Genomic DNA, 144,179 nt, shown 5'->3' with positions numbered 1-144,179 from the left:
ATATAATTTGTCATAAAGATTTTATACAGTGCTACAGGATTAATGTGAACAATGTGATGTTAAATAATTAATGTGAAAATAGAAATAAAACAATTGAATAGACTAGGGAATCTAGAACGGACCCATGCTCATATGAAAATATGCAAAACAACCAATTTACTCTGCAGAACACTGGGGAAAGCATGGCTATTCACTAATTGTTATTGAGAAAAATTGCGTTGGGAAGCAATGCTTTATGAATATTTTCACATTTTAGTGTAGTCTCATATTGAATGACAAGCACTCCTTGAAATTTAGAGATAATGAATTGCTCAGGAGAGATTTAAAGATTCATCTCCCCTTAATCCATTGGCATAATTTCTAAAGGTAATAGACCTAGAAATCTTTTCCCCTAAGAATGATTTGTCTATTGTATAGAGCAAAATTTTCTGTTCTTCCCTTCAGAGAGGCAAAGGTACAGATCTGACAGCTGCTTTATGTAAGATATGAACTTCATAATTTTAGGGTTCTCCTTCTGTGGTACAAGCCCCACTATACATATGGGTATGTCTGAGCCTCATCACATCACTCTGAGTGGGAATACATGCTGCTAAGATGCTTTGTGAGTAAATGGTGTTATACGTGTGTGTATGTGTGTATGTGCACGGTCATGTACATGGTACATGTTTACCTGTAGCAGGTGAAATTGTTACTTGCACACAGTTTCAGACTTAATAGTTATCTATTAACTGTAAAAAAAATGGATTCTAGCTCATTTTGTATACAAAATCATTTCAAGGTAGATTATGACTTAAATGTGAAAGGCAAATCTCTAGTGTTCTAGAACGTGTGGATTTTACACAAAGTAATTTCCTTAAGTTTTGTTGTCATGGAAGTCTGACAAAATAATCAGAAGTAATACTATCATTGAAGAAGGTGCATGGTGGTATGTTGCTGAATGCCATGTAGCTTCATTCTTTTAGAGCTTTTAGTGTGTTTATGAGACAAGAACAAGAGTTTAGACATATATGATGACATACATGGAGTTTGTAACTAAAAACAAATAGAAGAATTGTGAATATCGATGTGACAAACTGGGTATAGGATAAGGTCAGAGTACAGAGAGAATGGTATAGGATATATAAATCAGTTGCCTATTGAATTAATATAAGTAAAATACAATAATAGCATCAAAGTGTTTGCAGTAGTAATAAAGAGAAATAGAGACATAATTCTAAATGAAGTAGTAAGTGTAAAGGATCAACATCTTAACAACTATTCCAACCCATGAGACCTCATTTGCAAATAAATTTTTTTACTCTTGCATTTTCTTTTAGATAACCAAATGGAATTAATTACTCTGTAACTCAGATTATATCTAAAATAATGATATAAATTTTGAAATTATCAAAATGAAGACTATGGATATAAGTGGTATTATTTAGGAAGCACAATCCATAGTAGAGATGAAGAAACTGAGAAAAACTTGAGATGTTTTATTACTAGAAGGCCAGGAGTTTCAAGTTCATGAGGAAAAATACTTAATTTAGGTATATTATTAAAATAAAAATTTTAATTAAGGCAGAATAAGAAAAATATGCTATCAAAAACTGGAGGTTAAAAAGTCTGAGGATTGATATGAGATCAATTTTAATCTATTTACTCATTATTTATCAACTCAACAAAAGCTAAGTGACAAGTACTACTCTACCTCTGTGAATACAGCAGTAAAAGGAACATACATTTCTGCTTTCTTAGGACTTGAAAACAGTATGAGGAGATAGGTGATAACTTACAAAACAGGAGAGTTACATACAGTGAGGTGAAAATAGACCTAAAGTTCTATCATAGACATACCAATTTATAGGACATAAGCCTGTTTATTTAAACTCATGGATGAAACTAGTGAATAATTTACAAATTATTTAAAATAGTTCACAAGGAAGAGAGGGGGGAGTAGGGAGAATCGGAACAGGATATTATTAATTTATATTTTAAATACATCTGTACGCTCTGTTTTTTTTTTTTTTTTTTTACTATTTGAAAATATTTTAAGATTTTAAGAAAAATAGAAGAGCACTGTATGACTCAGCAGAAGCTGGCAAAAGAACATTGAGAAAAACTCACATGAGCATACTACCATGGAAACAAAGATGGAGGAATTCTTTCTGGAGTAGGATGTGGTTTTCTGCTTAATTCCTCAAGAATAATAGCCTTCTTTTCCTTTTTTAAATTTAATTTAATTTTTTTTTCAGTGTTACAAAATTCATTGTTTATGCACCACACCCAGTGCTCCATGCAATATAGGCCCTCCTTAATACCTTCTTAGGAAAACCTTCCTCTTCTGTGTTTAGGGATCCATGGCATTCCTGTGGAGTAATGCCAAAATGCTGTTAGATGATTTTAAAGCTTTCTTCACCTCAGAATATCTCTTACCTAAAGTTACTTTAATATCTCCTAAGTTACAATTAATCTTTCCCTAGGACTGGTTTCTTTTGGGGCTTCAATTCCTCTTCTTTCATAGATAAAATGACTAAATATTTTGTTAATTATTTTATTTCACAATGATGAGTGACATGGCAAGGTGTACATATACTTGTTAATTCAAACAGGTCTAATACTATCAAGAGTGAAAATCACATAAGGCCATGCTTTTTCTTTTTTTTTAAATTAAGGCTTTGTTTTTAGAAAGAAAATAAATACAATTTATCTAATGGTAAATGTAATCTTAAAATCCTTGAATGTTACAATATTGAGGCAATAGTCAATTTTTTTCCACAGTGCTTATGACATCCTTTATTCAATTCACTTAGAAAGCCATGCAGAATTAATGTAAAACAGTACAGGAAAAAGTTCAGTTCACAAAAGGGGGGGGGATTAAAATGCGTCCAACAGTCATATCTGGGTAAAAACATAAAAAGTGTCTCCAAGACATGGATATAAATCACAATCATTCTCATTTATTGAGAGCTTATCATGTGCTGATATACACCATTTACATATGTGGAACTCAATTCTACAATGCTATGAATCTGATAATATCCTTATGTAAATATCCAATTTATAGAGAAAGAAACTAAAGAGCAAAAGCGTTATTTATCTTGAGAAGTCATGAAACTATTAAATGAAGGAAACCAGCTTTTAAACCAAAGTCATCAGGCTTCAGAGGCTTCACTTAAAATGCCTTTCAGATGAAGATTTATCCTCTAGTCTAGTCTCTACCTACAGCTGGATACTCCAGAGCAGCATGTCACAGAATTAAATATCCATTAATGGACGTACTTAATATCCATATGAATTGCCTTTGCTGCTCATGAAAATTCTGGTTCTGGCTCCATGGCTGTGAGGTAGAGCTTGAGCTTCTGCATTTCTGGCACGTTTCCAGGTGCTGATATTCCCCTTGCTGGTCTAGCTTGAGCCTTTCCCAGTCAAGTTTCTTCAAGAGAATGAAGAATGAATTTAGCAGCCACGCTTTCAATTTTCTCCAGAATGGTATACAGCTAGTATCTTCTAGATGCATGTAAGAGAAGTTAATTCATTATATACAATGGAATCAGGGAACTATGATTCAGAAAAGACTTGATGAGTAATACTTGATGAGTAATAGAATGATAAAATAAGAGGGGAAAACAGATAAAGACACAGGCCTAAGATTTTGATAGCATTGTGTTATTTTGGGTGGAGGGGGAAGTATCATCATTTACCTATAAGTTGGTCATTGATAAGCTAAAATTCAGTTTTAGCTATTTCCCACCTAAAAGAACAGAAAACTATTTTATGCTTGGTTTTCAAAAATATATATATACATAGATAAACAAAATGATAGCTAACACATATATAGCATTTAATTATGTGCCAAAAATTGTTCAAAGAACTTTAAATATATTAACCTGTGGAATCTTCTTAACCATAAGTGAGAAACATCATTTGAAACCTGGAAATGGGCCCAAAATGACTAAATTATTTTTCAGTACAGTGGTAGATTAGACTTTCTATTTATTGGACTATTTTACATTCCCCCTAGTGCCAGATCTTATCATGACCATGTTGTGGTAAAAGGCCAAAAATTATGATTTCTATTCCAAGTCAAAATTAACAAGTTTTTTATGCAACCCAGGAATCTTATTCTTCTATTAAGTAACCTAATTTCTCATATGTTCTTTAAAGGAGTCACAGTAATTTACCCATTACTTTCTTAATGAATTCAAGGAAATCTCTGATACATTTTCTTTTTATATTGGTAAAAGAGTCATGTATTTTAAATTTCTGAAACTTAATGCTTTAATAGCTTTGGAGATTATCCATAAAGATGCCAAAGAAGACATACCTAAAAGATTCAAGGAAACTGCATGGTTAAGAGAATGCCCTTGTCAAGAAATTTCAAGGGTGTGATATTTTATCCTACAAGTTAAAAAGTTAGCCAGCCACAGTTGCACTGACACTGGTAGAAGTTATAAAATTCCTGAATCACAACAAAGAACTTTCTTGTAGCACAATAGGCAGCATCAACTTCATGTTTGCATGGGTTCCCCTTGCACTCCCCAAGTCTATGAGATGATGCAGAGATAGACCCAGGTGAATCCGCACACAGTGATTTAGTATCACAGCCTAGGAAACACAATTTCAGATAACTCTAATCTTTTGCATTAGCTCTTAGCAAACCTGTCCAAATTTTGACTGGAAGGGGGATATTATCTTCTTATCCTCCATGGCAAACAGATCTGTAAACTAACCTAGAGTGAAAGAGACACCCTATCTTCCAGGGCCTTTAGCTCTACAAACATCCTGGACTATTAGTGCTTGTGCTGAAGAACTTTGAGAACTCCTGGAGAACTGTTTCCCAACAAGCACTTCAAGGTCTTTTTGGGGCAGCAATGTTTTCCTTCCTTCCTCTCTTCCTTCCTTCCTTCCTTCAATCCTTCCTTCCTTCTATCTATTCTCTCTCTCTTTCCCCTTCTCTTCCTTCCTCCTCCCCTCCCCTTCTCTATTTTTCCTCCCAGAAAGTATATGGAGAGATAATAGAATTTTAATTTTGCCCTTCTCCCTCTCCAACTTTTGAGTTTCTTCATCTTTTTTCAAATTTTTATTTGCATTTATTCCATGCAGAATTTACTTTGGGGCCATACATTTTTGTTTCTTCAGTCTTTTCTGGTATATCTTTTTCTTCTGTGCAACCTCTTCTGGTTTAGAAACAATCTGCTCTTTTTCAGTAAGGATCATCTAGATGTAGCAGGGAGAGCTCATGAAGGACATTAATCTGACTGTGAGACCTATAAGTTCTGTGTTGCATCTTGGGGGTTTGTTCACCTGGGTGTGCTCCATGACAACAGAATCTATATCTAAACCCTTAAGTTCAGCATTACTCTCTGCAATTTTGAGCATGTGAAGTAAAAATTCAGCACTCTTCCTGGACCATGAGCCCTGTGTCTAGCCCTACTCTTTGTCCTGGGCACACCTACCAACCCCACCATTGTAGCAATGTAATGGCACACTGCTTCTGCAAAGTGCATCTTTCAGATTATTGGTGGCTTTTCAGATATGCATACCCTTGATGGCCAGGGTAGTTTCATGTGTGTTCTTACAGTGAACACTAAGATTTGAACCTCCTGATTCGCATGATTTGGTAGGGTTTTCTGAGTCAAGTGAATAATGAACCATTTTCAGAAGTCATCTCTGGACGCTTAGGGGAAGAGCTCTTCATCTTTTTAAGTTTATACTCTGTTAATAACTTATTCCTCATTGATGGTAGCAATGATTGGGGTTTGGTTTTTATGATAGAGAATCCAGTCGGTCTTTCTTTTTTTTCTTTGACTATTTATGAGCTTGATTCAATTAATAATTTCATGTCCACTAGGAAAGAAAATAGCCCTTGGCATCTGGAGTAAGCAGTTAGTGTGTTTCTGTGCTTGTTTTTGACCTATGGATGATATTACAGAAGAGAAATATAAACTCTCTATGTGTCTATCACCTGCAGATTGAAAGTGGGGATAGAGAATTATTTCTCATGCTAATGGATATCAATAGAAAGCTGGCATGGCCATATCTACATCAGACAAACTAGATTTAAAACTAAAGTCTATAACAAGAGATGAAAAAGGGTACTATATCATAAAAAATATGTCTATCCAACAAGAAGATCTAACAGTTATAAATATGCTCCCAACTTGGGAGCACCCAAATATATAAAACTATTAATAACAAACACAAAGGAACTCATTGATAATAATAGAATAATAGTAGGGGACTTTAACAGCCCACTTACATCAATGGACAGATCACCTAACCAGAAGGTTAACAAGAAAAAAATGGCTATGAATGATGCCTGGGACCAGATGGACTTAACAGATATATTCAAAGATAGCAGCTGAATATACATTCTTTTCCAGTGCACAGGGACATTCTACAGAGAAGATCACATGCTAGGTCACAAATTAGTCCTCAACTGGTACAAAAAGATTGAGATCATACCATGAATATTTTCAGACCACAATGCTGTGAAATTTGAAATCAAACACAGGAAAAATTTAGAAAGAAAACACATGCATGAAGGTTAAAGTACATCTTACTAAAGATTGAACAGTTCAACCAAGAAGTTAAAAAAGAAATTTAAAAAAATATGGAAAAAATGATAATGAAAACATGACACTCCAAAACCATTAAGATGCAGCAAAAGTGGTCATAAGAAGGAAGTATATAGCCATACGGGCACCTATCTCAAGAAGCAAAAAAATCTCAAACTTCAAAACCTAACCTTACATAGAAAGGAGCTAGAAAAATAACAACAAATGAAGCCTAAAGCCAGCAGTAGGGAAATCATAGATTAGAGCAAAAATAAATGATGAAGAAACAAAACAAAACAAAATAAAACACAGTAGAATAGATCAATCAAATCAGGAGCTGGACTTTGAAAGAGTTAATAAAATTGATAAATCACTAGCCAACCTTATCAAAAGAAAAGAGAACAGACACAAATATATAAAATCATGAATAAGAGAGGAGAGAACACACCCAACACCACAGAAATATGAACAATTATAAGAGAATATTATGAAAAATCATATGCCAACAAATTTTGCAATCAGGAGGAAATGGATAAATTCTTAGAAACATATAAACTACCAAAACTGAAACAGAAAGACATAGAAAACTTGTACAGAACAATAACCAGCAAAGAAATTCAATCAGTAATCAAAAACACAAGCAAAAGTTCAGGGCCAAATGGTTTCACAGGTAAATTCTACCTTTTATTTATTTATTTATTTATTTGTTTATTTAATTGTTTTTGTTTGACAGAGATCACAAGTAGGCAGAGAGACAGGCAGAGAGAGAGAGAGAGGGGAGGAAGCAGGGTCCCCGCTCAGCAGAGAGCCTGATGCAGGGCTCGATCCCAGGGCCCTGGGATAATGACCTAAGCTGAAGGCAGAAGCTTTAACCCACTGAGCCACCCAGGTACTCCTATTTATTTATTTTAAAGACACAGAGAGGAAAAAACAAAGGGTATGGGAGAGGCAGAGGGAGAGAGAGAATCCCAAGTAGACTCCCCACAAAGCATGGAGCCCAAAGTGTGGTTCATTATCACCACCCATGAGATCAAGACCTGAGCCAAAATCATGAGTTGGGCATTTAATGGACTAAGACACCCAGGAGCTCATCTAGCAAATATTTAAAGAAGAGTTAATACTCATTCTTCTCAAAGTGTTCCAAAAAAAAGAAGTGGAAGGAGAACTTCCAAACTCATTCTATGAGCCCAAGATTGCCTTGATTTCAAAGGAAGACAAAGACCCAAATAAAAGGAGAATTCTAGGCCAATATCCCTGATGAACATAACAAAAGAAAGGATAAGAACCATCTAATCTCTCAATAGATGCAGAAAAAACATTTGACAAAGTACAGAATTCATTCTTGATAAAACCCTCAACATTGTATGGATACCTTAACATCATAAAGGCCATGTACAAAAGACCCACAGCTAATATCATCCTCAATGGGGAAAAGCTGGGAGAACTTTTTCTCTAATATCAGGAATATGGTGGGGATGTCCACTTTCACCATTGTTAATTAACACGCTATTGGAAGTCCTAGCCATCAAATAACAGAAAGAAATAAAAGGCATCTAAATCAGCAAGGAAGAAGTCAAACACGTTCACTATTCACAGATGTTATCACATTATACTCTATGAAGAAAACCCAAACAATTCCACAAGAAAAAAAAAATTTGCTAGAACTGATACATGATTTCAGTTAAGTTTCAGGAAACAAAATCAATAGACCAAAGTCTGTAGGATTTCTGTACATCTACAATGAAGCAGCAGAAAGAGAAATCAAGAAATCAATTCCATTACAATTGCACCAAAAACCATACAGCACCTAGTAATAAACCTATCCAAAGAGGTAAAAGATCTGTACTCTGAAAACTGTAGAGCACTTATGAAATAAATTGAAGAGGATACAAAGAAACGGAATAGCAGTCCATGCTTATGAACTAGAAAACCACATATTACTAACATGTCTATACTACCCAAAGCAATCTATCCATTTAATGCAATCCCTATCAAACTACCACCAGCATAAAGCTAGAATATGAAAAGATGCTCAACATCACTCCTCATCATGAAATACAAATCAAAACTATAATGAGGTATCACCTCACACCTGTCAGAATGGCTAAAATTAACATGGGAAACAACAGGTGTTGGTGAGGATGAGGAGAAAGGGGAACCTTTTTATGCTGTGGTGAGAACACAAACTGCTACAGACACTCTGGAAAATAGTATCGAGTTCCTCTAAAAGTTACAAATAGAACTACCCTACAACCCAGCAACTGCACTACTAGGTATTTATCCAAAGTATGCAAAAATACAGATTCAAAGGGATACATGCAGCCTGATAGTTATAGGAGGATTTTCAACAATAGCCAAATTATAGCAAGCATCGAAATGTCCATGAACTAATGAATTGATAAAGAGGAGGTGGTATATATACACAATGGAACATTACTCAGCCATAAAAAAGAATGAAATCTTGCCACATGCAACAATGTGGATGGAGCAAGAGTGTATTATGCTAAGAAATAAGTCAGTCAGGGAAAGACAAATACCATATGATTTCATTCATATGTGGAATTTAAGAAAATACAAAAAACCAAATGAACATAGGGGGAATAAAAAGAGGCAAACCATAAAACAGATTCTTAACTATAGAGGAAAAAAAAACACAACAAAAAACTGCGGGTTGCTGGAGGGGAGACGGGCAACAGGATGGGTCAAATGAGTAACGGGTGCTAAGCAGGGCATTGGTTGTGATGAGCACTGGGTGTTATATGAAAGTGATGAATCACTAAACTTTACTCCTGAAAATAATATTACATTATATGTTAACTAACTGGCATTTAAATCAAATCTTGAAACAACCAAAACCAAAACCAAAACCAAACAAAAAATTCTGTATGTCTGTAAGTCCGCATGTTTGTACTTGAGAAAAGATTCTCCTTTTTGTGTAAGTCTGAAATGCTTTCCAACCTAAAACATCTCTTAAATGAAAGGAGCTCTGTTTTCATTGATTTGTCAGTATTAAATAAATGCTTAAGTAAATAAAACATCCTCAAATTCTCAGAGAATTAAAAACAATGAAATCTTAATACTTTAAATGTACAGGATTTTAAGGAAAACAGTCCTTAGATTAACTGCTGACTCAGAAACATTTTGAGAATCTGTGCTCATAGTTAAGATAAGTCTTATACTGACATAACAATTTTGTGTGCTTCAAAAACTTTAAAGAGCTATGTGTATTTCCCTGGAGGATAATACTTATATATATCTTATTTACTTATTTATCTTTAAAAAATTTGATTCGCTTTAAGTGAAGAGTCAGTTTAGTTGCGTCTGAACTTCCTAAACTTTTTATACTGGTTATCTGTTCAAGTAAGCTAACATAAATCATAATAACATGCTAATTATAATAAGTTTTTACATTTTTTTGTTGGTGATGGTTTTTGTGGGGTTTTGTGTGTGTGTGTGTGTGTGTGTGTGTGTGTGTGTGGTTGTTTGTTTGTTTGTTTTTGGTCAGCTTAAATTAATTCCAAGATCTTTAGGTAATTTAAAACCTTGAATTAGGGGCTCCTGAGTGGCTCAGCTCACGATCTGCTTTTGGCTCAAGTCAGATCCCAGGACCCTCAATCTAGCCCCCCACGGAGCCCCCCACTGAGCCCCCCACTGAGCCCCCCATTGGGCTCCCTGCTCAGTGGGAACTCTGGTTCTCCCCCTCCCACTCCCCCTGCTTCTGTTCTTTCTCTGTCTCTCTGTCAAATAAATAAATTCTCATAAAACCTTGAATTACTAAATAGAGTTCATTAATAAACTTGGATATCAATGCTTTCTTAGTAAAAGTGAATAATAAAACATTGATTTTGAAGCACAGATTTAAATTTATGTACTTTCTCTTATTTTTATATACTATAGTGTTTTTTTTTTCTTTCATGTTAGTGAACATGTTCATTTTTACCACTTCAAAAGAGGTGTAAAGAAGAGGTATAGGCCTATAGAAATTTGTATTAAGTGCATTTTTAAGCTTTGGTAACCTGTTATAATACTTGATTATGGCACAGTTCTGAGCTTTTTCTCTCCTTCTCTTTGAGATATAAGTTAGCTACTCTGATTAAAAGTTGTTTATGTGGGTGGGTGGTTTAGCATTCACAGAACAATAATGACAAAGAAATAAAACCATGCATGCAAGATAATAGAAAAAATTTTAATTTTTCAAGGGTAGAGTAAATAGTTTTCTCCTATGGTATAGATATAGATTGTCTCAGAATATATAAGAGTATAATGAAAGACAAAACTTGAGGAAGTACAGCAAGTTCTAAAAGTCATGAGAAGAGTGGATATTATTTGCCTTGATTTATAAAACTTTGTATTAGTTTTCTAATACTGCTGTAAGAAATTATCATAAACCTGTGACTTAAAACACCCCAAATTTATTATCTTACAATATTGGAAGTCAGACTTCCAAATTGAGTCTCACTTGGCTAAAATAAAGATGTCAACAGGGCAGTGTACCTACTGGGACTCTAGGGAAAATTTTGTTAACTTGTATTTCTCAGGTTCTAAAGAGACTATGTCCATTCCTTGGTCCATGTGCTTTTGCAGCCAGCAATCACATCTCTCTGACCTCTGACTCTGTAGTCAGATCTCCCCAGCCTGGAAACTCACAGTAAGCTACAGTATTCACAGGGCTCATTTTATTTGTTGTTCCTTCATCGGGGATCAGTCCTGAGCTGCCAGTTGTTCAAATTCTAAAAGCTGTTTTGGGAAAAATCCTGATCTTTTCATTCTTTCATGTGAGAAACTAAGTTGAATCATTGTTATTCCATCTCGGTTCAGTGAAAGGCCTGGAATACTGCTGGTAATATTTTGAATGTTCTATTTCATATGGGAATATAAAGAAGGTCTTTTTTTTCTTTAAAGCTATCTCTAACCCACAGTTTAGTAGATTGTATCTTTTTAAACTGAGATGTACCATTCTAAGTTCATTTCCGATGGTCACTATCCCTTCAAAAATCAAAAACCATTTTTTTGCTGAGTCTTTCTTACTAATAATGATAACCAATTACTTGCATACAACTCTGTCCTCTGTCTTACCAGAGCATAATTGGATAAATTACTAGTGCAGCCAAGATTATACTTGGAATGTTACTTATGGGAAAAATCTCATTTAATAAGGTTTGACAAGCCCATATTAAGAAATAGGGATCAACTTAATATTCAGAGCCAAAATCTATAATAGTCTGGCAAGAAATTTGACTTCTTACCTGGATTATAAAGTCTTAGTTTCACAGTTTTCGAATCTACAGGTAAATTGCATAGTAAGAAATTCAATATCTAGTAGCCCAGGGACCCTAAAATATCTTAGAGAATCTCAATTCAAGACAAACTTACCCAAATATATTAATGTAACAGTTGGAGTCTAATGGAGAGTGTGTATTGGGCTTGGCTCCTTAGCCTCAGGAATAAAGAGAAAGTCATATAATTTTGAGAGTTAATTTATGATTCCTCGTGAAACTTTATAGACAGAAGTTAATTATTTGGCATTATGAGTTGCCAAAATTATTGAATTCTGATCTGCAGAACAAATTCAAAAGTCTTACTGGGTTAAGTAACACTCCTACTCTACTTATGCAAATAATCAGGCCAAATCTAATAAGATCAGCTTTTTGTGTACAAGAATAATCTTTGGAGATTCTGACCACAACCAGGAAAAACCATCAGAACAAAATATCCACAACTTTAATATAGGTAAAAAAGAGATTACTGGACATTCTTTTAACACAGTGCTGGGTTTATTTATGGTGATTTTCAACCCTCTAGGAGCAGTGTTTAACTTATGGAACTTTGCCTGGTACAGATGTTTATAATTTCTGTCCAGTAGAAAAGATAACATTAAATATTGCAGCATATGGATTTGTTGGCCGTTAGCCAGCTATGCCTTTTACCCAGCAATCTACCAAATTTCATATTTATATTATCTATTTCTATTTGTACACTTAAATGCTCTTTAACCTGCTCATAACATGTTACCGCTCTCATTATTAAATAATAAGTTAAATATCAACTTTGACAAATGCTTATTTTATATTTCTTTGAGGGTCATGTTTTTTAACCTTTTGTAAATGACACACTAAAAAATTCTATTAAGAAGTTCCTGTTATTACTCTGGATTTAAAGATGAATATACTTATGTATTATTAGGTTTTGTAACTATTGTATGGTCATATGTTTATGTATAGATAGAGTAGGGTTTGAATACAGGCATCTGGTTCTATGGGATATATTCTTTTTTTTTTTAAGATTTTATTTATTTATCAGAGAGAGAGAGGGGGAGAGAGCGAGCACAGGCAGACAGAACGGCAGGCAGAGGCAGAGGGAGAAGCAGGCTCCCTGCTGAGCAAGGAGCCCGATATGGGACTCTCGATCATGACTAGAGCCAAAGGCAGCTGCTTAACCAACTGAGCCACCCAGGCGTGCCTATGGGATATATTCTTATTCAGCATTCTATATAAAGTCACTTAGAACACTAGATCCCATTTCATAATAGCCCCTAATGAAAACATTGAGATCAAAACAAGAACATTTGCAAAATTTCCCCACATCTGAATGATTAGAATATTCTATACCCTCAACCGAATGTTTTAAGATTAGCTTCTAACACGATTCTGAGAGCTATCTGCAAGAGAAATTATAAGAGCATAAATTTTGTTTGATGGTTAAGTCTGGTACTTGACCTCAAACAATACTCTTTATATTTATATATTTTTGACTATAAGGTCCTCTTAAAAGAACATGTATTACTTTTGATAAACAACTTAATAAAGATTATTGATTGGACTGAATACATGTCTTTCTGCTACAACCAATAGGTTTTGAGTGTTTTTATTATTTTAATTCAGCACACATCTTATGTAGATAATATTAATTATATCAAACCTAAAATTTCATATCTGGCAGACTGAATGGAGAATCATAATTTAATCATCAAATAAATAAAACATTTACCTACTTAAGATACATTATACCCTAAAATCATCACAGTGGTCTCATAAAAATATAATCATAATATATTTAAAATCAGACATTATAAATTTCTTCAAAGGAAAACCTCATTAATTAACACATTTCACTTAATGAAATTAATATTTATTAAGCCATTATATATTGTATTTTTCATTAAACATAGGATATAACAGTAATATTTAAAACTAAGTTCAGGAACAAAGCTACATAAAATTCAAATAAATATATCTATGCATACTCCTTTATTTACTGTCTTATAAGCATGAGACCACAATTAAGAGCCCTTGCTTTTACATTTATTTTTTAAAAAAGCAAATTGCCTTCTCTTCTAGATGAATTGGTGGAGTTTTGGAACTCTGACAGCCCCCACATCACCCACATTATTGCCAAAATAGTGAACACATATTACATTGATTTGCTGAATGTACTTTGAAGTAACGGTAACTTCTGAATGGCCTCTGCAGTATATTTCTTATTTGAAGTGAACGGGATACAGACTGTTCTTGTACTATATCACAAGAATTCGTTTCTTGGGATTAGCATAATGCAATTCTCTGAAGCCTCCTTTCCAGTTTACTGTTTCTGTGTGCCTGTTTGTTTATAAGAAAGCACTATCATTCACTCCAATTCATTAAAGAAATGCCTAAGCAGCATAGTTCTGTATAATTTTGAGCATCACTTTAAAAATTGTGCATGAGAAAACTGGATCGGTGCAATTTTTTATTCAGCTTTAACACTTTATGTTGAGACATATACCAGATTTATTTCAGCGCTGATTTTGCCAAAATATGATCAAACTGCCATAAAAGTGTATAAAAGCAGCTACACTTTTTATTAAATAGGTTCATTTTGATATGAATATTGTTTGTTATGAGCTAACAGGGAAGATATTTTGCTATTTCTATTATGGAAAAATTATATCCAACTTCTCTCTAGAATTTCATTGCAAAATATAGCTCAAAATGGAAACAGATAGTGCCAACTGGAGTGCATATTGTGCCTTACCTACATATTTTGATCAGTTTGGACGCTAAGGGCCTGAAGTGCAATGCATTGTTTAGAATATTCAGAACATCACTTTGCATTGATCAATTATCTGGAATATCTTTAACATTCGCTCTTTTATGTAGAGTTTGTCTTTGATCATGTATCTGTCATTCAATCTGTTTTATTACCTATCAAGCTTTCTACACATAACCTAATCTTTCATTAACCTATCTGACTCAGATTTTAAAACTGTCCAAATATCTGTACAGTCTGTGTTTAAAGCTGCACATAGTTTGGATGAAAGGCCCTTTAAATTCAGATGGTAGATTGTCAGTAGACTCAAGACAGCTACTTCAAAAAGTAGTGGAGAATTTGGGAAAAAAAATTTTGAATTAGGTTCAAATGAGGATAATGTTACAATGTTACTCACTAGCATTTTTTTCCTAGTATCTCTGTTGATTGCTAACCAAGAGTCCTAACTAAAAATCTAGCTTTAAACCAATCTGAGATGACTTAATTGTTGTCTCTCCTCATTTCTGATTTTAAAATATTCTGCCTGGATTTATTATTTCTTTCAGGATCTGCTGACCTTGAGTGACTAATTCCAAAATTAGCTCATCTTTGTCACAGGTTGATTCATGAGTATATACATTTGAGCATACACATACATTTGTGTTTGCTAGAGCTTTACCTCTAGAAACACTTACCACATGCATTATACAGAAAAAAAAATATTTAACCCTGGTCCTATGTTCAATAAACTTATCATCAAGAATGAAAAGTGTTTACATATATGTCATATGTGAAATCACTATACACACATAATTGCAAAGAGCACAGCTATGAATAAAGGTAATAACATGCCGATATAAACGAATCTGTTGAAAAATCGTTAGTATCAATTCTCTGGCAGGCATTGTTTTAAGTATAGGGGCTAGAAAGATAAACAATTACAAAAAAACAGAAGAGGATTTACTCTGGATTAAACAAATTTATAGAGATGTTACATGGTAAATTACATTTTAATCAATCCCAGAAGATAAAGTAGGATTTTTCTGGAAAATAACATAGTAGGGTGAAGGTTCTTTCAGGCAGATGGAAAAATAGAAGACAAAATGATAAAAAGGGATAAAACCTTGAATTTTCATAGATTACATGAATGATAAGTAAGAGTGGTAAACCAATGGTGTAATTGCAAAAGCAATGTTTTAAAAGAAGCACTAGGAGACCAGAAGATTTTGAACCCTTCTTTCTGACATTTTAATGCATGAATTACAGAATGGAGTCTGGGTGACTAGAGAAAAGAAGATTTAAATAGAGAGAAGAAAGAGAGGACTTATTTTAAAGGTTAAATATTTTCAAAGTATAGAACTAGATGGAGAAAAAATTGTGGAAAGCATACGTTTAAAAGAAATACAGAAGGATTTCCTACAGGAAAAGAGGTTAATCTATTCAGAGAAAAAAAAATGTTCAACATTATCAATTAAAGGTAGATTAAATAATTAAATATTACTTCACCATTACATTTTCAAAATTCTATTATATAAATATGGTGAAATATTTCAAACTATATTGCCAAGGTCTAATAATCAATGCAGTGTGGTATTTGCATAAAACCAGACACACAAGCAAAGGAGAATAGAGAGCCCAGGAATAAATCCATGCAAATATGCTCAATTAATTTATGACAGAAGAGCCAAGAATATACAATTGGGGAAAAGACAGTCTCTTTGATAAATGGTGTGGGGAAACTAGACAACCATATGCAATAGAGCAAAACTGGACCGCTTTCTTATAATCTTTAAAAAATTAGCTCAAAATGTGTTAAAGCTTCAAATGTAAGACCTGAAACCATTAAACTCCTAAAAGAAAATGCAGGCGTTACCCCTTGACATCAGTCTTGGCAATAGATTTTTTTTTTTTGATTTAACGTCAAAAGCAAAGGCAACAAAAGCAAAATTAATAAGTGGGACTAAACGAAACTAAGAAGATTCTCCACAGCAAAGAAAACCATTAACAAAATGATAAGGAAACCTGCTGAATGGGAGAATATATTTGTAAATCATATACATGATAAGGGGGTTATAACCAAAATATATAAAGAACTCATATAACCCACCAACAAAAAAGCAAACAATTAAATTAAAAAATAGGCAGAAGATCTGAATCAACATTTTCCAAAGAAGACATACAGATGGACAACAAGAATTTGAAAAGATGCTCAACATAAGTAATCATTAGGGAAATGCAAATCAAAAGCATAATGATGTATCATCTCACACCTATTAGAATGGCTTTCATCAAAAAGATAGGAAATAACAACTACTGGCAAGGATGTGGAAAAAAGGGAACCCTTGTACGCTGTTGGAATGTAAATTGGTGCAGCCACTATAGAAACAGTATGGAGGTGCCTCAAAAATTTAAAAATAGAACCACTATATGATCTTACAACTCTATTTCTGGGTATTTACCCACAAAAAACAAAAATGCTAATGATATAGGTACCCTCGGGTTCATGGCAACATTATTTATAATAGCTGAGATATGGGAAAAACCTAAGTGTCCACCAATGGTTGAATAGATAAAGAAATTGTGAGATAGAGAGATGATAGATAGATAAATAGATCGATAACAACTACAACAACAAGAGCAAGCTCATCAATACAGAATACAGAGAACAGATTGGTCATCACTAGAGGCAAGAGGTCAGGGGTAGGTGAACTTGGTGAGGAGATAGAAACTTCCAATTATAAAATAAATAAGTAATGAGGATGTAATATTCAGCATGGCGATAGTAGCTAATAATACTATATTATTATGTATTTGAAAGTTGCTAAGAGAGTAAATCTTAAAAATTTTCCTCACAAGAAAATAATTTCTGTAACTGTGGGGTGATGGATGTTAGCTAGACATTATGGTGATCATTTTGCAATGTACACAAATATTGAATCATTATGTTACATACCAAAAACTAATATGATATTGTATGTTAATTATACCTCAATGAAAAAGTGTAGTGAATACACTTAATGATTCTTTTTGGAAGGTAACTTTCATATAAATATTTTAACATGTTCATATTCTTTATGCCAGTAGTTTTAGTTGCATGAAAATAACTTTAAAGGTAATCAGACTCAGCCAAATATTTATGCACTGTGATTTTTATTCAGCTTTATTTACCTCACAAGAAAATTGAGAAATAAAAAATTAAATATCCTAAATGCATGATAATATTTAGTTAAATATGTTATAATCACGTATGGGACTACTATGTAAAATGGACCATTATACAAAAATTAAAACTATTTTTATAAGATTTTATCATACATATAATAAACTGTGAAATGCAAAAAAGTAGGAGCCAAAATTTTAAATATGGCATTACCTTCAGTACATGAAATACGTATTTGTTACACACATATGTTGATAAAAATTATTTATTAATAATAAGATTATAGATAATTTTCATTTTTAAACTTTTTATGTGCTTCCTTAATTTTCCACATGGGATGTATGTATCTTTTTTCTTTTTTTTTTTTGCAATCGGATTTTTTAAAATTTAATTTTATTTTTTTCAATGTTCAAAGTTTCGTTGTTGATGCACCACACCCAGTGCTCCATGTAATATGTGCCCTCCTTCATACCCACCACCAGGCCCACCCAGCCCCTCACCCTCCTCCCCTCCAAAACCCTCAGTTTGTTTCTCAGACTCCACAATCTCTCATGGTTCATTATTTCTAAAGAAACAAACTATCATTTTTTATTCTCCCGCCTGTACCCACTGGCTAGCCTCCTCTACAAAGTATCATTTTTAAAATGAACATAGAAGGAAAGGTCTGACAGTGTTGTGGCAGCTGAATTTTTGCTTTTTTGTACAAGTGAGGCAGGATATTGTAAAGCTATGATAGGGACAAGAGCGGACTCCTGCAATGGAGGAGAGGGCACAATGGTGGGAGAGATAGATATTCCTACACCTCTAATTATAACACAGGGGGAGCTAAGGGAATATGCCAGTAAATATAACAGGTTTTGAAGGCAGCAAACTGGAGAGCAAATTTACACATGGAAAACTAAATGTTTGGAAGAGTTCACAAGCTCTTACCGCTCAAGACTTACTCTCCTCATCTATACAGTGGTAATAACTAATAAGGCAATGAAGGGACATCTGATACAGGATGTCCCCAGAATATTAAAAAGTGATAGGTATGCTGCAGAAATACTAAGATAAAATACTTTATCTTATTTATTCTGTGTTCCACAGAAGAAGTAAATAATTTGGTCTGAGGAGGCTTAATGAAAAGGTTATATTAGCCTGGTCCTTTGAAGGTTCAGATGAAAATCAAATCAAAGTAACAGATAAACAAGGTTTTAAAAGCATTTGTCAGACTTGGGAAATATTTGGATCTTTAGGGGTGTGGGGGTATGGCAGGAAAAGATGAAGTCTATGACAAAGTGGGCTGGACCAGGATATGAAGAGTGTGCTAAGTTTGGGATTTATTGTGTATTAAATACAGAATTCACTGTATATTTTAAAGCAACTTGTATGTTTTTAAAAGTATGATTTTAGTAGCTTGAAGACAGAAAGTCTGAAGTGGTGGGAGACTTAAATCATACACCAGTTAGGGGTCTATTACAATAGCCCGTGCAGCAGGTAGCTAAACCTTAGACTAAGTCAGTATGAATAAAAATTAAGAAACCAATGGAACAGTCAGTAGTTGGAAATTAAATATGATTAAAAATATTGCCTAGGTATAGGAGGAAAAAGTTGAATGGTTTTAAGATGCTTTCGAAATATCCAGAGGATGTATCTTATTGGTAGTTTGTGATGAGTGCAGACCTGACCCTAACGGCTATGGAATTGTTAGGAGAGAAATGAGAATTGAAAAATAAACCACATCTTCTTTAATACACCATGACTTTCAAAATCATAAACGAAGTCAAACCAAAGCCATAATGTTCTTCACAAAATATCTAAACTCGATTAAAACAAACAAACAAACAAACAAAAAAAAAAGCAACAGTTTATTCAGAGCCATATAGTCCAGGTTGATCACAGATAAATTGATCTGAAATTTAATTTGCAGAAGTTCATGTGTTCTGAGAGACTGAATATAAAAATGGACAAAGGCCAGGCCCTAAATGACAATAGAGCTCTAAGCCACAACATCTGCAGTAACCAGACAAGGAAGTCAAACTACAGCACTTGCAGCAATCAGTCCAGAACAGTCAGTGACTGCCAGCTTCCTGAAGTTTTGTCCCTATTTCCAACTCCAGACCAACCAGAAAAAAACAAGTGTGCTTCTCAAACCAATCATATAGAATTCTCCAGTTGGAGTGGATCTAAAGCTTTCTCTTTTTTTCTCACCTAAAAAACAAGAACAAAACTTTCCCATTCTATTGCTACACCTGTCTATGAGTTTCTGAAACTCAAGTGATGGTGGCTGACTCCCTTGCTATATAGCAAGCTCTGAATAAATAAATAACCTCTGTTCCTATTGGGTTGTCTTTGCTTATTACTACAGTTTTAAAGGTAAGATCACTGACTTCTAGAGTTTACAAAATCTGAACCATCCTTTCCCAGAGTCTCCTATACATAACTCCTGCTTAAAACTAAAGTGCCATTTCTAACTTTCTTCTTATTAAAGAGGGCCCACAGTTATCAAATTAAGTGATCTGAATTGTTACAGCAAGTAGTAAGTCATCGTTGATGACAGTTGTGTTCCTGATGGTCTCTGCCTGATGGGCATCTATGGTTGATTATACATATGGAACAAAATACAGATATTGGGTGAAAAGAAAATAGAGCAAAAGAAGTCAAATGTAAAGATGAATTTAGAAAGAAAAAATTAATGAACATTTCTTGAGCATTTGATAGGTGTTAGATACTCTAAAATATTCTTCTTATGTATCATCTCACTTACTCACCCAGACTAACAAATGAGTGGGGTCTTACTAACCCCATTTATTTATTTTTTATTTTTTAAAGATTTTATTTATTTATTTGAGACAGAGAGTGTGAGAGAATGAGTTGGGGGAGGGGCAGAGGGAGAAGCAGACTCCCTGTGGGGCAGGGAACCTGATGTGGGACTCGACCCTGAAACCCTAGGATCATGACCTGAACTGAATACAGACACTTAACCAGCTAAGCCATTCAGGTGCCCTAACCCCATTTTACATGTGAGAAAAATGAGAATCCAAAAAGTTAAAGGACTAAAAACGTATGTACAAATAATAATACAAGCGGTTTTTGTAGAGACTAACTCCAGAGAATTTAGCGGTAAGACTAAAACACTTCAGGGAGTCAAAATAGAATGAAATCTGAAAAGATCACTTTCAGTTCAGCTCTAGATAATTAGTAAATTTGGTGAGAGCAGTTTCAGAATTGTGGTGGTGGCTGAGGCTAGACTGCTGTTGATGACCAAAGGGAGACAAAAAAGTAGGGACAATGGAAACTGACTAATTTCTCAAGAAATCTGGTTGACTAGTATCTTGAGGAGAGGCATGAATATGGGTAGTCATTTCCAGATGAGAGTTGATTAGAAACAGAAAAAAAAAAAAATGGAGCCAGTCAAAAATGGAGTAACTGAAGATACTCTTTAATAAAAAATGACCGTGTTTAATAGAGTTAGACTTCGGAAATCTTAATGTCTACTCTTGTTAAACAGGGACAAAACTTAGTCCTGTGAAACTAAATTTGATTTTGGGAAATGGTCAAAGTACCAGCAGTTAAGTCCAGTGAATGTACTGGAGGGTTGTGATACATATTATCATTTGAAGTTCAAATTAAGATTTGATAACACTGTGATGTGTATTATTTTATGACATTTTTGACTTTCAGAAATCAAAACTAATTTCAGTATTTTCAGCATCAGAGAAGCACAATGTATTGTTTCCTAACAAGCCAACAATTGATGTTGATATAGAAACTCTAATATATTCCCAGTTTATACCACAAATTTAAGGAAACACAATATGTGTGTTTCAGTAAAGTTGAGGTTTCAGAAATATTAATATGAGAGGATAAGTAATGAAATATATATATAAATACATATTATCCTATATATATATATATATATATACACACATGCATATATAAAAAGTGTGCATGTATGTAGTCAAGACAAAAATTCTGCATTTCATTCATCTTTGTGAAAAATTGTACACACTGCAAAAACCATACTCAAACCTTCAAATTTCAATATTTAATTTATTTTTATGAAAGAGCATGAGCAAACATAAATTCTAATATCATCAATGCCATTACTTCAACTTACAAATCTTTAGTGTATAAAGATTGATAGGCTCTGACAACCTGAGATCCATACCTTTTCTAGATGATCTAGGGAATCATTTTCTTTTTGATATAGATGTAAAAATTTCTGCTTCAAGTTTTCTTGGTCAGAAGGGAGTTTGTGTTTTAATCTTTTTGACATTCTTTACAACATCCCTTGTCTTCATCAAAAAGAAACATTTATTGAATTTCTAGGTTGTGTTAAATTTTAGTAGATAATAAGAATCTAAAAAGGAAAGTCACCTTTAAAACAACAACAACATCAGAAGAACAGGGAAACATTTTCATTTTTTATGGCTCAAACCTAGTCTGTTTATACATTCGTTGTGAGTATTTATTGTAGAACTAAAAAAAGCTTACTGGTGAGTCGGAGTTTCTTCTTTCATCTTATTGATTGTAAGAAAAACTTAAAATGACTACTAGGCTGCCAAAAAACTTTATTGTTAACAATAATTTGTTAGCATAATAAACTATGAATATTGCAAGCTGCAATTTCCAGAATAAGCATAAAAGACCATTAAATTAAAAAAGCAACTAAATAGAAAGATACACTGCACTGATAATTGGAGAAAACATTGTGCTTGAAATGTATTCACTTTAGAATGAGAATATACTTTTACAAAGTTACACTGTTTCATTTTCAAAAGGACTGATTTTAATGGAGCATTGTGTATCATAAAACAACCTTGGGGTGTACTCCTCTTGGCATTCTAAAGTGCCTTAAGCATGCTCTAGTCAAAATAACAACTATCCACAGATATTGCCATAGGTCATTTACTCTGTTAAAGAGTTTGATCTCCTTCAAGATTTTCACATTTCACTCTTATTAATACCTGTTTGTTTTCCTATCAATCTCTTTGTGCCTAATGTTAAGCTAGAGGTGTGATTTGGGAAAAAAGGCAATCATAAGTGGCAACAATAAAGCTTACTTTGAGTGAGTTAACAAAGCTGAAACAACAAAGGACATCAAACCACTGTCCAAAGTGTTTTTGGCCAAAATCAACAAGCATCGCATTTGTTATGAGATTTATTTTCATTTGTTATTACACAATATATTCTTCTTTATGTTGATTCTCTTTCTCAAGGGCTACTGTATGAATTTCAAGTAAATTTAATCTTTGTAGATGATCTTTTGATTTAAACTTTATAGATTTTCTGAGATTAATATCATACTTGGAGGCAGAATAAAAACTACACTAGGTATTATGGATAGTTCTCATATATGAGCTCGAAAAATACTTGGAGACATAACAAATTGTATTTAAATTTGAAAGTTGTTTGTTCTCTGTCATTATCCTTGCCACCTCTCACCTTTGGGTAGGGACATATTATCTCAATACTAAATAATGTATTCAGGGAAGATTATAATTGAAATGCAATCTTCTAGAAAGATAGGGAATATTTTTTTCTCTTTGATAGATATAATATCTCAAGAAAAGCATTTAGCTTCCTAGTTAAGAATATCCCCAAAATATTAAATCCACAAAGTAAAGGAATTTTTTATATTTCAACATAGTTGATTTTTATTGATTTTCATTTATGAAGAGAAGATTTAGAGAAGAAAACTTAAAAACATTTAGGAAAATAAATAAAAATGCCTTGTGCATTAATAATCGTAGAAGTAATCAACACAGTATTGTAAATTTATTTTATGATTCAGACCAGAAAACTTGAGCATTATTTTCAGAGTCACACAGCAAACTTACATGGGTGAAAGAGACAGGACAAATGACACAAATATTCTGTTTCTCTTTGTCCTTCCTTACCTTCATTTCTTACCTCCTATGCCAAATGACTCTGGTCTCCGGAATGAAAGTTTGAGTTAATAGTTTTGCATTTTTTTTAGGCACGTTTTAGGATTTTGTGTGCCCAATATCTTGAAACCAAACTACTATTTCATGAGAAAAATGTGTTTTGAGTTGTGGACAATCAAAATGCACACTTATTGGTTATAATTCATAGGTAAGACATGGTATATGCTCTGATTAAAAGATGGACCCAATATAAAATGTCAATATAGGAAATCCAATAACCCTGAAAATTACATCATTTGAGAGTGAGTGAGGTATGTTTCACAGGGAGTAGATTTTAAGCCTTTGAGCTATAAATTGTTTTATGGCAAGTTGTTAATACTGTAAGCACATCAGAGACAATATGATGCTATTACGAATAAAGTCTTGGCAGATCCTCAGCATTCAAATTTCCTGTTTATAAGTTAGTAAGGTATTTTCCTTCCATGTGTATTAAAGGAAAAAGAGACATAACCACTTATACAGAAAGAGAAAAAATGCTGAAATGGAGGAATACAGATGATGCTTGCTGAGATAGAGCAAGGTTAATCTAGTTTATTTTCAAACAATATCTTCTGAGTACAATTTGCAACTTTACCGAAAATAAATTAAATTTGTCCTTACAAATATTTAGTTGGGCAATAGAATTATGTCTCAAATCCCCCCAAGTCCAGCACAAATATAAGTTTAATGCAGGTATTTAATTTTGAAACACACATGTTGTCTGAGTATGTTACTGAAACTAAAATTTATAAAACCTAAATTTTGGGGTGCCTGGATGACTCAGTCAGTGGAGCATGTGACTCTTGATTTTGGGGTCATGAGTTTGAGCCCCATGTTGGGTGTACAGATCACTTAAAAACAAAACCTTAAAAAAATAAACTCTTTCATATTTAACAGTTTCAGACTTCATTACATAAATCTCTCTTAATGGTTCTGTATTTCTAGTAATTTTTAGAAATAAAATTAAAAATTTAAAAAATGTGATTATCAGTTGATAAAATATGAATTCCAATTTGCACTGTGTAAAGGTACTGATAATCAAAATAATAACTAAAAGTAGAAAATATTTAGTATTCTTTCTCTCACACACATGCATATGTAATACATCCCCATATAGCTACAATTCAAAATCTCAACATATTTACTTTGTAGTTCTAACCCTTAGAATTTGGAAGTCTCAGGACACCTAGGTGGCTCAAGGCATGAGCCCAGGCTCCGGGATCAAGCCCCACACTGGGCTCTCTGCTCAGCAGGGAGCCTGCTTCCTCTTCTCTCTCTGCCTACTTGTGATCTCTGTCTGTCAAATAAATAAATAAAATCTTTAAAAAAAAAGGATTAGGAATTCTCATAACAAATTTAATTGATTTCAAGACAGTATAGTAATCTTACATGTATTTAAGTCATCCATTAAAATGTTAACATACTGTCACAGATATCACTAATCAGTGATTTTTAGAATTATATATGGACAATACCAGTAGTGAGAAATCTAATTAAACAGAATTAGTAATTGCAATTATACCTAATATAATTTAAATCCATAGTTAAATAAATAATTATTTTTGAAGGTGATAAGGAAATCCCCCTTAATTCTATTAACTTGAATGCATGTAGTATCAATATAGTTATCTTCATCTATGTGGTACAAATATATAGGCCTTAGTAAGAAATATGGAGTTAATGGTCACAAAGAATGGCTGCAAAAATATTATGTTAATAAAATAAAAACATAGTAATTTACTTTGTTTTCCAGAGTTAATGAGATATAATTGACATTTCACGTTGTGTCAGTATAAGGTATACAATGTGACGATTTGAAATATGTATATATTGTGAAACAATTATCACAAAAATGTTGGTTAACACATCTATCTAACACATCTAACACCTCCCACACTATATTTAAATTTCATTTTTCAAAAATATACTTATGACTGTATTTACAAAACATTAATTCCTGATAAATATTAAAACACCTATAAATGTAGAGATACAGAAATTTAAAAAAAAATAAGTGAATGAATATTCCCAACATCAAACCCATTTCTTCCCATAAGCAAAGAATATAGTAATTGGATACATACCCTTTCGGACACTTTTTTATGTTTGGATTTTTGTGTGTGTTTTTGTGTTCTTAAGTTTAAAAAAACATAGATAGAATTATACATGCTCTTAGGTAACTGGTATTTTTCTAATCAAAATTTCTTATGATTGTCTTTCATGTCAGTCTATAGATATATATCTCTTTCATTTTAACCATGGCATAGCATTCTATACCATGAGTATAACATTTTCTTCTACTTTTTTTTTTTTTTTTGTATTAAAAGCAATGCTGCAATTAGCGCCCTTAAATATATATGCAAGTTTGTCTGTAGGATAGATCTCTAGATGAACAACCTCTTGAATCAAAGGGCACATGGGTTTAAACTTTGATAAGATATGGCCAGTATGCCTATACACCAATGGCTGTGCTACTTTACATGTCCACCAGCAACATTTGACAGTCAATTCCCTTACCCAATACCAAACTCAGGTAGAATGAATGACTCATCTTATAACTTCTGTCAATAGGATAAGAGCTAAATCACTGCCCTAACAACAATTATTATTGTTTTCAATTGTCTCTGACATTAATGTGGTTGTTTTCAATGTACTTTAGGGTTTATATATTATGCTTATTTGTTCTTGGATGATTTATTTACTGATTTTGTTCACATTTTCATTAAGTTGTTTCACTTACTTTATTTTAGGATCTTTCGAATACTATATCTTGCAGTCCTTATCTAAAATAGAGTTCTCATGTATGTGTGTGGGTATTGGAGTTTTGTTTGTGTGGCTTTTTTTTTTTTTTTGGTTCAGGTTTGTCTCTTCCTGTTTCTCAGGCAGTCCAATCCCCCTGCCTCCTCACTTCAAGGAAAATTCCCTAAAATTTCTGGCAAACTAGTGGTATAGTTTCATGATTTCCCATGTCAATTATATGTTCATTTTTAAATACACACAAACATATTTTCCATCTCATTAGGATCTCATGAAGGTAGGGAGTTACACATATGTATTCAAATACACATTTAGACCAAGTTTGACATTAGTGATTTGTTTAGAGTGACGTGTTTTCCTGTTGAAGGACATTTGCATGGGCTCTTGAATGAGTCAGACTTTGTCTTGAATGATACTCCTTTCATTTCATAGCATGTATCCTAACTAACCTAAGAATTATTTTTTGTATGTATAAAAGATATAATAATTGCTTCATAAGGTTGTAACGACTAAGTGAAATAGCAAATACTGATACTTATGAAGTTCTGAAATAGTTAAATTCTTTACTATTTAGTGTGTTTTTTGTATATGTTTGGTGGTATGTACATAAAGGGGATGTGTGTGTCCATGTTCTTTGCCTTATTCAGCACCAGATGCAAATATTGTATATGAATTCCCCCTAAAGTATGAAGACACTTAATCATATCCAATTTTTGATTACATATACTCTAGTTAATAACATAATAATCTTTTAAGAACAACTCATCTAGTCTTATTTACAGCTACACCATGTCTTCCCTTCTTATCAAAAATTTACATCTTAAACTATTTACTGCGCAGCAAGGATATGTACTGTAATGGGACATGCAGAGGATGGAGCCATAAGTTCCTGGGAACTTAAAAATTGAGGTCTAGATTTTGATTGCAAAAAGCCGATTGCATAGAAAGGAGAAAGACACTGCGCATCTATAATTATACCTCTGTTAAAGTGTTAACTATGTGCTACTCTTCATCTTGGGCTCATTTCCTATAGCTCATATTTTCTCTGTTAGCACATAAATACCTGAAAAATAGTTAATGATTAATGGTCAAAGAAATTAAGAAGTTTTACATAACTGCATGTAACTTCATACATTTCAAATATAAATAAAAGTAAGGACGTTTATTTTATAAACCTTATCTTACTTGACTGAATTCTACCTACCTGTAAATATTACCATTCAGAACTTTAATCTATGTTTCCTGACTACACACAAGCCATTATATATATTTTTTTGAGACTTTATTTATTTGTCAGAGAGAGAGAGAGAGAACACACACAGGCAGGGGGAGCAGCAGGCAGAGTGAGAAGCAGGTTCCCCACTGAGCAGGGAGAAGAATACAGGACTCAATCCCAGGACCCTGGGATTGTGACCTGAACAGAAGGCAGATGCTTAACCGACTGAGCCACCCAGACATCCCAAGTTATCTATATTTCTCATGTTATAGATTTGAAGGTAGCAAATGGAATCCTAAACCTTCTTTTGTCTAGAGTATGGGAAGTCCTCAGTTTGTACAATTTGTGATATGCATGAATTTTTGCTTATCAAAGTTTAGTCAAATAACATCAGTCTCCCAACAAGATTCAGATTTCACTTGATAGATTGACTCTGAACAATTGCAGTAAACACCAGATTTGCTGCTAGCTCTTCAGTCATCATGTAAATGACAGATGCACAGCATGATGTTTTGTCATCTGCATTACTTCTTTCAGTCTGTTGGTGGCTGATCACTGTGCATCTGGTATTTGGTACATGCACAGACAGCAATGCATGCAGTTGTATTGCCTCCTTATACCCCAGTGAGAAACCAAGGTGGCGTTTTAGAAAAAAGAATAATCAATAGAGGAAACTGTCCAAAACATGAAAGTAAAGCAATGAAACAGAAAGTCAGAATTCTGACAATGAAATTTGAGTCAAATACAAATGAAGTTGTTGAAGACATGGATGTCATACAAATGTTGGCATTGCCACTATTTGAGAGATTCTAGATTTTGAGCCAGAGAAATTTAGTGAGGGTGAACTTACCAACATGACTGAAAAAAGTGATTGTGATAAAAAGAAGGAAGATACACCAGAGTCACTGACACTGGCAAGAACTTGTTAGTGAAACTCCTGGAGATATTTTACAATGTTGAAAGTGCAAAGGATAAAATATCGGAAGCTGATGTAAACTTATATTTGATGAGAAGAAGGGAAACACTGTTCAAACTGCATTAATGACTCATTTTCTTTTGCCCAAAGAAGGCACTTTAATTCTGAATATTTCCCATTTTTAAGTTACAGTGTTCTACATACATATTGGCTTTTACACACTAGTTTTTAATTTCTCTAAACATTTATAACTTGCACTACTGGACATTTCAATAGTTGGACAAAAATTTTTAGAAGTCATTCTCATTGATTATAAAGACAGATGGTAACTAGAATTATTGTGGAGATCATTTTATCATGTATAAAAATATTGAATCATTATTATGTACACCTTAAGCTAAAAAAATACTGTATGTCAATTATACTTCAATTAAAAAAATATTGCTTTGTAAGCTTTCAGCTTGCAAGATAATTTTCAGTCCCACACTACAATACAAATCAGGGACTTGCTGTCACACTTAAAATGTCCTTAAGCTCTAAATATAGTACATCAGCAAATCTTGTTGACTCAATCTTTGAAATCTATGCAGAATATATCCACCATTTTTGACCACTTTTTTCCTCATATCAACAGCAATGATAATTAACTTTATGTCTTGATTTTTTATTACAGCAACCTTCTAACACATGTCTGTTTTCATCTTTTCAGACTATTTACACTAAGTCAGCCAGGATGGTTTTGTTGAAAATAGATGCTGACCACGTTATTTTTCTGCTCCTAACCCTCCTATGGCTCCCATTCCACTCAGAATAATAGCAAAGGTCCTGAAAATGGCCAGCAAGGGTTTACAATGATCTGTCCTTCCAGGCCTTTAACTCGCTGGTCTTGTCACTAGTTTCTGCAGAAATCACTGCTGCCACATCATCCTCATTGTATTTCCTCAACTTCAGTAGATAAATTACAGCCTTATGAAATTTTTACTTGTTGGTGCTCCTTACTTGGAAAGCAGTTCAATTACCCATTCCCAAGTTCCTCTTTCTCTCTCATTCCCATCAACCTTTTACCCAAATGCCACCATCTTCATAAGGCTTCCCTGACTACCTTTTAAATGGTCACTCCTTCTTCCCAAGATGTTATTTTCCCGTCTTTGTTTTCTTTTTCTTCAAAGCATTTATCATTTTCACAATGTGCAGATATTCTGTAATTTACGTACCCCAAACAGGTTATATTGTTATGTTAATTGTACTTTGTTACATTGTTTTCTTTTTTCTCCCTTGAGAATGAAAGGTCCATAGCACACAGCTTTTCTTCAACCTATATTTGATGAATCATGAATAAAAGAATGAAAAATATGGGTCCTCATGGGTGATTTCTCAAATGACATGAAGAGCTCTGATAATTCTGATTGCCTACTCTGAAGGTGCTCTAAGATGTGTCTTGTAAAATAGGGCAATTGACATGGGACTCTTCAGTTGTGGTCAGAGATATATGCAAAATATGCAGGCAAAACCCTCTACCTAATTCTTGTTATTATTCATTTATGTAGCCTAAGGTTGTACCTAGGCTTTTTTTTTTCTTGATATTATACATTTTTGGATCACACTGAGGTTCCTGTTGACTCCCAGGGTTATTTGTTTGTGCATATAGTGGTTTTTGTTTGTTTGGTTTGGGTTTTGGTTTTTTTGTTTTTGTTTTTGTTTTTTTAGTGTTTTTAAATTAAATATTTATTGGTGAGGGAGTGAAATCAAAGGCAAAGATAATTTATCCTGTCGGGGAAAGCTTAACTAACTAGGGAGGGTTAAAGCATAAGCATACCCAGGTGACTCTGAGTCAGGTTGTATGGTTGTACTAGAAAGTCTGTTAGAATTCTATCAATAATTCTCTCTAAAATCTCTAGAAACCAAAACACTCACTTCTGATTTCCTTTTATTTGTACAAACATACACAAACAATCACACGCACTCAGTGTGTGAATGCATATGTATACTTGTAAAAGAAGGTATCATAACCAGTAAAGACTTTTGGAATATGCAGATGATAGTTCACTCTTTTTCCAAAGGAAACTGTGCTGACACTTACTAAAACAAGTACATGGCAATTGTTAACATTACATTAGCAAAAACTAGCACAGAAGAGATGGGCAATACTTTATCTGAAGTAGTGTGTATAAGACCCCCAAGAAGAAACAGGCCAGGAATAGTGGAAGTTCCAAGGGGAAATCATGATAGACACTAATTTAATTTGATACCTTAGAGGTTTAGAAATCAAGGGAACTACTCCCTGATCATTAAAGTATGTGCTAAATTTATCCTCTCAATAAAGGACTCACCGAAAAGATGTGTGCTTTAAAGTTAAATTAGTCTTAGATTTAAAAGAAAGTGACAAGATTTAGGAACTTCTACTTTAATAAGAAAGGACAAAGATATCTTCAATAAAATAAAATAATTTAAAAATATTTTGCAAATGTAACTGTGAATTCAGGATACCTTTTTGTTGACACGGAAGAGAAAAAAAAAAGCAGAAGAAACATATACTACTGAGGCTAAATAACATATACTTTAAGAAAGGCAAATTCAGATATTTTGAGAAGTAATACTTCAAGTCAAATAAACAACACAGAATACAGAATCAGATCTGTGAAAAAAGAAATATTAATTTGACCATGTACAAGGGTCATGATCTTTTTGTTGTCTTATTGTCTCTGCTAAGAACAAGAAGGCAAGAACAGCTAGAAGGCCTGCTATCTTCCTGGGCAGATAAACTAAGTCATGATTAAGAGTCTAAAGATACAAAAATCCCAATCACTACTGTGTATTACTGATCCATGATGAAATGAAGAATTCACTTCAAAAAACTCTGTAATATAATCTCATTATTTTTAATTTCCTGGTTACATAACAGGACACTTGAGAAGTTTTGCAGTAATATATGTATCTTCTCCCCTAATTGAAGTTTTTATTTAAAAAGCAAGGTTACACTGAGGAAATTAAAAGATAACTGGATAGGTGTTATTTAAAAAGTGGTTTGATTTTCCAGACCTATAGCATAACCAGAATTAGATTCTAAGAGATATTTTGAGGGAAAAGGTTGCACATATGACTGGTAACTGCTCAAATATATCTTAGGATAAAAACAATGGTGTCATATTTAACAATAACTACAATTCTCTCTCTCTATTATGTAACCAGTAGATAACTTTTTCATGAAACTTTCAGCTAATTATTTCTGAGAGACTCTAGAGAATATGTCATAAATACATGCTATTTAGCTACACTGTGTTATCTATTGTTTTCTTTTTTTCTGATTCTGTCTCTTTTTTTGAAATCTAATTCAAAGCTTCAAATACATACAAAGTCAGATTTGTGCTGTGTTTATGCAATTGTCTATAGTGTTGTCACCCGCTGATGCTACCAAAGTCTAATGTATTGACCTCCCAGGAATATTACTACTCTGCAGGCAGGCTTCTGAACTCTGCCAACTAACAACTCATGCAGCTAATCAGCTGACAGACTCACGTAGGTCATACTATTTTCTTCCCACAAAAGGGCAGGTGCGTTTTTGTCTTACTTCTGTTTATATCCTTGTCCCTCAAGGATATTTTAGAATGTTACAGAATTGTTCAGGAAACTGCTCTTTCAAATTTATTTTACACTTCCCCTTCTGTATGACCAAACAGGAGGTAACAAAGGATAAGTTCGACATCAGTGTGAATTGTGCTATCATGCACTCAAAACATTTCTTGCCTGTCATAGTTGGGGCATTGCTATGACACCCACCTTCTGAACCTTTCTCTTTCTTCTCTTAGCATACTGTTTACCCAAGTAGCAGCTTACTTTATTATATAAATAGTTTCCAAGTAGACACACCCAACCAGTCCTGCAGACATATCCAGGCATGGTTAAGTTCACACTTGAACTTTGCATTATGAAATGCATTACCTGGTTGCAATCTGCTGAGAAGAATTTCATCAGACAATGTTGAATAGGCAAAAAAGACTTTATTAAAGACTATTGCAAAAGAGGAGAGAGAGTCAACTCAATTCTGCTGAAACAAAGGTAGGGCGAGCTAGTGGAAAGCAGTGGAGGACATTAGAGGGGAGGTTGATCAATATAATTAGGTCACCTTGTTTTCTAATTACTCCTTATTGGTTAGGTTTCTACATTTCCAGAGAGTTTGGAAGATAGGGGAGGTGTCTTTCTTTATAATGACACTTTAAAGAGACAGCCCCTAGGCCCTTGGGAAAGACATTCTTGAACTGTAAAACTTCCAAGATGCTGAAAGAAAATTTATATCTCAAAGGGGCAAGAAAAAGAATTTATAGTTGCAAGTTTCTAAATCAAATATTCTAGGAAAAGGGTGGTTTGAAACCCCAAATAAGAAGGAAACCTGTCTAAAGCTTGGTCATGGTGAGGGTAACATTAAGGCTGTCTCCATCATAGGTAGGATCCTGACCCTCCAAATTCCATTATGCCATAGAAACCTAAGGAGAAGTCCTGAAGAAACATTAAAAGAAAAAAATGAAGGTGATGATGATGATGATGGTGATGATGATAGAAAAGCTGCTTTTTGGTTTATTTCTATGTGTCGAGTATTCTGCTAAGCTTTTTACATAGATACTTTAATTATTTAAAATAAACCACTGAGATAGTGATTATTTAATTTCCATTTTCCAATAAAGGTACTGAGTTTTAAAAGATTACCCAAATTCACACAAACAATAAATGGTAGAGCCAAATTCAAACCCAGGTATTTCGGTAGGTGAGATAAAGGAACATGTATTACCAATTGAATGCTAACCATACATATTTAGTGCTGGTAAACTAGGTTGGGTCAAATGAGCTACAAGGATTCAATTAGAATTTACTTAATCCCTTGCTTCCCTTGCCTTTGGCGATGTTCCTAGGAAGATGTAGCTGCGGCTGAGGTCTAAGAGGTTGCTGCCTGTGTTCTCCTCAAGGATTTTGATGGATTCCTTTCGCACATTGAGGTCCTTCATCCATTTTGAGTCTATTTTCGTGTGTGGTGTAAGGAAATGGTCCAATTTCAATTTTCTGCATGTGGCTGTCCAATTTTCCCAACACCAATTATTGAAGAGGCTGTCTTTTTTCAATTGGACATTCTTTCCTGCTTTGTCGAAGATTAGTTGACTGTAGAGTTGAGAGTCTATTTCTGGGCTCTCTATTCTGTTCCATTAATCTATGTGTCTGTTTTTGTGCCAGTACCATGCTGTCTTGATGATGACAGCTCTGTAATAGAGCTTGAAGTCCGGAATTGTGATGCCACCAACTTTGGCTTTCTTTTTCAATATCCCTTTGGCTATTCGAGGTCTTTTATGATTCCATATAAATTTTAGAATTATTTGTTCCATTTCTTTGAAAAAGGTGGATGGTACTTTGATAGGAATTGCATTAAATGTGTAGATTGCTTTAGGTAGCATAGACATGTTCACAGTATTTATTCTTCCAATCCAGGAGCATGGAACATTTTTCCATTTCTTTGTGTCTTCCTCAATTTCTTTCATGAGTACTTTATAGTTTTCTGAGTATAGATTCTGTGCCACTTTGGTTAGGTTTATTCCTAGGTATCTTATGGTTTGGGGTGCAATTGTAAATGGGATTGACTCCTTAATTTCTCTTTCTTCTGTCTTGTTGTTGGTGTAGAGCAATTGCACTACTGGGTATTTACCCTAAAGATACAAATGTAGTGATCCAAAGGGGCATGTGCACCCGAATGTTTATAGCAGCAATGTCCACAATAGCCAAACTATGGAAAGAACCTAGATGTCCATCAACAGATGAATGGATCAAGAAGAGGTGGTATATATACACAATGGAATACTATGCAGCCATCAAAAGACATGAAATCTTGCCATTTGTGACAACATGGATGGAACTAGAGCGTATCATGCTTAGCGAAATAAGTCAATCAGAGAAAGACAACTATCATATGATCTCCCTGATATGAGGAAGTGGTGATGCAACATGGGGGCTTAAGTGGGTAGGTGAAGAATCAATGAAACAAGATGGGATTAGGAGGGAGACAAACCATAACTGACTCTTAATCTCACAAAACAAACTGAGGGTTGCCGGGGGGAGTGGGTTTGGGAGAAGGGGGTGGGATTATGGACATTGGGGAGGGTATGTGCTTTGGTGAGTGCTGTGAAGTGTGTGAACCTGGCGATTCACAGACCTGTACCCCTGGGGCTAAAAATACATGTTTATAACAAAATAAAAAATTTAAAAAAAATTTACTTAATCTAAATCATTTATGTCCTAACTTCATAATTTTTGTCATACCAACTTTGTAGTTTATAGTGGATTATTATTGACTTATTTTCCTCTCTCTCTTCCTCTTCCTCCCCCACTCCCTCTCCCTAATTTAACCTCATCTTAAGCAGTAATCCCCCCTCCCAAAATTATCTTCAATATGGTATAAAAACATGCCGCTAGATTCTAAGTTCAACAAGGTGGGGTTTTTTTTCTAATTTATTTCCTGTTTATACTATTAGTATCATTTTCATACAAAAAAGTCTGATAAATATACACTAATGGAAGAATGAATCAATGAGTGACCCAACATTGGGAAGTGCACAACACTTGGAAAAACAGTGGTCTAAGATATGTCTGTAGGAATGAAAGTGGATTTCATAGCTTCTTTTGTCAATATTCCCAAATTCACATCCTAATGTTAAATCTCTAGATCTGAATATTTTGATGCTGAGAAAATATGAAAATACATGAATGAAAAAGAGTATAGACTGTAGGAACCAGCAGTAGTAATTTTATTAGGTAATAAGCTAAATCTAGGTGTGATTCAGTATCAGAAACCTACTATATCTTAGGTTGTATAATCAGTGTTTAATATAAATAAAATAAATACAGATTTGAGGGATGGGAATGAAATGCAGTGCATAATTCTCTTTTTAAATATTTGAACATTCATCACATGAAAGCAATGACGTTTTATGTTATGGGACTAAAATATCAGAAATAAGATTAATTAAATATGTAAGCTGAAGAATATATGATTTCCTCTAAGAGCAAAGACTTCAAAATCAGCTTAATCGCCTAAAATAGAAATAGTTGTCTTTGGAGTCAGAAACTTTTCTATTATTAGAGGTATTCATGAGATTCTAACTAGAGATAGGTTATATAGGATATATAAGATAGAGTGGAGAATAGGATGAAGAGTGATATAAATATGTATTTTAGATTTGCGACTTGTGGATTCCGTGATTCTGTATGGTCTCACATTATCATCCAAGATACTTTTCCTGTATTTTATTCTGTCCTAGAATATGTCAGCCAAATCAACTTGAACAATTCCATAGTACTGCAACGAGAATAACACTGGGCCTACGGACTGGAGAAAAGTAAAAACTGTTGTAGGTACAAGAAGCATATATACTTTATACTATAGTATAAAGATTAGAACATTTTCATATCATATCCATTATCAAAGTAAGAAAAAAAGGGACTGCTCCTGGAAAGGGAATGAGACTTAATACAACAACACAGTATAAATATAAGTGACTTTTATTTATTTTTTTTTAATTTTTTATTTTTGATAAACATATATTTTTATCCCCAGGGGTACAGGTCTGTGAATCAACAGGTTTACACACTTCACAGCACTCACCAAATCACATACCCTCCCCAATGTCCATAATCCCACCCCCTTCTCCCAAACCCCCTCCCCCCGGCAACCCTCAGTTTGTTTTGTGAAATTAAGAGTCACTTATGGTTTGTCTCCCTCCCAATCCCATCTTGTTTCATTTATTCTTCTTCTACCCACTTAAGCCTCCATGTTGTATCACCACTTCCTCATATCAGGGAGATCATATGATAGTTGTCTTTCTCTGATTGACTTATTTCGCTAAGCATGATACGCTCTAGTTCCATCCACGTTGTGCAAATGGCAAGATTTCATTTCTTTTGATGGCTGCATAGTATTCCATTGTGTATATATACCACATCTTCTTGATCCATTCATCTGTTGATGGACATCTAGGTTCTTTCCATAGTTTGGCTATTGTGGACATTGCTGCTATAAACATTCGGGTGCATGTGCCCCTTTGGATCACTACATTTGTATCTTTAGGGTAAATACCCAATAGTGCAATTGCTGGGTCATAGGGCAGTTCTATTTTCAACATTTTGAGGAACCTCCATGCTGTTTTCCAGAGTGGCTGCACCAGCTTGCATTCCCACCAACAGTGTAGGAGGGTTCCCCTTTCTCCGCATCCTCGCCAGCATCTGTCATTTCCTGACTTGTTGATTTTTGCCATTCTGACTGGTGTGAGGTGATATCTCATTGTGGTTTTGATTTGTATTTCCCTGATGCCGAGTGATATGGAGCACTTTTTCATGTGTCTGTTGGCCATCTGGATGTCTTCTTTGCAGAAATGTCTGTTCATGTCCTCTGCCCATTTCTTGATTGGATTATTTGTTCTTTGGGTGTTGAGTTTGCTAAGTTCTTTATAGATTCTGGACACTAGTCCTTTATCTGATATGTCGTTTGCAAATATCTTCTCCCATTCTGTCAGTTGTCTTTTGATTTTGTTAACTGTTTCCTTTGCTGTGCAAAAGCTTTTGATCTTGATGAAATCCCAGTAGTTCATTTTTTTCCCTTGCTTCCCTTGCCTTTTGCGTTGTTCCTAAGAAGATATTGCTGCGGCAGAGGTCGAAGAAGTTGCTGCCCCGTGTTCTCCTCAAGGATTTTGATGGATTCCTTTCGTACATTGAGGTCCTTCATCCATTTTGAGTCTATTTTTGTGTGTGGTGTAAGGAAATGGTCCAATTTCATTTTTCTGCATGTGGCTGTCCAATTTTCCCAGCACCATTTATTGAAAAGGCTGTCTTTTTTTTCCATTGGACATTCTTTCCTGCTTTGTCGAAGATTAGTTGACCATAGATTTGAGGGTCTATTTCTGGGGGCTCTCTATTCTGTTCCATTGATCTATGTGTCTGTTTTTGTGCCAGTACCATGCTGTCTTGATGATGACAGCTTTGTAATAGAGCCTGAAGTCCGGAATTGTGATGCCACCAACGTTGGCTTTCTTTTTCAATATCCCTTTGGCTATTCGAGGTCTTTTCTGGTTCCATATAAATTTTAGCATTATTTGTTCCATTTCTTTGAAAAAGATGGATGGTACTTTGATAGGAATTGCATTAAATGTGTAGATTGCTTTAGGTAGCATAGACATTTTCACAATATTTATTCTTCCAATCCAGGAGCATGGAACATTTTTCCATTTCTTTGTGTCTTCCTCAATTTCTTTCATGAGTACTTTATAGTTTTCTGAGTATAGATTCTGTGTCTCTTTGGTTAGGATTATTCCTAGGTATCTTATGGTTTTGGATGCAATTGTAAATGGGATTGACTCCTTAATATCTCTTTCTTCTGTCTTGCTGTTGGTGTAGAGAAATGCAACTGATTTCTGTGCATTGATTTTATATCATGACACTTTACTGAATTCCTGTATAAGTTCTAGCAGTTTTGGAGTGGAGTCTTTTGGGTTTTCCACATATAGTATCATATCATCTGCGAAGAGTGATAATTTGACTTCTTCTTTGCCGATTTGGATGCCTTTAATTTCCTTTTGTTGTCTGATTGCTGAGGCTAAGACCTCTAGTACGATGTTGAATAGCAGTGGTGATAATGGACATCCCTGCCGTGTTCCTGACCTTAGCGGAAAAGCTTTCAGTTTTTCTCCATTGAGAATGATATTTGCGGTGGGTTTTTCATAGAAGGCTTTGATGATATTGAGGTATGTGCCCTCTATCCCTACACTTTGAAGAGTTTTGATCAGGAAGGGATGTTGTACTTTGTCAAATGCTTTTTCAGCATCTATTGAGAGTATCATATGGTTCTTGTTCTCTCTTTTATTGATGTGTTGTATCACATTGACTGATTTGCGGATGTTGAACCAACCTTGCAGCCCTGGAATAAATCCCACTTGGTCGTGGTGAATAATCCTTTTAATGTACTGTTGAATCCTATTGGCTAGTATTTTGTTGAGTATTTTCGCATCTGTGTTCATCAAGGATATCGGTCTATAGCGGTACAAGCCTTTCTCAAGAAACAAGAAAGGTCTCAGGTACACAACCTAACCCTACACCTAAAGGAGCTGGAGAAAGAACAAGAAAGAAACCCTAAGCCCAGCAGGAGAAGAGAAATCATAAAGATCAGAGCAGAAATCAATGAAATAGAAACCAAAAAAACAATAGAACAAATCAACGAAACTAGGAGCTGGTTCTTTGAAAGAATTAATAAAATTGATAAACCCCTGGCCCGACTTATCAAAAAGAAAAGAGAAAGGACCCAAATAAATAAAATCATGAATGACAGAGGAGAGATCACAACTAACACCAAAGAAATACAAACTATTATAAGAACATACTATGAACAACTCTACGCCAACAAATTTGACAATCTGGAAGAAACGGATGCATTCCTAGAAACATATAAACTACCACAACTAAACCAAGAAGAAATCGAAAGCCTGAACAGACCCATAACCAGTAAGGAGATTGAAACAGTCATTAAAAATCTCCAAACAAACAAAAGCCCAGGGCCAGACGGCTTCCCGGGGGAATTCTACCACACATTTAAAGAAGAACTAATTCCTATTCTCCTGAAACTGTTCCAAAAAATAGAAATGGAAGGAAAACTTCCAAACTCATTTTATGAGGCCAGCATCACCTTGATCCCAAAACCAGACAAGGATCCCACCAAAAAAGAGAGCTATAAGTGACTTTTAAATTCAACTTTTAAAAGGAAGGTTTATAACGAGAAGTTCTGCTTTGATTTTGGGGGTTTTTTTTTGTTTGTTTTTGTTTATGAAATTTCATGTGGAATACCAAATTAATCATCCTTGGAAGATTTTGCAGTAAAGATGAGCAAGGACCTTTCAGAATTTTTGTGACAGAATTCTGTGATTTGGTAGAATACTGACTAGGATAACATCTAAGTTTTTGCTCTAATATTAGAGGTTGAACTTTGTGGTCTTTTATATTATAGAAATAGGTATGCTTCAGACATTTTTTATACAGATAAGAGACTTCCATGTGTAATTATTTTTCAAAACATCATCTGCCTTAAGATTCTATTACTGTGTACTCAATGATACATTGATGTGGAAATTAGTATGCCACCTGGCTCATACAGTTTTGAATGAACTCTTCTGTACTATGTTATGAGGACAATGGACCAGTTGTGCTAGACAGCCACAGTCCATGTCAATAATATGATGTGGCTCTTATACCTCCTGTTTTTATTTAATAGAAGCAAACAAAATAAAAATGATTCTTACTAGTTCACTAGGTCAATAAAATGTAAAGACCACCTGTAGACTCAAGTATTATTATCCTATTGTTTGTTTTCTCCTTTCAGTCTTTTAAATCATACAAGGTATTGTGGGAGTCTTTCTGAGTCTGTTCAGTTTGATAAGTTAGTGATTATAATCTAATGCCCTACTATTAAATTTATTAATCACGATTTATTTAAAAAATTGTTCATAAAAAATTGTTCATCAAAACCATTTTTTTAAAGATTTTATTTATTTATTTGATAGACAGAGATCACAAGTAAGCAGAGAGGCAGGCAGAGAGAGAGAGGAAGGGAAGCGGCTCCCTGCTAGGCAGAGAGCCCGATGTGGGGCTCGATCCCAGGACCCTGGGATCATGACCTGAGCTGAAGGCAGAGGCTTTAACCCACTGAGCCACCCAGGTGCCCCTCAAAACCATTTTTAAAACTGTTTTAAATAGTTTAAATATGAATAGGATGGTAGTAATATGTTATATAATAGACTTTAACAATAAATCATATTACAATGAGTATATATTTTTTTAATCTATGTGTAGATATATTCTCCACTTTTCTGGGAATTACACACTCATATGTCTTTTCATGATGACAGAAAAAATGTAAATAAACATATTATAAATGCACTTTGGCCTAAAATGCTATATTTTAATGAAAATGTAATATTTGTCACATTTTTAACTTATGCTTTTGATCCTTTGTTGCCATGGAACAGATGCGGAAATATAAAAAACTTGAAGATATTTAAATGTAGCAGTTAACAGTGATACAATTGCCCTTTTTGAGAAGATAAAGGATTTGAAAGTTCCAATCACCATATTAGCTGTGTGGATTTTATCATTAACAGCATGACATGGGAATGGAATAGTCACATAATTATGGCTAGCTTTTATTGAGTTGTTATTACGTGGCAGTCCTCACACACAGCACTTTACCTATAGTATCAAATTCTCAGAGAAAATTTAGAAATAAATTATTTCCTCCATTTCATGTTCTGTCCCCTGTCTCCAGTTTATGGATGAGGATATTGAGCTTAAGTCAAGTAAACAGAAGCCTTTTGCTACTGGGTAGGCAGGAAACTTGATTGTGAATAACTGCAGCATAAACTGAAAGGGGTTTCTATATGGAAGGATGACAATTAACATAAAATGGACAAGATGGAAAGAGGTAGGGCAGGATAATGAGGAGCTTATATACCATTGTAACAATTTCAGACATCATTCTATACATGATTAAGAGCTATTCTAGTACTGTGAAAAAATGGAAATGGAAGATCCGATTTTAATGAGCAGGACAAACCCGTCCTGATATAAAATTGTTAAGTGCCATAAAGAAAATAAAACAGGTAACAGGACAGAGATTGACAAATGGTGATGACAGTATGGATAAGGAGGTTACATGTGGACTGAGACCTCAATAATGAGAGACATTTGAGCTGAGATCTGAATGCTGAGAATGAATAAGTCATCTGAAAAATCTTGTGGAATGATGGTCAGGAGAATATAAAATATCCTAAGATGGGGAATAGTTCAGCAGAACTTTTTAGGACAAGCAGGTGTCCAGTGTACATAAAACATAGTGAAAGGGAGAATGTGATAGGACAAAATGCCTAAGATGAAGGGCCAAGTCATGCTTATGTCTTTGTGACACCATAGTAAGTCGTTTGAATTTTATTCTGATAGACGTGAGAGTGGACACCATTGGGATGATGCTTTCCCAATGGCTCCCCTAACCCAAGCCATCAGGCCTATGACAGACTCATTCATCAGAAAAATTGTCATGTAGGAAGAATAGCAGGTATGAACATGAGTGAGTACCTGAGAGAATGAGTTTAACTTCGAATATATTGAGTTTTAAGTTCCACTGGAGCAATTAACTGGAGATATCCTAAGGAAAAAATCATGCTCTCTGTGGGTCTGTAACACAAGGAATGAAGGTTGAAATCTTAGAAGTAGATGAGGTCAAACCAGTGAACTAATACTAAGGGAATGAGGCCTAAAAATGGAACTCTTACAGATGTGATTTTTTTTTTTTAAGATTGTTATTTATTTATTTGACAGAGAGAAATCACAAGTAGATGGAGAGGCATGCAGAGAGAGAGAGAGGGAAGCAGGCTCCCTGCTGAGCAGAGAGCCCAATGCGGGACTCGATCCCAGGACCCTGAGATCATGACCTGAGCCGAAGGCAGCGGCTTAACCCACTGAGCCACCCAGGTGTCCCTACAGATGCTATTTTAAGAGGTGTCCAGAGAAGTAGGGAAGTGAGTAATCAAAAAGATGCCAAGGGAAATTGGAGTGTGTAGGGTGGAGGAATAGCGGAAAAGTACATTTCAAGAAGAGAACATAAAAGGTATCAAAACTAAAGAAACTTCAAATCAGATGGAATCTACACATTTTTGTCATTTTTGGCAATAGAGAGTTAGGGACGGGGTGAGTTTCAATATCTTGAGAGTACCGGGCACCAGTAATGTTCATTTATTTAGAAAAATTTTAGAACATTTTAAAGCTTATAGGAGAATGCAGAGAGTTTCTGACCCTGTTTTATCTAGGGCAGAGGCATGAAACCGGAATAGCCAGAGCTGTTCTCTAGCCCTGGAAATGTTGCAAACCTGCTCAAGCATTATGCCACAGAGATTATAAAAGCTAAAAGGACGTCAGTGTATGTTTTCAGTGTCCTTAATCACTCTTCTACCTCTGCCCTTGTGCTTAAGCTATTAATCTCAGTGTTTCTCCCTACTTCTTTCACTCTTCCCTTCTCTCTTTTATTTCTACAATTCTCTAGTCTCATATTTTGTTGTCAATATAATTACCAGTTGTGGGCTGATTTGTGTCCCCTCAAAATTCATATATTGAAGCCTAAACCCCCATACTTCAGAATGTGATTGTATGGATAGAGGGCCTTTAAAGAGATGAGTAAGTTAAAATGAGAGCCATTATGGTGAGTCCTAATCCAAACTGCTATTCTTACAAGAGGAAGAGATTTGGACACACAGAGGGACAACAGAGGTAAATAAGCAAGGAGGAAAGACCATATGAAGAGGCAGCAAAAGGGTGGCCATCTGGAAGCCCAGGAGAAAGGCCTTAGAGGAATGAAACCTGCTAGTACCTTGATTTTGAACTTCCAGCCTCCAAACTATGAGGAAATAAATTTCTGTTGGCTTAAGCCACTCAGTCTGTGGTCTTTGTTATGGCAGCCATAGCAAACAACACGGCACCCTTCCTTACTTGGGTCTGTCTTCACTACCGTCTTGGGTCTCTGCCTGTAGCTTTCCGCATTTGTCTCCCTCCTTTAGGTTTTCTGTTCTTCATGTTCTCTTAGTTCTGATAGTCCTAAATAACACAGTGATATTTTCAACAATGTAGATAAATTTTAAGTCTCCCTAGTGATCCTATAGTAATCATCCATAAATATTTTAGACATTGATTTATTTAGATGAAAGTAAGAATGCTATGATGATAAAATCTGCCAGTTGATGTAATTAGATAGAGGGGTATAGTAAATGTGGTGCAGGACTACAGGAATGTCTAAGAAAAGGCCTAAAAAGAAGCCAAATCCAATGAAACAAAATTAGATACAATGAACGTAAAACTTTGAATTTTCCTAAAAATGACATTTATAAATGTGGAGATTATACATTCAAAAACACATCATGAAATGCCTCCCTCCCCCCAAAAAACTTAGCTATTTTAATTAACTGTTACTAAAATACTTATCAGTGGAGTTAAGTTTCTAAGTGCTGGTGTAAAGTTAGAGGTGAAGCAAGTAACTATGTCATTTTCCCCAGGTTGTTTATACGGTACTCAAATAATTCCAGCTTCCATGATTTAAGAGGGATATTAACTAACCTGATTAGGTCCAGAAGACAAGATACTGAGTAGACTCAGTACCATTGTCTAAAAGGAGAGACCCTGAAGATTTAAAACATAAATAAATAAAAAGGAGAGTCTTTATAATAGGTATCCTAAAATATTTAAGGGGTGTTATGTGAAGAAGAAATTCTTTTTTTTTTTTTCAAAGTGATCACAAAACAAAAATAGTCCATGGAGAAAAATTATAGAATAACACATTTAAGAATTTCTAAAAAAAATAAATATGTTTAGAAAGTAAAATGGTCTAACAAGTTAAGAAGTTCTGCCATTGACAGGGTTCCAATTTTGGGGGGAGCAAACTTATGTTGCTAGTGTTGTATGGAATAGTAAAGCATTTACTGGGGATTTCAAAATTAGGCTCCATGATACTTGGGTGATTTTCTGGAGTTGCTTCATGAACCACATACCACAGCAGGGGCAAAATGAAAGGGGCTAAGTAGTTGAGGTTCTTCAACTCTGTCTTATTTCAAGAATAAAAGTATTGCTTTAAGAGCACTATATACTACCCTTCTCAATATGACTATTTCATACCTTCTTTTCCTCAGCCTTCATCACAGCAGCAACTGCCAGGATTTAGGTAATAAAACAGAAGCTGCCACTCCATCTAGCGCAAGCAGCAGAAGATATTGTAGAGGGAAATAGGTTGCCAAAGTGTTAGAAGGACTGTAATATTTAAAAAAGGGGAGGTTGTGTTACCTGGAAGTCAATAACTTTAGGAAACTATTACCCCTGCCCCCCCAAAGAAATAGACACTACTCTGGAGAAATTGCTCCAGGACCCCAAGCTTATGTTTTGCCCCTTTAAAAACCCTCTTGCTTCCTGCTCTTCTCATCAGCCCTAGGGGCTTCCCACTGGCGACATATCCCAAAACTCTGACAATAAGACTACCTGAAAAAGACAATTTCTGGGGTTACAGCACTTCTGACACAGGGAATAGCATCATAGGGAGCAAGAATTGGGCTGAAATGCTAGAAAATCTCAACTGATGACACAATCTCATCCATTATGAGGAAAATCGAAATAATCAGACAGGAGCTATTTCATATGCCTACCAAAAAATGCATCAATCTATGAACACCTTTATTCATACATTTGCCTTCTTTCCTTTAACAATGTAAGAATGGACTTAGTTATAACTTTGTGCCAACTCCTCCTCTGCTGCGATAGAGATGAGTCTCTCTCTTTTTTTCCAGAATGTCTCTTCCTCAATTATCCCCATTATCAATATTTCAATACCTGACTGAATTATTCATATAAGAATACAACATACTTTAGAATTTTCTGTATTAAAAATATCCCTTGACTTGATATTCCCTCTCAACCTACCATCTTTCCTTTTGTTCCCCTATATTTAAACAAACAAACAAACAAACAAACAAAAAGCTTGAAAAAGTTGACTGTGTCATCATTTCACATCTCATCCTCTCCTCAGTCTACTCTAATCTGTCTTCCACTCCTTTGGCTCTATCAAAATTAAAAAAAATTATGTTTCCAAATTCAAAAATCAATTCTGTTTTTATTCTTTCTCTATTATATATGTCAGAAACCGTGATTCTTCTCCTTTTAAGTTTTTATTCTCTCGGTTTCCTTCACACAAAATTCAACATTTTGTCTGCCATCTTTCTTGGACTCCTACCTCATCTTTGATGCTGGATCCCCTCTCTTGACTCTTAAATGTTGTATTTCCCTTTCGGAGTGTCCTTCTGTTTTCTATCTTAGCATAACTTTGAGATTAGCTTCTCTAGTTTCATATGTTCCAATACTACCCCAATCTATATGCCTAACACCAACCTCTTTGGAATGGCAGAAAAATATCAAATTAATTATGCAAGCTCCTCACTAAGACAAAGAATATTCTGATTTGACATTGTTTTAAAGAGAACCCTTGGCTTCTGTCCACACCTATATCTTCTCCAGTTTTCAATAATGTACTAAAAGGGTTCTATTTCCCATATCTACATAATGTCTCATTCAAAACTGAAAAAGTTATCATTTGTTCATATATATTTCTCATCCTTGCTTCATTCCATCAGCAAATACCATTACCTCCATTACTTTAAAAAAAAAAAAATCTAGAACCATTTCAATGTTCTCTATGTCTCCTGCCATTCACCTAAGTCCGCACCATTTCAACACTGGCCTTGGAAATTGCAATAGCATTCTCACTTGTCTCCCTATTTCTACTCTTTTTTTTTTTTTTAAAAGATTTTATTGATTTATTTGACAGACAGAGATCACAAGTAGGCAGAGAAGCAGGCAGAGAGAGAGAGGAGGAAGCAGGCTCCCTGCTGAGCAGAGAGCCCGATGCGGGGCTCGATCCCAGGACCCTGAAATCATGACCCGAGCCGAAGGCAGAGGCTTTAACCCACTGAGCCACCCAGGCGCCCCTTCCCTATTTCTACTCTTGTGCTTACAATCTATTCTCCAGCTGTCACCCCACAACTCTACATAACAGCCAGTGATTAGTTAAAACTAAAGTAGTTGACTATTTCATTTACTTTAAATAATTTAGGGGTTTTCTGTTTTAATTGAAGATTTACAAAGTGTTACATGAATTGTCTTTTATCTATCTGACTAAAATATTCTAAAATTACTCTCCCTCTTGTCTGATAATTCCAGGGAACAGACCTACTTCCTGTTTCTTAAATATGTCAAGTTTGTTTTAACTTTGGAGTCTTGTCTTTAGTCCCTCTGCCTGGAATGTGTTCTAGTATATTGGGATCTCTCCCAATCTCTCTTTTATCTAACATTGTTTTTGTTTTGTTTTGTTTTTTAAGATTTTATTCATTTATTTATTTGTCAGAGAGAGAGTGTGCACAAGTGGGGGTGGGCAGCAGTCAGAGAGAGAAACAGGCTCCCCGCAGAGCAAGGAGCCTGATGCTGGACTTGTTCCCAGGACCCCAGGATCATGACCTGAGCCAAAGGCAAATGCTTACCTGACCGAGCCACCCAGGTATCCCTGGATCTCATTTTTATGCTGAGGATGCTTCTCTGAGGCCCAGCTAAAATAACTAACTCCTCTTCTCACCAATTTCTTTTTCTTATGTAGTATTTAATGCTAAATATCAATTGTACTTGCTGAATTTTCCTTTCTACTAAAGTATAAGTGTATTAGGTACATAGACTTCGCCTGTTTTTTGAATGTTAAATATTCAGTGTCTAGAAAATAGTATGATACTTTGAATGGACTCAAAATTATTCATTAAATGAATGAGTTGCAAGTTTGTCTGAAGAATTATTTATGCATCCAAAATTTTTATTTTGAATATAATCTGTTACTCTGTAAATATCCTCACAATTTTAATTTAGATTAGGTATCATAGACAAATTTTTTGTGTATATTTTCAAATAGCAAATATTTTTGGTTTTAAAGGCCATATAGTTTTTGTTGCAACTTTTTTTTTTTTAAGATTTCTTTTTATTTGACAGAGAGCATGAGCAGGAGGGAGTGGTAGGCAGAGGGAGAGAAAGAAGCAGGCTTCCTGCAGAGCAGAGAGCCTGATGTGGGGCCCTATACTAGGATCCCAAGATCATGACTTGAGCCAAAGGCAGATGCTTAACCAACTGTGACACCCAGGAGCCCCTACTGCAATTTTTCAACTCTAGTGTAGTAGCCCCAAAACAGCCATAGATGATATGCAAATAGATGGACTTTATATAAATATGTTCCAATGAAACCTTATCTATAAATATAGCTGGTAGTTCATTTTGGCCCATGAGGTGTAGTCTGCCAACCCCCAAACCAGATTTATAATTAAAAGATATGCAAAATTATGTCAGATGGACTAATTTAAGGGGGAGCACAGGAAATTCTGTCTTTTTATTTTATATATTTTTTCAAATATTTCTTTTCATTACTTTCATTTTATTGATCTTTTATAGCTATTACTCCAGTTTTTACATCATTTCTTTCTTCCTTGTATTTTCCACTTTCGTCCATTCTGACATTCTTTTTTTTTTTGACACTTTTTTAAAAAAATTTATTTTCAGCATAACAGTATTCATTGTTTTTGCCCCACACCCAGTGCTCCATGCAATCCGTGCCCTCTCTAACACCCACCACCTGGTTCCCCCAAACTCCCACCCACCCACCCCCCCGCCATTCTGACATTCTTATTTGTACTTCTCGCTCTTCCAAGGTACATATCACTTGCTTTTTCAAAAGGTTTCTTACTTTTGTTAGAGATACACTTGTCTTCTTACGTGAAAAAGCAGCCTGTTTACTTTCTTGGCAAAGCTCTAACCATAGATCGATTCAGCCCCCCGCTTTTGCAATAAATGAACGAAGCAGCCGAGCAAAGTTGGAAAAGACAATGCTCTCTTCTCTGAATATTTGGGTCCATAACATAAATGGTGATTAATATTTATTGGACCTTCATTATTTCCAGTCAATTTTACTCTGTTTCTCTTGCCAGCCTCTTCTCCCACTCTTCTGAGTAACGATATAAAAAATGTTCAACCTTCTCTTATATCTCATCTCCCTTATTCCCACTCACTCTTGTCAGAGGATTTTTGTTTTCAATCATAGACAACATAGAAGTCATCAAATTGGGATTTCCTAGCCTCCTTGATACCAAATTTAAAGTAATTCCCATTTGCAATCATCTTCTATTCTGATATAATAAAGTTTAAATGCTGTATCTGTTATTTTGATTCTATTCCTTCCCACCTCTTAAACTTTGTACTGTTGATTATTGTCTGTCACCAATGTTTCCCTCTCCACTAGATCTTTCATTTCCACATGTTCCAGTTAATCATATCAATCAATAAATAATAAATTAGTAATATGTTGATGATAAACAATACAATACATGACAAAAATTAAATGAAATATAAATCACTCATTTGTACACAATTCTTCCATCTACTGCAAACAACTCTAACTACCCCTTTCTTTCACATTTAATTTAGAGTTAACTTGCTCAAAAGACTTTTCCAAACTCCTAATAAAGTTTTCTCTTCTTTATTTTCCCCAAATATTCCATTCTGCTGTTTTCTTTTAAAGTTGCCAACAACATCCAAGTTGGTATACTGAACTAATATATTTCAGATGAAAGGCTGTATTTCCCTGAAATCACTTGAGTCTTCCTATTCCTACAACATTTTCCCAGGCCCCATTTACCCCAGATGGAAAATTCCACTCCATCCCAAATTAAAGAAGTTATTAGAAATAACAACGTGTAACTTTCTCAAGAAATCTGCAGAGGGCCTTTCTTTCTTGCTCACACCAATTGGTGTCTTATTTTACTGAAAGTTTGTATTTCAGAATGCTTAAAGACTCGCAGTTTATTTTTCTAGAATTGCTCCTACTTGTCCTTAGCATGGCTTCATCTGTAAAAAGCCCTATAAATCCCTTTCCTCGTTTAATCTCTTTGAAGCAGTTTCTTTGGAAGCTGTCATCCCTGCTGTGCATCAGCTTACAAAATGAAAACTTTGTTCTTTCAGATCTCCTTGTTTATTTTATCAAAGGCTTAATTATTTTAGTTTAGTTTAGTTTAGTTTAGTTTAGTTTGTTTAGTTCCTTCACATTATTAGACATTACTAGATACTCTTTTCTTGACACATTTCCTCTTGGAAGAAACAATATCAGACTTTCCTGACTTCCATCTTGCCTCTAGTTACTATCTTGGTTTCTACTTCTAGTTTTATCTCTTTTTACCCAATTTCTATATTTTGAGTTCACCTTAGTTTGGCTTTAAAATTGCTCTATTATCATTTTAATCATTCTTCCTAATATACCTTATCCTTCATAACTTCAGGTATAAACTATATCTCAGTGAGTCAAAGAGTAGATCCAGAGCGTAGCCCTTGACATTGGATGTCAGAATCATGCCCCCTCTGTTTCACTTATGTCCATTCACTATCCTTTACTTTCACAGCCACTTCTCTAGATCCAGCTACCATCATGTCTATGGAACAAAATGCTTTTCTCTGGTCTCCTTATAGTCTCTCAAGTTCTTCTTATACCAATCCTCATAGATCATCCTCTATTAAAATTCCCACAATGTTTCCATGTCTGCCTTGTTTATGCTGAATTTCCCACATTGAAAGCAGGACTTGGTATACAGCAGGCACTCAATGAGTTGTTAAAATAATTAAACCCAATGAATGAATGAATGAATGAATGGATCCATGAATTCTTGACAGCATAGAGAAAATTTTAATATCTGGATGCTAATGGGAAATGCCATCATTCAACCAGTGGGTAAAGTTCTCAGTGATCAAAATGTGTACTCTTTGCAAGTATCACTTCTTCATTCGTTTAATAAAATCTCTGAGAGTAGAAAACTGCATTTATGATTAAAAAAAAACTTTTATTATAGATGTTATTTGTTACCTTCATGAATAGTATTTCATCTACATAACTAGAATAAAACACAAAAGAGGATGAATTTCATGTGCTCACATTTAATAACAATTATTTATATGGAAAAAAATTCTAACAGTTCTGCCATTTTACGCCATCTCATTTCAACATTTATGTGCAGGATAACAGTGCATTATATGCTCATGACCTTAGATTCATATTTTAAATTTCACAAACCCTTAAAGCAAAATGAAGGAAGAATTTGCATATAAAGCTGACTTAAGTGCATTGTGGTTACATATTCAAGCCATCTATTTTCCCTTGACTTGAACCCACTTTTCTTTGGCCAAGAAAGGTATCGCCAGACGAATTGAGTAGCAGAAGAGTAGTGCCCTGAATTTAATGCTGATCAAAATACACTTGCCATTTTCAAAACTACATTTCTTCAGCAGCTCCTGTTGAAAGCCAAACTGTCTCAAAGCAGAGAAGGGGCTCAAGACTTTCAATTCAGAACAGGTTAAAGAAAATCTTATTCTGCCACAAGGGAGCGCTTTGTTTTTTCTATGGATGACATTGTATCACTTACTCTGCATTACCCATTAATGAATTCCCTGTACTATAAGTGAGATTATACATTATTTGAATACCAAGTTGTTGTCATGCATAAAACTAGGATATGGGGAGGAGGGAAAACAGTTTTTACCGTGAATGTACTGAGTCACTTAAGTGGCTGTCAGGTGTCCCTCAGTTCAACAAAATCCCTTCTCAGTGTCCCTTGAGAAATTCAGAACATTCCTTTGGAAATGAAAATGTTTTTCTTTCCACTCCTACTGCATTTCTTTGAAGCCCACATACAAGCCATTATTCAAAGAATGAATAATCCTGAAAATTCTCCTGGGAGTATTATCCTGATGCATACTGAATATAATGCAAGTCAGAAGACAGAATGAGGTGTCTTTTTGTAAATAGCTGGTGTAGTTTAAAAAAAAAAAGTTAAAATTTTAAAAAAAGTTTTGCCTCAAATTATGTGTGTGTTTATTTCACCACTAGACTGCCAATTTCTTAAAAACATCTGAGGCTGCTAGATTAATTTTTAACTATCTTTTATAAACATCATAATCTGTACCATATTTCAATTTCACATTTTCAACATCCTGTGCCATTAAGTTGTTTTATGAGGCTTCATAAAGTATATAGGATATACATGAAATTGACTGGACAGGAAGGGACTGGGACTGTTCAGAAAAAAAAAAAGGATGTTATCAAATCAAATCTAAAATATGCTATATTAAAAATTGACTTTTAACAATTCAAACCTCATATGAATTAGAATAAAATGGGAGAGATCTACCAATACTCAAACATTACCTTGATTAATACAATTTTGCTGAATATGAGTGTGTTTTTTACAATAAAATCTGAGAAAAAAAATTTCTCTAACATATTTGGAAATAAAGTAAAGGTTGCATTCTACAGTAGTGATAACGACTAACATCGAATTTATTTCTTTATTACACATTGAAAATGCCAAAAAGTTCTTTCAGAAATAACTCAGGTTCTTGCCTATGTCATTTGAAGCTGGCCATATACCCCACTCCGTGTCCTCTGTACCGCCTTCCCTGCTTTATTTTTTATCACAATAATTATCTTATCTTAATGTGACATACTATATTTGTTTTATATTTTTGATCGTTGCTTGGCTGTATCTTCAGCACTTAAAGAATGTACAGGTTCTGATTCACAGAAAGATGACAAGGAGTACATTGATGTATTGAGACTTCAGTGGGGCTTCCAAAGCAGGTCAGACTTTGAAAACTTAATGAACTAACTTATAGTGAGTTTTTGATCTCTCCTTTTATAGCAATTGTATGATTTACTTGGTAGCTTTATTGTAGTTCCATCACAATGGTTATGGTACTGGGATGCAGTGTGGCTAATAGAAATGTCTAGAGTTTCAGACACACATAGAATACTATTTCTTTTATCATTTTGGGCAAATTATTTTACTGTCCCATCACAAGAATAAGGGATTTAGACATGGTGATTTTTTTTTTTAAGTTTTATTTATTTGACAGAGAGAGCACAAGCTGGGGGTGCAGGAAGAAGGAAGAGAGGAAGAAGGAGGCTCCCTACAGAGCCGGGAGCCCAGTGCAATGCGGGGCTGGATCCCAGGACCCTGAGATCACGACCTGAGCCAAAAGCAGATGCTTAATCGAAGGGCCCCCCCCCCAGGCATCCCAGATCTGGTGATTTTTAATATATCCCTAGCTTTCCTTGATTCTTGATTCCTTCTATTCCTTTGTTTATCCACTTTCTTCTTCAGCAAATATTTAATAAGAGCATCCTATTTGTCAAGGACCTAGGAATAGAGTAGGAATAAGACAGAAAAATTCTGATCTATATCAAGTGGAAGAGTAATTAACAATATAAATAAACATATAAGATAAAGATAAAGAAAATAAAGCACAATAGGGAGATAGGGTGTGTGAGAGATTGTCTTAGTGTGGATGATATCAGAAGACATACATAAAGAGGTAATGTTTGATCTGCAACTGAAATGATGAGGTTAGCCAGTAATGTGAAGGTCTCAGGAAAACACATTGCAGCATGAAGAAACAACAAATCCTAAATCCCTGGGACAGAATTAAGCTTAACATATTCAAAGAACAGGAAGAAAGTCTATATGGTTGGTGCAGAGCATGGTAGTGATAATACGAAAGATAGCACTAGGCCATGTTAGACTTTCTAGTCCAGAATAAAGAGTTTGAGATTTATTTTAAATGTAAAGGGAAGCCATTTGACATGTTTTAATGGATGGAAGATTGCTTTGGATATCTGGGGATAATGGACTGAGAGGCAGGAGTAGAGGCAGAGAGGTTAGTTGAGAGGTGTTGCAATAGAGTTTGGACTAGGGAGGTAACAGTAAAGATGGTGAGAAGTGATCCAATTTAGAATACGTTCTATAGATAGAGTCTATGGAGTTATCTGTTGGATTACATGTCAAGTATAATGGACAGAGAGATTCAGGAATACCAGAGTGTGACTTACAGGACAGGGGTTTTAGTTCTGAGATTGGAAAAGAAGTAGGCTGGGTAGAGCTGTTGTGAGGGCATTGGCAGTCACTGACACTATCTCGTAAGAAGGTGGTTCATGGCCAACAAAAGAAGTGTGGGTGAAGTACTAGAATAAGTCTGAATGGCAATTCCTATCACACTTTCAACATTATGGGACATTCAAATATGCCTTTTCCTACAACAGTCACTTCATTATTGGATCTTCCCTCTGCTTTTGTTTCCTTTCCTTTTCTCCCCCTTTCTTTTCCCTCCCTTTTCTCTGTTTTGTTTTATTTTGTTTTGTTTTGTGGTACTTGTTTTAAAAAAAAAAAAATATTGGTGATTTTAAAAGTCTGAAATATTGTCCCTGCCCTGACAGTTCTTTTGATAAATACCTCTCATCTCAAGGATGGCTAGGAGGTCCAAAGCCAGAAGATTCTCTGGGAAACTAATTTAGTCTGATGTTTTATGAGGAAAAAAAAAAAATAATCATATTTGAAGGTAATGGTTCTTTCTGGGAGAAACTGTGTTAAGCATATGGATTCTAGGTGAAAATCCTTTCTATGACCCAATAACAGCAACAAAAGGAAACAAGATATACCCTAACACTGATAAGCACACATTCTCAAGGTCACTTTGATATGTGTACTTGCCAAGAACCGCAGTTGACATATTCTCAAGTTCAGACCTAATTTTTCTTCTTTTTAAAAAAGTGAGCCTGAATTTTTAGGAAACCAGGAAGCCTGGTGACTCAGCAAAGAAATGTTTTGCATAGGATTTAGATTTTACACATCATTCATAATTTACATTAGTCTAATTCCCATGCCTGTGAGAATTGTTGCTTGTTGTTTTCGGGGGGGAGAGAAAATCAGGGGATGAGGGAAGAAGCAGAAACATCTGCTCTAAAGGAAGGGGGGTGCTCATGTTCTATTCATACCCTCTATGGAGACAAACATTGTTAACAATGATTAAATGCAATTCTGGCTTAATAACATCATTTGAAGTATGATCAACAGGCAGGCCTCTCCCTGATCTTGATATGAGTTCTGCATACATGGATTCATTTAATCCTCATAATAACCATATGAGGTAGGTATTATGATTATTCTAATTTTAGAGAAGAAGAAACTAAGGCATAGAGACGTTAAATAAACTGTGCACAGTTACATGGTATTAAGTATAGAATTGTGACTAAAACCCAGCCTGACTCTTAACCAGTATGAAATTTAAAAACAATGGATAACAACTGGTACCAGGTCACAGACAACATTGTTCCAGAAATCTTATAAGCATGATCTATTCCTTTGATAGTAAAAATGTAAAATACCTTTCTAAGATAGTACACACAGGCAATAGCATGACTTTGTTCTTAACAAATTTTTTTTTTCATTTTATTTATTTCTTTAACAAATGTCTGTTGAAATCTTTGTTGCAGACTTTTGGAATTCATCAGTGAATGAAAAGATTCCTATCCATGCCAAGTTTACTTTCTAAGAAAGTGAGTTGTTGAGATGCAAGATTTATTTTTATCTTTTTCTTAAGAAATAGGGAATAACCAGTATTGACCTTATAGTAGGTGTCAGGTAGGTCCAAGTCTGTAGGGAGGTATTGACCAAATAGGTCTCAGAACATTAAGGCATAATTCATTTCGTGGGTTTTGTCCTAACAGCCCCATACAAGCAGACAATATTTTCCCTAGTGCCTACAGAAGTGAACTGAAGTTTTAACACACTGGAAATCTGTGAAAACTGCATGGAGGAGGCCATTCTCTAATGAAACATCAATATTGTTTTATGGGAAAGTATTTTTGTTACTTTTTTTTTTTTTAACTTTCACTATCACTTCACAGTGTCTACAGGACATTAAATCAGGTAAGAATTTCTATAGCTTTTGGTTGGTTATGCTTCAGAGGAAAAAATCATTAATGACAATAATCTTCTGAGACTTATTTGGAGTGAAAAAAGCTGCATTTCAGCACTTCTTTGAGTTCTTTCTATTTTGGGCTAAGCAGTACAAATGGGCTGCTGAATGGTGTTATTGCATCTTCAGCCACGGAGAAAATGGTATTCTGTGCTGCTCACTTAGATAGGATACTGGGATATCAAATAATCAGACAACCTTTGTGTCTGGATTCTCTTCTTTTAGGTCTTACACAATGAACGATTTATTGTGCAGATTAGATAGTGGGTTCACGTAATGTTTTGCTGTTGTTTTGAAGCGATAACTTTTTAATGTGCTGGTTATTTGTCTTGTTTGGAAGAGGGTGCTTATTTATGAATGCTTTGCAAAGACTAGATAGAGGAGGTTGTGTGGTTTATACAAATCAATAAAAATACACATGCATAAATAAATGAAGCACATCTGTAAAACTCTTTTACTATGAACTAGTTAAGGCTTTTGTTTTATCACCTTTAAAATGTTTTCAAAACATTTACGATCATTAGAATTTGATATCTGAAACTTGCAGGTTTTTATGATGCCGCTTGTTTGAGAAGGATAGTGTGAGTTCTTAGCAGCACAAACTCAGACATCTCAGAGAGCCATTTTTAGATCTCTTTTATTCTCTATTTTTATTAGTAACCTTGTAGCTCAGTATGAGATTTCCTCTGTGTAAATTGACAGTGTGCCAATGCTGTGGTGTGAAATTGCACTATGCAACTTTGCCCCAAGGAATTTAGCAGCCTGTAGTTGAACTTTGATAAAAATGAATGGATTATTTCTTCCCAATGGGAAAAAGCTGAATGGCCTGGCATGCAAGACATTAGATGGTGAGTCAAAAGTCACAGCCTTGCTGTGTGACCTTGGGCAAATCAATTAACTTCTCTGTGCCTCAGGTTCTCCATCTGTATAATGAGGACCATGATACCTACCTTAAAAAGAAGGTGGAAGGATTAATGAGGCAGTGTCTGTAAGACACATTAAGCTCCATGGAAGGGAGATGCTCTATAATTACAAGCCATAATTACTGAATTTAAAAGACAGTAAAATGGAACCATTATTTTATCTTCACCTGTAGGAGTTACTTCACCTGAAATAGTATTAGAGAAAATCTTAAAGCTAAATGGCTTATTTAAAATGCCTGAATTTTTGAAAGATTCCTCTCAATTATACAAAATATCAAAACTTCAATGAAATAGATCTAAGAATTAAAACAATTCTGTACATTGGCAGACTACAATTACTGAATACTGAGCTTCAGATGGTTTCGTATTTGTTCCACTATATAGATAATACTAAGCCTAATTCATCTCAGGGAGATCATTATCTATTTGATCTTTTGCACCTTAAAAAAAGTATTTCTAAGAACTTCTCTACTAATCTGCTCCAGAGTTAGCAAAACAGTCTTTTAAATTTAACAAAAGAGTTCTTGCTCAATTTAACTGCAATTTTTTAATTCTCTATGGAAAAGAGAATAGTCATTTTACATATAACATTAAACTTTTGTATGATTCAGGAGACTTATTAAGTTGTATTTTTGTCTCAATGCTAAAACTATAAATAACTAACTTTTTCATTACTGTTCAGAAGTTCTTTTTTTTGTTTTGTTTTGTTTTTACAATATTGGTATCTCTTTCAAACCTGTATCTTCTTCAATTTTTCACAATACTTCACTGTTGCAAGGTCCAAACTATGAGTTGATACAGCTTCTATTCGTTTTGCCACCAAGTTTTTTAGCTTTCATAAGTTAACAAATCTTCTGGTTGTTTTACTTATTAGAAAAACCCAAAAAGATAGAATTACATTATAAGGATTGCTTCCAGCATTCACATCCTACATTGCTATAGATTTTTATTTTTCCACTATTTTATTGAGTATCAATCAATCAATACTTATTCCAGGCCTTTCATATGACTTACATATTTAGTTATTTCTGCAACCCTATTAAATATATTACCTCTTTTTTATTGATAAGGGAACAGAAATCCAACAGGAAGCCCCATGTCATTTTTAGTTAAGTCTCTGGCCATTGAAGTCAGGCAAACTCGGGACTAAATCCAATGAATACAATTCCCTAGGTTTCATTTTGTCTATGTGGTCTAATTATACTTATTTCAAAGTTTTAATGAATACTAAACAAGATAATACGTATGTACTTAACATAATACCTGGTATATTAAACACCTGATCATTGGTAGCACTTTGGTTTAATTGTGATTGGGATTATGGTTAATGTTACTGATTCATCATCCTAGGTAGTGCATCTACAAAGTAGAGCCATAATTTTTAGGTAAGTTTGTCCAAGACCCAACTGTGGCCACTTATTCAAAAGGTGTTCAGCTAGATTTTAAGGTGTCAACAATGAAAATCTTGTTAGAAATAATAGGTAATTTCTCAGTTTCTTCTTACCTTTTTTCAAGGTAACAGAGAATACATAAACCGGTTACTGGGTTAAGCTCTTGTTGAGAAATTTGCTTCATCCATTATATACATGTACATATATATGTATATTTATGTATGTTTATTACTCAAAAATATCTATGTATATATTTTAAAGATATTTTTTAAAGTCTCATATTATTAATGGACAATCAGTTAATAAAATATATAATAATAAGCTACATAACCAATTCATTTCTTTGTTCATCTGCAGGATAATATTTTTTAAAATATTTTATTTATTTATTTGACAGAGAGAGACACAGCGAGAGAGCGAGAAAAGGAGCGCAACTGGGTAGGGGGGTGGGGAGAAAGAGAAGCAGGCTTCCTACAGAGCAGGGAGCCCAATGTGGGGCTTGATCCCAGGACCCTGGGATCATGACCTGAGCCAAAGGCAGACGCTAACAAATGAGCCATCCAGGATCCCCTGCAGAGTAGTATTTCAATGATTTGTTATCACCAACACTGTGCTGGGAGTATGAAGACTGCAAAGTTGTCTCTTTCTTACCAGGGATTCTACCTTTTTGTGTGTTGCTGTTGTTTTCTTTTTGCGGATCTCAAATGACTCATATGACTCCTGACCTTTAAAAAGATGTCCATGAATTCTGAAGAAAGCTAAATTCTGGAGGAGCACATAGCCAAGTAAGAGTGTAGACATGTACCAATCTGACTCGGTCACAAAATAAAAAAGTTATGATTTCACCATAAAGGAGATGGAGATATTGGTTTTCAGAGCTCAGCATTGAATAGATCTCTTCCGGAATACAGAAATGAAATTTCCTAAAGAAGAAGGAATTTAAGTGGAGCACAGGAGGATAAAAGGACTCAGAAATGGAGAAATAGAATTTACTCATTTTGTCCTCTATGCCAGGAACTGTACTGTTTGCACATTTCTATTATTTCACTTCTGCGAAGTAAGCATTGTTTTACAAAGGAGAAAAGTGGGATTCAGAAAGGATAAGATACTTGACCGGTAATGATGAAACAGGATTTGTTAGGGGTTAGTTGGACTGTCTACCCTTAACCTATAGGTCCAGAGGGACTAGGAATTGGGTGGGAAAGCAATGAGAGTAAGAGAAAAGTTCACTTTGACTGGAGAAAGTTGTTCCGGGTCCCTTTAATCTTATCCCTATACATAAAGGGCCAGACTAGAACTGACTTTGTCCTCAGATAATAGAAAGCTAGATTACCTTGCCTTGCATTTGAGGGATCACTGTGTGACCATGGATCTCTTGCTACCTCTCCTTGGCTTATTTTTCCTCCATAAAAAAAAAAAAAACTGATACTCATATTTAGTTATAAAGTTAGAGATATTATGGCTCTTTTTTTTTTTTTAGAAGATTTTATTTATTTTTCAGAGAGAGTGAGAGCATAAGCAGGGGAGCAGCCAAGAGAGAAGCAGACTCCCTCTGAGCAGGGCCCCTGATGTAGGGCTCCATCCCAGGACCTGGGGATCATGGGGAAGGCAGACACAACTGACTGAGCCACTTTGGTGTTCCTCTGGCTCAATTTTTATTTTTTTTAATCACAATTAGAGATGAATGACCCTGGGGACTTTTTAAAGCTTTCTGAACTTTAGTTTCTATATCCATGTAGTTGTGATAGTTTTATTTACCTTTTACTATTTTATGAAGATTAGAAATGCTACATGATAAAATTTAACAAACGTCTGTCAAGCGGGGATAATAAATATCCTTAGATTATTGGGGGGATCATCAGATGAGGTAAATAATGAGGGTGTCTTGTAACAAAAGTGTTTGCATACTGAGAAAAAAGTATTATGACCACAAAAAAGTATAAATAATATATATGCTGATTACGTATGTAGAAAGTCACCCCATGCTGCCTAGTGCACAGCAGCTGCTTAATAAATATTAACTGGTAGGCCATGCGGCTCAACATTAATGCTAAAATTAAGAGAATATTTTATCAGTTTTGATATTCTATTTAAAATATAATATGCATATAAAACAGTTCATGATTTTCTCAAGTAGTTTTCAGAAAAAATGAAACTCCATAGTTCTATCATACAGAGATACTGCGGTATAGCTGACACACATAAACACAAATGTGCTGAAACACATGGGCAACTGCTGTCGTATCTGATTTAAGTGAATTTTTTACTTACCATTTGATAGTATTCACTTCTCTTGATATCAAATTGTCCTATATGACATATCACCTTATTTTAATTAAGAAATCATTTATTCTTGGAACATTTAAAGTAAGGTGATAGGTAAGTAGATAGGTAAGATTTTATTTATTTATTTGACAGAGAGAGATCACAAGTAGACAGAGAGGCAGGCAGAGAGAGAGGAGGAAGCAGGCTCCCTGCTGAGCAGAGAGTCCGATGCAGGTCTCCATCCCAGGACCCTGTGAACATGACCTCAGCTGAAGGCAGAGGCTTTAACCCACTGAGCCACCCAGGCACCCCAAGAACATTTAAATTATTAAGAATTTTTTTTCTATTGAGATAGTGAATAAATCTTGACTTTCCCCCTCATTGTTTATTTTTTTAGGAAAAATAAAAACTCCATCTCCAAAAGTAAAATTGCTATACTAATAGATAACTATATTTTTCAAGTTTTTCCAAACATCATTTCATTTTTTTGAGGATTTTATTAATTTATTTGAGAGAGATTGAGCAAGAGAGCAAAACAGGGGCAAGGGCAGCAGGAGAGGAAACATACTTCCTGCTGAGCAGGGAGCATGATGTAAGGCTCCATCCCAGGATTCTGGGATCAGGACCTGAGATGAAGGCAGTTGCTTAACCAACTGAGTCACCTAGGTGCTCTTCACAAGTCATTTGAAACTGCCTTCCATGAATGTGGTCCTATCATTTTGGTTAGCATTCTTCACATTAAAAAAAAAAAAATTATTTAAATTTCAATTAGTTAAGATGCAGTGTAACAATAGTTTCAAGTGCAGAATATAGTGATTCAGCACTTAGGTGCTCATCACAAGAGTCCTCCTTAATCCCCATCAGCTATTTAACCCCCTCCTACAACCATCAGTTTACTCTCAATAGGTCACCTTTTCTGTATAATTTGAAAAAAGGATTGAATTTTCTTCCTTTTATTCTTTTTTATACAGGTAGACTGGAATCCCATGTAAATTATTCTGCTGAATGTCAAAGCTCTGAAGATCATTCACACAATTTTCTGTGTATTTAAGAGCCTTGTCATTTTATTGGAAAAGGGAAAATGGTTTTATTTTTATTTACTTATATATTATTCTTTATTTTCATGATAGTATGCCTTTGAAAATATGAGGAAAGTTTCTCAGGAACTGTGAGATTTAAATTCATCTTCCTAAACCCCAAAATGGCTTAATATGCCAAATTTAGCAAAGTATACACACTGATTTATATCCACTTTTATTGAGCTTAGGCTGAAAAAAATTCTGCCACTAAAATGCCTATCAATATTAGTGCCAAAAGCTTAAAATTACAATAGGAAGAGTATTTTGGAAGTTGGGATTCCTGAAGCCTTTAAATCTGTTTTAGCATTAACTTAAATTTAGTCTTTTGGGATACAATTATTTTGTGTGCTTGTGTCACTCTTCTAAAACCAGCTACTTTTATCTATAGCTCTCCAAAATTAACTTTGCATTAGGAGCTAAGAAAAAATAATATGAGTAACACATTTACCAGGTCATTGAAAATAAAATTATAAGAAGTGGCATCATTAATATATATTAAAACTTTTTTAAAAAATGGATTTTTATTTATTATTTTGGTAACTAACTGCTTATGATTTGTATGTGCTAAAATAATCAAAGATAGCATATAGAAATATAATGATGCCATTGACTGAATGTTTATGTCCTCTCAAAATTCAAACCCAATCCCCATTGTGATGGTATTTGGTCTTGGGAGGTGATTAGATTGTGAAGGCAGAGCCCTCAGGAAAGGAATTTGTGTCCTGATAAAAAAAAAGATCCCAGAGGGGTGCCTGTGTAGCTCAGTTGATTGAGGATCTGACTCTTGATTTCTGCTCAGGTCATGATCTCTGGGTCCTAGGATAAAGCCCTGTATCTGGCTCCTTGCTCAGTGGGGAGTCTGCTGTCTCCCTCTTCCCCTCCCCCCTGTTCACTCTGTCTCCCTCTCTCAAATAAGTAAGTAAATCTAAAACAATCACAAACAAACAAACAAAAAACAGACCCCAGAGACCTCCTTTGCCCTTTCTGCCATGTGAGGACATAGAACACAGCTTTCTGTGAATCAAGAAGTAAGCTTTCATCAGATAACAAATCTACTGGTGACTTGACTTTGGACTTTTCAGTCTCCAATATTATGAGAAATAAATTTCTGTTGTTTATAAGGCACCCAGTCTATGGTATTTTGTTATAGTAGACCAAATGGGCTAAGAAAGTGATAATTTCATAAAGATAACCTTCTTAAAACTTAGCATATTCAGAAAAGTAGAATTGGCTATTTGTAGTTTGTAGTAATGATGTTGAGTTAATATATCTGTTTTATTTATACACAATCAGTATTAATTAATTTGGGGACTTTTTTTCATTTTGGTTTCAATGAAATTCAGTCATGTCAGACTTTCTTGTAAGTCTCTTTGGCTTCATTATTAACTTCTCCTTTTTGCATGAAAAGCTCATCATTCCTAAAGTCAAATTCATAATTCTTCTGGAGAAGAAGACTCTCTCTTAAAAAACAGAATAACTTTATGGGATATATAGGAATGTAAAGTTAGGACAGTGTGCAGGTTCATGGAGAAGGAGGTTTATCAAATAGAATCTGAATCAAACTACTTGAGTGAGAATACCATAAAATTGTGCAAGTTTTTTTTTTCTTTCCCTTCAATATGAAACCATTTTTGGTTCAAAAGAATTTGAGAGGGGTGCAGGAGGAAAGCTGGATAAAGCCCAGCAAAAGATAGAAGATTAGAGCAAAATAAGAAAGGCAGAATTCAGTTATTTTCAAGTGGGCAATGTTCATTATAAAGGAATCTTTAATATCCACCACTCTCTTGTATTTAAATAAAAGTAAGCTAAACACACTGTCAGTGTTATTTTAAAGAGAAAGATTTATAAAGGAACTCTGTTGGGAAGGGGAAGTGAAACTATGTAGAAGGGAAATAACATATGCAAAAGACTAGACATAAAAGCAGAAATTGAGAATTCAGCAACATCATGGATATGAAAACAGGTGTTAAAGGTAAATGTCATCCCTCCAAAATTTCCCATACTCATTTGGAAGTCTAGTAAGTTTCTTTTGCATGCATTGGATGAGGTTGTCATAATTGTACTTAAAAGATATCTTGGGGCGCCTGGGTGGCTCAGTGGGTTAAACCGCTGCCTTCGGCTCAGGTCATGATCTCGGGGTCCTGGGATCGAGTCCCGCGTCAGGCTCTCTGCTCAGCAGGGAGCCTGCTTCCCTCTATCTCTCTCTCTGCCTGCCTCTCCATCTACTTGTGATCTCTCTGTCAAATAAATAAATAAAATCTTTAAAAAAAAAAAAGATATCTTAAAAGATAAGGTGACCTCAACATATTGAAGGATTTAGGGCTAATATTTGAATTTTGTCATAAAAGAATACCTTATGCCAAATCCAGCCTTACAGAAAATCATCATATCTGTTTCTGACATATATGATTTGCTGCATAGAATGTTATAAGATATTATGGTTCTTCAGAAAATATTAGTATATGTTAGTTTTCTGTTTTGTTAGCATATGAATATAATTCAGCTTTTGTTAATCTATTTACTTGCTTAATTTTTTATTTATTAAAGATAGGCAATAAGTACATACTTTATATTAAAATATTTAATAGGTCATTCAGTAGTTATAAAGGACTTACTAAGTATCAAGAACTGATCATAAAATACTGAGGAAAATAGACATGACCTCAGGTCTCATAAAGATCACATTCTGCTGAGACAGACATTAGCCAAATAAGAAAATTAAATTAAAAAATGTAACCCATGCCAAGTGCTACCAAAAAAAAAAAAAAAAAAAAAAAAAAAAATCTGTGGAGAGCATCATATTCAGAAGGTCAGGAAAATCTTCCCTAAATAAATTTTGCCTGGGCAGAAATTTTTGTTGTATAGGAGGTAACTGATGAAGAGGAAAGTGGGGAGTGCTCTAAGAGGAAGGAAGCAGAAACATAAAATTGATGCTACAGAAGGGAGAAGGTAGAGCTTTCCAGAACTGTAAGAAGTTCTGTGTTATTAGAGTAGGTAGTGAAAGGGGGCAAATAAGATATAATAATACAAGCCTGTAGTTATCAGGAAGGGAGGATCCCATTTCATACTGGGCTCTTCTGATCTCTTTCAATAGCTTTGGCTTTATTGTGTTCTCAACCATTAAAGAATTTAATTGTACCTAAAAGAAGCAGAAAAGTTTATATGATTAGATTGTATTTAAGACAACCCCTATTTCTGAGTTGAGAATGTAGATTGAAAGTATGAACAAGCAAAATAATCTAGGAGTTTATAATAGAAATCCAAATGAGTGATATAGTAACTTGTGTTATGATTATTGATGCAAATGGCTACCATGAACAGATTTGAGGTAAACAGTTAAACTTTAAAACATAAAAGTAAATTGGGTAATTGGAGGGGTGGACAAAAGAACATAAATAGTTAAGAATGACATTGTGTTTCTTTCTTGCAGTATTCAACAGAGGGTAGAGTCATTCCATAATACAGGCATCTCTGAAAAACGGGCAGATACAAGAAGAAAAGACCATGAATTTAGTTAGAATGAGTTGAATAACTGGTGGCTCTGAGCTATTTAGAAGGAGATATTAATAGGGAGTTGAACATAATAATCTGAAGTAGAAGAAAAAGTCTAGGCTAGCTGCAATGTCTTCTGACACTGATTACCCTGATTTAAGCCACACCTCACAGATCAAGGACAGAGTCTTCCACAAGACTACTTTCATTTCAGATAACAACTGCAAAAACAGGGGTCCCCAGATCACTCTTACTTCTGACCAGCTAACCTCTAACTTAAGAAATCCCATTATTGCCTCAGGTTCAACAATTTACTAATACAGCTTATGTAACTCAAGAAAATGCTGTACTGATGACAATGGTTTTATTATAACAAATTGATTCAAGTTAGAACCAGTCAAAGGGAGAGAGGTATAGTACAAGACCTGGAATGACTCCAAATGTGAAGCCTCTACTGTCCTCTCCTTGTGGAGTCAGGACACTTTAACTTCCCAGAACACTGATGTGTGACAGTACACAGAGTACTGCCAACCAGGGTTTACCTAACCTTCTGTATTGAGTTTTTATTGATGTTTCATTATGCAGACATGATTGATTGGATCATTGGCCACATGATTCAAACTCAAAATTGGCCTTCCTCCCATCCTCAGAGGTCAGACTGATATCACTTGGCTCAAAAATCTCAACCCTTTAGTCACATGGTTAGTCTTTCTGGCATGGCTAGCCCCATCCTGACTCATGTCATTAGCGCAAAATATCCAGGGGTCCATCCAAAGTCACCTTGTTAGCATATGCCATTAGTTGTAGTAAAAAGAGGCCACCATGAATAACAAAGATACTCCTATCACTCAAGAAATTCCAAGGATTGGGATGCTTGGGTGGTTCAGTTGCTTAAGCATCTGACTCTTAATTTTGGCTCAGGTCAAGATCTCAAGGTCATGAGATTGAACCCCAAGTAGGGCATATGCTGGGCATGGAGCCTACTTAAGAATCTCTATCTTTCTTTCTCTCCCCTCCCCCTCTTGTAAAAAAATTTAAAAAAAGAAATTCTGAGGATGTACATGTTATCACCCAGGAACAAGGGACAAAGTTCAGACACTTTATTATACATTAACAATATAACTTTGTGAAGAATCTACATCTAGATAGTTGTGACAGCTGGGGTAAGGATACACTTACTCAAGTGTTTGCATGTCGAATTTGGGAAAGATTTTAAGACAACACTGGAGTCTCAGAATCTCCAGCACTGAATGCTTAGGTTGAGGAAGGTGAGCTAAGAAGAATGGAAATAAGGAATAAAAGAGATAAGATGGTTCTAGATTGAATCTCCAAAAGTTGAAAGAAATCAGACATGGAACCATTGCTGAGCCATCTTACAAGAGAAGGCTTAAGATTTTTTTTTTCTTTTTTTTCTTTCCTTTTTTCTTTCTTTCTTTCTTTCTTCTTTCTTTTTCTGACTTGGATGTAATGTTCACTTTTAGCAACATGGTTTATGTAGCTATTTGGAGGCTGGAAAGTAGATGAGATGAGTGACTAAGTGAGATTCAGTAAGCATGAGCAACTACTCAAGGACATGTCACTATGAAAGGGAGAGATAAAATTATTCTCATAGCTAAAATAATGTGAAGAGTTCAGAGTTTAGATTTTGTTGGATTTAGTTTGTTTTACTGAGGGAGAATTGAGATGATTTAAAAGCTAATGGAGAAGAACTAGTAGGAGAGGTTGATTTAAAAAGAAAAGCTGTAGTTAGCTCTAGAGGATTTGTAAGAATAGGAAATGAAGCACAGATGGAAGAAAAGCTTTATGGTAGAGAAGGAACAGGAAGAGAGATTGGGATACATAAAGACAGAATCATTCCGTGATAGACCCTCATGTGGGTCTTGGGCTCCAACAATGAAGCAGAAGTAATTCCACCCTAGTGGAGCTTACCATCTCATTAGGAAACTAATATTAAAGAGGAAAATAACCAAACACATACATAATTACCAATGAGAACAGTGTTACTGAGGAAACAAATAGTATAAGGGGGTAGAAAGCAAACAAACAAAGCAAACAAGTCGGCCTACACAGACAACTTTGAGAGTTGAAAGTTGAAAGAGTGCCTTATAAAGAGATGGGTTTTGGAGAAAGAAGAAGAGTCCAGAGAGTGAATATGTCATGTGTAAAAGCTTTACCCAGGGAAAGAATGAGGCTGATACATTTGAGGAATTGAAAGGAGTCTCATGATATTAGATTATAGTGATTATAGTGGAGGGGCATGGAGTAGAGATGGGGTTATTTAAATACATGATGAAAAGATTAGTCTGTTATAGGTACCCATATATATACTCTTTTTATCATTCCTCTTCTCTTCTTAATGCTAAAAAATTCTTTTATCATTTCTTTTTCTGTTCAAAGAGCTTTCTTTAGCCATTCTCAATAATAGATTTGTTAATGACAAATTCTTTTAATTTTCCTCCATATGCGAATTTCATTTTCCCTTTATTCCTGAAGTTTAGTTTCTCCATATATAGACTTTGTTGTTGGCAGTCCTTTTATATCAGCACTTGAAAGGGGTTATGCTACCCTTCTCTGGACTCCATGCTTTTAGAGGAGAAATGTGCTGATATTCAAATTGGTATTCCCATATAAGTTGTCTTTCACTGGCTTTCAAGATTTTTTCTTTGTCTTTAGTTTTCAAAAGTTTGACTAAGCTATGTCTTGGTCAAGATTTATTTGAATTTATAGCATTTGAGTTGGGTTTCATGCAGTTTCTTTCTTTTTTTTTTTTTTCTTAAAGATTTTATTTATTTATTTGACAGACAGAGATCACAAGTAGGCAGAGAGGCAGGCAGAGAGAGAGGAGGAAGCAGAATCCCTGTGGAACAGAGAGCCCGATGCGGGGCTCGATTCCAGGACCCGGAGATCAGGACCTGAGCTGAAGGCAGAGGCTTTAACCCACTGAGCCACCCAGGTGCCCCTCATGCAGTTTCTTGAATCTATAGCTGCGGGTTTTTTGTTTCTGTTTTTGTCTTTTTTATTGTTTTGTTTTGCTAACTATGGGAGGTTATCAAGCCATTGTTTCTTCTGGTGTTCTTTCAGCTTCAATACTCTTTTTAGTAGCCTTCTGGATGCTGATGATAAAAATGTTGGGTCTTTCACTGTTGTCACACAAATCTCTGAGGTTTTGTTCATTCTTTTTCTTTTTAGACTATTTTCTCTCTGTTGTTCAGGCATACTTTTAAAATTTGATTACTGTATTATTCAGTTTTATAATTTCCAGCTGGATCTTCTTTATAACTTCTATTTCTTTGCTAAGATTTTTCTATATTTTCATTTGTTTCAAGAAAGTTTGTAATTGATTATTGAAGCACTTTATATTTCCAAGTATCTGATTTATCACATTGTTTTTGTCAGCTTATTGCCCTTTCTCAATCAAAGTATAATTTTCTTGGTTCTTGTTTTAAAGGTGATTTAATTGTATCCAGAACATTTTGTCTACTATGTTAGGAGACTCTATGTCCTATTTAAATCTTTTGTTTTAGAAGGCAGTCACTCCACGCAGACTTAGTATACATATCCTGACCTACTTTTGTGTGGTGGGGTTCTAATGGAAGTTTAAGTTTCAGAATCTTTGCCGTACTATTGGTCAACTTGGTCTATCTGATTCCTGAAGGAAAAGGGGTTTATCCAGGCTGGATGTCCACGTGCTTCTTAGTGGGGGAAGAGAGTACCAGGCCCAGGGAGATTAAAAAGACTTCCTTGGCCAGACTTGGCAGAGAAGGGGAGTCCCAGATCTGCCACTTCCTCCTGCTAATGAAACTTTGTTACTCCCCTAAAGGTAGAGAGTATGAGGCTGGTGAGGGCTTCCTTGATCAGGTACTCATAATGGAATTCCTCCTGCTTATAAGGGTTGGAGAACACGTTCAGGCTGAGATATTTGTCCTGTTTTTTTCCCCCAAGCTTCCTCCTGCCTACCCTCATGTCTTCTGGTGAGAGGTGGAGAGTGAGTCTCAGAGGTTATTGAGGCTTTTCAGACAGGGTGCTTGTTGTCACTCTTGCTAATGCTCTCTTGGTATTATCTCACTGGGAGGGAATTTTCTGGCTTTCTGGGGAAAGAGGTGGCCTCCCCTGGCCACTTACTGTTAGAAGGTCTCCTGATAATCTTAAGGGACATCTGATGTTTTTGGCAGGGCTATCATTTGCTCTGTGGCAGAATAGACCTTCTTGGCATCCTTCTGTTGCTAAGTTGAGAGCAGAGGAATGCTGAGTCAAGGATTCCTTTTGGTAAATAGAGGCCATAATACTCCCAGCCAGTGTTCTTCCAATCTCAGGATCCCAAACTACTTGGTTTTATTTTTAACAGCATTGAGATATTTCTTTTGCTTGCCTCTGGCATTATTTCAAGGATTTATAACTGAACTTAATGAAGAGGAAGTGGAGAAATGGGGTTATGCCATCTTGTCTGAACTGAAAGTCCCAATGAGTTTAGTTAATAGTTCTTGCTTATACTATGAGTCATCTTAATAAATATCTTACTCATGGGAGCCCGGGTGGCTCAGTTGGTTAAGTGTCTGACTCTTGATTTTGGCTCAGGTCGTGATCTTAGGGTCCTAGTGGACAAGCAGCCTGTTTAAGGTTCTCTCTCTCCCTCTCCTTCCATATCCCTCCCCATTGTGTTCTCTTTCTCTCTCAATAGAAAAAAAAAAAAAAATGACTAACATTATGCTTGTCTGGACTGTGTGGTAGTTTCTTAATCTACAAAAATATAATAAAAATATAAGTAAATTTATTGTTGGATATAAATATAAAAATTAATGACATCACTATAGTACTTTAAATATTTGAAAAATAATTATGTAAATCATAGCTCAAACCACATATGTACAGAAGTTATTTAAATGCATACATGATCTACGGGGTCTGAATCTGTCTCCTAATATTACCAAGTTAATTGAGTTAATTAATTAACTAGAGAACAACTTGAGTGCCTAACATTTGCTGGTCTTTATTTTATATCTAGTGGATAAAACAATGAATTAAACAGATAAAGCACTTTGCCTCACTGAGCATACATTCTTGAGAAATGAGCTTTTTAAAATATCTTGTCAAAATAATGCAATTATTACATCTTTAGTCACATTTTAAAATTATATTAATTTAGAAGAGCAAATTCATTAAGTTTATGCCAAAGAATAATCTATTCAGAATTCTTAAGATTCACTACCTATTTAGCAATCTGTAATTTAAAATTATGGTTTTATTTTATTTTTAATCTTGAATGGACTTATATTTCCTGGTTGGATTACTTTAAAAAAGGTATTTCAAGGCAGTTTCTAATCTCTAAGCTCAATATCATGAGCTAATCAACTGAGGTATGATTTGTGCCAAATTTATGCCTAAATAAATGCTTGAAAAAACAGCCTACAGCTTTATTTTTTTTTAGATATTCTAAATTCTTCTGTTTTATTTTCAAATAAAATTGCATTTCTTGCAACTGATGTGAGTCAGTCCTATTAATATTATTTATAGAAGATGGATAAGTAATTAATATAAAATGAGTAATAAGAGCAAATTTAATTTGAACTTAGGGAAGTAAACTTTATTATCAAAAATATAAATCTGACACATTTAAACCCCCCCCCCAAAAAAAAAATTCAGAAAGCTTGATTTTGTATTGGCACATCTACTTTCTGCCTCCTGGGTTGTACCAGGCTCTAACTACTGCCTTCAACACCATAATTTAACACTAGGAACTCACTCTTTCCTAATGACACAATCCTTTGAGCAATACACTAATAGATCATGGGCTGATGATATTCATTAATGATGAATCACACTAATATATCATTTTCTCTGTCACACAGGTGTTTTATCAGATTAATTTCATCAGTGCAATGACCTGTGATGATGATGCATTGCTTAAGGATGGTGCAATTCAGAAAGAAATGAAATTTGAAATTAAACCTGTATTCAGCAGCTTTGAGGCTCTATTGAAAAAAATTACAGAAGCAATAGATATGAATGGGATCGGCATTTAAATATTAAGCATATATTCTAGTATTTAATGACCGGTGTAAAACAGCTAATATTTTTAATTTACAAATTATTTTTTAAAAACATATTAAAATCCTTAAACCATAGCATCTGACTACTTAATAAGTAGTTTCTACCTAGGTGTGAAAGCATCAGACTCATATCAAATAGTTTTATGTAAAAGAAGCTACTTCCATACTTAAGTAAAATTATTAAAATTAACAGTTTAATTTTTTAATTTTTTTCTTATTTTGGACATTTAGCAAACTATATCCTTGGTGCTTTACATATTTAGTGAATAAAATATTTTACATAGTGGATATAGGTCAATTTAAAGATATTTTTAGAAGTTTACTATACATATCTAGGCAATTTTCTCTTGGTATATATGAATAAAAATTTTAAAACACATTAAGAGAATTTTAATTAGACTTCTTATGGTGATAATGAAAAGATGCTAAGACTATATTCTTATTACATTTCATTTTTAGTTATATCTCAATTAGTAGCATACTAAATTACTTATATATGATTATTATCTACATAATAAAGACAGTACTAAAGATATATTTAATCATGTATTTTAGGATCCTTCTTTATGAAACAACCATTTTATTTTCTTCAAATCAAAACCCAGGATTTCAGAGTATCATGTATTTACATTACAATTCCTAAACTCATTTTGAATCCTTCAGCATTTGCCATAATGTTCCATTTTTTTACAATTTACAATAAATTTACAATAAATGCTATATTTGTCATATTCATATTTAACCCAAAAGACTTCTGCATCCTTAAATCATTGAGTCAATTTATTGATTCAGAACACATTTCAATGTTGATTGAGGCACATAGATTATGTTATTCTTTCTTACTAGGCATTTGATCTCACCCAGAATGGATCTAATTTGATACCAAATCCAACATCCTATAAACATGACATTGTTGTGTCTATTTTTTATCTTAAATCTTTATTTTCAGACAAGTGTTACCATATTTACATTTTATAGTTTCATATTTATAATTTTCATATTTATAATTTCATCACATTGGTTATCTGACTATGGAGTAAGAATTATAATAGTAGGAAGGGAAAGTGGAAGCCTGATACTTTCCCAGTCTCGGTCAAGACAGTAATCTGAAGAAATATTCCATCTTGGAGATATTGAAATAAGTTAGTGTCTCAACCAAAGACTGAAAATATGCAAAAGTGATGTCTCTATTATATTTCCATTTATTTTTTTTTAAGTTTTTACTGAAATCTAGTTAGTTAACCTGTAATATAATATTAGTTTCAGCTGTATCCTATAGTGATTTGACACGTCCATACATCAGCTGGTGCTCATCACAACATCTGCACTCCTGCACTCCTTAATTCCCATCACCTATTTAACCCATCCTTCTTACCCTCTCCCCTCTGGTAGTCATCAGTTTGTTCTCTATAGTTAAGAGTCTGTTTCTTGGTTTGCATTCTCTCCTTTTATAAAAAAATCCCTTTTCTCATTTGTTTTGATTCTTAAATTCCATATATGAACGAAATCATATGGAATTTCTTTTTCTGATTAACTTATTTCACTTTGCATAGTACTCTCTAGCTCCATCCATGTTGTTGTAAATGGAAAGATTTCATTCTTTAACATGGCTGAGTAATCTCTCTCTCTCTCTCTCTCTCTGTGTGTGTGTGTGTGTATACACCACTTATATCCATTCATCAGTTGATACTTGGGCTATTTCCATAATTAAGCTACTTTAGATTGTGCTGCTATAAGCATTCAGGGCACGTATATCTTTGAATTAGTATTTTTGTGCCCTTTGGGTAAAGACCTGGTAGTGCAATTTCTGGATCATAGGGTAGTCCTATTTTTACCTTTTTAGGAATATCCAAAGTATTTTCCAGAGTGGCGACACCACTTTGCATTCTCACCAACAGTGCAAGAGGGTTCCCCTTTCTTCACATCTTCACCAACACCTGTTGTTTCTTTGGTTTTGATTTTCTCCTTTCAGACAGGTGTGAGATAATATCTCATTTTAGTTTTGATTTGTATTTCCTTGATGATCAGTGATATTGAGCATCTTTTTAATGTGTCTGTTGGGCATCTGTATGTCTTCTTTGGAAAAACGTCTATGTCATTTGCAAATATCTTCTCCCATTCTGTACGTTGGCTTTTAGTTTTGCTGATTGTTTCTTTTGCTGTGTGTAAGCTTTTTATCTTGATGAACTAACCCCCCATGGTTTATTTTTGTTTTTGTTTCCCTTGTCTCTGGAAACACATCTAGAAAGAAGTTACTGTGGCCAATGTCAAACAAGACACTGCCTGTGTTCTCTAGGACTTTGATGGTTTCAGGTCTCACATTTAGGTCTTTAATACATTTTGAATCTGCTTTTGCATTTGGTGTAAGAAAGTGGTTCAGTTTCATTCTTTTGCATGTTGCTGTAGACATTTCCCAATACCATTTGTTGAAGAGACTGTCTTTTCTCATTGGATATTCTTTCCTGCTTTGTTGAAGATTAATTGATGTTATAGTTGTGACTTCATGTTTGTGTTTTCTATTCTGTTCTATTGCTCTATGTGTCTGCTTTTGTGTCAGTACCATATGTTTGGTTTTTTTTTTTTTTTTTTTTAATTTTTTATTTTTTATAAACATATATTTTTATCCCCAGGGGTACAGGTCTGTGAAATCACCAGGTTTACACACTTCACAGCACTCACCAAATCACATACCCTCCCCAATGTCCATAATCCCACCCCCTTCTCCCAAACCCCCTCCCCCCGGCAAACCCTCAGTTTGTTTTGTGAGATTAAGAGTCACTTATGGTTTGTCTCCCTCCCAATCCCATCTTGTTTCATTTATTCTTCTACCCACTTAAGCCTCGATGTTGCATCACCACTTCCTCATATCAGGGAGATCATATGATAGTTGTCTTTCTCTGCTTGACTTATTTCGCTAAGCATGATACGCTCTAGTTCCATCCATGTTGTCGCAAATGGCAAGATTTCATTTCTTTTGATGGCTGCATAGTATTCCATTGTGTATATATACCACATCTTCTTGATCCATTCATCTGTTGATGGACATCTAGGTTCTTTCCATAGTTTGGCTATTGTGGACATTGCTGCTATAAACATTCGGGTGCATGTGTCCCTTTGGATCACTACATTTGTATCTTTAGGGTAAATACCCAATAGTGCAATTGCTGGGTCATAGGGCAGTTCTATTTTCAACATTTTGAGGAACCTCCATGCTGTTTTCCAGAGTGGCTGCACCAGCTTGCATTCCCACCAACAGTGTAGGAGGGTTCCCCTTTCTCCGCATCCTCGCCAGCATCTGTCATTTCCTGACTTGTTGATTTTAGCCATTCTGACTGGTGTGAGGTGATATCTCATTGTGGTTTTGATTTGTATTTCCCTGATGCCGAGTGATATGGAGCACTTTTTCATGTGTCTGTTGGCCATCTGGATGTCTTCTTTGCAGAAATGTCTGTTCATGTCTTCTGCCCATTTCTTGATTGGATTATTTGTTCTTTGGGTGTTGAGTTTGCTAATTTTTTATAGATTCTGGACACTAGTCCTTTATCTGATATGTCGTTTGCAAATATCTTCTCCCATTCTGTCAGTTGTCTTTTTGATTTTGTTAACTGTTTCCTTTGCTGTGCAAAAGCTTTTGATCTTGATGAAATCCCAGTAGTTTCATTTTTTCCCTTGCTTCCCTTGCCTTTTGCGTTGTTCCTAGGAAGATGTTGCTGCGGGCAGAGGTCGAAGAGGTTGCTGCCCGTGTTCTCCTCAAGGATTTTGATGGATTCCTTTCGTACATTGAGGGGTCCTTCATCCATTTTGAGTCTATTTTGTGTGTGGTGTAAGGGAAATGGTCCAATTTCATTTTTCTTGCTGCATGTGGCTGTCCAATTTTCCCAGCACCATTTATTGAAAAGGCTGTCTTTTTTCCATTGGACATTCTTTCCTGCTTTGTCCAAGATTAGTTGACCATAGATTTGAGCGTCTATTTCTGGGCTCTCTATTCTGTTCCATTGATCTATGTGTCTGTTTTTGTGCCAGTACCATGCTGTCTTGATGACGACAGCTTTGTAATAGAGCTTGAAGTCCGGAATTGTGATGCCACCAACGTTGGGCTTTCTTTTTCAATATCCCTTTGGCTATTCGAGGTCTTTTCTGGTTCCATATAAATTTTAGAATTATTTGTTCCATTTCTTTGAAAAAGATGGATGGTACTTTGATAGGAATTGCATTAAATGTGTAGATTGCTTTAGGTAGCATAGACATTTTCAATATTTATTATTCTTCCAATCCAGGAGCATGGAACATTTTTCCATTTCTTTGTGTCTTCCTCAATTTCTTTCATGAGTACTTTATAGTTTTCTGAGTATAGATTCTGTGTCTCTTTGGTTAGGTTTATTCCTAGGTATCTTATGGTTTTGGGTGCAATTGTAAATGGGATTGACTCCTTAATATCTCTTTCTTCTGTCTTGCTGTTGGTGTAGAGAAATGCAACTGATTTCTGTGCATTGATTTTATATCCTGACACTTTACTGAAATCCTGTATAAGTTCTAGCAGTTTTGGAGTGCAGTCTTTTGGGTTTTCCACATATAGTATCATATCATCTGCGAAGAGTGATAATTTGACTTCTTCTTTGCCGATTTGGATGCCTTTAATTTCCTTTTGTTGTCTGATTGCTGACGCTAGGACCTCTAGTACGATGTTGAATAGCAGTGGTGATAATGGACATCCCTGCCGTGTTCCTGACCTTAGCGGAAAAGCTTTCAGTTTTTCTCCATTGAGAATGATATTTGCGGTGGGTTTTTCATAGATGGCTTTGATGATATTGAGGTATGTGCCCTCTATCCCTACACTTTGAAGAGTTTTGATCAGGAAGGGATGTTGTACTTTGTCAAATGCTTTTTCAGCATCTATTGAGAGTATCATATGGTTCTTGTTCTTACTTTTATTGATGTGTTTGTATCACATTGACTGATTTGCGGATGTTGAACCAACCTTGCAGCCCTGGAATAAATCCCACTTGGTCGTGGTGAATAATCTTTTTAATGTACTGTTGAATCCTATTGGCTAGTATTTTGTTGAGTATTTTTCGCATCTGTGTTCATCAAGGATATCGGTCTATAGCTCTCTTTTTTGGTGGGATCCTTGTCTGGTTTTGGGATCAAGGTGATGCTGGCCTCGTAAAATGAGTTTGGAAGTTTTCCTTCCATTTCTATTTTTTGGAACAGTTTCAGGAGAATAGGAATTAGTTCTTCTTTAAATGTTTGGTAGAATTCCCCCGGGAAGCCGTCTGGCCCTGGGCTTTGTTTGTTTTGGAGATTTTTAATGACTGTTTCAATCTCCTTACTGGTTATGGGTCTGTTCAGGCTTTCTATTTCTTCCTGGTTCAGTTGTGGGTAGTTTATATGTTTCTAGGAATGCATCCATTTCTTCCAGATTGTCAAATTTATTGCCGTAGAGAGTTGCTCATAGTATGTTCTTATAATAGTTTGTATTTCTTTGGTGTTAGTTGTGATCTCTCTCCTCTTTCATTCATGATTTTATTTATTTGGGTCCTTTCTCTTTTCTTTTTGATAAGTCGGGCCAGGGGTTTATCAATTTTTATTAATTCTTTCAAAGAACCAGCTCCTAGTTTCGTTGATTTGTTCTATTGTTTTTTTGGTTTCTATTTCATTGATTTCTGCTCTGATCTTTATGATTTCTCTTCTCCTTCTGGGCTTAGGGTTTCTTTCTTGTTCTTTCTCCAGCTCCTTTAGGTGTAGGGTTAGGTTGTGTACCTGAGACCTTTCTTGTTTCTTGAGAAAGGCTTGTACCGCTATATATTTTCCTCTCAGGACTGCCTTTGTTGTGTCCCACAGATTTTGAACCGTTGTGTTTTCATTATCATTTGTTTCCATGATTTTTTTCAATTCTTCTTTAATTTCCCGGTTGACCCATTCATTCTTTAGAAGGATACTGTTTAGTCTCCATGTATTTGGGTTCTTTCCAAACTTCCTTTTGTGGTTGAGTTCTAGCGTTAGAGCATTGTGGTCTGAAAATATGCAGGGAATGATCCCAATCTTTTGATACCGGTTGAGTCCTGATTTAGGACCGAGGATGTGATCTATTCTGGAGAATGTTCCATGTGCACTAGAGAAGAATGTGTATTCTGTTGCTTTGGGATGAAATATTCTGAATATATCTGTGATGTCCATCTGGTCCAGTGTGTCATTTAAGGCCTTTATATCCTTGCTGATCTTTTGCTTGGATGTCCTGTCCATTTCAGTGAGGGGAGTGTTAAAGTCCCCTACTATCATTGTATTATTGTTGATGTGTTTCTTTGATTTTGTTATTAATTGGTTTATATAGTTGGCTGCTCCCACATTGGGGGCATAGATATTTAAAAAATTGTTAAATCTTCTTGTTGGACAGACCCTTTGAGTATGATATAGTGTCCTTCCTCATCTCTTATTATAGTCTTTGGCTTAAAATCTAATTGATCTGATATAAGGATTGCCACTCCTGCTTTCTTCTGATGTCCATTAGCATGGTAAATTCTTTTCCACCCCCCCCTCACTTTAAATCTGGAGGTGTCTTCGGGCTTAAAATGTGTTTCTTGGAGGGCAACATATAGATGGGTTTTGTTTTTTTTATCCATTCTGATACCCTGTGTCTTTTGACAGGGGCATTTAGCCCATTAACATTCAGGGTAACTATTGAGAGATATGAATTTAGTGCCATTGTATTGCCTGTAAGGTGACTGTTACTGTATATGGTCTCTGTTCCTTTTTGATCTACCACTTGTAGGCTCTCTCTTTGCTTAGAGGACCCCTTTCAAGATTTCCTGTAGAGCTGGTTTGGTATTTGCAAATTCTTTCAGTTGTTGTTTGTCCTGGAAGCTTTTAGTCTCTCCTTCTATTTTCAATGATAGTCTAGCTGGATATAGTATTCTTGGCTGCATGTTTTTCTCGTTTAGTGCTCTGAAAATATCATGCCAGCTCTTTCTGGCCTGCCAGGTCTCTGTGGATAAGTCAGCTGCCAATCTAATATTTTTACCATTGTATGTTACAGACTTCTTTTCCCGGGCTGCTTTCAGGATTTTCTCTTTGTCATTGAGACTTGTAAATTTTACTATTAGGTGACGGGGTGTGGGCCTATTCTTATTGATTTTGAGGGGCATTCTCTGAACCTCCTGAATTTTGATGCTCGTTCCCTTTGCCATATTGGGGAAATTCTCCCCAATAATTCTCTCCAGTATACCTTCTGCTCCCCTCTCACTTTCTTCTTCTTCTGGAATCCCAATTATTCTAATGTTGTTTCGTCTTATGGTGTCACTTATCTCTCGAATTCTCCCCTCGTGGTCCAGTAGCTGTTTGTCCCTCTTTTGCTCAGCTTCTTTATTCTCTGTCATTTGGTCTTCTATATCACTAATTCTTTCTTCTGCCTCATTTATCCTAGCAGTGAGAGCCTCCATTTTTGATTGCACCTCATTAATAGCTTTTTTGATTTCAACTTGGTTAGATTTTAGTTCTTTTATTTCTCCAGAAAGGGCTTTTATATCTCTCGAGAGGGTTTCTCTAATATCTTCCATGCCTTTTTCGAGCCCGGCTAGAACCTTGAGAATTGTCATTCTGAACTCTAGATCTGACATATTACCAATGTCTGTATTGATTAGGTCCCTAGCCTTCGGTACTGCCTCTTGTTCTTTTTTTGTGTTGAATTTTTACGTTTGTCATTTTGTCCAGATAAGAGTAAATGAAGGGGCAAGTAAAATACTAAAAGGGTGGCAACAACCCCAGGAAAATATGCTTTAACCAAATTAGAAGAGATCCAAAATCGTGAGTGGGGAGAAAGGGGATAAAAAGAGGTTCAAAAAGGAAGAGAGAAAAAATAAAAAAAAAAAAAAAAAAAAAAAAAAAAAAGAAAACACCTAAGAAAAATGTAAAAAAAAAAAAAAATATATATATATATTAGATAAACTAGTAAAAAATCGTTTTTCAAAAAGGTAACAGTTAAAAAAAAAAAAAAAATTTTACCCGAAGGCGAGAAAAAAAAATGAAAAAGAAAAAATTAAGTTAACTGCAAGACTAAAAAAAATCACAGGAAAAAAGCCATGAGTTCCGTGCTTGGCTTTCTCCTCCTCTGGAATTCTGCTGCTCTCCTTGGTATTGAAACCGCACTCCTTGGTAGGTGAACTTGGTCTCGGCTGGATTTCTTGTTGATCTTCTGGGGGAGGGGCCTGTTGTAGTGATTCTCAAGTGTCTTTGCCCCAGGGAATTAATTACACCGCCCTTACCCGGGGCCGGGGTGAGTAATCCGCTCGGGTTTGCTTTCAGGAGCTTTTGTTCCCTGAGCGCTTTCCGTAGAGTTCCAGAGGACGGGAATACAAATGGCGGCCTCCTGGTCTCCGGCCCGGAGGAGCCGAGAGCCCAGGGCCCCACTCCTCAGTGCGCCCTCAGAGAACAGCGCCCAGTTACTTACTCCCGTCTGCCTGACCTCCGGCCGCGCTCCGAGCTCACCGAGCCTGCGACCGGTTCAAGGTAACACGGAGCTGCGAGCTTACTGTCAGCTCTGTCTCTGTAGCCGGCTTTCCCGTTCCAATACCCGCAAGCTCTGCGACACTCAGACAACCCCGATCCTTCTGTGACCCTGCGGGACCTGAGGCCACGCTGACCCCGCGTGGGCTTCGCCCCGGTTTAGCCTCTGGAGCGATGTCCCTCAGCGGAACAGACTTTTAAAAGTCCTGATTTTGTGCGCGGTTGCTCCGCCGCTTGCCGGGAGCCGGCCCCTCCCCCCGGGGTCTATCTTCCCGTCGCTTTGGATTCACTTCTCCGCCGGTCCTACCTTTCAGAAAGTGGTTGATTTTCTGTTTCCAGAATTGCTGTTCTTCTTCTCTTCGATCTGCCGATGGATTTTCAGGTGTTTGCAATCTTTAGATAAGCTATCTAGCTGATCTCCGGCTAGCTGAAGCAGTCTCAGCTTGCTACTTCTCCGCCATCTTGACTCGAATCCGGTAATTCAGTACCATATGTTTTTATCACTATAGTTTTGTAATATAATTTGAAGTCTAGAATTGTGATGCCTCCAGCTTTGTTTTTCTTTTTCAGGATTGCTTTGCCTATTTGGATTTTTTGTGGTTCCATATATATTTTAGGATTGTTCTACCTCTGTGAAAAATGTTGTTGGTATTTTTATAGGGATTGCATTAAATATGTAGATTTGCTTTGGGTAGTATAGACATTTTCATGATATTTGTTCTTCCAAGCTATGAATGTGGAATATTTTTCCATTTCTTTGTGTCATCATCTTCAATTTCTTTCAGTGGTGTTTTATAGTTTTCAGAGTAGGTCTTTCACTTCTTTGGTCAGGTTTATTCCTGGGTATCTTATTCTTTTTGGTGCAACTTGAAATGGGAATAATTCCTTAATTCCTCTTTATGTTGCTTCATTATTGGTGTATAGAAATGCAACAGGATTTTGTACATTGATTCCATATTCTGTGACTTTACTGAATATGTGTTATCAGCTCTAGCATTTTTTTTGGTGAGGTCTTTCAGGTTTTCTATATAGAACATCATGTTGTCTATGAACAATGAAAGTTTGACTTCTTCCTTGCTGATTTGGATGACTTTTATTTGTTCATGTTGTTTTATTCCTATGGCCAGGACTTCCAGGAATCTGTTAAATAACATTGATGAAGTTGGACATCACTGTTTTGCTCCTGACTATAGAGGAAAAGCTCAGTTTTTCTCCATTGAAGATGATATTAGCTGTGGGTTTTTCATATATAGTCTTTATTATGTTGAGGTATGTTCGAAACCTAGTTTGTTGAGGTTTTATTTGATCATGAATGGATGTTGTATTTTGTCAAATGCTTTTTCTGCATCTATTGAAATGATCACATGGTTCTTATCCTTTCTTTTATTAATGGTGCATCCTGTTGATTGATTTGTGAATATGAACACTGTAGTAGCCCAGGAATAAATCCCACTTGATTGTGGAAAATGATTTTTTAATGTAATTTTGGATTGAGTTTGTTAGTATTTATTGAGAATTTTTGCATCCATGTTCATTGGGAATATTGGCCTGTAGTTCTCTTTTGTAGTAGAGTGCTTATCTGGTTTTGATATCAAGTAATGCCAACCTTATAAAATGAATTTCAAAGTTTTCCTTCCTTTTCTATTTTTGGAATAGCTTGAGAAGAATAGGTGTTAACTCTTTTTTAAATGTTTGGTCGAATTTGCCTGTGAAGCCACCTGCCTCTGGACTTTGGTTTTCAGGAAGTTTCCTGATAATTGATTCAATTTCTTTAATGTTTATCATTCTCTTCAAGTTTTTTGTTTTTGTTTTTGTTTTTTAAATTTCTCTTTCAGTTTTGGTAGTTTATATGTTTCTAGGAATTTACACATTTCTTCTAGGTGGTCCAATTTGCTGGCATATAGTTTTTCATAATATTATCTTATAATTGTTATTTCTGTGGTGAGGTTTTTATTTCTCCACTCTCATTTGTTATTTTATTTATTTGGGTCCTTTTCTTTTTGATAAGTTTGGCTGGAGGTTTATTGATTCTATTACTTTTTTCAAAGAATGAGCTCCTGGTTTCTTTGATCTGTTCTATTGTGGGTTTTTTGTTTTGTTTCTTTCTTTCTTTCTTTTTTTTTTTTTTTTTTTTTTAGTTTTACCTCATTTATTTCTGATTTAATCTTTATTATTTCCCTCCTTATGCTGGCTTTAGTCTTCATTTATTGTCATTTTTCTAGCTCTGTTAGGTCTAGCTCTGTTAGGTACAAAGATAGGTTCTTTGAGACTTTTCTTGCTTCTTGAAGTAGGTTCTTATATTGCTATGTACTTCCTCTTAGGACCACTTTTGCTGCATCTTGAAGGTTTTGGACTTTTGTGTTTTCATTTTCACTTGTTCCCGTGTATTTTCTTTAATTTCTTCTTGATGAATCATTCATTGTTCAGTAGCAAATTGTTTAATTTGCATGTATTTGTGGTTTTTCCAAATTACTTGTGAATTACTTTCCAAATTTTTTTGATATATTACTTGTTTTTTCATTGTTTCTAGAGTGTGGTGGTCAGAAAAGGTACATGGTATGAATTCAGTCTTTTTGTATTTGTTGAGGACTGATTTGTGAACTAATATGGTATCTATTCTGGAGAATGTCCCAAGTACACTTAAAAAGTAATCTGCTAAAAAAAAATAAATAAAAAAGTAATCTGCTGTTTTAGAATGGAATGTTCTGAATAGATCTGCTAAGTCCTTCTGGTCCATTTAAAGCCATTGCTTCCCTGTTGATTTTTTTCAGATGATCTGATATAAATGGGGTGTTAAAAGTACTTTACTATTACTGTATTATTAAAATTAGTTTCATTATGTTTGTTATTTTATTTACTTTTTTTTTTTTTTTTTTTTTTTTTTTTAGAGAGGGGGGAAGAGGAGAGGGGCAGAGAGAAAATCTTAAGCAGGCTCCACACCCAGCATGGGGTCTGACATGGGGATCAATCTCACAACGCTGAGATCATGACATGAGCTGAAATCAAGATTTGGACATGTAACCAACTAAGCCATCCAGGTGCCCACAATATGTTTGTTATTAATGGTTTTATATAATTGCATAAATATTTACAATTGTTATATGTTCTTGTTGCTCTGTCTCCTTTATTATGATACAGTGACCTTCTTTGTCTCTTGTTACAGTTTTGTTTTAAAGTCTAGTTTGTCCAATATAAATATTGTTACTCTGGCTTTCTTTTGACATCCATTTGTATGATAAATCTTTCTCTAACCCCTCACTTTCAATCTTCAGGTGTCTTTAGGTCTAAAATGAGTCTCTGGTAGGCAGCATATGTATAGGTCTTGTTTTTTCATCCATGCTGACATCTTATGTCTCTTGATGGAAGCATTTAGTCCATTTAAAATTGAAGTGATTATTGACATATATGTATTGAATGCCATTTTATTACTTGTTTTGTCATTGTTTCTAGAGATTTTTTGGATCCTCTCATCTATGTCATTTTTCGTCTCTACTTTAAATTTCTTGCAAGGCTGGCTTGATGGTCATGTTGTTTTTGTTTTTCTAGGAAATTCTCTCTCTTTCTATTCTGAATGATAGCCTTGCTGGATAAAATATTCTTGGCTGCATATTTTTCCCATTCAGCACATTGAAGATATCATGCCACTCTCTTCCAGACTGCCAAGTTTCTATTGAGAAATCTCTAGCCAACCTTGGTCTTCCTTTGTAAGTTATAGAATTTTTTTGTCTTGTTCTTTTAAGATACTTTCTTTATCAGTACATTTTACAAATTTAATTACATCTTGTTGTTGACTTGCTTTTGTTGAATTTCATCAGAGTTCTCTGACCTCCTGAATCTAAATGTCTGTTTGCTTTCCCAGATTAGGGAAGTCTTCAGCTATTATTTCTTAAAGTAAATTTTCTGCCTTCTTTCATCTCTTTTCTTCTTCTGGCACTCCTATAATATGAATGTTATTACACTTGATAGTGTCTCTGAGTTCCCTAAGTCTATTCTCATGCTGTACAATTCTTCTCTCTTTTGTTCAGCTTTATTACTTTCCCTTATTTTGTCTATGAGGTCACTAATTCATTCCTTGCTTTTTCCAGCCTGTTATTGCAGCAAGCCTGTTTCCAGTTTCATATACCATTCTTCATCTCTGATCCTTTTTTAACTCCTTTTTCTCTGTGGTAAGTGTCTCATTGATCCACTCTATTCTTTTCTTAAGCCCAGTAAGTATCCTTATGATTGTTGCTTTAATTCTCCATCAGGCATGTTACTTATGTCTGTGTCACTTAGATCTCTGGTATGACCTTAGTTTGTTCTTTCATATGGGATATATTCCTTCATCTTGGCATTTTGCCTAAGTCTCCACATTCTTTCATGTGTTAGAAAAGCAGGTTATGTCTCCTGCTCCTGAGAGTAATGACCTTACAAAGATGAGGTTATGTAGGTGCCCAGGGCCTGGTGCTTCAGGAAGTTTCTCCACTGTGTGCTTGTATGCATTCTGCTGTTGTGTTTTCACTGCTTTCTATCCATCAGGCCAGTCATCACAGAGGCTCTCCTTGCTTGCGATGGGCAGTTTTTGGTCCTTACACTGAATGTGGTGGGTTTTAACTATTTGTGCTCTGGTCTGCTTGTGAAATGAGACCTGACAGCACTTCCGCTAGAACTGAGGCCCTGCAGAACTCTGGCTGGGAAATGTGGTTGATCAGGGGTTTGTGCTGGTCTTCTGGAGAAGGAGTCCTCTGTGTTGGACTGAGGTATGCTTGACTGAGAAAGGAAGTCCTGCCAGAGCACAGGAGATTGGGACTTGGTGTAAGCAAGTTAAGCAGCCATTATGTGCACTGTGATCCTTCCCACAGGTAGCTCTGCATTTATGCCGAGGGGTAGGGAGAGAGAACTGGCACTGACCACCGCAAATGTTCCTGGAGAAGCATCTCAGTGAATACTGCCTCTCAGGAAAATACTCTGAGAAGAGCAAATAATTTCCCCCACTGTGTGCCCCAAGCATTTTTCATATCACTGTTCCCATGTTGTCGGCTCCCTGGGTTATTTGCTTGCCTTCTTTCTAGGAGCAGTACAGTGCCCTCTGGGGTCTATCCCAGGCAAGCTTGCTGACCTTAAAACTCCAGGCTTTAAGCACCACTGGTTGTGAGAACTTAAGAAATTCAGTCCTCTCATGTGTTTCCTGTGTGTGCTTCTCTCTCTCTCATCCTTCTCCTCAACCATAGCTCTCTCCCATCCACACATCTCCACGTTTCCTACCTTCTTAGAAGTGGCCTCTCTTCCTTTAGTTGGGGCGTTTGTTCTATCAGTCTTCAGATTGATTTCTGGGGTAGTATGATAGTTATCTAGTTTTGTTCATGGGATGAGACATTTCTAGGGCTTTTCTACTTCACAGCTATCTTCCTCTTCTCTTTCTTTCAGGAACTTCAGGGAATCACCAAGAGGAGGAAGCTGCAGAGATTGGCTCCTATGAGAGTCCAGACTGCCTTGAGGTACATCACAGAGTGCCAACTCCACTGATCCCCTGTGGCATTATACACCCTGTTTAATTTTTTTGTTTGTTTGTTTGGACTTAGAAAAACTAACTGGATTGTAGCAATTTATCATGAACTATCACAAATTTTACCAAATGGCAGTCTCAATCACAACTGCTATGTTACATGTAGTGTATTTGCTGTAGCAGAAGAACATAGCCTTAACATTTGCTATATAACTACCAACCTGGAGAATTAATTCATCTCAACCTTCAACAGTTATGAGAATCAAAAGCAATAGATATACTGCTGCCACAATAAAGTCTCACTCAGGAGTGTACTTAAAGGACAGTGGAAGAAGTATATCCTCCTAGATGGGATGGTTGAAACATGTGCCCTTGCTTGTTCACTTTGTATGGAGCAAGAGTAGAGAAGTTTGAAGTTTTGATTTACATGGACTCCTAAATAGTGACAATTGGCTTGGTACATTGTCAGTGACATAGAAGGAACAAAATTAGAAAATGGAATGATAAGAAGTCTGAGGAAGAGACATGTGGATTGTAGGAGAGTGAGGACAAAGTGGGTTTACTTTTTTCTTTATTTCTCTAGAGGTCAATGACCTCTAGAAGTAGAACTCTGAAACTAAGGCACCAGGATTACACATTCTGTAAAAGTCAGGTAACTTTGCCTTCAGTACACTCAATGCTGGCATAATAGGCATAAAAATGGATTGGCCAAAGTGACAACAGTGATGGCTATAAATGGGCTTAAGAGCATGGATTCCCTTTTATCAAGGCTATTTTAGATATTGATACCACAAAATTTATTGCAGATTGTCAGTAACTGAGACTGATGCCATTCCCTTACCCACTAAGGGAATAAAAGCAACAGGTAAATATTTCCCCTGTGTCCCTGGGATTATTGTAAAATGCACTCTAAAGATCTCAGGAAGGCTAAGCACTAGTCACCTTTAATAGTGGTCAACCATAAGATATTTTATGATTAGTTGTCTGTCTTTCTCTCTTCTAATCTCCCAAATGCTCACTGAAGCCAAAATAATTACTAAAATGCTATACTTCTATACTTCAATTTTCTTCTATCTTGCATACACAAGAAATTACACATATTGCCTGCCTTCTAAGTGTCTGTTACTTATACTTTGAACTACTATACAAATTTTTATAACATTTATATAGCCTGTAAGAATCATACATAAGGGAATAATTGTTAACTGTCAGATCACAGTGTATTTCTAATCATATTCCATCAGTGATACATGTTTTACATTGTTAAGACATTCTGTCTGAAAAACAAAATTCTGGAATGGAATGTAAAAAGCCCATTCTTTTAGATGGTTTGAATTATTCATGAACACAGCACCTTGTCGGCACTTAGAATATAATCAAAATATAAATGATGCATGTGCATGTCATGTCCAAATTCCATTCTGGATATTTCTAAGTTACACACAAGAATCACTATCTTTTTAAATAGGAAAGTAAACTTTCAATTATCTAAGATAGTTTTGTTACATCTAATTAATTAAAATATTTTATATTTAAGTCTTAAGTATAAAATATTCTAATTACTCCATTAAAATCTCAAGTACACTATTGAGTGCATAATGAACTACTTCACAACCTTTCAGAAAAATTTTGACATACTATTTTTGTATTTTTTTGATGGGCTCTCATGAGGTTTCTTGAAATTTCACTTTATATTAATAGATCACTTAAAAGAATATGCTACTCTATTTTACTACGTGTAGGAAATTTAAACAGAAAAATTCAGTACTTGGATTGCGATACATGGAGACACAATTTCACATTAATTTATTCTGTGACTAAGTAGTATATATTATAAAAGCATACTATGTAGTGCTACTAGTAAAAAGATTTTATGAATATATGAACCTCAACTCCACTACACAAATCTAGTATTACTTTTGGAAATAAATAGCCATGTGAAATAGGAAAAGGAAATGTGTCTATATTCCAATATAAGTATATACACATATATGTATATATCTATAGATTTATTGATATATACATATATGTGTACCTATAGATAGGTAGATAGATAATGAGCTCAATATTATATGGGATGAGGAATTATTTGACAAAATAGTTGCTTTTAAGCAGCATAGGGATGGATAAGGAGAACTGACTGCCATCCAGAAAAAAAAGAAAGAGAAGAAAAAACTGATAAAGGAAGTGATAGTTGATGCTAAGATAACTGGACTGGGAGTTCATGATTTATATATATTAATTCAATTACATTTATTAGAATTTCTTATATGCAAGGTACGTTGCATACATAGGGTATGTCATGAAGAAGACAGAAAATACTTCTGGCCTTACAAAGAAGCTTCAAGAATAAGACTGTTGAAATGGGTCAAATTATAAATAATTTACTTGTAAGAGACATAACTTAAATGTAAGTATCCAAAAATATCAAAAGTGAAAAGATGGAAAAAAACACTCTGCAAACAACAACCAAAAAAAAAAAAAAAAAGCCGAACTAGCTATATTAACAATAGTAAAAGTTGACTTTAAGGAAGTGTTATTAGAGAAAAGGGGGATGCTTCATAATGATCAAAATGTATGCTCAGGAAAATAAATAAATTTAAGTTTGCAATCAGCTAATTTTTTTTAATATAATTTTTTATTTTTTATAAACATATATTTTTATCCCCAGGGGTACAGGTCTGTGAATCACCAGGTTTACACACTTCACAGCACTCACCAAAACACATACCCTAATTTCACACTTTTAAAACATATCAGGTAAAAATAGCAATTTCTAAAAAAGTGAATAAAGAATTCTACAACCATTGTGACATAATTTCAGTACTTCCCTGTAGACCTGATAGAATAAGTAGACACAAAATTATTATAGACAGAAGATTTGACCAACGTGATTTATAAACTTAACCCTAATTGACACATATAGAATAACGCATCCGGGTGCCTGGGTGGCTCAGTGGGTTAGGCCGCTGCCTTCAGCTCAGGTCATGATCTCAGGGTCCTGGGATCGAGTCCCGCGTCGGGCTCTCTGCTTAGCAGGGAGTCTGCTTCCTCCTCTCTCTCTCTGCCTGCCTCTCTGGCTACTTGTGATCTCTCTCCGTCAGATGGATGGATAAAATCTTAAAAAAAAAAAAAAAAGAGAGAATAACGCATCCAATTGGAGGACACACTATTCTCAAGTACACCTAAAAGTTACCAAAATTAACTGATTAGGGAGTCGTAGACTAACATTTCAACAAATTACTTAAGTTATATAGAGTAAGATTCCTGGTCACAGTGGAACTAAAAAAAACAACAAGTTCAGAACATACCTAGAAATATTTGAAAATTAGGCAATACATTTCTAGTCTATTTTATGATATCTAATTTTATTTCAACTGGACTGGTGCCTAGATATTCGATTTAAAGTTATTTCTGGGTATGTCTGTGAGGTTGTTTCTGGGTGAAATTAGCATTTGAATTGGTATACTGAGCAAAACAGACTCCTCTTCTCAATGTGGGGGGGCATGAGTCAATCTGTTGAGGTCCTGAATAGAATGAAAAGGTGGAGAAAGAGAAAATTTGCTTTCTCTGATTGTGTGAGTTGAAACTTCAATCTTCTGCCCTTGAGACTGGGATTTACACCACCTGCACTGAGACTTTAAGGAACAAACCATCCTGGGTCCATCCAGCCTTCCTGGGTCTCCAGCCTGCAGATAGTATTTTATATACATAATCTAAAGATACATGGTACTATTATATGTAATTATTATGTAATAATATATTCAATATTATTAATATTAACATATTAGATATATATTTTTTAAGATTTTATTTATTTATTTGTCAGAGAGAGAGATCACAAATAGGCTGAGAGACAGACAGAGAGAGAGATGAGGAGAAGCAGGCTCCCTGCTGAGCAGAGAGCCCAATGTGGGACTCGATCCCAGGCCCCTGGGATCATGACCCGAGCTGAAGGCAGAGGCTTAACCCACTGAGCCACCCAGGTGCCCCTATATTAGATATTATTATCATATTGGTTCTCTTTTCTGGAGAACTCTAACACACAAGGAGCAAATGCCACTGGAAATTAAGTTTGGTGATAATAAAAATACAACATAGAGTCATTGTGCTGAGATTAACCACTTTTATTCTTTTTTTCTTTTATTCTACAGCTAATTTGTTATGATAGTTTGCCTCCTTTAAGTCTCATCTACGCCATTATTTCTAGGGTCACTACCAACAAATTATCTCAGGTCCTAATTATCTCCAGTTTACTGAAAACTACCAAAAAGTAATTTCTATTATGGTCATTCATCTTAGACATAGCTGCCAATATAATCTTGCTGAAATAGTGTTTGTACCTGGCTTCCCTACATACGAGTACATTTAAACTCATCTCCAAGGACATAGAACAAATGTCTTAAATTTGTATTGTGCAAGTGTCCTGTGATATTTCCTTCATATACTTGGACTCATCCACTCACTGGCGCTGTGCTTTCCCTTCTAATATTCCTTCTGGGTGAATGGCTCCACTTCTCTGTTAATGTTTGTCTGTACTTCCAAGTTTTATTCCTCCTGTTACCTTCTCAAGAAACTCTGACTAGTTACTTGCTCTGATCTTCTAATTCTTTGACTCCTTAAATGAGTAAATGCATCTTAAACTTCTTTGACAGTGCTTGAATGCTACCACAAAATGATTTGGTTATTCCTCTCATAAGCTACTTTACTGTGACTTTAATTTGATTGAATGATATTTTTCCTATCTTTGTATCATCAGTAGGATATAATACATGAGGAAGTACATACAAATATCTAAAGATATGACAGTGTGCTGAAATTTATCTTGTCTTGGTTTGACATATTGAAGCCACTTAAATTTTTTTATTGAGGGTAAGGTTCAATTCAAGCTGAATTTAATACATGTACCTGAATACATGTTCAAAGTTGAAAATATTTGGAATAAATAGATTTGTATTACTTGGAAATATGGTGAATTGAGCTTTAATTTTGATTTACTACAGATAAAACAGTTAAATTATTTCACTTAAACTTTTTTTTTACCATTTGGAATTCATTTTCTTAGGGCAGACCAAATCGAAATGAAAAATTTCTGGTATAAAATGTAAACTAATGAATAAAAGCTTCTATAAGAAAATTCTAAATGTATTTTAGGATACCAGAGCTTTCCTTCTCCCTAGGCCCTAGTAATTCAGTGAATTTGATAAATTGCCCCATATAACACTAGTAGTGTCTTGCTTTAATTTCCTGAGAACTTATATAGTGTAAGTGAATATTAGTTGAAATAGGTCAGAAATTGTATGTTCTAATAATTCAAAATCCACTTAAACACTTTAAATGAATTATAATTTCATTATAGAACAATAAGTTTTAAGTATTGAACACTTCCCCAGTTTATACTTAATCAAAGGAGCTACAAATTTTAGTCTTCAATTCTAAGGCTCTCCCAATGTCTTTAATGTAGAATATATTTACAAGAAAAAATACTATTTAATTCTAATGAAACCCTTACACATATTCATTAGCTTCTACAAAAAGACTATTGGGGATATATTCCTCTTAACTCTCAAATTACCAACCTGAAACTATTATTTAAAAAAAAATAAATAATAGATATATAGAATGCAGAGTCTTTAAAGATTAAAATTCCAGAATAATATGGTGATGGAACTAGAGATCAGTCAAAGGGATCTAAATTAATAAACTTGCTTAAGTTTTATTTCTGAGGGACTAGAAATAATTCTTACTATCATTCTAGAAATACTCAAAAATATATTCTTAAGTAAAGTTTTGTTAATTTTAATAAAATGGCTGTTTTGTTTTCCTGCTGAATAATTTATTTTCAATTAATTTCATTATTCAATTTTAAGAAATAGGAATTCTCCATTCAAAAATGAAATTTTATTTATAAAGCAAGACAGTCAATATCAGATATTTGAAATATTTAATTGTGGTGATTCATCAAAACTGTCTCCAAATAAATTTAAAAAAACACATCATTAAATAGCTCATTTTTTAAATGTCATCAAAGTATGTTAGATTTAAATTTTTCTAAGAACTTTAATTTTATCACAAAATGTTTTGAGGGTTATCTCCCAGAAATAAATTCAATTAAGTAAAAAGCAAACATTTGTCTCCAAACACCACTCTTATTTCTTAAGAGAATAATACATTATCATGGAAAGTAAGGCAAGAGTAAAAGAAAAGAAAAAAAGTAAAGCATAAAACTAATGTCTTCCAATTTAGACAAATGATCATTGTTTTCATGGGAAAAATGGAAAATGGCAGCTATAATATGTAATGAATTGAGAAATGGTTTTTGTAATGAATATGGAGAAATAGTTTTTCAAAATCTTTCCACTTTGTTTTCTCAATCAGATTTTATTATAGTTCCATAGACTCAGCTGAATGATAGGAAAAAATACTTCATGACTAAAAGTGACACAGTGTAAATTTTAATATAGATGGTAGGAAACATGATTTGTAATCTCCCAGGTGCTCTTTTCAAGTGTGGTAAAAAGTAAAAAAAAAAATCACATTAAAGATACATGAAAAAAATATGAACGTGCTAACCAAATATATAGGCAGATGTCTGCTAGTAGTTAATTTATTGAAGTGACCTACTCATCCCTAAATCATAGAACAAGTTGAAACTTGTGTGACATCATTCAAGGGGACACCATATTTCTCATGATCCTAATGAGATACATTCTCTAAAATTAAGAGATTTAATAATCTTAAACTTTTGGATAACGAAGACTTTCCAGAGTATCTATTTTCTTGTTTGTTCTTTAAATACATAGTTGTTAGAAAGTTAAATATGTGCATTTTAGAAAATCTAAAAAACACATGGGGTAAAAATGAAACCTTGATCTGTATTCAGGATATCTATCCTGATACCTTTTTCTGTCACTTGGCTTCAAAGTTTATGTACATAATTTTATGATTGAATCACCAACACCATGTACGATGCTATGCATGATAGAAATATTCCCTACTTATTGTATTTATAGATCATGCATGCAAATGCATTAAACATAAATATGATTCTATGGATTTCCTTAAACTTATAGCATGAAGAACAGAGTTAAGGAATAAATATGCTCAGTTTTAGAAGTTGTAAAAAAAAAAAAAAAAAAATGAGGTGCCTGGGTGGCTCAGTGGGTAAAAGCCTCTGCCTTTGCGAAGCTCAGGTCATGATCCCAAGGTCCTGGGATCGAGCACCGCATTGGGCTCTCTGCTCAGCAGGGAGCCTGCTTCCCTTCCTTTCTCTCTGCCTGCCTCTCTGCCTACTTGTGATCTCTGTCAAATAAATAAATAAAATCTTTAAAAAAAGAAATTAAAAAAATAAATACATTTAAAAAAAATGTATGCCCAGGAAAGTAAATAAATTTAAATTTGTAGTCAGCTAATTTCACACTTTTAAAACATATCAGGTAAAAATAGCCATTTCCAAAAAAGTGAATAGAGAATTCCACAATCACTGTGATTATATAGAATTATATAGATTGTGATTACGTAGAATTATATATATATATATAGGTTATATAGAATAACACATCCAATTGGAGAACATATTATTCTCAAGTTCCCTTGAGAAGAGCTTCATTGCCATCATTGTGAGAATTTAGAGAGATTTAGAAAGGTCTAGTGAATGTGTTAGTCACATAGGTTGTAAGTACTAATAGAGGCTGCTTGTAAACAGTGCATACCAGAGTGTCTTGCAGAAAAGGCTTCATGGAGAAGAAAGGATAGAATTGGATACCATTTGAAGAAAAGAAAGGAGAAGGACATTATGCCTAGCTAAGTGGACAGCCTCAGAACATTCATGGACTGACATGAAATTTGGATGAAAGCAGAACAATTTAGGAAAATAAAATCAATTTCCAAATACACATTTGTTCTCATTTCCCTAGGAAAACAATATACTTTGTTTCTGTTTTTGAGGCTGGTAACAGTAAAGAAAAGAAGAAACTTTTATATTTTAATGAGATGATAAATACAACCTAAATATCTGTGGCAAAGAGGAAACACCTATACAAATCCTTATTAAAATTTACACTTACCACAGAAAGTAGACATATGTGAATTCAAAAATAAATCCATTTTGAATGTGAAATGTTCTTCCAAGTAGGATAAAATGCAATTGTATGAAAAATTTCTCTACCCTTGACCCTTTATCAAAGATCAGCCCAAATCATTTGTGAAGTATCTCAGAAGTGTAAATGAAGCCACAGTCTCAGTGTTATAATCAGAGCAGAGACTATCATCTATAATTAAATTATGGATTATGATACGTTTATTATCCATCAACTTGGCATTAAACAGCATGAATCACAGCATGGGGTCTCTGTTGGCAAATGCTCCTGGGATGAGGATCCAGATGAGACCATTAGAGCTGAAAATAAAAGCTAACTTCCAGATCTTTAGCAAGAAGATGATGTCCTTCTACACTGTTTAAAGGAAACAGAAGGCCCAGAACATAGGCAATAATTTTCCCCTGGGACATGTATGTATTTAAAAACATTCCTCAACTTTCTTAGACACTAAAAAGAAAAATGGTTTAGTTGCTAAGTGTCTTTTACAAGATATATTTAATATAAAATGGATCCCAAAGAGGAGGGACACTATCTGATGAATAAGAAGAGAGCTATCCTCATGTCCTACCTCTGAGACATGTGTAACATGATGTAAATAATATAAACAAAACCAACATTTATCCCTGAACAAGTAAAGCACAAGGTTTTTTTTTCTATTACATATTGTACTCTTGAGTTGCTAGTGAAGCTCATTAATATATCTAAAAAAATTAAAATATTAAAATACTAATGATTTTTTGCTACTACTGCCTAAGCATAGTTTCATTATTAATGACTTTTTAATACTGCACAGAATAATTTCTTAATGTCAAAAAGACTTTTGGAGAAACATTTTTTTCTCCCTTTTATGTGTTAAATGACAATGTAGCTCTATGTCTTAGGATTTACTTATTGTTTCATTGGAGGAGTAATCGTTGCCATTTTACAGATAGTTGAAAAGAGGAAATTTAGACCATAAAAACACAAAAGACATAAAATAGATGTTGGAAATGGAACTCAAACCAAAGTCTGCACATTAGTATGGGTATATTATTATTTCAGTGATGCTGTTCATTTATTCTTGCATCATTCAGTTTTGCCTGATTTGTAAGGCTCAGGGGAAAAATGATGCAAAGGTTTCAGAAGCATCGGTTTCATTGTTGTTGTTGTTTTTTGTTTTTGACAGTGAAATGTTCTGTGTGTATTTATTTTAAATTTCCAAATACGTAGGAGAGACAAATCCATAAGAAAAGAGAATATATCAAATTTTACAGGTTTTTTGTATTTTACTGAGAGTAATCATTTTATATTAAATAATTTAAACAAGTGCTAAGAGAATAACCTCTTTTATCTTATTTTAATCATCAAAAGTAAATTTTGCATCATAGATGGCTTTTTCATACCTAATTTATATTGTGAAGGGTCTCATCACTACTTATATAACACTGGGCAATGTCAAAAAGAAAGATCCAATTTTGAGAGGTATATTGTCTGACAGAAATAGCATAAGACAGTACATATTTAATTATTTCAGTACATTTAAACTGCAGTTTCACTCAAACATATTCAATTTATTCCCTAATCTTATATACTTATTTCCATTGCTTTTGATCAAGTAATGAAAACTGCAAAATTGTCTGGATTATTAAAAAATACAATTATAAACTGATTAAAATGTTTATAGATGCTAAATCATATCTATTTAGAGATCTGGTTACAAAATATATTTCGATTAGTTACTTGACTCAGTCTTTCTGTATGATTTATATTCAATATACACTTTTTCCAATTGTCCTTCAAGAGTCAAGCATCCGGTTCTAGTTGATTTTGATGAAGGTGAGTTACTCTGCATCATCTGGAAGGAAGCTTGTGCTATTCTTAGTTGCTATAACCAGCTGCATTACTGAAAGCAGGCTCTGTCCTTACACATTATAAATGGATAGCTTCAGATAAGAAAAAGCTATCTTGGTGAATGGTGGCCAGAATTTTGATATTTCTGTCTAGTAAGTGATAGGGTTATCACTCACATCTCTAGGTGATTTGGGAAGATGTCTGTCTGGAGCAGTAGATAAAGACTCATTGGACTGTTGCAGAGGAAAAGAAACCTGAGAGAAGCAAGTGAATTCATTACAAAGAAACAAGTATCATAGTTTTCAAGCTATGGAAAACAAGGGGGGAAAAAAACCTGTGTGAAAAATTAGCTGCATTTCCTTTTTGATAGGCAGATAGGCATGCTCTGTGTTATTGAAATGTATAAGAAATCAGTACAAAAAGGATATATCAAGCTTCTTATTTATTTATTTTAATTGAAAAACATGGTGGCACATTTGGAATAAAGTTGTAAAGTAGCTCAATTTTAATGAAAGTTTAACTGTAAATGATGTAATAGACACAATAATCTTTATAATAGAATGGAGGAGGTCACATGTGCTAGAATCATTATTATGTCCACAGGATTCTTTCCTCTTTCAACTTATTTATGTTTATTTAGCAGAATTATTTTAAAGGATCTAATTATCTAATAGATCCTGGGGATGTTTAATTTGCATAAATAATAGAGATAAGTGTAAATGTTTTTTTTTTGACTCAATATTTTCTAAAGTGTATAGAGAGGAGTTCCTTAGATGAGAATGGAAAAATCCAATCTATGTTTTGAACTGCAACAACAAAACTTCTAAAAAAGTAGTGGGGGAGGGGCATCTGGGTGGCTTAGTTTGTTAAACATCTGCCTTCTACTCAGGTCATGATGCTGGCCCTGAGATCAAGCCCTGCCTCAGTTTCCCTGTCCAGTGGTGAGCTTGCTTCTCCCTCTGCTGCACCGCTGCTTGTGCTCTCTCTCAAATAAATAAAGTCTTTAAAAAAGAAACTAATGGGGTAAACATATTACTAGGTTGGAATATGAACAACTGAGGAACTGTCTCAGGTCTCTTATTAAGAGCGCATCTTAGTAGAAAAACTTAATCACTTTGACTCCATCACTTTGATTCATCCCTTTTAGTCAAAAGGGATGATGGGGATGACAATACCTACCACATAAGATAGAAAGTACTATGGTGAATGAAACCATGTGTTTCATGGTTTCCAGTGACTGTTAGTTATATTCTTTTGTCTTTCTGCAAATTCTGTAATAATTTCTTCTCTCATGCTTGCTAACTGTAGTAAGGTAGGGAGATGTTCCTAAAGTTTGTGGAGGCAGATTGGATTTTGACTCTAGTTGTTATTATTTCAAAGAATCATAAAAATAAGTAACTGTAAAGTTTTAGTTTTCTAGAAATAGAACCTTTGAAAATCCTGGTCAATTTTTTTAATACTGTGAATTAACCCATATCAAAGTTAATTAGGTCCCATAAATGATAATAGCTGAATCTTAAGAGAGCTATCACAAAAATATTAAAACATTTTGTATTGTTATTGAGAAGTCCTTTGTCATTTAAAAGTATTTTTAATAATTTTCGTGTTTGTTCTAATGTGATTGAAGTAAAAAATTCTAAACCTATGAAATATACACACTGAAAATTAGGTGGCATATTACCTCTTATTTTGAAATATTTGCTTTATCTATTCTGTTGCTGGTATGTTTCTTTATGGCAGGTAATATTTTGCATACTTGAATTAGCCAAACCTTTCCCATTCACGTATATAGACCATAGTCTGAGAAATGTGATTCTTCCCCCAAATCAATTTAGTATTGATAATATGTAATTATTAGCAAGCTACCATTAAAGGGTGTCATGCAAGTGAGCAAGGAGTGAAATAATACATTCCCAGATGGAGTAAATGTAATGTACTTTCCAGACATTCTCTAGAAACTATTAATATCTTAGAATAAAATTGTAATCTGTTTTACCTTCGTAGGTCACTTGTAGAACAATTGCTGTATTTTATTTTAATAGTTCTGAAATGTGACTTAAAGTCGGCACTTCAGTGTTCTAAGCCATTAAATATTTGGGATACTTCTGAATTGCATAACTTGGAAAAAGACAAGGTAGATATATTCTTTATGCTAATTTCTAGATATTCTTTATGCTAATTTCTATTTCCTCTATAATTTAGCTATTAATTTCATCTCTGTGAGAATTCTGAACAAATCACATTAATTTCTACATATGCAATTCTTGTTTAGATTTTAAATAAAGCTATAATGTTTACTATGTGTTTTTAACAAAATCAATGCATATTCGATAAATAAAACTTATAAAATGCAGAAAATTGGAAAAGAAGTATAGTTATTCATATCTTTACTATAAAGATATATCTATGACAAAGTGCCATTTTAATGTATCATTCTGAATTTGCTATTTATATAGTTAATATTGTAACATAAATAATTTCTGTACCCAATTGTTATTTTTTAACATTATTTTGAAAGGTGCATAATATTTAGGATAACCATATGGTTTGCCTGGTTCAGTCCAGTTTACACCTGTTGCTGGCCTTCCAAATTATTCCTTTTATAAATATGTCCAGCTGAATGAAAATTTATGTAGTTACTTAAGTAATATTCTTCTGAGTTAATGTTTATATGTTTTAAAATTCTCCATTTTTATCTATTTATATAGTTTTCCATGTTTGGTATTGCAAAAAACAATAATCTGAGAAAACTTAAAAGTATACACATTATTTTTCTTATGTAAAATTGTTCTTTGGTAAAATTTCCAAAGTAGACTGACTGAAAATGGTTTGCTGTTTTCAAACATTTGTTGCATACTGTTGAATACCTTTGCCATTTATTTTCTCATCATAGAGTTGAGAGTCCTCCCAACCTGTTTTTCCACTATGTGTCCCTGCATAATCCTGTCAGTGAACAAAACTCAGCACAAATATTGACCTACAGTAAAATTTGCAGAGCATGGAAACTCCTTTATGTTTTAAACAGTGTTTTTTTTAAAGATTTTATTTATTTATTTGACAGAGATCACAAGTAGGCAGAGAGACAGGCAGAGAGAGAGGAGGAAGCAGGCTCCCTGCTGAGCAGAGATCCCGATGCGGGGTTTGATCCGAGGACCCTGAGATCATGACCTGAGTTGAAGGCAGTGGCTCAACCCACTGAGCCACCCCGGCGCCCCTCTCCTTTATGTTCTGAAGATGACAAGAGCAATGTGGTTCTCATTTGATGAATGCTCTGCTGCTCAAACACTAATGGAGATGTTCTTTAAAAGAAAAATTTTGACCAAATTTCACTTCAGTAATTGTGAATATAAAATGTATACACATAGTACATAGAATAGAATGGAATTGATTAAAAATATAAATGACTATATAACAGAATATTAAGATATAAATATTATATAAATATATATATAAATGAATATATAATAGAATATAGATGAATATGTAATATATATAAAATTCATAGATAGGTCAATTTTAAGCTTTCCAAAGTGGTAAAAATAAATTTTTTATTGTGTTAAAACACTAGATTTACCCTCTTAACATTTTTAAAGTGTTATCTATATGCATGCTGTTATGCATCAGCTCTCTAAAACTCATTTATCTTGCATAACTGAAATACTGAAATGTTGATGAACAACTCCCCATTTCTCTCTTATATCAGTCCCTAGCAATCACCATTCTATTCTTTGCTTTTATAAGTTTGACAGTTTTAGATACCTCTTATAAATGGAATCATGCAATATTTGTTCTGTGGCTAATTTTACTTAACATAATGTTTTCAAGTTTCATCCATGTTGTTGCATATTGAAGGATTTCCTTCTTCTTAGGGGATAAATAATATTCATAATATAATAAATATATTTTATATTCATAAGTTATATATTATTAATATAATATATTATATATTATAAATAATATTCATATATATAAAAAACATTTCATTTCCTTTAACTACTCCAAAATATCAGAAAAGGTAACACTTCCAGGCTCATTTTATGAGACCAGAATTGCCCAGATACCAAACTGAGAAAAAGATACCAAAGAAAACTATAGGTTAATCTCCCTGATTAACACAGATGCAAAAGCCCTCAATAAAATTTTTAGCAAACCAAATTCAACAAGGCCTTAAAATGATCATTCATACACTATGACCAAGTGGAATTAAATATTGGATGCAATGAGGAATCAACATATGAAAATCAATCAGTATGATATACCACATTAACAGAATGAAGGATAAAGATCACATGATCATCTCAAAAGATACAGAAAAACATTTGACAAACTTCTCTTTCAGCATTTGATAAAAATCTCAGCAAAGCATAGAAGAAAGTAACCTCAAGAAAAGGAAGGTCACATACAAGTTACTTTTGAACAGAGATTATATGATATCCAATGTCAGATGGCTGACAAAAATGATAGAATTTGGGGCACCTGGGTGGCTCAGTGGGCTAAAACCTCTGCCTTCAGCTCAGGTCGTGATCCCAGAGTCCTGGGATCGAGCCCCACATGGGGCTCCCTGCTCAGCGGGGAGCCTGCTTCCCCCCACTCCTCTCTCCCTACTTATGATTTCTGTCTGCCAAATAAATAAATAAATATATCTTTTTAAATGCTAGAATTAATTGTATCACTTTGCTAGAACTCTGAGAAGATTCTGATAACATAGCCCTACCTTTCCAGGTAAATAATTTGTATGATTGTTTCATATTTTGATCAATAATTATAAAACACTCAGAATGGTCTTTGTACTTTCCTCAGTGTCAAAAAATCTGGCTTTTAGTTTTTTTTTTTTTTTTTAAGATTTTATTTATTTAACAGACAGAGATCACAAGTAGGCGGAGAGGCATACAGAGAGAGAGAGAGGAGGAAGCAGGCTCCCTGCTGAGCAGAGAGCCCGATGTGGGGCTCGACCCCAGGACCCTGGGATCATGACCTGAGCCAAAGGCAGAGGCTTTAACCCACTGAGCCACCCAGGCGCCCCTTGCTTTTAGTTTTTAAAATAACAAACTTTTCAAAAAATGCAGAAATATCTTATTTTTTCATGCTAAATTCTATCAATATCTAAGAGACAACAACTTTTTAAGTGGTCTCTTTCTTGATGAAAACTTTAATGAGGGAGGAGTCAAGATGGTGGAGAAGTAACAGGCTGAGACTACTTCAGCTAGCCGGAGATCAGCTAGATAGCTTATCTAAAGATTACAAACACCTGCAAATCCATCGGCAGATCGAAGAGAAGAAGAACAGCAATTCTGGAAACAGAAAAACAACCACTTTCTGAAAGGTAGGACCGGCGGAGAAGTGAATCCAAAGTGACGGGAAGATAGACCCCGGGGGGAGGGGCCGGCTCCCGGCAAGCGGCGGAGCAACCGCGCACAAAATCAGGACTTTTAAAAGTCTGTTCCGCTGAGGGACATCGCACCAGAGGCTAAACCGGGGCGAAGCCCACACGGGGTCACCGTGGCCTCAGGTCCCGCAGGGTCACAGAAGGATCGGGGGTGTCTGAGTGTTGCAGAGTTTGCGAGTATTGGAACGGGAAAGCCGGCTACTGAGACAGAGCCGACAGTGAGCTCACAGCTCGGTGTTACCTTAAACCTGTCACAGGCTCGGTGAGCTCGGAGCGCGGCCGGAGGTCAGGCAGACGGGAGTAACTGGGCACTGTTCTCTGGAAACAGAAAAACAACCACTGAGGGCGCACTGAGGAGTGGGGCCCTGGGCTCTCGGCTCCTCCAGGCCAAGACCAGGAGGCCACCATTTGTATTCCCGTCCTCCGGAACTCTACGGAAAGTGTTCAGGGAACAAAGCTCCTGAAAGCAAACCCGAGGGGATTACTCACCCCGGCCCCTGATAAGGGCGGTGCAATTATGCCTGGGGCAAAGACACTTGAGAATCACTACAACAGGCCCCTGCCCCAGAAGATCAACAAGAGATCCAGCCGACACCAAGTTCACCTACCAAGGAGTGCGGTTTCAATACCAAGGAAGAGCAGCAGAATTCCAGAGGAGGAGAAAGCAAAGCACAGAACTCATGGCATTTTCCCTGTGATTTTTTTTAGTCTTGCAGTTATTTTAATTTTTTTCTTTTTCATTTTTTGTTTTTTTTTCTCGCCTTCTGGTTAAATTTTTTTTTTAACTTTTACGTTTTTCTTTTTTAATCGTTTTTTAACTAGTTTAACTAATATATATAGTTTTTCTTTTTTATATTTTTCTTATTTGTTTTCTTTTTTAATTCTTTTCTTTTCTTTTTTTATTCCTTTTTTCTTTTTTTTTCTTTCTTCCTTTTTGAACCTCTTTTTATCCCCTTTCTCCCCCCTCACGATTTGGGATTTCTTCTAATTTGGTTAAAGCATATTTTCCTGGGGTTCTTGCCAACCTTTTAGTATTTTACTTGCTCCTTCATATACGCTTATCTGGACAAAATGAAAAGGCAGAAAAATTCAACACAAAAAAAAGAACAAGAGGCAGTACCGAAGGCTAGGGACCTAATCAATACAGACATTGGTAATATGTCAGATCTAGAGTTCAGAATGACAATTCTCAACGTTCTAGCCGGATTCGAAAAAGGCATGGAAGATATTAGAGAAACCCTCTCGAGAGATATAAAAGCCCTTTCTGGAGAAATAAAAGAACTAAAATCTAACCAAGTTGAAATCAAAAAAGCTATTAATGAGGTGCAATCCAAAATGGAGGCTCTCACTGCTAGGATAAATGAGGCAGAAGAAAGAATTAGTGATATAGAAGACCAAATGACAGAGAATAAAGAAGCTGAGCAAAAGAGGGACAAACAGCTACTGGACCACGAGGGGAGAATTCGAGAGATAAGTGACACCATAAGATGAAACAACATTAGAATAATTGGGATTCCAGAAGAAGAAGAAAGAGAGAGGGGAGCAGAAGATATACTGGAGAGAATTATTGGGGAGAATTTCTCCAATATGGAAAAGGGAACGAGCATCAAAATTCAGGAGGTTCAGAGAATGCCCCTCAAAATCAATAAGAATAGGCCCACACCCCGTCACGTAATAGTAAAATTTACAAGTCTGAGTGACAAAGAGAAAATCCTGAAAGCAGCCCGGGAAAAGAAGTCTGTAACATACAATGGTAAAAATATTAGATTGGCAGCTGACTTATCCACAGAGACCTGGCAGGCCAGAAAGAGCTGGCATGATATTTTCAGAGCACTAAATGAGGAAAACATGCAGCCAAGAATACTATATCCAGCTAGGCTATCATTGAAAATAGAAAGAGAGATTAAAAGCTTCCAGGACAAACAAAAACTGAAAGAATTTGCAAACACCAAACCAGCTCTTCAGGAAATATTGAAAGGGGTCCTCTAAGCAAAGAGAGAGCCTACAAGTGGTAGATCAGAAAGGAACAGAGACCATATACAGTAACAGTCACCTTACAGGCAATACAATGGCACTAAATTCATATCTCTCAATAGTTACCCTCAATGTTAATGGGCTAAATGCCCCAATCAAAAGACACAGGGTATCAGAATGGATAAAAAAACAAAACCCATCTATATGTTGCTTACAAGAGACTCATGTTAGACCTGAAGACACCTACAGATTTAAAGTGAGGGGGTGGAAAAGAATTTACCATGCTAATGGACATCAGAAGAAAGCAGGAGTGGCAATCCTTATATCAGATTAATTAGATTTTAAGCCAAAGACTATAATAAGAGATGAGGAAGGACACTATATCATACTCAAAGGGTCTGTCCAACAAGAAGATTTAACAATTTTAAATATCTATGCCCCTAACGTGGGAGCAGTCAACTATATAAACCAATTAATAACAAAATCAAAGAAACACATCAACAATAATACAATAATAGTAGGGGACTTTAACACTCCCCTCACTGAAATGGACAGATCATACAAGCAAAAGATCAACAAAGGAAATAAAGGCCTTAAACGACACACTCAACCAGATGGACATCACAGGTATATTCAGAACATTTCATCCCAAAGCAACAGAATACACATTCTTCTCTAGTGCACATGGAACATTCTCCAGAATAGATCACATCCTTGGTCCTAAATCAGGACTCAACCGGTATCAAAAGATTGGGATCATTCCCTGCACATTTTCAGACCACAGTGCTCTAAAGCTAGAACTCAACCACAAAAGGAAGTTTGGAAAGAACCCAAATACATGGAGACTAAACAGCATCCTTCTAAAGAATGAATGGGTCAACCGGGAAATTAAAGAAGAATTGAAAAAAATCATGGAAACAAATGATAATGAAAATACAATGGTTCAAAATCTGTGGGACACAACAAAGGCAGTCCTGAGAGGAAAATATATAGCGGTACAAGCCTTTCTCAAGAAACAAGAAAGGTCTCAGGTACACAACCTAACCCTACACCTAAAGGAGCTGGAGAAAGAAACCCTAAGCCCAGCAGGAGAAGAGAAATCATAAAGATCAGAGCAGAAATCAATGAAATAGAAACCAAAAAAAAAAAAAAAACAATAGAACAAATCAACGAAACTAGGAGCTGGTTCTTTGAAAGAATTAATAAAATTGATAAACCCCTGGCCTGACTTATCAAAAAGAAAAGAGTAAGGACCCAAATAAATAAAATCATGAATGAAAGAGGAGAGATCACAACTAACACTAAAGAAATACAAACTATTATAAGAACATACTATGAGCAACTCTACGCCAACAAATTTGACAATCTGGAAGAAATGGATGCATTACTAGAAACATATAAACTACCACAACTGAACCAGGAAGAAATAGAAAGCCTAAACAGACCCATAACCAGTAAGGAGTTTGAAATAGTCATTAAAAATCTCCAAACAAACAAAAGCCCAGGGCCAAACGGCTTCCCGGGGGAATTCTACCAAACATTTAAAGAAGAACTAATTCCTATTCTCCTGAAACTGTTCCAAAAAATAGAAATGGAAGGAAAACTTCCAAACTCATTTTATGAGGCCAGCATCACCTTGATCCCCAAACCAGACAAGAATCGCATCAAAAAAGAGAGCTATAGACCAATATCCTTGATGAACACAGATTCGAAAATACTCAACAAAATACTAGACAATAGGATTCAACATTAAAAAGGATTATTCACCATGACCAAGTGGGATTTATTCCAGGGCTGCAAGGTTGGTTCAACATCCGCAAATCAGTCAATGTGATACAACACATCAATAAAAGAAAGAACAAGAACCATATGATACTCTCAATAGATGCTGAAAAAGCATTTGACAAAGTACAGCATTCCTTCCTAATCAAAACTCTTGAAAGTGTAAGGATAGAGGGCACATACGTCAATATCATCAAAGCCATCTATGAAAAACCACCGCAAATATCATACTCAATGGAGAAAAACTGAAAGCTTTTCCGCTAAGGTCAGGAACATGGCAGGGATGTCCATTATCACCACTGCTATTCAACATAGTACTAGAGGTCCTAGCCTCAGCAATCAGACAACAAAAGGAATTTAAAGGCATCCAAATCGGCAAAGAAGAAGTCAAATTATCACTCTTCGCAGATGATATGATACTATATGTGGAAAACCCAAAAGACTCCACTCCAAAACTGCTAAAACTTATACAGGAATTCAATAAAGTGTCAGGATATAAAATCAATGCACAGAAATCAGTTGCATTTCTCTACACGAACAGCAAGACAGAAGAAAGAGAAATTAAGGAGTCAATCCCATTTACAATTGCACCCAAAACCATAAGATACCTAGGAATAAACCTAACCAAAGAGGCACAGAATCTATACTCAGAAAACTATAAAGTACTCATGAAAGAAATTGAGGAAGACGCAAAGAAATGGAAAAATGTTCCATGCTCCTGGATTGGAAGAATAAATATTGTGAAAATGTCTATGCTACCTAAAGCAATCTACACATTTAATGCAATTCCTATCAAAGTACCATCCATCTTTTTCAAAGAAATGGAACAAATAATTCTAAAATTTATGTGGAACCAGAAAGGACCTTGATAGCCAAAGGGATATTGAAAAAGAAAGCCAACATTGGTGGCATCACAATTCTGGACTTCAAGCTCTATTACAAAGCTGTCATCATCAAGACAGCATGGTACTGGCACAAAAGCAGACCCATAGATCAATGGAACAGAATACAGAGCCCAGAAATAAACCCTCAACTCTACAGTCAACTAATCTTCGACAAAGCAGGAAAGAATGTCCAATGGAAAAAAGCCTCTTCAATAAATGGTGCTGGGAAAATTGAACAGCCACATGCAGAAAAATGAAATTGGACCATTTCCTTATACCACACACAAAAATAGACTCAAATTGGATGAAGGACCTCAATGTGTGAAAGGAATCCATCAAAATCCTTGAGGAGAACACAGGCAGCAACCTCTTCAACCTCAGCCGCAGCAACATCTTCCTAGGAACATTGCCAAAGGCAAGGGAAGCAAGGGCAAAAATGAACTACTGGGATTTCATCAAGATCAAAAGCTTTTGCACAGCAAAAGAAAGAGTTAACAAAATCAAAAGACAACTGACAGAATGGGAGAAGATATTTGCAAACGACATATCAGATAAAGGACTAGTGTCCAGAATCTATAAAGAACTTAGCAAACTCAACACCCAAAGAACAAATAATCCAATCAAGAAATGGGCAGAGGACATGAACAGACATTTCTGCAAAGAAGACATCCAGATGGCCAACAGAAACATGAAAAAGTGCTCCATATCACTCGGCCTCAGGGAAATACAAATCAAAAGCACAATGAGATATCACCTCACACCAGTCAGAATGGCTAAAATCAACAAGTCAGGGAATGACAGATGCTGGCGAGGATGTGGAGAAAGGGGAACCCTCCTACACTGTTGGTGGGAATGCAAGCTGGTGCAGCCACTCTGGAAAACAGCATGGAGGTTCCTCAAAATGTTGAAAATAGAACTGCCCTATGACCCAGCAATTACACTATTGGGCATTTACCCTAAAAATACAAATGTAGTGATCCAAAGGGGCACGTGCACCCAAATGTTTATAGCAGCAATGTCCACAATAGCCAAACTATTGAAAGAACCTAGATGTCCATCAACAGATGAATGGATCAAGAAAAGGTGGTATATATACACAATGGAATACTATGTAGCCATCAAAAGAAATGAAATCTTGCCATTTACGACAACATGGATGGAACTAGAGTGTATCATGCTTAGCAAAATAAGTCAAGTGGAGAAAGACAACTATCATATGATCTCCCTGATATGAGGAAGTGGTGATGCAACATGGGGGCTTAAGTGGGTAGGAGAAGAATAAATGAAAGAAGATGGGATTGGGAGGGAGACAAACCATAAGTGACTCTTAATCTCACAAAACAAACTGAGGGTTTCTGGGGGGAGAGGGTTTTTTGGGAGAAGGGGATGGGATTATGGACATTGGGGAGGGTATGTGCTTTGGTGAGTGCTGTGAAGTGTGTAAACCTGGTGATTCACATACCTGTACCCCTGGGGATAAAAATATATGTTTATAAAAAATAAAAAATAAAAAAAAAAACTTTAATGATATTTCAAGTAGAGGTGTTAATTTATCTCCCTGAATCCTTTCATATTTTGTCTTCTGTTATGATCATGCATGTTTTATTTTGATATAAGACAATTTTTAAGTGACTTATTTCCTTCCAAAAAATTAAAATTCCTACCAGGCCTATTCATCTTCATTTACCTTCTATCATTGAGGTCAGATCTTTAAACAGTAGAAGTAAAAGAGTACCTTTTGCATAAATGAACAGAACTAGTAAATAAAGTCAGTATTTTCATTGGTTGGCCAGTATTTCTGCATTTAGCAGATAATAATTGATAAAAAGGAAAAACAGTATGTTTACTTTTTGCAAGTGATTAGAGAGAGAAGCCTATTAGGTAGAAAGAACAGTAGTTCATTCAAACGTCTGATTACCTGGATTTTTTTATCTTATTGTACAACTCTTCACATAAAATTGGATGAATCTTAAATATCTTTTGATCTCAGTGGCCTCATATTTAAATTATCAAAAGGGTACAGTTAGTTCTAAGTTACCTGTATGCTAAAAAAAAAAAAAATGTTATTTTACATCGGGATACATTTTATCACAAATATGTCAATGTACCTGTAATTTGGATCCAAAAGTATCCCTAATGCTTTACCTCCTAGCTTAAGTATCCAGAGCTTTGTCTTAACAATTTTTTCAATATAATAATTTTGTAACATAAATTCTGTCTATAAGTAAAAAGAATTCTGTGAAGTGTTTCTTACCTGAATGGAGCCTCACAGCACTTTTAATTTTATTATGAAATAAAACAACAATAATCTTTGATGGAGTTATCGTTAGTTCATTCACTATCTTGAGATAGCTAGGTGGGGATGAGTTATTTTACTTTGGAAAAACTCTGATAAGGGAGAAGAGTCTGTCCTTTTTCTGAGTATTAAAGAAGTCAGCAAACCTAATGACTCAAGTTTATCTTTTTTATAAAAATATATGATTTCTATGAGAATGACTAGAGGAGGAAGACCATTCAACCACGAATTGGTTTACTAAGTAGCCTTCAATGTCAACAGTATGAAATCCATAGCAAATTTATTCTTTTAGAGAATGTTATCCTTGTTCTGGTTTATAACTGAGGTCTAGACCAGACTATGCTATTAAGCCAAAGTTATCATATGTTTTAAAAAACCACATAAATATATTATTTTAAAATGTTTGTATCAAACATGTTAAATATTTATGCCAAATGTTATGCATTATTCAAAATTTCTAATTCAACACTAGGCTTGTGAATCCTTCTGTCAAATTAAGTGTAAAAATTAATTGGCCAAAAAAATTGGTAGGCTTGTATCCCTTGTTTGAACATGGTAACAAATAATATTTTCTTATATTATAACCAATACTATACAGAGATATAATGATCCATTTTTCAAATTTAAAAATCATAGTTATCTAAATGTTTTATCTATGTATTTTGATGCCATAATATTTTCAATCAATTTTACAATGCTGATTCCACCTGTTTACACTTGAAAAAGTTGACATTTATGTGGTGAATAATCTAGGAATCTATTTAGATAATCTCATAACCTTATCACAGATTTTTGTATTAAAACATTACAAAGATTTGCCTGTTACTGAATTATATTTTATAGGAGACTTTATTTTTGTCACAGTTTTCTCTTATATGGAGTACTTTAGAAATCTTGTCAAAGGTCAAGTTATGATTATGTTTGTGACTTTATAAATTATGTGCGTTATAACCATACTTGTGATAGGTCAATCAGGTGAAAAGTATTTGCTTGCAACAATTCTTTGTTTGATCTCTTGCACATGGTTAAATATGTGCACATCTAAGCATATGGTTAATCAGTGGCTTTGAGGGGATTAATAAAATGATCCCAACTTATTATATCCCAACTTATTATTATGATTTCTTTTTTTTATGATTGCCACCTTTAATGACACATCTTCAAAGGTTAATGATACACTGGATAGTATCAGAATGCCAATTAAAGGGTAATAATCATTCCAAAGGTTAATGCTTATAACTCGTAAAAGAGAATAAATTGGTGGAATGCAATCCACTTTAAGGAAAAACTTCCGTTCTATGATGATGTGATCAATTATACTATTGACAGTTCAACAGACATAATAATTTCATCCATTACCCTTACCATGCCTTAAAAAAAGCTTTGGCATATCGAAGGTATAAATCTTTTCATTTAGCATCCTTAAAAAAAGGACTTACTTTGAATATTATTATTTGAATAAGAGAAAAGGAGAGCTGTCTCAGGTTTTGGAGAAGTTAAAATGCACCCAATAAAAATGCACAGCTGTGTGGTGTTATTGAAGCATTAAACTAAAGTCATCACCAAATGTCCTATTAACATACATGCATATATTTATACAAAAGCACCAACCAGAATTTAGTTTCCTCTTGAAAAGCTCAAGAGTTTATAGAGTGACACAGAACAAAACTATTCTGTAAATAATAGGTTAGAAGAAATAACTATCATATCTGAGCATAATGAAGCTTACCTCATTCTGAAAAGTAGCTGAAGTAAAGTAAGAGGAATGGTCTGCTGGCTTCTAATTCATGAAGTGACAATGATGAATGAGTGGAAGTTAGTTCCAGCTGTAGCTGTATTTTAGCTCCTAGATACTTTTTCCTGCTAGAAGCACTGGGGAAAAAAAAAAAAAAAAAAAAGAAAGAAGACCCCCCAAATTTCTGATTAGCAATAAACAAATGTCTTCTTTAAAGAGGTATCTCTATAGTGTCCAACAGAGAGTCTAATCAGTTTTCTGGGATAGAACAGCTTCATTGTTAACAGCTACAAAAACGTCCAAAGGCATGTAACTCTTTTGGGGCCAAGTTAGATATCTTGGAAACACTGTGTTCAGCAGTTTTAGATTTCCCAAAGTTATCCAAGTTCAACATCCTATGGGGAGGTAAAGAAAATAATATTTGGCCTAATGGCACAAGATCCTGTAAAGGGAGAAAAACGTGAAATACAAGGCTGAATTTAGGAGACCAGAATAAACTAGTAATATTTACCTGTTTACTTATTTTTCTCAGGATAATTTAGCTCCACTTTTATATAAAAATATTTCTTTAACAAGTCACCAAAATCTTACCTGGAAACCCAAAGTCCTTTCTTGATCTCTCTCCTTATTCATATACTTCTGGTTGAAATTAAACCCTTTTACAGTTCACAGCCATAAAATCAATGTGCCTACATTAGATAGATCCATCACACCTGGAAAGTAATCATATAGGAAAATTCAGGAATTGTAGACCAGAAGAACATTGCTCAATTTTGCTGAATTCTAATTCTGCAACTATAAAATGGGAATTAAAATACCTGTCACATAAATTTAGAATGAATATTAAATAAAAATGAGATACTGATAAACCAGAGCTATTAAAATAAATTATCTAACTATATGTAATGTTTTATCTCATTTATTGCCTTAAATATTTCCTTTCTTTGATATTAATTTTGAGTACTTATAATAATTTTAATAGTTGCAAGTGGAATTATGCATATTTATTTTTTAAGATCTTCTTTTTGTCTCTCTCTGCCCTCCCTCGTACATATATGTAACATATTTCAAAAAGTACTATTCTTTTTTAACTTATTTACTGAAAACGTTGGGCTTTCTTTTCATTTGTGATTTATTTTTTGAATTGAATTTAATTTTTTTAGTGTTCCAAAATTCATTGTTTATGCACCACACCCAGTGCTCCATGCAATATGTGCCCTCCATAATACCCACCTCCAGGCTCACCCAATCCCCCACCTTCCTCCCCTCCAAAACCCTCGGTTTGTTTCTCAGAGTCCAAAGTCTCTCATGGTTTGTCTCCCCCTCTAATTTACCCGATCTCACTTCTCCTCTCCATCTCCTAGGGTCCTCTGTGTTATTCCTTATGCTCCACAAGTAAGTGAAACCATATGATACTTGATTCTCTCTGCTTGACTTATTTCACTAAGCATAATCTCTTCCAGTTCTGTCCATGTTGATATAAAAATTGGGTATTCATCCTTTCTGATGGAGGCATAATACTCTGTTGTATATATGAACCATATCTTCCTTATCCATTCTTCCATTGAATGGCATCTTGGTTCTTTCCACAGTTTGGCGATTGTGGCCAATGCTGCTATGGAACATTGGGGCACAAGTGGCCCCTCTTTTCACTACATCTGTATTTTTGGGATAAAGTAGAACCCATCAACAAAACTAGAAGCTGTTTTTTTGAAAGAATCAATAAGATTGATAAACCATTGGCCAAATCAATCCAAAAGAAAAGAGAGAGGACCAAAATTAGTAAAACTATGAATAAACAGGGAAGAGATCATGACTAAGACCAAGGAAATAGAAATTCATCAGAAATTATTATCAATAGTTATATGCCAATAAGTTAAGCAACCTAGATGAAATGGATGCATTCCTGGAACCTATAAACTTCCAAAGCTGAATCAGAAAGAGATTGACAACCTGAATAAACCAGAATCTAGTAACAAAATTGAGGTAGTGATCAAAAACCTTTCAAAAAATAAGAGCCCAGGACCTGATGGATTCCATGGAGAATTCTACCAAACATTCAAAGAAGAAATGATACCTGTTCTCCTGAAGCAGTTTCAAAAAATAGAAACAGAAGGAAAACTTTCAGACTCTTTTTTGAAGCCAACATTACCCTGATCCCCAAATCTCCTTTTGGTGGGGCAAAGACCCCACCAAAAAAGGAGAAGTTCAGACCAATATCCCTGATGAATATGGATGCTAAGATTCTCAACAAGATCCTAGCTAATAGGATCCAACAGTACATTAAAAAGATTACCCATCATGACCAGGTGGGATTTATCTCTGGGAGGCAAGGGTGGTTCAACATTCACAAATTAATCAGTCTGATAGAATAAATTAATAAGAGAAGAGAGAAGAATCACATGGTTCTCTCAATTGATGAAGAAAAAGCATTTGATAAGATACAGCATCCATTCCTGATTAAAATGCTTTAAATTATAGGGATAGAGGGAACATTCCTCAACTTCATTAAATCTATCTATGAAAAACCCACAGCAAATATCTTTAATGGGGAAAAGCTGACATCCTTCCCTTTGAGACCAGCAACATGACAAGGATGCCCACTCTCACCACACTTGTTCAACATAATACTATAAGTCCTAGCAACAGAAATCAGACAAGAAAAAGAAATAAATGGTATTTGAATTGGCAATGAAGAAGTCAAACTCTCTCTCTTCACAGATGACATGATACTTTATATGGAAAACTCAAAAGACTCCACTCTCAAACTACTAGAACTCATATAGCAATTCAGTAATGTGGCAGGATACAAAATCAATGTACAGAAATCAGTTGCTTTCTTATACACTAACAATGGAAATATAGAAAGAGAAATTAGAGAATCAATTCCATTTACTATAGCACCAAGAACCTGGGAATAAACCTAACCAAAGAGGTAAGGTATCTGTACTCAAGGCACTATGGAGCACTCATGTAAGAAATTGAAGAAGACACAAAGAGATGGAAGACCACTCCATGCTCATTGGATTGGAAGAATAAATATTGTTAAAATGTCCATACTGCCTCGAGCAATCTACACTTTCAATGCCATCCTGATCAAAATTCCACCAGCACCTTTCAAAGAGCTGGAACAAACAATCCTAAAATTTGTATGGAACCCCCCGAATTGCTAATGAAATGTTGAAAAAGAAAACAAAACTGGGGGCATCAAGTTGCCTGATTTCAAAATGTACTATTTCAACTAACAACAAATTATTGCCTGTTGAAGGTGTAAAATGCCTACACACCCATTACCCAGTTAAGGAATAAAATATTTTATCAATAAAATTGAGTCATCTATACATACCTCCTCTCTTCTGTTACTCTCTTTCTTGCTGTCAGTCCCAAAAGAGATAACTAATCTCATGAGTTTTAAAAAGATCATTTACATTACTTTCTTTTTTACATTTATTTCATATATCCATATTATAGCTCCATAATGTACTTGCTTTAAATTTTAAATAAATAGCATCAGAAATACAGTAGACATACATACTATAGTAGATATTTTTATAGGGCTTTCTTTTCTCACCTAATATTGTGTTGGTGAACTTCATTCGTGTTGCTACATAAACTTTTCTTTCTTTTTAATGCCAAAACAGTATTCTGTGTTGTAATAAACCAAATTATATCCATCATTACTTGAAGTTTATCATTTTAAACCTATTTTCTATTATAAGGGTCTCAGTCTGTTCCTGTTGTTGTATGAAAATATCACATACTATGTAGTTTATGAACAAGACATTTTTTTCTCACAGTTATGGAGGAGGGAAAGTCTAAGGTTATGATGTCAGAAGATTAAGTGTTTGGTGAAGGCCTACTTCCTAGATGTCACCTTTTTGCTCTGGTATCTCTCTTTTATAAGGGGTCAAGGAACTCTCTTTTAAATGGGGTCTGTTTTATAAGGGCACTAATTCCAATCATGAGATTTCCATCCTCATGACCTAATCATTTCTCAAAGGCCCCAACTTCTTAACATCATCACATTAGGTGTTAGGATTCTAATGTACAAAATTTGGGGGCAGGCACAAAAACATTCAGACTCTAACAATGATATACTTAGCAATATTGGTTTACATATGTCCCTATTATATTTTATTTATTTTTATATTTATTTTGAAATACTGTAATCAGTCATGAACCTACTACTTAAAACAATAAGCACACACTTACCAATAACTTACATGTCTATGTTCTCACATTATCTTCCACTGCTTTTTTTCTCTGTGTGTGTGTGTGTAAGTATTGTTGCATGTATATGTATGTGTGTGAACAATATATTATTTAGAATTGATTGCTTTTTTAATTTTATAGAATAGAAGCCATACTTTATTTAGTCTGGGACTTTTCTTCACTCAGAATTGCACATATTTTCTAGTTGGGAATTGGGAAATTTTTATATATTCTGGATACAATTCTTTTGTAAGATATATGATTTGCAAAGGTATTTTTCTGAGCCTGGGGCTTGACCTTTTATTTTTTTAACAATGGTTTTTTTGCAGTGCAAACATTTTCAATTTTGATCAAATCTAATTTAAGATTTTCTTCTCCATAGGGCTGTCTTGGTGTCATATCTAAAGTGTCATACATACATTTTCTTCTAGAAGTTTTATAGTTTTACAATTTATATTTAGATATAATACCCATTTTGCGTTTCCTTTTTTCTACCTCTTCTCATACAAGGCAGGTGATGGTAATGAGGATGAGACCATGAGTTGGATGGCGGCTTTGGTAGCGGCTGCTGTTTTTGCCTTGATGCAGTGGGTTTCTGTGAAGGTCTTTAGTCCACAGCTTTTTAGCTCTTCATCCTACAGATTAAAGCAGTTTTTCTGTAGGAAAAGAGGGGATTTGGGTGTAGACAGAATTTTAGCAGTGGCTGCTACTGCCCTATTCTAGCTGGCACCTCAGAAGCAGCTTTCTCAGGATACTCCCCAATCTGTCCCACAAACATGTGTTCCTAGAAAAACAGCCTGAGAGAGTGTGAGAACCTCCTTTGTCATGGCCAACCGGGGCCACACACTTTTAATCCAGCAGAAACACAGCCATTACTAATTGTTAAAAATTTCTAGCTGAATCTTTCTTTAGGCTTATAGATTTGTCTATTTTTCCTTTAGTTCTGTCAACTTTTGTTTCATATGTTTTAAAGCACTTTTAGTAAGTCTATACATATTGTGATTATGTTGAGTTCTTATGAGTTCCATTTTCTTACTCAAAATTGTGTTCAAGTCTACCTTATCTATTATTAATATTGCTGCATTTGCTTTCCTATACTTAGTGTTTTCAAGTTACTTTTGCCTTGTTTTTACTTTCAAACTATCCTCATCTTTATGGTAAAATGGGTACATTCTCTCTCCTTTTCTCCATTTTTGTTTCTTTTTGTCTACTAAATTAGAAACATAGCTCATTTAATTTTCATCTTAATAATTACTAAAAAAAATGATGAAGTCTATACAAATCCTTTTGCTACTTGAATCTTACAGGTTCTAATATATATTTTACTTATAATTAGTTCTTAGTGTATACGTTGTTATTCTTTTTTATTTAAAGATTTATTTATTCGAGAGATAGCATGTGCAGGGGGAGGGGCAAAAGGAGAGGGGGAGATAGAGAAGCATACTTCCTGCCAAGCATGGAGCCCAATGTAGGGCTTGATCTAATGACCTGGAGATCATGACCTGAGCTGAAATCAAGACTCTGACACTTACCTGACTGAGCCATCCAGGAGTTCCTTCATTGCTATTACAAGTACTCTTGATCTATGAGTAATTAAGAAGTATTATCCTAAAATTTAAAGGGCTTGGGATTTATTTATCTACTAAAATTGATACATATATTATGATCAGAAAAATAAATCTTTCTTTCATATGCCTAATAAATGTTGTTTTCCTTGTCTATTACATGTCCTTTAATTATTTCTTTTAATTTATTTGAGAGAGAGAGACAGAGACAGAGAGACAGAGAGAAAGCATGAAGAGGGAGGAGGGGCAGAGGGAGAAGCAGACTTCATGCCAACAAGGAGCTCAATCACAGACCCCCAAGATCAGTGACCTGAGTCAGAGGCAGATGCTTACCCCACTGAGCCACCCAGGCATCTCTATTACATGTCCTTTATTGAGCATACTCACTTTCTAATATTTTATGCATATCTAGTTATTATATTAATCTTGTTATTTTTTTCAGTCATTAGATTGAAACAATAATGATAACAGTAAGAAATAAAAATTTTTATAGCTCCTACTCCATGTCAGGAACAGCAAAGTTAGTTTTATGTGTACTAAGAAATTTAGTTTTTAAAATGAGTCTATGATATAACCAGTATTATTAGGACTTTATATGAAGAAATTGAATCACTAAGTAGTAATTTATGAAAGATACAATAGCTAGTAAAAGGGGAAAATGACATTGGATAATCTGAAAAATACTTCTAAAGAGGAACGGTTTAATGGATACTTTTTATTTCTCATATTTCTAGTTGGTGATATTTATGTTTTTGGATTATTATTTCATATGCTAATATTCCTTTAGCTTTTTAAATATGTCTATTTCTTTAATTTAAAATTCTTGATTTTGATAGACTCTTCAGTCACATGTATGTGTGTTTGTGCACGTACACAAACACATTTCCTTTGAAATGATTGTGTTAATAACATATCTTGTTACTTCAGTCTGGAGCTTGTTGTGCTCTGGAGATATCAGCTATTCTCTCAGCCAAAATTATATTGGCAAAGGCCAAGACCCAGTGCTTGGGACAGCCAATTAATTCAGTGGTAGGGAGAAAACAAGCTATAATTTGAAGACCCCCAGGCACCATAAAATCAGTCAATCATCTCCTCACACCACAGAACATTTTATCAGGTCCAGGCTTCATCCTCTGCTAACGAGGAAAAAAGCAACAATGGTGCTGATTGTCTTTAGATTACTTTTTTCCAGGCCAGGAGGTTTGTATAGGGTGGAAAGCAATGCCCTATTTTGTCATCTGCTCAACTGCTCAAAAGCACAAGAAATTCTCCATTGAATTTATTGAATTAATAAATTATTAATTTATTAATAAATTAATTTATTTATTGAAGTATCACAAAAAGGTCTAAGACAAATTAGGTGCAGGGTCTGACGCTGTTTCTTCCAAGTTTATGATTTCCACTGTTTCATTCATTCATTGCCACCTACCTAGGCAAAAATCACCATCCAAATATACACAGGATTAGACCAGTTTCTCTTATGACCCAAGTGACTTCCTAGACCATAGTGTCTTCTTGTTTCCTTTCATATTATCTCTAGGATTTATCTTGAAGAATGGAAGGAGTATTTTGTTCAGAATCTTGATAGGAACACATTAAATGCCATATATATATATATATCAAAGAGTATCTGGATGAAAAACAAACCCCCAAAAACCCCATTCTGCTTATAAGAAACACATTATAATGAATTAAATGAAAGTAAAAGAACAGAAATGATACTCATGCAAAAATTAACCCAAAGAAAATTGGTATATTAATGCTAGACAAAATACATTTTAAGAGGCATTTTATGAAAGGTAAGTAATTTTGTAGTGATAAATGGTTTAATTCACTGGAGATATACAAAATTCATAAATTCATATAAGAATAATAATATAGCCTCAAAATATAAAGCAAAAAACCCAGACAAACCTATAACAATAGGAAACTTTAAAACATGCCTTTCAGTAACTGATAGAAAAAAAGAAAATTGGTAGCATATAAATAGAAGGTCTAAAGAACTTCAGTCTGCTATTTGGCCAAATTGAGTAAGTAGCATTGCACTCAACAATGATAGAGGATATATTGTTTACAAGTACACATGGGAAAGTTACCAAATTAACTATATGCTGGACCATAATACAAGTCTTGACAAATTTAAAAGGACTCAGGTGTTAGAGACTATATATTCCAACTATCTTGCAACTGAGCTAGAAACTACTACTGTTATTGTTACTATATTATTATTAACATAAGCACTACTATTGCTGTTGTTACTAATACAATGAAAATAAAGACATCTATCCAGTGTGACATATTGGGAAATTAGTAATATACTTCAAACTCACTCAGGAAGTCAAGCAATCAATATGGAATTTAAGAGACATTTTGAAGGGGCAGTGGGTGGCTCAGTAGGTAAAATGGCCAGCTCTTGATTTTGGCTCAGGTCATGATCTCAGGGTCCTGGGATCGAGCTCTGTTTAGGGCTCTGCACTCAGGGCAGAGTTTGCTTGAGGATTCATCCTTTCCCTCTCTCTCTGCTCTCCCACCTGCTTGTTCTTTCTTTAAAATAAATAAATAACTAAATAAATATTTTATTTTAAAAAGGAAGATATTTTGAAGTAAATTAGTGTAGAAAGGTTAATGTGGTTATTATCAAAATAATGGCCTACAGTAAATTCTACTATCCCATTTCACCATATCTTGTCTCCTTGAGAATGTATCATTACTACTCTTTCAGGGAGATTCTATTTTTCCTTTCTCATTTCTTATCTGAGCCTGTTTCTTTTGGTAGCTACTCTCAAAGATGGTCCACAATGAACCAAACCAAATCACAATGAGCCAAAAATTCAAATTTTTGTGTAGATTCTCCCATACCAAATCTAGGTTGTGATTATTGTATTCAGTATAATTGAGAAAAGACTACTATAACATTTATGCATTTAGGAAAACCAGAAAGCTTCCCTTTTAATGATTTTGGGAAGTCTGAGCTGTTTAAGAAAGCTAACTATCATACTGAAGAGACCATGTAGAAAAACCACATGGATGACCATGTGAAGAAACAAGGCCTTACTACTGTATGGAGATAGAAATGCTTACCTCCTAGGGCCCTGAATCCAGCTTTCCCATTGCCTTTGGAAGAGATTGTCCAATGTGACTGAACCATCTTGAAGCTTCCATCTTAAGTCCCCAGATGACATTTATCCCCCGATGATGTCTTTTATCTCTCTACCCACCCATCCAATGAGAAACCCTAAGTTTTGCCATTTTGTTGCTGTAACACTTTATGTAATCTATTTAAACATTTCTAAGTGTCAGTTTCCTTCTTTGTAAGAGGTTATATTACTGGTATGATATTATTTCAGATGAATTGAGATTTAAATAAGAATATGTTTGAAGTTTATAATAAGTATGTACCATAATTGCTAAAAACCTATAAAATTTAAAAAAATTGCAATAACTACAAAATGGAAATGTTTTATTTTCTTCTAGACATAATAAGGAACTTACAAGAAACTGTTCTATAAAACTTCTTGTGCATACTCTATGGAAATTGTTAACTATATTTTACATTATATTCTCTGTCTTCTGTATAAAGACCCATTGAAGAAAGCTTTTCAGATCTAAATACCAGAAATCATTTTAGTTGTGAACAACTAACATACTTATAATTTTCACACATTTTATATAAATTAACATAAAATTACTCTTTGCATTGGATGTTAAAAATTTCCAAGCCAAATGAAGATTTCTCTCAATCAGATAAGCATACAGGTCTTTACTGCTAGCAGTGTATACTCCAGTCCCACTCCTGTTTTGAGGCAATAAAACTTTGCATTTAAGAAGTTTGTCCCTAAAATCAAACTGAATCACATTTAATTACTATTAATTGAAGTATTTAATAATACTTCTTCCTCTTAAAATGGGGGGTGATGGTAGAATATATGGTCTATTTTGAACACAGTGAATATGAACTTTATCCTATTGCTACTTGCTAGCTCATGGTAAGAAAAAAAAATAAGTCAATGTTTACTGAGTGAATATAACATAAAGCATGACATAAAAGATAAGTGGTCAAGTCAGGAAATCTGGAATCAATCAATTTGTAAATTTACTTTTGACTTTTATTTTCTTTTATCTTCAGTCAATTTTTTTTTATTAAAGATTTTATTTATTTATCTGTCATAGAGAGAGAAGCAAGAGAAAGCACAGGCAGACAGAGTGGCAGGCAGAGGCAGAGGGAGAAGCAGGCTCCCCACTAAGCAAGGAGCCCGATGTGGGACTCGATCCCAGGACGCTGGGATCATGACCTGAGCCGAAGGCAGCCGCTCAACCAACTGAGCCACCCAGGCATCCCACTTCAGTCAATTTTTAACCAAAGGTTTTTCAAGGCTTGATATTTGTGAATCATCGATGGGTTATATTTGTATGATGAATATTATCTTGCTTTCAGAGATTGCACATGACCATATAGGGTCACATTTATATGGATGGGAGAGTATACACTTGGAAGCCTGCTAATTTGAGAAAGTAAAAATCCATACAAAATATGTATACTGAAAATGGAGATCTGGGCTTTAACATTCTGCTTATGACCTTGGACATTTCCTTAAAATCTCTGGCCTCAGAGGAGTCAAGATGGCAGAGAAGTAGCAGGCTAAGACTACATCAGGTAGCAGGAGATCAGCTAGATAGCTTATCTAAAGATTGCAAACATCTACAATTCCAAAGGGAGATTGAAGACAAGAAGAACAGCAACTCTAGAAACAGAAAATCAACCACTTTCTGAAAGGTAGGACTGGCAGAGAAGTTAATCCAAAGCGACGGAAAGATAGACCGTGGGGGAAGGGGCCGGCTCCTAGCAGGTGGCGGAGCAATGGAGCACTAAATCAGGACTTTTAAAAGTCTGTTCTGCTGAAGGATGTCGCTCCAGAGGCTAAACCGGAGTGAAGCCCACGCGGGGTCAGCGTGGCCTCAGGTCTTGCAGGGTCACGGAAGGATCGGGGGTGTCTAAGTGTCACAGAGCTTGCAGGTATTACAGGGAAGCAGGCTACAGAGACAGAGCCGAGGAGTGAACTCTCAGCTCGGGGTTACCTTGAACCAGTCACAGGCTCGGTGAGCTTGGAGCATGGCTGGAGGCCAGGGAGACAGGAGTAATTGGACGCTATTCTCTGAAGGCATACTGAGAAGTGGGGCCCCGAGCTCTCGGCTCCTCCATGCCAGAAACTGGGAGGCCGCCATTTTCATTCCCATCCTCCAGAATACTACAGAAAGCACTCAGGGAACAAAAGCTGCCAAAAGCGAACCTGAACGGATTACTCAACCTGGCCCCTGGTAAGGGCGATGCAATTCTGCCTGGAGCAAAGACACTTGAGAATCACTACAACAGGCCCCTCCCCCAGAAGATCAACAAGAAATCCAGCCAGGACAAGTTTACCTACCAAGGAGGGGTTCAATACCAAGGAGAGAATTCTCCAGAGAGAATACCAGCGGAATTCCAGAGAAGGAAAAGCAAAGCATAGAACTCATGGCTTTCTCCCCGTGATTCTTTAGTATGGCAGGTAATTTAATGTTTTTTAATTTTTTTTCTTCTACTGCTGCTTCATTTTTTTAACTTTTACCCTTTTCTTTTTTAACGTTTTTTAACTAGTTTATCTAATATAAATATATATTTTTCTTTTTTATATTTTTTCTTAATTCATTTTCTTTTTTTAATTTTTTTTCCCTGAAACTCTTTTTATCAGTTTTTTCCCCCTTGCAATTTGGAATCTCCTCTGATTTGGTTAAAGTGCATTTTCCTGGGGTCTTTGTCAATCTTTTATTATTTTACTTGCTCCTTCATATACTCTTACCTGGACAAAATGACAAGGTGGAAAAATTCACCACAAAAAAAAAAAAAAAAAAAAGAACAAGAGGCAGTACCAAAGGCTAGGGACCTAATCAATACAGACATTGGTAATATGTCAGATCTAGAGTTCAGAATGATGATTCTCAAGGTTCTAGCTGGGCTCAAAAAAGTCATGGAAAATACTAGAGAAACCCTCTCGGGAGATAAAAAGCCCTTTCTGGAGAAATAAAAGAACTAAAATCTAACCAAGTTGAAATCAAAAAAGCTATTAATGAGATGCAATCCAAAATGGAGGATCTCACTGCTAGGATAAATGAGGCAGAAGAAAGAATTAGTGATATAGAAGACCAAATGACAGAGAATAAAGAAGCTGAGCAAAAGAGGGACAAACAGCTACTAGGGCATGAGGGAAGAATTTGAGAGATAAGTGATACCATAAGATGAAACAACATTAGAATAATTGGGATTCCAGAAGAAGAAGAAAGAGAGAGGGGAGCAGAAGGTATATTAGAGAGAATTATTGGAGAGAATTTCCCTAATACGGCAAAGGGAACAAGCATCAAAATCCAGGGGGTGCAGATAACCCCCCTCAAAATCAACAAGAATAGGTCCACACCCTATCAACTAATAATAAAATTTATAAGTCTGAGTGACAAAGAGAAAATCCTGAAAGCAGCCCGGGAAAAAGAAGTCTGTAACATACAAAGGTAAAAATATTAGATTGACAGCAGACTTATCCACAGAAACCTGACAGGCCATGAAGAGCTGGCATGATATATTCAGAGCACTAAATGAGAAAAACATGCAGCCAAGAATACTATATCCAGCTAGGTTATCAATGAAAATAGAAGGAAAGATAAAAAGTTTCTAGGACAAACAAAAACTGAAAGAATTTGCAAACACCAAACCAGCTCTTCAGGAAATATTGTAAGGAGTCTTCTAAGCAAAGAGAGAGCCTACAAGTGGTAGATCAGAAAGGAACAGAGACCATATACAGTAACAGTCACCTTACAGGCAATACAATGGTACTAAATTCATATCTCTCAATAGTTACCCTGAATGTAAATGGGCTAAATGCCCCAATCAAAAGACACAGGGTATCAGAATGGATAAAAAAACAAAACCCATCTATATGTTGCTTACAAGAGACTCATGTTAGACCTGAAGACACCTCCAGATTTAAAGTGAGGGGGTGGAAAAGAATTTACCATGCTAATGGACATCAGAAAAAAGCAGGAGTGGCAATCCTTATATCAGATTAATTAGATTTTAAGCCAAAGACTATAATAAGAGATGAGGAAGGACAATATATCATACTCAAAGGATCTGTCCAACAAGAAGATCTAACAATTTTAAATATCTATGCCCCTAACGTTGGAGCAGCCAACTATATAAAACAATTAATAACAAAATCAAAGAAACACATCAACAATAATACAATAATAGTAGGGGACTTTAACACTCCCCTCACTGAAATGGACAGATCATCCAAGCAAAAGATAAACAAAGGAAATAAAGGCCTTAAACAACACACTCGACCAGATGGACATCACAGATATATTCAGAACATTTCATCCCAAAGCAACAGAATACACATTCTTCTCCAGTGCACATGGAACATTCTCCAAAATAGATCACATCCTAGTCCTAAATCAGGTCTCAACTGGTATCAAAAGATTGGGATAATCCCCTGCATATTTTCAGACCACAATGCTCTGAAGCTAGAACTCAATCACAAGAGGAAATTTGGAAAGAACCCAAATACATGAAGACTAAACAACATTCTTTTAAAGAATGAATGGGTCAGCCAGGAAATTAAAGAATTGAAAAAATTCATGAAAACAAATTATAATGAAAACACAACAGTTCAAAATCTGTGGAACACAGCAAAGGCAGTCCTGAGAGGAAAATATATAGCAGTACAAGCCTTTCTCAAGAAACAAGAAAGGTCTCAAGTACACAACCTAACCCTACACCTAAAGGAGCTAGAGAAAGAACAAGAAAGAAAGCCTAAACCCAGCAGGAGAAGAGAAATCATAAAGATCAAAGCAGAAAACAATGAAATAGAAACCAAAAAAACACTAGAGCAAATCAATGAAACTAGGAGCTGGTTCTTTGAAAGAATTAATAAGGGCCAGACAGCTTCCCAGGGAACTTCTACCAAACATTTAAAGAAGAACTAATTCCTATTCTCCTGAAACTGTTCCAAAAAATAGAAATGTAAGGAAAACTTCCAAACTCATTTATGAGGCCAGCATCACCTTGATCCTAAACCAGACAGGATCCCATCAAAAAACAGAACTACAGACCAATATCCTTGATGAACACAGATGTGAAAATTCTCACCTAAATTCTAGCCAATAGGATTCAACAGTACATTAAAAGGATTATTCACCACGACCAAGTGGGATTTATTCCAGGGCTGCAAGGTTGGTTCAACATCCACAAATCAATCAATGTGATACAACACATTAATAAAAGAGAGAACAAGAACCATATGATACTCTCAATAGATGCTGAAAAAGCATTTGACAAAGTACAGCATTCCTTCCTGATCAAAACTCTTCAAAGTGTAGGGATAGAGGGCACATACCTCAATATCATCAAAGCCATCTATGAAAAACCCACCACAAATATCATTCTCAATGGAGAAAAACTGAAAGCTTTTCTGCTAAGGTCAGGAACACGGCAGGGATTTCCATTATGACCACTGCTATTCAACATAGAACTAGAAGTCCTAGCCTCAGCAATCAGAAAACAAAAGGAAATTAAAGGCATCCAAATCGGCAAAGAAGAAGCCAAATTATCACTCTTTGCAGATGATATGATACTATATGTGGAAAACCCAAAAGACTCCACTCCAAAACTGCTAGAACTTGTACAGGAATTCAATGAAATGTCAGGATATAAAATCAATGCACATAAATCAGTTGCATTTCTCTACACCAGCAACAAGACAGAAGAAAGAGAAATTAAGGAGTCAATCCCATTTACAATTGCATCCAAAACTATAAGATACCTAGGAATAAACCTAAACAAAGAGACTAGAATCTATACTCAAAAATCTATAAAGTACTCATGAAAGAATTTGAGGAAGACACAAAGAAATGGAAAAATGTTCCATGCTCCTGGAATGGAAGAATAAATATTGTTAAAATGTCTTTGCTACCTAAAGCAATCTACACATTTAATGCAATTCCTATCAAAATCCCATCCATTACTTTCAAAGAAATGGAACAAATAATCCTAAAATTTATATGGAAAAACAGAAAAGACCTCAAATAGCCAAAGGAATATTGAAAAAGAAAGCCAAAGTTGGTGGCATCACAATTCCGGACTTCAAGCGCTATTACAACTCTGTCATCAAGACAGCATATAGATCAATGGAACAGAATAGAGAGCCCATAAATAGACCCTCAACTCTACGGTCAACTAATCTTTGACAAAGCAGGAAAGAATGTCCAATGGAAAAAAGACAGCCTCTTCAATAAATGGTGTTGGGAAAACTGGACAGCCACATGCAGAAAAATGAAATTGGACCATTTCCTTACACCACACATGAAAACAGACTCAAAATGGATGACGGACCTCAATGTGAGAAAGGAATCCATCAAAATCCTTGAGGAGAACATAGGCAGCAACCTCTTCGACCTCGGCCGCAGCAACATCTTCCTAGGAACATCGCCAAAGGCAAGGGAAGCAAGGGCAAAAATGAACTATTGGGTTTTCATCAAGATCAAAAGCTTTTGCACAGTAAAGGAAACAGTTAACAAAGCCAAAAGACAACTGACATAATGGGAGAAGATATTTGCAAACGATATATCAGATAAAGGGCTAGTGTCCAAAATCTATAAAGAACTTAGAAAACCCAACACCCAAAGAATAAATAATGCACTCAAGAAATGGGCAGAAGACATGAACAGACATTTCTGCAAAGAGGACATCCAGATGGCCAATAGACACATGAAAAAGTGCTCCACGTCACTTGGCATCAGGGAAATACAAATCAAAACAACAATGAGATATCACTTCACACCAGTCAGAATGGCTAAAATTAACAAGTCAGGAAATGACAGATGCTGGTGAGGAGAAAGGGGATCCCTCCTACACTGTTGGTGGGAATGCAAGCTGGTGCAGCCACTCTGGAAAACAGCATGGAGGTTCCTCAAAATGTTGAAAATAGAACTACCCTATGACCCAGCAATTGCATTACTGTGTATTTACCCTAAAGATACAAGCGTAGTGATCCGAAGGGGCACATGCACCCAAATGTTTATAGCAGCAATGTCAACAATAGCCAAACTATGGAAAGAACCTAGATGTTCATCAACAGATGAATGGATAAAGAAGATGTGGTATATACACAATGCAATACTATGCAGCCATCAAAATAAATGAAATCATGCCATTTGAGATGATGTGGATGGAACTAGAGGGTATCATGTAGCGAAATAAGTCAATCAGAGAAAGACAACTATCATATGATCTCCCTGATATGAGGAAGTGGAGATGCAACATGGGGGGTTAAGGAGGTAGGAGAAGAATAAATGAAACAAGATGGGATTGGGAGGGAGACAAACCATAAGTGACTCTTAATCTCACAAACCAAACTGAGGATTGCTGGGGGTTGGGAGATGGGGGTGGGTTTATGGACATTGGGGAGGGTATGTGCTATGGTGAGTGCTGTGAAGTGTGTAAACTTGGCGATTCACAGATCTGTACCCTTGGGGATAAAAATATATGTTTATAAAAAATAAAAAAAAATAAATATAAAAAATAAAAAAAAAAATCTCTGTCCTCAAATGATGTCAAATATAACATGGTATTGAAAAAGCAAATGTGTTTAGCAATATGAAACTTTACCCAACAGTTGTTTACATTTTCTTCTTTACAACTTTTATTTTATTTCCTGTATGATTTGGTTAGCTTTTTGGGAAAACTCACAAAACTCATGACTAACATGGCTCACACACATAAGAGAAAACAACAGTTATAATGTCAACCTATTATTATGAAAAATTACATATAGAAATACTCTTTCAGTGGAATTTTATATTGTCAATTTAAATTACAAATTGTTTACACACACGTGTGTGTGTGTGTGTGTGTTTGAGGGTAGAGGCTAAAGTATGTTGAGCCTATGTGCAATTTCCTCTGAGAAAGAATAAGAAAACTGTCAAGATTATTTATGTCCTCCCTCCACAAATAAAAGACACATAAGAAGGAATCCTAAACCTGTAGATCTTTGAGTATAAATGGGTTTTGTATCAAAGTAGCTAACAATTTTAAAAAGTGAGGGGCAAAATATATTATTATTTTCTCTAAATAAGTATATAATGGAAAATTCTGTGATTTTTGATGCCTTGGGCCATAACTAATATGTGCTGTAAATATCCTCTGATTATCACTGAAATTCCCTGTCCATTTCCTAATTCACTTTGAAAATGTTTAAGATTACAAATACCCCTAAGATAAGTCATTGGTACATTGTGTAGTATACATACCTAGTTACATGTATGCTGGTTCATGCAGTTCCAGGAATACAGAAAAGCTATACTCATGTTTCTAATTCTATGAATAAATGATAATAATGGCAAATTCTCCTTTAGTGTGTTCTCTATTCTTTTGTGCATTGATCATGAAATATTGGTGAAGATCAAATATTGAAATATGATAATTTTTGTAGTTTTAATATGGGAATATATTTCTCATTGTTATAGGTAAGTTTGAGATATAAAGTCTTATTTACATATTCAGTGAGAAATCTAATTCTAAGCCTCTGGCTTTTAAATTGTTTTGTGACTTTTCTTGCTTTGTGAAAGTTGTAGCAAATATTTTGCTCATCATGCAGTGTAACTGGCATTCTGCCACAATTACTTAGGCCCAGCCACAGACTATTAGCTCTAGGGAACTGCCAGGATGAAGTAAAGATTTTTCAAACTCTGAGTAATTAACAGAAATGTTTACAAGGGGGAAAAAGTGTATATCAAATCTCCTTTAAAACATAATAGATTTTGAGCTTGCTCTAAATTTGAATATTTCAACAGCTGCACTAAGGTTCTGTTGTAGATGTTTCCTACTGCCTTAAAAGCCTTGCCTGAATTTGTTCATTAGCAAGATCATATAAATTATATCAATAAAGATACACAGAATGACATTTAAGAAAATATTATATTCTGTACAAGAATTCAAGGCAATGTGATTAAGAATAAAAAATGATTGAATTAAGTGTTATTGGGTACATACATAAACTGCTTAAAGTTATGTGTGAGAGGAATTGCTGGTGACAAAAAAGACTTTAAAATCTGGGTTTGTAATACTACCTAAGATAAAATGGGCTAAGCTCATCATAACTGTTCATTAGGTGGAGGTTTCTCGGTAGACAGATTATACCTGATCGCTTCAATGTCATACATCATTTCCATCTTCCTCAATTCACAGAAAAATACAATTTTATCTGACAGTTCTGGTTTCTCTCTAAAGTAGGCTGCCTACAATTAGGGGGCAATGCTGGCACATTGCTCAAAACTTAATTGATATAGCCTACCAAATTAAAAAAAAAATGTTTCACTATTTAAAAATTCTTCAATTTGGTATAAATAAAAATCAATAGAAGTTTGTAAAGTTTTTGAAAATCAACCCCAAATTTCTAGTTTAGCTTCTCTTTGTATAAAGAAACATCACGTGTAAAAAAGTGAAATCTCTTTGAGTCTACATAGGTAAAATATAAACAAGTATTCAATACTTGTTAAATAAAAATGTTTTATAAATATGCATGTAATCGATGAGGAAACTTTATTTTTTTCCCTTAAATTAGATGCATACAGTAGGCATTCATTCATATTTAGTTAAGTATTTTTGATAGATGATAGAGAGACAGATAGATGATATTATACAATTAGGTCAAAATATTTACATGTGGAGACAAAGTGTATTGTTACTCTTTCTCCAGTTATAATTTATACATATGGCCTAAAGTTGATTGTCTGGTCTTAGTTACCCATATTGGTTACATACTTTTAGTATTCAGTATGTTTTAAGCAGGAAATTCTTTAGTTTATATTCTTAAAGGAAATTAAATATAAAATGACATATTTATTGAAATTAGTTATGAAAAACACTTGGTCCAATGTACATTCAGTGTGAAAAATACTATTATAAGAAAAATGTAATCTCTCCATACACCAAATTATACACTAGCATAAATCCCCAAAATATTCTTTCAAAAGACATTATGCACATCCTCTATTCTTTCATCAAACTTTTTTTAAAGACTTATTCAATTGAGAGAGAGAGATGGGGGTGTGAAGGGGCAGAGGGAGGGGGAGAGAAAATCTTAAGCAGACTCCATGCTGAGTGCAGAATATGACCTGGGGCTCCATTTCTTGAACTTGAGATCATGACCTGAGCTGAAGCCAAGAGTCAGAGGCTTAACCAACTGCACTACACAGGCACCCCACTTCTATCAAATTTTTGTCAAATTATCTTATTTACTTGTCTAATAATTTAAGGTAGATAATTAGAAATATTTCTTTCAAATTATTATGATTAAGATATGTATCTTTTGTCTGAGAATATGTGAAGGAACATGAGAGCACAGTTTTTCATTTACTTATTTATTCATTATACATTAATCACCTGATTTGTCGGTAACTTTTTTAGACCCTCTTCCATGAACATTAGCACTATTTAATTTGTCTAAATCTGTTATTGCTTTTGGTAATTTGGGAGGCACCAAGGGATAATATAAAAAACTGATACAATATAATACAACAAACACAATACAACATGGCATAATGTAACAGCATAATTTAAGAGAAAGGTTAAATTTTAGGTGAAAAAAGAACTTGGATAAGCAGGGGATATCAGTGATATGAGGTCAGAAAGGATCATATTGTTGATAGCTGACAAGTGGAACAACTAAGAGTAAAAATGATCTCTAAGTTAATATAGGCATTGGATTTTATGTTTGGAATGAAAACTTGGGGAAGAGTACTGTGGTTATTGCTTTGACTGCTCTACACCTGGATCGGCTCTCCATTATACTTTTCACTCTTCAGGGAGAGAGTACTTGCAAGGGGAACTTCAAAATTTCTCTGGAAGCACACTTTGTATTTAGTCAGAAACTAAGGAAAAGCTCAAAAGTCTCCTAGAACAGAGGCTACACCATTAGGAATGACTTGTTCAATGTACAGTGAAAAGTACAAAAATACATTGTCTATAGAACAAAACTCTGGGACCTAAGATGATATTATTATGACAACATTTCATCAAGAAAAATAAAATGAACCTTTAGATGGGGTTTAATTTTTCCACATTGGTTCATTTTTGGATCACTTAAAAATATTCTTAATTCAGTGTATATGCAGCAATTTTCTGGGGTTGGTTGATTTAAGAAGAATGGTCCAGGAGAGGAAATTTGACATAGCAGAAATCTCTGATGTAATTTAAGAGAAACCATTTAAAAATCATTGCGATGCAAGAATGCTAGGGTGAGTCAATCAAGAGACATAATAATAGAGATTTAAGAGCATAGAGTCTGGAGTTAGAGAGCTTGGGTTTAGCTTTATGACATACAAAGTGGGTAATATACTGAGCTCTGATTTGAAATGATACTGAGACTACTCGAAGCAGTGTTTGTTAAACTTCAGTCTGATTAAAAATGTCCTAGAGGAGATTGTTAAAAATGCTGATCATTGTTTTAATACCACATTTTGATTTGATAGATCAAGGTCAATCTGATGCAGTAGGCCTCCAGACCAAAAATTTTAAGAGTATTTATTTAAAAATGTTACTTTTCTTTTCTTTTCTTTTTTCTTTTCTTTTCAGAAAATCCATTTTGATCTTTTTAAAAGTCTTCTAGGTCAGCTGCTGAAGGAATGACTCCTGGGAAAGGCAAATTACTGCATAAGATTATAAATTACTAAAAATAATATATGTATAACAATGGTTCTCTCAATTTGCATTGTGTGAGCTCTATATGTAAGCAACTCAAAATCTATGATTTGGGAGTATGTCTTACTAATCTGTTAGATTGAATTATCAATCAATATTGACTAGGACTTACACCGTGGAATGTATATTAATGTATATTAGTAGGTCTAATGAGGGACAAGATAAAAATAAGGTAAACGCATTATTCCTGAGAATTTTATTTACAATTTTAATAATGGCTTGGAAATACGTTCTAAGCTTGGGATTATTATTACTATTATTACTTTTTAAGATTTTATTCATTTATTCATGAAAGGAAGAGAGAGGAGCAGAGAGCCTGATGTGGGACTCAATCTCGGACCCAGAGCTGAAAGCAGATGATTAACGGATTGAGCCACCCAGGCACCCTTGGGATTTTTAAATGATGAATTTATTTAGTAGCGTATGCCAGCACATCATTGATTAGATGAAGATACCCAATATGTGGAGCATGACTAGCCATTGTGATACAGAAAAAAAATCTCTCTCACACACACACTTGGTAAGATAAGGATATTAAACTTTACTAGTATTTAATTCATGAATTGGTATTAGTGCCATCTCATGTCTCATAAGAAAGTGATGTATCATTTATGATAAGCAGAGGATGGTGGGATTTTTCACATTGTAGGCACATTGACAATGGTGGCTTCATTTATTCATTTGCTTTTCATATAGTACAGCTTGCCTGTTTCTGCTTATGACAATTTACAGATTTAACATGTTACCAATCTAACATGCACAAAATCAGCACAGGACATAGAAAACTTTGCAAAGAAATAAGGTTTGAATATAAGCACAAGAAAATAAGAACATAGCAAAGTTGAACATTCTCAACAATTGTTTAATGACTCATCAGCAAAGTTACAGTATAAAACTAATGACAATTTGTAGTACACTAATTCACATAAATTTTAAAATGTTTTGTCATTCTCTTTAAGATTTATATATTTTTAAAACATTTATTTATTTATTTGAGAGAAAGAGTGAGCGTGAGTTGGGGGAGGGATAGAGGGAGAGAATCTTTAAGCAGATTTTCCGCTCAGCGTGGAGCTCAACTCAGGGCCTGATTCCTCCACCCATGAGATAATGACCGGAGCAGAAACCCAAAGTTTGAAGATTAACTGATGGAGCCACCCAGGTGCCCTAAATTCAGATGGGATTTTTAAATACGAATGTGAAAATACTAGTTTTGTTTTCTTCAGTAAAAACACATTCTATGAAAAGAGAGAGAAAGAACTTTTAAATAATTACTTAGAATAGTTTCCTTGGAGTTACTTTGTTATTTACAATAAGATTTCTGTCATTTATAAAAGCCCTCTCATAGTAACATACTTAAAAATCTGTAAACCAAGAATTTTTAATCTATTTAAAAGTCTTTCAAAGAAACATGTGCTCTAAATATAAAAAGCAAAAAAACCATTGTATTTTCCATTACTTTATAAGAACAATTGAATAACATGAGGGAGAATGAAACTTTACAAGCAAAATTTTAACAAAAATATTTGCATAATCGTTAGATTGATTTGGAACCTAATCATCAAAATTTAGGAAACACAGTTAATAATATATTTTGATTTTGATCCATTTTCCTATGAAATCTGCTTTTCAGTTATGGCAGCATTAAATTATCAATTATCAAAATAAACCTCCAAAGTACAAAGTTTTATGCCAAAACTTTAAAATATAATGAAGCATATTTAGTCATGCTGCCTTTTAATAAACTCCACAAGATTTGCAAGTAAATTGGACTACACACATGTGTTGATACATAGAGTAGAATAAGTCATATGTGAAGCCAAAGATTTAAATTCAACAATATTTTTACATAGGAAAACAGACTTCTTTGTTTTAATAATAGAACCAATATTTTAAAGGATATGTTACTTTTATCTCATCCATTTTGATTTATATTTTTGGTTATCTTCCATGATGTAAAAATATTTTAACACAACATTCCAAGAATAAAATAAAGCATTTTAAAAATAAGCACATACGTAAACATATGTTAAGGTCATTCTTTAAGAAGTTTTGTGATTAAAGATCAAAAATGTTTGAAAACTAATGATGTTGGCATAAACATCTTTAGATCTTGACAATGATTCAATAATCAAAAATCTCTCTAAATTTAAAGCTAAGAGATATGGCCATGTGAAAACATGTATCCTATCAGTGTACAAGATTTTATTTACTTCTGAAGCCATAAACTCTGGATAAGCATTACATAAAATAAGTTAATGAAAATGAAATGTGGATCCTCCTGAACTAAATCAGCATGTTTAGATATAAACATTAAGAACATGATTGAGAAAATTTACTTTTATTGATATCTATTTTGAATATTAGTAGACAATGATTAAAAAGCACTGCAACATTGGGGTGCCTGGGTGGCTCAGTAGGTTAAGCCTCTGCCTTTGACTCAGGTCATGAGCTCAGAGTCCTCGGATGGGGTCCCGTGTCGGGCTCTCTGCTGGGCGGGAAGCCTGCTTTCTCTGCCTGCCTCTCTAACTACTTGTGATCTCTTTCTCTGTCAAATAAATAAATAAATAAAATATTTTTTTAAAAAGCACTGAAGCATTAAGTGTAAAAAGCATTTTTAAAGCAAAATGATTCTGATTCTTGATTATTTCCTATAGGGCATTTTAAAGCACAAAGATTTTGGCTAAACTTCTTAACCTTAATGCCATCATAAGTTAATTAACACCAATACAAATTGAAATAGCTGTGTGTAGAACGTCTCTGAGTATATATCTGTGTTTTACATGTAAAATGTTTGAAAAAACATGTTGCTATGAGAACCTGAACTATGAAAAATAATCCATGAGCCTGTAAATTCTACAATGATCAAAAAACATCCATAAGATTATCCATATGTAAATAATGCATTATAAGTCATTTTAGAGCACATAGTTCATTATTTGTTTTTAAATGCTTTAATATGAAACAAGATAGAAACACCAACTTTCGGGGCGCCTGGGTGGCTCAGTGGGTTAAGCCGCTGCCTTCGGCTCAGGTCATGATCTCAGGGTCCTCGGATCGAGTCCCGCATCGGGCTCTCTGCTCAGCAGGGAGCCTGCTTCCCCCTCTCTCTCTGCCTGCCTCTCCATCTACTTGTGATTTCTCTCTGTCAAATAAATAATAAAAAAAAAAAAATCTAAAAAAAAAAAAAAAAAAGAAACACCAACTTTCAGTAATAATAATATATTTGAAAATTTATGCAAATGTATGTTTATTTAGTATAACATGGCACAGTATAGAATATTATAGTATTATGCATGATATAAAAAAAAAAAAGTGAACAAAATGGAATCATGTAAAACAGGGATTATAAATCCAAATGTCTTTATTTCAATGTGTATTAAACATAGGTGATTTTTTTTTAATTTCTGCAAAGAAATATGCTCTCTCCAATTCTTTATGTATAACCTTGGGGTATATCACATGTTTTCAAACTTTTGGTAGGGATATAAATACATCAAACTCTTCTAATATACTACAAATACCCAAAGAAGAGATAAAAAATTAAAGTAGACACTTCCAGTAGCAACCTGAAGAGGTGGGGACTGTGGGAGACAGCAGCAAATATGTCCAGTATTGGTGGCCGCTCAGGAACATGGAAAAAGTTCTGACAGATTTTCTTTTCAACAGATGTATCAATTTATATATGAAATCTACTGATTGCTTTTGTCGGCTCCAATCTATAAGATGAGATAGAAGACAAATGATATACTCTGCTGACTACTACTATAATACCACATAAGTCCATGGACATTAATTTCTATTTCCAGGAAAAGGCTCTGAAATACTGATTAATGACATTATTCCCTCTGGGGGAAAATATTAGAAATTTTTACCACATTTACAAAAAACTTTGTTGTCCAAAGTAAAAGCTGAATAGCTGTTAATAAAATATAGGTATCATAAAGAGATGATCTTCTATTATTGTTCAAATGGGGTAGAATAGAATGAAGGAGAATCTTCACAGGAAACCCAGATAAAACCCAGGAAAAGAAACTTGCTCCAAGTATGGTTGTAAAGTTAACATATGCGGTTGAGACATACATAAATTCTACTTTTGTATGCAGTTAGTTATTAGTTCCCATCTAATTTACTTCTCCTGCATTTCAACATTTTTCAAATCCATGATAGAGACACTCATCATTAGCCTGGAAATACTAGGATGAGGTGAAAAGAGCATTAGCTTAGAAGCTGTGTATTCTTGAGTTTGAATGTCATTTAGTGATATGGCTTTAAACAACTCACTAAATCTCTGTAAGTTTCTATTCATTATTATATCTATTTCATAAGGTTTATTGTGATGATAAATATGTGAAGCCTCTGTACCATGTAGTGTTGGTAATGGTCCTTGATGAATGTTAGACTTCTCCTGATGCAGATTGTTTATATACCTGTAGTTTAGATGTTGAAAGAACATATATTTGCATACTATTAGGGTATATATTCAAATGCATATATTCAAATAATATTGAGGGGGATGATTCAAATTGTCTGCATGGCAAAGAGAGAAATGTGAATAATTTAAGTAAATTAAAATGAAAGATTATAAACTGATTATTTTATTTTCAAACACTGCTGGTGTAAGTGCAAAATGGTACACCTATTATGGAAGACAGTTCTGTAGTTTCTCAGAAATGTAGACATAATCTCATTATATGATCCAGAATTTTTGTTCTTAGATATTTCCTAACTGAATTAAATGCTTATGTCCACACAAAAACGTGCACACAAGTGTTTATACAAGCTTCATTCATAATTACCAAATGTTGTAAGAAACCAAGATGTGTTTCAATAAGTTAATGGATAAACTGGCACAGTCATACAAGAGTGTTACACAACAATGGAAAATGAGTTTTCAAAACAGGAAAAACATGAAAGAACCTTAAACTCATGTCAAAATTCATGTTAAATTCAATGAAAGAAATCCATTTGAAAAGGCCATATACTGTAAGATTCCAACAATATGATGTACTAGAAGAGACAAAACTAAAGAGACAGTAACAATTATCAGTAAAAAAAAAAATAGATTCCACATGGAGGAAAATGAGTGGATTATTAAATATGCAGATTAAAAAAGAATATGATTCCATTTATTAATGTTTGATACTGATGGCTTTTAGGTCTTACTCTTCCTTTTTCCCTTTCTGCCCCACATCTGGGAAAACTGATAAGAAAATTGGATACTCCTTTTAGCAAGAGTAGAATTTCGAATCATAAAAGTGTCTGCCTTTGGGATATTCTCACTCCTGCCATAATCCCAGCAACCATAAAACCTCAAGCCAGTTTCCTTATTATTTTTTTATCCATTTGGGAGCCACTCTGCTTTCCCTACAAAGCCTTAACCTTTTTACAAACTCTTAGGGTATATATGTTCTCATCATTATCATCAGAACCAAGTTTTGGGTGGAGGTTCCATTTTGTATCTGTAGTATGTTCACAACAGTTTGTGCTCTGGGCAACTTGTCCAGATGATGACCACTAGTACACATAAGGGATCCTTTATATTTTTCTGTGTTGCTCACTAGTTCTGCTGACTGCTGACAAGTGTTGTGATGATGCTACTAAATTTCCTACCAGTTGGGGGGCAGGGAATGTATAGTATTGCTAGTCACTCTTGCATTAACATTAGTACAGTGAGGCATAATTTACTTACCTTTTATTCATAGAGATAATATCTCAGTCTTTGAGCCTCAAACTGTAGAGCCTCCATTCTTTAGAGATGTAGCCCTTACCCCAACATAAAAAGCCTTACACTATTTCTTACTCAGGATGAATAATGGTACAGAAATCTTTTTATAAAAGAAAACCCTCATAGTGGCCCATATGGACCAAACAAAAAAAAAAAAAAGAAGTCCTACTGAGTATCCAGTATTGATTTATTGACTATCAATAGCTTTATACCTTTTTTCCCTAGTTAAAGGTGGACATTCTTTGCAAATTAAAACACTTTCTTATTATAATTTTGTCAGGGAAGATTAAAAAGGGTATTTTTAGATCTTAGGGCCCAGTAGTATTTTGTCTCCGAAATTGTTAGTACTCACACATGAAGCAATGCTTAACTGAGTGGATGTTATGCAAGGGTTTAGGACATATATCATTAAAACAAAGAGACGATATCAAGCAGGAATAGGGAACTCAAAAACACAAGTAGTAAAGTACACACTATGCCTTGAACTTCCAATGTCTTAAAATCCAGGATGGCCATGAATAGTCTGTAAACAGCATGACTTATATTTCAATGAAGAGCTATATTCAAAATGATGCTTCACATACTTAATGCACTAGGAAGCAGAATATATTATCAGATTATGTAGCAATGGGAGCATTCTGGTTGATGATGTGACTTTCTTAGAAAAAGGGAGTCTAGCAACCTGCTAATTGCTTCTAATCTGTTCTTCTGTTGAGCAAGTTCAAACCTGCTCCATCACCAAAGGAAGAAGTTATATATCCCCAAGCATATCTCTCATCAGTTCACCCTGCAACCTTTGAGTGTTCTCTATGTATAAGTATCTCCATCTGTTTTAATTGATCATCAGGTTGGGTTGGGTTGTAAAATGGTTTCTGTTTCAGAGAAGTTTCTGTAATTTGTCTGAGAGTTGAGTATCAATAAGATCCCTAATGTTCGGCCAGAGGAGAAGTAATATCTATAAACTTTAAGAAGTCAGTTATGAAACAGCCATGGAAGATCATTTGTGGCAGTTTATCCACATCTGTAATAGGGAAAGAGGGAGCTTTTTACTCACTCATTTCCTACAATGAATTCCCTACATTCTTCCTTCTACAATGGTCAGTCGTGTTCATAATAAACCAAAGCCTGTTATCTACCCTGATTAAGGAGATCCTGCTGGGGGATTAGCCAAATTCCTTTATTCTTTTTCTGGAGCAAAGAGGCTTACAGGATCCAGAGTCACAATTTTTTAATCATAAACAACAACTGAGAGCAAATGAAGGACCTATAGAACTTCCAGAAAAAAAGTCAGTCTTCAAATTCATGTCAGTTCAGGTATTCTTGATCTGAGCAATATAACCTACCCAATTTTCACTAAGGTTATGTAAATTGTCTATCTCTGAGGCCAATGCAAACGTGGGGTGGGAATGATGAAGGGGAGAGAAAAAGAAAGAGGGAGATACAGAGCGAGACAGCACACATTATCTCCACTGACTCTCAGCTACCTGAGAGCTTATCTACAAAGAGGGTAAGATTATATATAACACAAAAATAATTTAAAACAGCTGAAATTCATGTTCTTGTGGAGGTTATTGCTAGAGAAGCTGTTATGGTTGGCATTGTAGTCTGTGGGGCAGTATGACTCATACATTGAAAAATAATTTTCCTTTGCGCATTCTGCTCCACTATTGTGGATTCATTACTATGACAAAATTTATCATTGATCCAGTGGGCTATAAAGATAATGGTCACAATATCTGATTTGGATTTCTCAGTCCAAATGTTTTTCTTTAAAATTGTGCACATACATACACATGTGCAACATAAAGATTTAACATATGAGCCTGTTGTTGTATCTGTTTTCATAGAAAGAAAACTTATATGGGCATTTTAGTAATTCTGTGCCTGTTGAACCATTAGCCTTATTATATAGTTAACTTATTTGTTTTGACCTGTAAGTCTGTATAAATGTATAGATAAGTCAATCTGTCTATAACTGAGAGTATCATGTGATGTTCAGCCCATTATAGGAAGAATCCAATGTTATTTGGTATTGGCAATTCATTATTATTATGAGATGGTATTTTATTGGTTCATCCACCTCAGAGGTCGGTTGTTAGGAGATTATCCTGGTTTTTAATGAGTGCTTAGTCACATTTATGAAAATGGCTAAAGTTTTAGGAGTTAGTTTTACCTCTTAACCAGAGGCATAATTTTCTTAACAAAATGGTACCTTTAGGGGTTTATCCCACATTATATGATTTTACTTCAGAGAGACTAATTTCAAAGTGAGACAGGTTGGAACTCTATGACTTTTAAAAAAATTGTTCAAATTGAAGTATAGTTATCATATACAAGTTCTAGATATGCAACATAGTGGTTTAACAATTATATACATTAGGAAGGCTCACCTTGATGAGTATAATCAATCAGTCACTCAAATTATTACAGTATTATTGCCTAAATTCCCTATGCTGCACTTTCCATCCCCATAACTTATTTATTTTATAAGGAAAATTTGTACCTTTTAATCCCCTTCATTTACTTTGTCTATTCCTCCAATTCCTTCCCACTAGTTTGTTCTCTAAATTTATGAGTCTTTTCTCTTTGTTGTTTGTTTTGCTTTTTTAGATTCCACATTGAAGTGAAATAATAGGGTATTCTTCCTCTCTCTGACTTAAGATAACTACACCCTTTTTAAAAATTAGGGAATAGGTTTCCATTAAGATCCTGTAACAGACCAGTTAGTAGTAGCTACTAAAGACAGGTAGGAAGCACTAGAGTCCACAAATCCAAACTGGACAAATATGAAGAGAGCCTTGATAACAAAACTTCTAGTCATCCTGAGGTTGGCAAGTAATATCTGCAATTTCATAGGGACTAAAGAAAATTAAAAGACTCCAGGGAAGAGCTTAATTCATCATTTTCTTGACTGTATTTAAAACTTCTTGGTCTCAGGGACTCCATTAAAATTCAGACATCTATTTATTTGGTATAAAGGCTATAACAAATTCCCAGATGTAGAATGTGCTATCTCCAAATTTTAAAGAGAAAATTTGTTTTCCAGTTTATTTGTAGTTGGTAGATGAAAAGTAAACAGTTTACCTTTAGAATTTCATACAGCCACCAACAGTTCATATTGCACCAACATTCCCTCAATCCACTGATGATAGGTTGCTGAGCATACTAAATTAAAGGTGGGGAATCTTATTTTTATTGTCTTTTTGGGATGCTATAAGAAATAAAGCATTGACAATATCCAAAGCAAGATAACAAAGGAGGTAACTACAAAACACTCACTATTAGGGGTAAGTACTATAAGTTTTTTTTTTTTTTTAAAGATTTTATTTATTTATTTGACAGAGAGAGATCACAAGTAGGAAGAGAGGCAGGCAGAGAGAGAGAGAGGAGGAAGCAGGCTCCCTGCCGAGCAGAGAGCCCAATGCGGGACTCGATCCCAGGACCCTGAGATCATGACCTGAGCCGAAGGCAGCGGCTTAACCCACTGAGCCACCCAGGTGCCCCCAAGTACTATAAGTTTTAAAGTGGGGAAACAAAACATAAAACAGAACCAAACTGGTTTATGGTGGAAAAAAGATCCAAAAATCTCAGGGATTGGGTGTATCAGGACCTCAGGAATAGGGGTAAAGTCAGGGCTGAATATAGAAGAATGGGCTATAAGTATGTTTAAAATATCTGAAATTGGAAAAAATACTGGTAAGTATTGAAGCTGGGTGTTAGGAAAATGGGAGTTCATTATACTTCTCTATCCATTTTGGTTATGTTGAAAACTGTCCACAATAAAAGGTTTTAAAAAATAGGCTCTGAGATGTTCTCCCCAAATCTGCACAGTTGTGAAGATACCCCTAACTGATCTTGCCAGAAAACTGCAAGTTTACTGTGAAGAACGAATAAAATCAAGATTTCTAAATATGCAGGCATCAGGAAGAATTGAAGAACAGAGTATTATACTCAAATCAAGGGTACTAAACAAATAATTATAACTTAAATGCAGAGACTTCCAGCTTTTTATCTGTACTTGGGACTATCAATGACAGTCATATTTCCCAGTAAGATATTAGAAGAATCTTGCATGTGGAATCTAACCAGTTCAGGAGTAAGACTTGACAAACACCAAGACTTCCCTCATAATGTAGCTCAACCTGTATCCTTAAAATGCAGGTGAACATACATAGACACACAGAGAGCTTTCAATTAGTTTTTTAATTCCCATCCTTAAAAATGAGTAGATAGCTAAAGATGACTAGATATCTGAAGAAAGCTGTTGAAATGAATACAAAGAAGAAGACAGCAAATAAATGAGGAAAAGAAACTTGGTGAAACACAGACTATTTAGGAAAATGAAAACCTCAAAGAGCAACAACAATCTGCCAGTAATATCCTAAGACAGATGTTTTACTTTAGAGATCTTGTATCTATCTATAAAGTAAAAATGCAATGCTATTAAATAAGGTATAATTAGAAAATATTAAAGAACTCTCAGAAATTAAAAATGTGATAGGAGAAACTAAAAGCTAAGCAAATTATTGAAAGATCAAGCTAAGCTTCCAAACAGGATTGAAAAATCAAAAAACAAAACAAATCTTCCAAGAACAAACAAACAAAAAAAACAGGAGGAAAGAGAAATAAGAACAAAAGATGCAAAAAAAACAAAGGTTCAACAACAAAGAAACCCAAAATAGTAGAAAGAAAATCAACAAAACTAAGATATTAAGAACCATACCCCCCCAAACAGGAGGAAATATAAGAGAAATAGAGAATCCCTCCAGAAGATGCAATATCTGTAAAACAAAGGTTCTAAGAACAGAGAATATAAGGGAAATAGTAGAAAGAAAATCAACAAATAAACTTAAGATAATTTCCCATACCCCCAAAACTTGAGTTTCCAGATTGAAGGACTCATTAAAAAGCTGAGGACAAGAGATTAAAAAAAAACCCACCTAAGTCAAGGAACAGCAACGAAAATTTCAGAGTACTGGGAAATAAAAATAGAAAAAAATATGATCATTTTCTAAAAGTTTCCACCACAGAAAATAGTCATACCAATTTTTCATGAGAAGGGAAAAGGTTAAAAAAAAACTATACAACTGGTTATTGTAAACTAAGAATCAAGTAGAGAGAGCAGGTTTATAGTTGTATCATAAGAACATGAGCAATACTAGAAAAATTATCAGGAAAATGAAAAAAATGCCTTCAAAATCATAAGGGAAAATAATTTCCAATCCATAATTCTATACCAAACTAAAATGTCAAATAAGTATAGTGATCAACTGGAGATATTTTCAGACAGACAAATTAATTTTTCATCCTGTGCATCCTTTATAATAAAGCTATTGAATGAAGTGCTTCACTTAGATGAGGAAGTAAAACAAGAATAGGAAGACATGGGATTCAAAGCAAGAAAGAAAAGAAGGAATGAATTAGAATGAAAACAAAGGGAGACCCCAGAGTAAGAATAGAATAGCAGACCAATAATTTTATAATCAAAAAAACATAAAATGTCCATATTAAGAAAGCGATGCAAAATTCAAATCAGAAGTTTTTTTTACTATTATTGAGTGATGTCCTAATACTGTAATTTTATTTTTTTGACTCTGGGCTTACCTGTTAATTGTTTGGCCAACTGGTTATTATCAGCAAGCCTGAGACACGGAGAGGCTTGAAAAGTGTGTGCACATCCCCTCTTGCTGCCCGTTGCATAAATGGGCTTGCTTACTCTTAAACCTCTTCCATAACCATGAGAATATCACTAGAATGTAAGAATTTAAATACATGGAGAAGAGCCAAGTGTCCCAACAGAGATCTTTCTAGCAGCCAGTCACAGTCAACAGTCTACTTCAATGCCATGAATAAGCCCTACTAAATTCCACCCCAAAATTGACCAACTCATTACAACTACTTTTCTCACCCATATTTCCCATGAGAAATAATAAACTATTTTTATATTAAGCCACTCTATTTGGGTGCTTTTTATGCAGCATTATTTTAACAATAGATAATTGATCATCTTGGCATATGAAGTCTATACTGGTCAATACAGTAGAGACAGCTGATGGATTGGATTATTTTGTTTATACACAGTAGAGAGAGAGACTGAAAATTTAGGATACTGGAGTTAAATAAATGGAAATATTCACTTCTAGAACACAGGCAGATATATCTAGATGTATTAAAAAATGTGTCATCTTCCTAAATGTTCAAATAGCTGTATACTGTAAGTGTTTTTAATTTTCACAATACTTTTCCATAGTTTATTAGGTATATCTAACTCTATCAAAAGTAATTTTTTTATATGTTTCATGAAGAATTGTTTTTTTCTAGTCCTAATGTGATACTCTGTAGAATCAATTTCTTTTGTGTTTAAGGTGGATATTCGACCCAAAGAAAACTACACCTATCTTGCACAAATTTATCTTAAGATGAAATTGTTGGGTAACTCTAATTCTTCATAAGATAAAATCCTATGAAGTTTTTTTTTCCCCTGCGAAGTCTTTTGAAGTCATTACTAAAACGCAGTATCTTGATGAAAAATCAAGATAACAATACAAGAAAATGCTGTAAAAAGTTTTAAAAACAACACATGCATGAAAGTAAAGGCTTTTAACTTATATTTATACATTTCCAGTCTTGTATTATTTGTCTGGTAATGAAAGCACACAGACTTGGATTAATAATTCACCTTGTGTTTTGTTTATTTATTTGAGAGAGAGCATGAGAAGGGAGCGGTGGCAGGCAGAGGGAGAGGGAGAAGCAGACTCCCCACTAAGAAGGGAGCCCAATGCAGGACTCAAATCCAGGATCCTGGATCAAGACCTGAGCCAAAGGGTTAACTGACTGAGCCCCATGGGCATCCTTCCAGGGCTAAATTCTTATTCTCTGCAGCCACTGAAACCTTATTCATCTTACTTATCTTTCAGCCTGTTTGCCTTTCTCTAGAGCATCACTCTGCATTTTACTGTGAGGCCTTCAGAATTTTAAGATTACTTTTTAAAATGTTTAGGCCAAGTAAATATTTTCATTTGATGCTGAGTTCACAATGGTAGGGTAGTGCGTGTTACTAGTTTCTTAGTATTGCTTTATTACTGAATATTATTATAATCTGCTGCAGAGATTTTTGTCTCTAGTTGTCAGTACACGGAAGGTTATTGATTGGTTCTGTTAGAACATCTGTAGAGGCTCAAAGATTAAAAAAGGGTAACAGCTTGTTTAGATAATTATCTCAGCAGATTTTTAATTTCATTGGTTGCAATAGACAAAAAAAAAAAAAAAAAAGGAAAAGAAAAAACAAACCACCACCAACAACCAACCAACAAACAAAAACCAACTTTCTGAATTTAACTATTATAGTATACACTCTGAGACTGCCATTGTCACCACCTTAGAACAAGCCTATATGAAAGCAGCACTGACTCTAATATTCATTAAAATTACTACACAGCAAAAAGTGAATAGAAAATTACTCATCTCTCCTGAAAAGTTGTCTTTTTCAAATCATTTTTACATTTTTAGGAAGAAGAAGACTGCAAGAGCAAGAAAGGAGAAAGAAATAGAGGAGCTATGCCCTTCCATATTTATAAAGCAGCTATAGTAGGTTGAAACTATACATTGGCAAAACATCTCACTCTGGCGTTCTAGAGTATCTATCTGAGAAATAGCACCAGGGTTATTTAGGAAAGAAGCTTCTGAGGCTTATTAAAAACACTTTCATTGTGCTATATATAGGTTACTAGAGGTTAACATTGGATTGGGGTAATTGGGTGACAGGCATTAAGGAAGGCACTTGACGTAATGAGCATTAAAGAAGGCACTTGATGTAATGAGCACTTGGTGTTATATGCAGCTGATGAATCACTGAATTTGAGTCTGAAATTAATAATACACTATGTTAACTAACTTCAATTTAAATAAAACCAAAAAAGAAAGAAGTTAACATCTGTGTTGGAGGTAAAGTATGCCAAGAATTCATAAAATTTTAAAAAACAATGACTGTATTTTAAAGCCTTACTATATCAATAATCTTATAGACCCATTTTAGGTTTGGGAAAGTTTGGGTAAGTGAAAAATATTGAACTAATTTAGAGTGGAAAAATGAGAATAGAAATCTTATAGACCCATAAGCAGAAAAATTTGTTAGAATAAAAGAGAAGAAGAAAGATTTAAGAATAAAAGAAAACGGGGCACCTGGGTGGCTCAGTGGGTTAAGCTGCTGCCTTCGGCTCAGGTCATGATCTCAGGATCCTGGGATCGAGTCCCGCATTGGGCTCTCTGCTCAGCAGGGAGCCTGCTTCCTCCTCCTCTCTCTCTCTCTGACTGCCTCTCTGCCTACTTGTGATCTCTCTCTGTCAAATAAACAAATAAAATCTTTAAAAAAAAAAGAATAAAAGAAAACAACATGAGGATAGCAGATTCTATCCTTTCTGATAAATTCATTCATAATTTTTCTAATTCATAATCATAATATATGTCAAATATAAAACCATATATCTTGAGCACATAATTTACATTAGTTGCTTTTTTTGCTTAAAAAATAATTCTACCTATTTTTTCACTCAAAAAATGGATCAGTACTCTCATACTAAATCTTTTTTTTTTAATTTTTAATTTTTTATAAACAGCTCATACTAAATCTTGATGCTTGCTTATTATTTATGTGAGGAAAGCATACTTTCATATTATTGAGCTGGTAATCAGGTCTGTATTTAAAATAATTTATCAGGTCTGTATTTAAAATAATTTATCAGACTTATATTACAATTTACTTACAGTGGGCCCTGTGATAAATAATTACATTGTATCCCATAAATTGTCTCATGAATCTCTATATTGAGAACTTTTGCATAATATATATGGGGAGCTCAAACTTCTTCAAAACTCTGGTAATTTATAACTAAACATATCTTTGAGCAATAAAACAAAAAGATTTTCTTTACAATCATTAGGATTTTCTGGACTACAAAATAAAATATTAAATATAGAAAGAGAAACTCAGTATAATATAAGCAGGTATGGGATAGGATGTATTATGCAATGACCTTACCATCGACCTACCTGAGGTAGGTGTTAGTTAAAGAAGAGGCCAAAGATCACTTTATTTTTGATTAGGAGGACATAGCTAAGAACAGATTTAAGTGGACCTTATGAATAAGATTAAAGTTCAATATATTTACTTTATTAAAATTTACACTTTAAAATTCTATCAACTTTTATGTCAAAGTAAAATTCTTGCTAAACATGATAGAAATTCCTACGTCATCAAAATCTTTCTCCACCAAATTTAATTCCATAAATCCCAGGTGCTCCCAATAAAGGCAACCTCAATCTCTCCAAGATTAATATTTTTCTGACACTATTTGAAATAAGTTGAAAGGACAGGTTTGGGAATGAATTTGAAAATAGCAACTTTCAGACTGGTATTAGTTTTCTATTGCTGCTATAACAAATTAACAGAATCTTAGTACTTAAAAATGACACAGAAAAAATTTTACAGTTCTGCAAGTCAAAACTCTATAATCAGACTCACTGGTCTCAAGTCAAGGTGTGACTAGGACTGATCTTCCCAGTTTCTGAAAGGCAAATCCATTTCCCATTTATCAGCTGCTAAAGGATTTTTGAAAATATGTTTTCTCCTCCTTTTATTCTGAGCTCTCACCAGCAGAGATTTTAACATCCGTATTTCTACCAACAGTCTATTTATATTCATCTTTTTTTTTTTGACATCTAAGCTAGTTTCCTTTCATTTCTATTCT

Source organism: Mustela putorius, unplaced genomic scaffold (genome assembly GCF_011764305.1).
Source record: "Mustela putorius furo isolate JIRA1106 unplaced genomic scaffold, ASM1176430v1.1 tig00000480_pilon_pilon_pilon, whole genome shotgun sequence".
Classification (NCBI taxonomy): Eukaryota; Metazoa; Chordata; class Mammalia; order Carnivora; family Mustelidae; genus Mustela; species Mustela putorius.
The sequence above is the reverse complement of the archived record's forward strand: the minus strand, read 5'-3'. Positions refer to the sequence as shown.